The sequence below is a fragment of the Carcharodon carcharias genome, chromosome 17 (assembly GCF_017639515.1).
Source record: "Carcharodon carcharias isolate sCarCar2 chromosome 17, sCarCar2.pri, whole genome shotgun sequence".
Classification (NCBI taxonomy): domain Eukaryota; kingdom Metazoa; phylum Chordata; class Chondrichthyes; order Lamniformes; family Lamnidae; genus Carcharodon; species Carcharodon carcharias.
The window spans coordinates 43,930,197-44,074,375 of NC_054483.1; the positions used below are offsets into that span (position 1 = coordinate 43,930,197).

General features: G+C 45.0%; 1 protein-coding gene across 3 annotated transcripts; it reads right to left on the reverse strand.

Moving 5' to 3' along the window:
* Positions 1–12,162: 12,162 nt before the first annotated feature.
* si:ch211-250c4.3 (uncharacterized protein LOC100535981 homolog) lies at positions 12,163–72,501 on the reverse strand. Of its 3 annotated transcripts, none has more exons than XM_041210265.1 (8): positions 72,203–72,501; positions 65,433–66,199; positions 46,433–46,549; positions 41,914–42,085; positions 39,923–40,062; positions 31,934–32,049; positions 22,537–22,655; positions 12,163–13,418 (listed from the first exon to the last, which is right to left on the reverse strand). In XM_041210265.1, the coding sequence occupies exons 1-7, from the start codon at positions 72,252–72,254 to the stop codon at positions 22,559–22,561; spliced, it is 1,461 nt and encodes a 486-aa protein (XP_041066199.1). In that variant the 5' UTR covers positions 72,255–72,501; the 3' UTR covers positions 12,163–13,418; positions 22,537–22,558. The 3 variants fall into 3 exon arrangements, with proteins under 3 accessions (XP_041066199.1, XP_041066198.1, XP_041066200.1); XM_041210264.1 differs by having other exon boundaries at positions 46,388–46,549; positions 72,203–72,500; XM_041210266.1 differs by lacking the exon at positions 31,934–32,049 and having other exon boundaries at positions 46,388–46,549; positions 72,203–72,500.
* Positions 72,502–144,179: the final 71,678 nt, after the last annotated feature.

Consider the following 144,179-nt stretch of genomic DNA (forward strand, 5'->3'; position numbering starts at 1 on the left):
CTCCCTCTCACGCACACTTTCTCATACTCTCTCTGTCATGCACACTCTCTCTCTCTCTCATGCACTCTCTCACTCTCTCACGCACATTTTCCCTGTCTCTCTCATGCTCATTCTATCTCTCACGCACATTCTCTCTCTCTCTCACGCACAGTCTCTCTCTCTCTCTCCCACACGAACACTCTCTCTCATGTACACTCTCTCTCTCATGCACAGTCTCTCTCTCTCATGCACACTCTCTCACGCACACACACTCTCTCTCTCTCACGCACACTCTCTTTATCACTCACACTCTCTTGCTCAGGCACACTCTCTCTCTGTCACATGCATTTTCTCTCTCTCACGCACATTCTTTCTCTCTGTCATGCACATTCTCTCTCTCTCATGCACACTCTCTCTCTCATGCACACTCTCTCTCACGAACACTATCTCTCTATCTCTCTCACGCACACTCTCTTTATCACTCACACTCTCTTGCTCACGCACACTCTCTCTCTATTACACACACTCTCTCTCTCATGCTCTGTCTCTCTGTCACGCACACACTCTCTCTCATGCACATTCCCTCTCTCTCTTTCTCTCTGATACACACTCTCAGACTCTGTCTCTCTGTCACGCACTCTCTTTCCATCTCTCTCTCTCACGCACTCTTTCTCTCTCACGCACTCTCCCTCCCTCACGCACTCTCTCTCATGCACTCTCTCTCTCTCTCACGCACTCTCACTCTCTCTCTCATGCACTCTCTCACGCACATTCTCTCTCTCTATTGCCCATGCTCTCTCTCTCTCACGTACACTCTCTTTCTCATGAACACTCTCTCAACGCACACTATCTCTCTCCTGCACTCTCTCTCATGCACTCTCTCTCTCATGCACTCTCTCTCTCTCTCACGCACTCTCAATCTCTCTCCCATGCACTCTCTCTTTCACGCACACTCTCTCTCTCTTACGCATATTCTCTCTCTCTCACACTCTCTCTCTCTCTCACGAAAGTCTCTCTCTCATGCACACTCTCTCTCTGTCACGTGCACTCTCTATCTCTCTCATGCACACACTCTCTTTCTCACGCACATTCTCTCTTTCTCACGCACATTCTCTCTTTCTCACGCACACTCTCTCTCTCTCACGCACACTCTCTCTCTCACGCACACTCTCTCTCTCTCTCACACACAATCTCTTTCTTTCTCGCACAGTCTCTCTCTCACGCACACCCTTTCTGTCTCTCACTGCCTCTCTCACGGTTGCACACTCTCTCTTACCCATACATTTCCTCATTCTCTTTCTCTCTGATACAAGCTCTCAGTCTCTCTCTCTCTGTCATGCATTCTCTCTCCATCTCTCTCTCTCACGCACTCTTTCTCTCTCACGCACTCTATCTCACGCACTCTCTCTCTCTCACGCACTCTCTCTCTCACACACCCTCTCTCTCTGTCACGCACTCTCACTCTCTCTCTCATGCACTCTCTATTGCACATTCTCTCTCTCTCATGCCCATTCTCTCTCTCTCTCATGTACACTGTCTCTTTCTCATGCACACTCTCTCTCCCTCTCAGACTCTCTCATGCACCCTCTCTCTCTCTCATGCACACTCTCTCTCCCTCTCACGATCTCTCTCTCATGCACACTCTCTCTGTCATGCACATTCTCTCTCTCTCATGCATATTCTCTCTCTCTCACGCACCCTCTCTCTATCACACACTCTCTTCATCTCGCACACTCTCTCTCTCTGTTACACACACTCTCTCCCTCTCACGCTCTCTCTCTCTTTCACACACAGTCTCTTTCTATCTGTCATGCCCACTCTCTTTCTCTGTCACGCACACTCTCTCTCTCTGTCACGTGCACTCTTTCTCTCTGTCATGCGCACTCTCTCTCTCTTTCTCTCTGTCACTCACACTTTTTCTCTCTCTCCCTCTCATGCACACTCTCTCATACTCTCTCTGTCATGCACACTCTCTCTTTCTCTGTCACCCACTTTCTCTCTCTCTCAAACTCACATTCTCTCTCTCTGACACTCTCTCGCTCATGCACGCTCTCTCTCTCTCTGTCACGCACACTCTCTCTCTCGGTCACGCACACACTCTCTCTCTGTCACCCACTTTCTCTCTCTCTCAAACTCACATTCCCTCTCTCTCATGCACACTCTCTCTCTCTGTCACGCACACTCTCTGTCTCTGTCACGTGCACTCTCTCTCTGTCATGCGCACTCTCTCTCTCTTTCTCTCTGTCACTCATACTTTTTCTCTCTCTCCCTCTCACGCACACTCCCTCAGACTCTGTCTGTCATGCACACTCTCTCTCTCTCTCTCATGCACTCTCTCACTCTCTCACGCACATTTTCTCTCTCTCTCTCATGCTCATTCTCTCTCTCACGCACATTCTCTCTCTCTCTCACGCACATTCTCTCTCTCATGCACATTCTCTCCCTCACGCACATTCTCTCTCTCTCTCATGCACAGTCTCTCTCTCTCTCTCTCCCACACGAACACTTTCTCTCACGTACACTCTCTTTCTCATGCAGTCTCTCTCTCATGCACACTCTCTCTCTCATGCACACACACACACTCTCTCACGCACACTCTCTTTATCACTCACACTCTCTTGCTCATGCACACTCTCACTCTGTTACACACACTCTCTCTTTCACACTCTCTCTCTCTCTCTGTCACGCATGCACTTTCTCTCTGTCACATGCATTTTCTCTCTCTCACGCACATTCTTTCTCTCTGTCACGCACATTCTCTCTCTCTCATGCACACTCTCTCTCTCATGCACACTCTCTCTCACGAACACTATCTCTCTATCTCTCTCACGCACACTTTCTTTATCACTCACACTCTCTTGCTCATGCACACTCTCCCTCTATTACACACAGTGTCTCTCTCATGCTCTCTCTCTCTGTCACGCACACACTCTCTCTCATGCACATTCCCTCTCTCTCTTTCTCTCTGATACACACTCTCAGACTCTCTCTCTCTGTCACGCACTCTCTCTCCATCTCTCTCTCTCACGCACTCTTTCTCTCTCACGCACTCTCCCTCCCTCAAGCGCTCTCTCATGCACTCTCTCTCTCTCTCACACACTCTCACTCTCTCTCTCATGCACTCTCTCATGCACATTCTCTCTCTCTCATGCCCATTCTCTCTCTCTCTCACGTACACTCTCTCTTTCTCATGCACACTCTCTCAATGCACACTATCTCTCTCATGCACTGTCTCTCATGCACTCTCTCTCACGCACTCTCTCTCTCTCATGCACTCTCAATCTCTCTCCCACTCACTCTCTCTTTCACGCACATTCTCTCTCTCTCACACACTCTCTCACATGCACACTCTCTCTCTTTCACGCACACTCTCTCTCTCTTACGCATATTCTCTCTCTCTCACACTCTCTCTCTCACGAAAGTCTCTCTCTCATGCACACTCTCTCTCTGTCACGCGCACTCTCTCTCTCTCACGGCCACACTCTCTCTCTCATGCACAATCTCTTTCTCTCTCACGCACACACTCTCTTTCTCACGCACACTCTCTCTCTCTCTCTCACACACACTCTCTTTCTTTCTTGCACAGTCTCTCTCTCACGCACACCCTTTCTGTCTCTCACTGCCTCTCTCACAGATGCACACTCTCTTTTACCCATACATTTCCTCGTTCTCTTTCTCACTGATACAAGCTCTCAGTCTCTCTCTCTCTGTCACGCACTCTCTCTCCATCTCTCTCTCTCACGCACTCTTTCTCTCTCACGCACTCTCTCATGCACTCTCTCTCTCATGCACTCTCTCTCTCACACACTCTCTCTCTCTTTCACGCACTCTCACTCTCTCTCTCATGCACTCTCTCATGCACATTCTCTCTCTCTCTCATGTACACTGTCTCTTTCTCATGCACACTCTCTCAACGCACACTATCACTCTCATGCACTCTCTCTCACGCATTCTCTCTCTCACGCACTCTCTCTCTCTCTCTCCCACGCACTCTCAATCTCTCTCCCATGCACTCTCTCACGCACATTCTCTCTCTCTCACGCACAACCTCTCTCTCTCTCATGCACAGTCTCTCTCTCTCTGTCATGCCCACTCTCTCTCTCTGTCATGCGCACACTCTCTCTGTCTGTCATGCACACACTCTCTCTCTTTCTCTCTGTCACGCACACTTTCTCTCTCCCTCATGCACACTCTCTCACACTCTCCCTGTCATGCACACTCGATCTCTCTCAAGCACTCTCTCACTCACTCACGCACATTCTCTCTCTCTCTCTCACGCACATTCTCTCTCTCTCTCACACAATCTCTCTCTCTCTCACGAACACTCTCTCTCACGTACACTCTCTCATTCACAGTCTCTCTCTCTCATTCACAGTCTCTCTCTCTCATGCACGCACACTCTCTCTCTCACGCATACACTCTCTCTTTCTCTCTCACGCACACTCTCTCTTTCTCATGTACACTCTCTCTCCCTCTCACACTCTCTCATGCACACTCTCTCTCTGTCATGCACACTCTCTCTTCACGCACACTCTCTCTTTCATGCACACTCTCTCTCCCTCTTACGCTCTCTCTCATGCAGTCTCTCTCTGTCATGCACATTCTCTCTCTCTCATGCATATTCTCTCTCTCTCTCACGCACCCGCTCTCTATCACACACTCTCTTCATCTCGCACACTGTCTCTCTGTTACACACACTCTCTCTCTCTCTCACACTCTCTCTCTCTGTCACGCACACTCTCTCTCTCATGCACACTCTCTCTCATGCAGTTTCTCTCTCTCTCTCTCTCTTGCCCTCTCTCTCTCTCTCTCTCACGCCCTCTCTCTCTATCTCTCTCTCATGCACTCACTCTCTCTCACGCACTTTCTCTCTCTCACGCACTCTCTCTCTGTCTCTCTCACGCACTCTCTCTCTCTCTCACTCTCTCTCTCTGTCACACACATTCTGTCTCATGCACATTCGCTCTGTCACGCACACTCTCTCTCTCTCACTCTCTCACACACATTTTCTCTCTCTCTCATGCACATTTTCACTCCCTCTCACACACATTCTCTCTCTCTCATGAACACTTGCTCTCACACACACTCTCTCTCATGCATAGTCTCTCTCTCATGCACACTCTCTCTCTCTCTTACGCACACACTCGCTCTCTCTCACATTCTCTATCTCACACACAGTCTCTCTCTATCTCTCTCACGCACACTCTCTATCACTCATACTTTCTTGCTCACGCACACTCTCTCTCTGTTACACACACTCTCTCTCTCACACTCTCTCTCTCTCTGTCACGCACATTCTCTCTCTCTCTCATGCTCACTTTCTCTCTATCTCTCTCACGCACACTCTCTCTGTCACACACACTCTGCCTTTCTCTGTCACGCCCACACTCTTTCTCGCTCATGCACATTCTCTCTTTCTCATGCACATTCTCTCTCTCTGTCACGCACATTCTCTCTCTCTCTCTCTCTCTCTCTCTCATGCACACTCTCTCTCACGCACACTCTATCTCTCTCATGTACACTCTCTCTATATCTCTCTCATGCACACTCTCTCTCTCGATCATGCACATTCTCTCTTTCTCTGTCACCCACTTTCTCTCTCTCTCAAACTCACATTCTCTCTCTCTGACACTCTCTCTGTCACGCACTCTCTCTCTCTCGGTCACGCACACACTCTCTCTCTCTGTCACCCACTTTCTCTCTCTCTCAAACTCACATTCCCTCTCTCTCATGCACACTCTCTCTCTCTGTCACACACACTCTCTCTCTCTGTCATGCACAGTCTCGCTCACGCACATTCTCTCTCTCTGTCACGCACATTCTCGCTCTTACATGCACTCTCTCTCTATCTCTCTTATGCACACTCTCTCTATCTCTCACTCTCTCACTCACGCACACACCCTCTCTGACATGCACACTCTCTCTCTCTCTCTCACGCACATTCACTCTCTCTCACGCACAGTCTCTCTCTCTTACAAACACTCTCTCTCACGTACACTCTCTCTCTGTCATGCACACTCTCTCTCTCTCTGTCACGCACACTCTCTGTCTCTTTCATGCACTTTCTCTCTCTCTCACGCACATTCTCTCTCTCTCACACACTCTCTCTCTCATGCACACTCTCTCTCTTTCACGCTCACTCTCTCTCTCTCATGCTCATTCTCTCTCTCTCACACTCTCTCTCTCTCTCACGAAAGTCTCTCTCTCACGCACACTCTCTCTCTGTCACGCACACTCTCTATCTCTCACGGACACACTCTCTCTCTCACGCACACTCTCTCTCTCTCACACACACTATCTATCTTTCTCGCACAGTCTCTCTCTCACGCACACCCTTTCTGTCTCTCACTCCCTCTCTCACAGTTGCACACTCTCTCTCTCCCACACATTTCCTCGCTCTCTTTCTCTCTGATACAAACTCTCAGTCTCTCTCTCTCTCTCTGTCACGCACTCTCTCTCTCACACACTCTCTCTCTCTCACGCCCTCTCACTCTATCTCTCACGCACTCTCTCTCACACACATTCTCTCTCTCTCTCGCACATTAACTCCCACGCACACACACTCTCTCTCTCCCTCACGCACAGTCTCTCTCTCTCTGTCACGCCCACTCTCTCCCTCTGTCACGCACACTCTCTCTCTGGCACGCACACTCTCTCTCTCTGTCATGCGCACTCTTTCTCTCTGTCATGCGCACTCTCTCTCTCCTTCTCTCTGTCACTCACACTTTTTCTCTCTCTCCCTCTCATGCACACTCTCTCATACTCTGTCATGCACACTCTCTCTCTCTCTCACGCACTCTCTCACTCTCTCACGGACATTTTCCCTCTCTCTCTCATGCTCTTTCTCTCTCTCATGCACATTCTCTCTCTCTCTCACGCACATTCTCTCTCTCATGCACATTCTCTCTCTCATGCACATTCTCTCTCTCTCACGCACAGTCTCTCTCTCTCTCTCTCACACGAACACTCTCTCTCACGTACACTCTCTCTCTCATGCACAGACTCTCTCTCTCTCATGCACACTCTCTCTCTCTCACGCACACACACACTCTCTCTCTCTCACGCACACTCTCTTTATCACTCACACTCTCTTGCTCATGCACACTCTCTCTCTGTTACACACACACTCTCTCTCACGTTCTCTCTCTCTCTGTCACGCATGCACTTTCTCTCTGTCACATGCATTTTCTCTCTCTCACGCACATTCTTTCTCTCTGTCACGCACATTCTCTCTCTCTCATGCACATTATCTCTCTCATGCACACTCTCTCTCATGAACACTATCTCTCTATCTCATGCACTCTCTTTATCACTCACACTCTCTTACTCACGCACACTCTCTCTCCATTACACACACTCTCTCTCTCAGACTCTCTCTCTCTGTCATGCACTGTCTCTTCATCTCTCTCTCTCATGCACTCTTTCTCTCTCACGCACTTTCCCTCCCTCACGCACTCTCTCTCACGCACTCTCTCTTTCTCATGCACTCTCAATCTCTCTCCCATGCACTCTCTCTTTCACGCACATTCTCTCTCTCTCACGCACACTCTCTCTCTCTCTCACGCACAGTCTCTCTCTCTCTGTCATGCCCACTCTCTCTCTCTGTCATGCGCACACTCTCTCTGTCTGTCATGCACACACTCTCTCTCTTTCGCTCTGTCACGCACACTTTCTCTCTCTCTCATGCACACTCTCTCACACTCTCCCTGTCATGCACACTCGATCTCTCTCACGCACTCTCTCACTCACTCACGCACATTTTCTCTCTCTCTCTCACGCACATTCTCTCTCTCTCTCTCTCACAAACACTCTCTCTCACGTACACTCTCTCATGCACAGTCTCTCTCTCTCATGCACAGTCTCTCCCTCTCATGCATGCACACTCTCTCTCTCTCACGCACACACACTCTCTCTCTTCACGCACACTCTCTCTCTCTCAGGCACACACACTCTCTCTCACGCACACACACTCTCTCTCTTCACGCACACTCTCTCTCTCTCATGCACACTCTCTGTCCCTCTCACACACTCTCTCTCATGCACACTCTCTCTCTGTCATGCACACTCTCTCTCTTCACGCACACTCTCTCTCACGCACATTCTCTCTCTCATGCACACTCTCTCTCTGTCATGTTCTCTCGCTGTCATGCACATTCTCTCTCTCTCTCACGCATATTCTCTCTCTCTCTCATGCACATTCTCTCTCTCTCTCTCTCTCTCTCTCACGCACCCTCTCTCTATCACTCACACTCTCTTCATCTCGCACACTCTCTCTCTGTTACACACTCTCTCTCTCTCACGCTCTCTCTCTCACACGCTCTCTCTCTCTTGCTCTCTCTGGCACGCACACTCTCTCTCTCATGCACACTCTCTCTCTCTCACGCACTCTCTCTCAGGCACTCTCTCTCTCATACACATTCTCTCTATCTCTCTCTCATGCCCTCCCTCTCTCTCATGCACTCTCTCTCTCAGGCACTCTTTCTCTCTCTCTCAAGCACTCGCTATCTCTCTCTCATGCACTCTCTCTCTCTCATGCACTCTCTCACACTCTCCCTGTCATGCACACTCTCTCTCTCTCTCACACACTCTCTCTCTCTCATGCACTCTCTCTCTCTCTCACGCACTCTATCTCTCTCTCATTCACTCTCTCTCATGCACTCTCACTCTCTATCTCTCACGCACTCTCTCACTCTCTCTCTCAAGCACATTTTCTCTCTCTCTCTCACACACATTCTCTCTCTCACGCACATTCTCATGCACAGTCTCTCTCATGCACACTCTCTCTCTCTCTCACGCACACACTCTCTCATGCACACTCTCTCTCTCACGCACAGTATCTCTCTATCTCTCTCACGCACACTCTCTCTATCACTCACACTCTTTTGCTCACGCACTCTCCCTCTGTTACACACTCTCTCTCACGCTCTCTCTCTCACAAGCACACTCACTCACTCTCTCTTTCTCTCATGCACTCTCTGTCTCTCTCTCTCTTTCTCATGCACACTCTCTCTGATCCACACACTCTCTCCCTCTCTGACGCACACAATTTCTCTCACGCACATTCTGTCTCTCTCTCCCTCTCTCTCACGCACACTCTCTCTCTCTCTCTGATGCACTCTCTCTCTCATGCACTATCTCTCTCTCTCTCTCACACACACTCTCTCACTTACACTCTCACGCAAACACCAGCCATCCTTTTCCACCGCCCACAACCCCGTGTTCTGCAGTGTCTCACTGCTGGGACCCACAGTCTCTCCTTCCCCCAAGGCCCCACTGACTCTCTCCCCCAACCCTGAAAACCTGTTTGTCCCCAACATACTCACCACTGTTTGTGAACCTATCAGCAGCAAATGCAGGTGAGGTATGGCCTGTGATTGGGGGAGCACATCCTTGCTGAATCTTCAACTTCACTTACCTGCCTTACCGGAATTTTGAACAGTGGCTTCGAGGTCACATGGAATGTCTTTGGAGGCTGTGGGTTGGACAAACCTAATTTAAACCATTGAAAAATATTAGTGTATGTCTGTGCAGGATTTCCAGAGGCTGCCATGATGACTTTGTTTTGCACTAGTCAAAAATACCACAGATCTTCCCAGCTCCAAGTTGACCCAGGAGTTGGCTCATTGGAGACAATGGGAAACTCTCAAAGACATTGTTAATGACACATGTGAGGAGCCCTAACCACTGACACCCAGGAACGGTACAGCAGAAGCCACAGGAGAAAGAGATTGATCGTTGAGTGAGTCATGAGCTAGCCAGGGGCTGTGAAACACACCAATGATGACCCACCCCACTATCGCATTCCCCCCCCCACCCACCACAGCCAGTAACCTTTCCAATTCACTGACACCCACTGCACATCTTCTACTCCCGTCATGCCATTTACCTCAAATTTGATTGGCAAATTGACAGACAAGAGATGACAAGTCGTTGACTGGACAATGGAGAATTGAACTGAAGATTCTGAAGCGTAACAATTACAATAAAATGGACATATTAACAGACATTTCCTGGAACTCGGGTGGTGGAAGCAGAGATGATTAATGACTTCAAAAGCTAATTGGATTGACACTTGAAAGAAATAAAATTGCAGGGCTACAGGGATCAATTGGGGGAATGGGACTGACTGGATTGCCCTCTCATGACCTACTCGCAATTCTATGCCAGCCAAGAGATAGAGAGCACTTTGCTGCATTTCACTTGAATGCTGAATGGTCAGGGTGAGGCTTTCCTCCAATCTGTTTAACCTGGCAGACTGAGTGAGGGTCAGCATCCATTCGATTATCTGTCTTGTCTGATGCTCAACACAGACGGACACTCCTCCAATCTCTCTCCAATCATATGCAGTGCCTCAGGAAATGCTGACAGAAGCTCACATATTTCCACAAGTTGCTGTACCACAAGTTCCCTTTTTGTGGATGATCCCTGAGGCTCAGCATCTGCTCCCAGCTGAGCAGAGCTTGGAGTGTCCTGCGCCCTCCAGCAGGTATTCTCCAGTGTTCCCTCTGGCTCCAGAAGCTGCTGCTGCTCACATGATGTGTGACTCACTATGTGATACTATAGTACCTGCCTTGGAGGCCCCACTGAGGAGTGTGTGTCTGAACTAGTGGAGGGCACACCTCAGCCATGTGACAGTGCTGTCAGAGGACTCCTCAACCTCCTCCAATACCAACTTCTGTGTCACACTTGAAGGGCCTTTAGGAAATCAACAACACGAATTAGAACTGACAAGAAGAAAGAGTTCAAAGACACTATCAAGTGGAAGATCATACTTCAGTTACAGGTGACAGTATGGCAACATGAAAGCTGTAACCACCTCCAGCCAAAACAGTAACCCCCCATTCAAACCCCAGCCCCCGCCCCCAATTATCAAGCCCACTGTAACCCCCCTATTGTAACCCTCCATTACCCCTCCCCACTGTAAACCACCCTCATTTGTAACCCTCCCATTACCACTGTAACCTCCAGCATTGTATGTGTAATATTTCCTTGTTATGGTTCAATTCTTGCTTTTCCTTGCCCAGTGTTTGTCCCTGAGCTGAATGTTTCCTTCTCTCTCTGTCATATTTTCCTTCACCCAGACTCTCTCTTTCTGAACGAGAGTAGAGTTTAACGGGGGATAGAGTACCATATGTGAGCTTCAGCAAAGTAAGGAGTGGGTCGGTGGGAGCGGGTCAGTGGGAGTGGGTCAGTGGGAGTGGGTCAGTGGGTGTGAGGCTACAAACAGATATAGATATAGATAGGTTAAGTAAGTTGGCAAAGATCTGGCAAATGGAGAATAATGTGGGAAAATGTGAAAATGTCCATTTTGGCAGGAAGAATAAAGGAGAAGCATATTATCTAAATGGTGAGAGATTGCAGGGCTCTGAAATGTAGAGGGATCTGGGTGTTATAGTGCATGAATCACAAAAGGCCAGTGTACAGGTACAGCAAGTAATTAGGAAAGCTAATAGAATGTTATCATTTATTGTGAAGGAGATTGATTACAAAGTAGGGAGGTTATGCTTCAGTTATTCAGGGCCACATAGTGAGAACACATACAGTATTGGTCACCTTATTTAAGGAAGGTTGTAATACGTCAGAAGGAATTCAGAGAAGGTTTACTAGACTACTACCTGGAATGGGCGGGTTGTCTTATGAGGAAAGGTTGGACAGGTTAGGCTTATATCCACTGGTGTTTAGAAGAGTAAGAGGCAACTTAATTGAAACATATAAGATCCTGAGGAGTCATGTAAGGGTGGATGTGAAGAGGTTGTTTCCTCTTGTGGGAGAATCTAGAACTAGGGCTCACTGTTTCAAAATAAGGGGTCGCCCATTTAAAATGGAGATGAGGTGAAATTTTTTCAGAGGGTCGTGAGTCTTTGGAGCTCTTCCTGAAAAGGTGGTGGAAGCAGTCTTGGAATATTTTTAAGGCAGAGGTGGATGGGTTTTGGTAAGCAAGGGGTTGATAGGTTATCGGGTGTAGGTGGGATGCAGATCTCAGGTTATTATTCGATCAGCCACAATCTTATTAAATAGCGGAGCAGGCTTGAGGGGCTGAATGGCCTACAGCTCCTTGTTCGTATGTTTGTTTGTAGTATATCAGTAGGAGTGGGTCAGTAGGAATGGTTCAGTACTGTCCTAAATTCAATTCACCCTGGTGCTGGAACTCCTCATCCTTGAATAACTTCACATTATAGTTTGAATGTTTAACTTGTTCATATTTGCCTTTTATTAGTACCCATAGTCATTTGATAACAATTTGTTGAGTCATAATATATAGAAATATGTTACCTACTGCATGTATAATTACACAGTTATAGCTTCACAATTAGAATGATCTGATAAATTGATCGATGTATGAAATATAATGGAGTGTTAAAGCTTTATGCAGTATTCACATTGTTCAAAAGCAAAACAGCTTCTTAAAATTTTCTTAAGAAGCTGGCCTGTTTAGTTCACAGATCAGTTAAAACATTTGTGTTTAGGCACAGTGTATTTTTTGCTGCCCCTTGTCAAATATTGTTGGTCAGTCTGCGTTTCTGTGGTGTTCTTGTCTTAATTTCAGTGGGAGATTTGAGTATTGGCTGGAATGATTATGGCTCTTCACAGTATTTCCCTTGGGGCTCTGCTGATTTCCACAGACAGCCCTGCAAAAATTCCAGGAATAGGAGTCGATATATTCAGAATCGTCACATACTTGGAATCTGAGAACCTGCCTCAGTTGGGGCAACAGACTGAGCTCCCAGGCTCAGGAGGGGATTATCAGGCACCTTATGTGTGCTTGGGTCACTCAAAACAACCTCGACTTGTCGAGCAGCCATTTCTGATGACAGAGCTGGATGAGGGTTAGACTTGCGGAACTATTCTCCAGCAAGCACCATTGCCTCCAGGGTTGGAGGTTGGGCTTGGCGGTGGTGATAGTTTAAATAAGTCATCTGGTGGAAAAGTTGAATCTCTGGTGAAGGGGCTAAAGCTCTAGTAAAGTCAACAATCTGTAAAAGTTTGCTGTTCAAATGTTAGTGGAACGCTAGCTTATCAGAAATTCCATACATTTTTCCAAGGTCGATATGAGTATTTGTGATGGAAACGGGAGTCAAACAAAAGAATTGGAAAAAAAACAAAGGAGATAAAACAAATATTTGGATGCTCCTGTTGGAATAACATGAAGTCTGATCCATGTCAGTTAGTTGATAGTATCGAATAGACTGTCGATTATCTTGTGTAATTACAGAAAAGGGCTAACAAACACAGTCCCCAGCATTGTTGAGCTGCCATCTAACAAACTGGGCTGGACTGCAATGAAAATAAGGTTCCAGAGACAGCTGGATGATATAACAAAGCACCCGTGTGATAATGCCAACTGTGGTAAGTTCATAGTGGTGTCCCAGAGGCTGCCTCTCCATTGGATCAGCCAGTCACACATTGTTGGGTGTTATCAGTTCCTTGGCCAGTATTATCTGAAAGTAAAAGGAGAAAATGTGAGATCAGCAGAAACAGCTTTTCTTACATTTATATCAAATTCACTGGAGTCATTTGATAGTGATTTGGCAAGTCAATTCCATCTGACACCAATATTCAAGTGGAGTGATCAAGACACGAGCAGTTGAGCAGCCAGCTCCACATTGTGACCTTGATTAAACACTTCCACATATAAAGCCCAGCAAGGGAGACAGAAACAAATAACACAACAGATTGGCTGTGCTTACTGAATATCTTGCATATGACATGCATTCCTGTGTCACCATTTAGACTTATGCTTTTCCTGTCATTAATTAATGTTGAAACTTATCAACAATTATAACAGCGGAATCCCACCCTGTGTTAACATTTGTCTTCTTGATGAACCATTCAAGTCACTCAAAGCTTTTAGTTAAACATTTTTGACATGTTTTTCTTCTTAATTGAGATTCCTATTGTCTAAGATATGAGTTTAAACAAAATAATTAAAAATTACTGTAGTGACTCAATGGAGCAGACAGGTTTCAATAAGAAACAGGAAAACTTTATTACAGAGAGCTTTTCAGATGCTACATGCTCGGTCAGGACTCATCAGGAAGTCCCATCCCCTGGATTGCCCACGCTTAGGGCTCATTGGTCAGACCCTCCATGAACATCACGTGACCCCTGTTAGATAGGAGAGGCTATACCTTCAGTTACTACATTTCTTCTCCCATTAGTTTTTTTTACATTTTTTTATTTACAGGGAAACATTTGAATATCGAACAACATATATGTGTACACAACTTCAGGTGATTAATGATCAAGTCTCTGATGTGTTCTCCTTATACGGCTACAGCAGTAAAGCTCTATCATTTGAGGTTCCTCAACAAGATTGACATGGTCAGATACTGCAGCATGAGACACATCATTAGAAAGTGGCAATTCTGGGCTCACAGGCTGAATAGTTGGTTGTTGCAATGTTTCTTTATTACGAATATGATCAACGTGTTATGGACGATTCTGTCTTCCACTTGGAAAGATAATGGACCAGTCTCTGAGACAATGGTTCCAGGAACCCAACGAGATCCACTTCCGAAATTTCACACAAATACCATGTCGCCCACACTGAGCGAGCTTTGCTGTATCTATCGTGGTTCAATTTTCATTATTCTGATTCTGCTCTACATTCCCCTCTAAATTTGGAAACACCAGACTTATCCATGTACGGAGGCAGCATTTCATCAATAATTCAGATGGTATTGAACCTGTAGGCGAATGTGGCATTGTACAATAACTGAGAAGAGAAAGTGGAAAAGTTGAGTTTCTGGAGTACCTTCATACCAGACAAATCTATACAGCTCTCTTGGCTACACCATTTGATAAGGGATGATAAGGGGTTGTTTTAATATAAAAATAAAACAGTTCTGTTGAAGGGTCATGAGGACTCGAAACGTCAACTCTTTTCTTCTCCGCCGAGTTTTTCCAGGTAATTCTGTTTTTGTTTTGGGTTGTTTTAATATGTCTGATTCCATTCAGATTCATGAATCTCTGAAACTCTGTACTGGTAAAGGCTGCACCATTATCAGAAAGAATGACTTCTGGTAGACCATGTATGCTAAAACAATGATGCAGCTTCTTGATAGTTGTGCTCGATGTTGGTGATTTGACTTCATAAACATTCATCCATTTAGAATGTGCATCTACAATCAATCAACAAAAACATGGCACCTAAGAATGGACCTACATAATCAATATGTAGTCTAACCCAGGGTCCACCAGGCCACTCCCACAGATGCAAGGGAGCTGAAACAGGCAACTTCTGTTGTTGCTGACAATGGAGACAGTGCTTGACCATGCTTTCAATGTCACTATCAACGTCTGGCCACCTGATATAGCTTCATGCAAGCATTTTCATCTTTGATATGCCTGGATGTGCACTGTGAAGCTCTGTCAAGAGTGGTTTTCTACCATGTGATGGGACAACAACTCTTGAACCCCACAACAAAATTCCATCTTGACAGCTTAACTCTGTTTCTGGCATGGAATGGTCTCAAATTTTCAGATATAGGCGAACTTGACCATTTTTGCAAAACAACGCCTGACTTTCGACAACATTGGATCTCTGTTCATCCAATTTCTAATTTGTTTTACACACACAGGTGTGTCCAAGAAATTCAGTAATTGCACTACTACTTGTGGAAAAGGAGTATTTACAATGCTATCTGATAATGAGAGACGACTGAGTGTGTCCGCATTTGCAATGTATAAGCCTGAACTGTACATAAAAGTAAAAACAAAAACATTTATCTAGTACATAAAAGTATACTGATATGCAGATAATATCAGAGCCCAATGTTGTATTCTTGCTGATGCTATTGGTGGAATGGCCTTATCCTCACTGAATAAATCCATTGATGGTTTATGATCTGACACAATGGTGAAATGTCATCCATGTTGATACTAGTGGAATTTCTTCACCCTGAATATCACTGATAAATGTATGTTTCTCTTTCTTTAATTGTACACCGGCTTCCTCCAGGTTGGCCAAGTGTTCAGTCTCGGTTGACCCTGTGATCAGAACATCATCCAGGTAAACTACCAGTCGGGGAAATCCTTGGTCAAGACTCTCCATTATTCTCTGGAAGATTGCACATGCAGATAATACTCCAAAGGGTAAGCGAATATATTGATAAAGACCTTTGTTTGTGTTGTTGGTCATGTATCCTCTAGATGTGTTATCCAGCTCTAATTGTCAGTAAGCATGGCTCATATCCAATTTTGCATAGGGTTTGCCTCCAGCCAGCATTGCATATAAGTCATCTATCCTTGGAAAGTGGTACTTGACTAGTTTTTCTGCCTTGTTTACAGAAAATTTATAGTCCCCACAAATGTATGTGGTTTGGTCAGGCTTAACCACTGGAACTATGGGTGCTGCCCATTCTGAGATTTGGACAGGTTGGGTGATTCCCAGCGGTTCTAACTGGTACAATTCTGCATCCACCATCTCCTTCAACACAAGGCACAGGCCTGACCTTAAAGAAACAGGGTGTCATGTGAGGATCCACATACACCTTGGCTTGCAGGCCTTTTAACTTCCCTAATTCATCCTGAATACCATGTCGTATTTCCTTAGCAACTCAGGAACTCCTCCTGTTTTCAGGTGAAATATCTCAGACCAGTCAAGCTTGATCTTCTGTAACTAGTCTCGGCCTAAAAGACTGGATCCTTCTCCTGTCACTATTATCACGGGCAGCTGGGCTGTCTGTTGCCTATAATACACTAGCACTGTGGCGATGCCCTTTACCTGAATAGATTCTCCAGTGTACGCATTTAATTTAGAGGTTGTTGGGCTCCAGGTTTATTGGCTGTCTACCTCCATTAAGACATTTAAATGTGTACTTTCCCACCACTGTAGTTGAGGCTCTGTATCCACCTCCATTATTAGTGGCTTCCCATTAACTTGGATTGTGATAATGAAAGGTTTGGTTTTCAAAGTGGTTACGTTATAGAGGAAATAAATGTTGGTGTCGGCAGCTTGTCTCAGCTGTATTCTTTAATTCAATCATGTTCATTTGCTGCTTTGTAGCTGCTTCAGCTTTTCCCAGCATTGCCTCACCACGTGACTTTGTTTATGGCAGTAACTGCATTCTGCCTCCTTAAATTTCCAGGTACCCGCTCTGTGGTCACCCCGACATCTATAACAAATTAACCTTGGAGCCGCTGCTGAAATGTTTGTACTCAGACTTTTCATGTTTCTAATAGTGGACATTGCCTCTCACTTCGATGCTGTGTCTCTGATTTTCACACTACGCCTGGCGGTAGGTTCCTGACCCACATGAAGAATGGCGCCATGTTATATGTGCTGTAAAGCCTGTGAGTCTCTCACAGCACTGTCCATGGCGAGGGAGATTTCTAGAGTGCACTTAAAATTGATGTTGACCTCAGCGAGTAAATGGTACGTCCTGAACTGCACAAACTAATCAGTCCCACAGCAAATCATTTAATGTGGCCCTGAAGTCACAGTGTTCTGTCAACTGCTTTAGCTTCACTACATAGGTTGTGATGAACTATCCCAGGGCCCTAACTCTGGACTTAAATTGAAAATGCTGCATTATTACGGAGGCTTCGGCTGGAAAAGCATTTTCACGAGGTCCACTAATTCATTGAAGGACTTAGAATTGGGCACGCTCGGAGCCGTCAGGCTGTGGATGAGATTAAAAACAAAAAACTGAGGATGCTGAAAATCCAAAACAAAAATAGAATTACCTGGAAAAACTCAGCATGTCTGGCAGCATCGGCGGAGAAGAAAAGAGTTGACATTTCGAGTCCTCATGACCCTTCAGCAGAACTGGGTGAATCCAAGGAGAGGGGTGAAATATAAGTTGGTTTAAGGTTTGGGGGGTGTGGGGGGGTGGGGGGGGGTGGGGGGGGGGGTGTGTGGATGTGGAAGTTGGGGGGTGGTGTGGTTGTAGGGACAAGCAAGCAGTGATAGGAGCAGATAATCAAAAGATGTCACAGACAAAAGAACACAGAGATGTTGAAGTTGGTGATATTATCTAAATGAATGTGCTAATTAAGAATGGATGGTAGGGCACTCAAGGTATAGCTCTAGTGGGGGTGGGGGGGGCATAAAAGATTTAAAAATAATGGAAATAGGTGGGAAAAGAAAAATCTATATAAATTATTGGAAAAAACAAAAGGAAGGGGGTGGGGATGGAGGAGGGAGGTCAAGATCTAAAGTTGTTGAATTCAATATTCAGTCCGGAAGGCTGTAAAGTGCCTAGTCGGAAGATGAGGTGCTGTTCCTCCAGTTTGCATTGGGCTTCACTGGAACAATGCAGCAAGCCAAGGATAGGTATGTGGGCAAGAGAACAGGGTGGAGTGTTAAAATGGCAAGCGACAGGGAGGTTTGGGTCATTCTTGCGACAGACCACATGTGTTCTGCAAAGCAGTCGCCCAGTTTAAGTTTGGTCTCTCCAATGTAGAGGAGACCACATTGGGAGCAATGAATGCAGTAGACTAAGTTGGGGGAAATGCAAGTGAAATGCTGCTTCGCTTGAAAGGAGTGTTTGGGTCCTTGGATGGTGAGGAAAGAGGAAGTGAAGGGGCAGGTGTTGCATCTTTTGCGTGGGCATGGGGAGGTGCCATAGGTGGGGGTTGAGGAGTAGGGGGTGATGAAGGAGTGGACCAGGGTGGCCCAGAGGGAACGATCCCTACAGAATGCCGCCAGGGGGGTGAAGGGAAGATGTGTTTGGTGGTGGCATCATGCTGGATTTGGCGGAAATGGCAGAGGATGATCCTTTGAATGCGGAGGCTGGTGGGGTGATAAGTGAGGACAAGGGGGACCCTATCATGTTTCTGGGAGGGAGGAGAAGGCGTGAGGGCGGATGTGCGGGAGATGGGCCAGACACGGTTGAGGGCCCTGTCAATGACCGTGGTTGGAAAACCTTGGTTAAGGAAGAAGGAGGACATGTCAGAGGAACTGTTTTTGAAGGTAGCATCATCGGAACAGATGCGACGGAGGCGAAGGAACTGAGAGAATGGGATGGAGTCCTTACAGGAAGCGGGGTGTGAGGAGCTGTAGTCGAGGTAGCTGTGGGAGTCGGTAGGCTTGTAATGGATATTGGTGGACAGTCTATCACCAGAGATTGAGACAGCGAGGTCAAGGAAGGGAAGCGAAGTGTCAGAGATGGACCACGTGAAAATGATGGAGGGGTGGAGATTGGAAGCAAAATTAATAAATTTTTCCAAGTCCCGACGACTGCAAGAAGCAGCACCAAAGTAATCATCGATGTACCGGAGAAAGAGTTGTGGATGAGATTGTTTGTCTTACTCCCACATACTCTCAAAAGGATTGCTTTCTGCTTCTCCTCCGCGGTAATTTCATTCACTACAAAATAAAAAAACAATGGCGCTCTACATCCTGGCTCCAGTCTTCCATAGTCACATCGTAAGGACTGATTCTGCTGAAGAGTAGCCTGACTGGTGAATAGTCTTTTCTTTTTCTTCTGATTCAATGTACTAATGGTAACAGGGCTAAGTGCAGTGTTGGAGCTATTTTACCCTCATCGCCAAATGTAATGACTTGATGGAGTGGACAGGTTTCAACAAGAAACAGAAACTTATGTTACAAAGAGCTTTTCAAATGTTACATGCTCAATCAGGAGTCTTGTCAGGAAGCTCCACCTCCCCAGATTGCCCATACTTAGGGCTCATTGGTTGGAGCCTTCAAGAACATCACATGACCACCAGATAGACAGCAGAAGAGGCTATAGCTTCAGTTACTACAATGACTACGATGACAAATTTGACGGTAATGTAATTAAGTTTACAAATTGAATTGTTTTCTGCCATCTTAAGTGTTTATTTGAAGATCTCAGCTTATCTCAAGATTTTATTAAAGCGGGGACCTCAATAAAACTGGAGTCAATAGGAATTGGGGAAAACTCTCCACTGGTTAGAGTCATACCTAGCACAAAGAAAGATGGTTGTGGGAGACACCACACTCGCTCAAATTCTGCGCTGATGTCAGGGGGAAGTCACTCGGACTTCACTTCGGTGTAGCTCTGGGAAATACTATGGAAGTCAAACAGGATGGTGCTCTGCAGAGGCCTACAGCAATCTCCTCACCCTGCCAAGCACCTTTGGCTGTTTCATTTAAATCACTCCATAGATTAGATCAAAGACCATCTCATTTCTTTGTTGAGCTACTTGACCCTTTCCAAGATTATGAAGGGAATCAACAATGCTAATGAGGCTAACAGTTCAATGGAGTCAAAGGTTTGAAGACCTGGAGCTACAGGTAGAAATGGGAAGGGGTGTGAAGAGGACCTTGCACTAAGATGAATCAGGCTACGAAGTAGATGATGAGGGTGGGCATTGATGGGATCAGTGTAAATGGGGTCAATTAGCAAATCAATGATGTTTTGGAAATAGAAGGTAGGAGGTGAGGGCTTGGGCAGTTTGGTCCATCTTGTCCCCAAGATGGGGGGCGGGGCGAGGGCGAGTCCGGGGGTGGGGGTGGCGGGACGAAGGCGAGTCCGAGAGGGGGGGGGGGGCGAGGGCGAGGACCAAGAGGGAGGGAGCGAACATGAATACGATAAGAAGGGATCTAACCAGGGGAAAATAGATCTGGAGCCTGACAGGAATAATTAAAACTGAACAATGGGTGACTGTTAAGGATGGGATACTTCAGGTACAGATTAGAGTGTAAGTTATGGGAACAAAAAATAGGCTTCCTTGGATGACGGGCAAGTTGTGCAGTAGGATAAAACAAATTTGGAGGGTGTTATTCACATGTTGGGTGAATTCCTCAAGTGAGAACCAGTTGAAATACAATGGGTGAGAGGGGAGTGCAGAGGAAAACAAGACTGGCAAGATGAGGCTAGAATAACCGTTAACACAAAGGTAACCTAACATCTTCTACTGTCATGTAAATAGTAAGCGGGTAGTGAGGTGGGATGGGTTCTATTAGGGACAAAAAGGGTGATATATGCTCAGAGGATCAAGGCAGGTCCAGAATACTGAGTACTTTGTACCAGTGTTCACACAGGAGGAGGATGCTGATAAATTATCTGTAGAAGCGAAATAGTAGAAGCAATGGATAGGGTGAAAATTGAGAGGAAGGTGGTACTGGAAAGGCTGGATATGTTTAGGGTTAATAAGTCACCTAGTGCCAATGGCATGCATGCCAGATTGATGATGGAAGTGTGGGTGGAGATAATGCAACCAGTTTGCTATAATCATCCAATCTTCCCTAGACACAGGGAGAGTGCCAGAGGATTGGAGAGTGGCAAATATGACACTGTTGTTCAAAAAAGTGTGTAAGGAGAGTCCCAGCAATTACAGGCCAGTTAGCCTAACATCAGTCATTAAGGTTTTGGGAACAATAATCTGGGAGAAAATCAATAAGCACTTTCTTCATTCATTCATGGGGTGTGGGCTTCGCTGGCTTGGCCAGGATGTACTGCCCATCCTAGTTGCCCTTGAGAAGGTGGTGGTGAGCTGGCTTTTTGAACCGCTGCAGTCCATGTGGTGTAGGTACACCCACAGAGCTGTTAGAAGGGAAGCTCCAGAATTTTGACCCAGAAATAGTGAAGAAATGGCGATATATTTTCATATCAGTATAGTGCGTGGCTTGGATGGGGAATTGTTATGCATCTGCTGCCTTGTCCTTCTAGATGGTAGTTGTCGTGAGTTTGGAAGGTGCTGTCTAAGAAGTCTTGGTAAGCTCCTGCAGTGCATCTTGTAGATGGTACACACTGCTGCCACTGTACGTCATTGGTGGAGGGAGTGAATGTTTGTGGATGTGGTGCCAATCAAGTGGGCTGCTTTGTCCTGGACGGTGTCAAGCTTCTTGAGTGTTGTGGGAGGTGCACTCACCCAGGCAAGTATTCCATCACACTCTTGACTTGTGCCTTGTAGATGGTGGACAGGCTTTGGGGAGTCAGGAGATGAGTTACTCACTGCAGGATTCCTAGCCTCTGACCTGCTTTTGTAGCCACAGTATTTCCATGGCTCATCCAGATCAGTTTCCAGTCAACTGTAACCCCCAGGATGTTGATAGTGATGGTAATGCCATTGAATTTCAAGGGGTTTCAGAAAGATCTAATTGGAATTTATTGTAAAATAGTGGTATCTGTGCCTGTATATGTGTATGTGTATTTGTGTGAGACTTAATTGGATTAAAGGCAGCTAATGTGAAGGCTTTGATGTAAACATGGGGGAAGTTTAGAATGTAAAGTGTAAATGGACCGACGAGGAATGTGTAAGGGCAACATAGAACAGACAGAGATGGCTATCCATGGCAGTTAATCTTCTGGGAAGAATGAACAAATGAGGGAAGGTGGGCAATGATAAACAGATCCCATTAGCTGATGCACAAGAACTATTAGACACAGATTCAAGGCTTTGGGCATGGATGCAGGGGGAAATGAGGAAGAACTGTTTTATGCAGCGAGTGGTAATGACCTGGAATTTGCTGCCTACGAGGATGGTGGAAGCGGAGAGGATGATCGAGCGGGAGTGTGGGATTGACTGGATCATTCCGCAGGGAGTCAACATGCAGTTGATGGGCCTCTTCCTGTGTTGCAAACTACGTTATGACATTGATGGCAGCTGAGAGATGAGGCTTACTTTACTGAGTTTCCTTGATGAGTCAGGGAGAATGGTCCCAGTCACTTTTCTTGTTGAGCCCCCATGCACTGGCAGAGTTTGCCTCCTTCTTCAGAATATTGCCTCTTCCATCTTCTGGTCTAAAGGTGGAAACAGATTATTTAAAAATGACTCCTCTGTGGTTCCAATCGATAGAAACATAGAAAATAGAAGCAGGAGTAGGTCATTCAGCCCTTTGAGCCTGCTCCACCATTCAATATGATCATGGCTGATTCTCTATCTCAATACCATACTCCCACTCTCTCCCAATACCCCTTGACGCCTTTGGGGTCCAGAAATCTATTTATTTCATTCTTAAACATATTAAATGACTTGGCCTCCACAGCCTCCTGTGGTAGAGAATTCCACAGGTTCACCACCCTCTGAGTGAAGAGGTTTCTCTTCATCTCAATCCTAAATGACTTACCCCATATCCTGAAACCGTGACCCCTTGTTCTAAACCCCCAGCCAGATGAAACATCATCCCTGCATCCAGTCTGTCCAGACCTGTAGAGTGTTATATGTTTCAATGAGATCCCCTCTCATTCTTCTAAACTCCTGTGAATACAGGTCTAGTCAGCCCATTCTCTGCTCATACAAGTATCCTGCACTCCCTCTATGACAAGTATATCCTTTCTTAGGTAAGGAGATCAAAACTGCACACACTACTCCAGGCGTGGTCTCACCAAGGACCTGTACAGCTGCAGTAAGACATCCTTGCTCCTGTACTCAAGTCTTCTTGCAATGAAGGCCAACACATCATTTGCCTTCTGAACTGCTTGCTGTACCTGCATGCTTGCTTTCAGTGATTGGTGTACAAGGACACCCAGGTCCCTTTGTACATCAACATTTCCCAATCTATCACCATTTAAATAATACTCTGCCATTCTGTTTTTCCTACCAAAGTGGATAACTTCACACTTCTCCACATTATACTGCATCTGCCATGTATTTGCCCATTCATTCAACCTGTCTAAATTGTCTTGAAGTCTCTTAACACCCTCCTCACCACTCTCATTCCCACCAAGTTTTGTGTCATCAGCAAATTTGGAAATATTACATTTGATTCCCTCATCCAAATCATTCTTGCATAGTGAATAGCTGGAGCCCAAACACTGATCCCTGTGGTACACCATCAGTCATGACCTGCCACTCCGAAAAAGGCCCATTTATTCCTTCTGTTTCCTGTCTGTTAACCAATTCTCAATCCATGCCAATATATTACCCTAATCCCATGTGCTTTAATTTTACACACTAACCTGTTAGAACAAAGAAAAGTACAGCACAGGAACAGGCCCTTCGGCCCTCCAAGCCTGCGCCGATCATATTGCTCGTCAACTAAAACATTTTGCACTTCCGGGGTTCATATCCCTCTATTCCCATCCTATTCATGTACTTGTCTAGCTGCCTCTTAAACACCACTATCGTACCTGTTTCCACCACCTCCTCTGGCAGCGAATTCCAGACACTCACTACCCTCTGCGTAAAAAAACTTGCCCCGCACATCTCCTCTATAGTTTTCTCCTCTCACCTTAAATCCATGTCCCCTAGTAATTGACTCTTCCACCCTGGGAAAAAGCTTCTGACTATCTACTCTGTCCATGCCCCTCAATTTTGTAAACTGCTATCAAGTCGCCCCTAAATCTCCGTCGCTCTAGTGAGAACAATCCGAGTTTATCCAACTTCTCCTCATACATAATAACCTCCAGACCAGGCAACATCCTGGTAAACCTCCTCTGCACCCTCTCCAATGCCTCCATATCCTTCAAGTAACGCAATATTCCAAGTGTGGCCTAACCAAGGTTCTATACAGCTGCAGTATGACTTCCCAGATTTTATACTCCATACCCCTGCAGATGAAGGCAAGCATGCCATATGCCTTCCTGACTACCTTATCCACCTGCGCTGCCACTTTCAGTGACCTGTGGACCTGTATACCCAGATCCCTCTGCCCATCAATGCACTTAAGGGTTCTGCTATTTATTGTATAATTCCTGCCTATATTAGACCTTCCAAAATGCATTACCTCGCATTTGCCCGGATTAAACTCCATCTGCCATTTCTCAGCCCAACTCTCCAACCGATCTATATCCCGTTGTATCCTTTGACAATCCTCTTCACTATCTGCAACTCCTCCAACCTTAGTGTCATCTGCAAATTTACTAATTAGCCCAGTTACATTTTCCTCCAAATCATTTACGTATACTACAAACAGAAAAGGTCCCAGCAATGATCCCTGCAGAACACCAGTAGTCACAGCTCTTCTTTCAAAAAAGCACCCTTCCACTGCTACCCTCTGTCTTCTATCACCAAGCCAATTCTGTATCCATCTTGCCAGCTCACCTCTGCTCCCGTGCAACTTTACCTTCTGTACCAGTCTGCCATGAGGGACCTTGTCAAAGGCCTTACTGAAATCCATGTATATAACATCCACTGCCCTTCCATTGTCCATCATCTTTGTCACTTCCTCGAAAAACTCGATCAAGTTAGTGAGACACGACCTCCCCTTCACAAAACCATGCTGCCTCTCACTAATATGTCCACTTGCTTCCAAATGGTAGTAAATCCTGTCACAAAGAATCTCCTCCAATAATTTCCCTACTACTGACGTAAGGCTCACCGGCCTGTAATTTGCTGGATTATCCCTGCTACCCTTCTTAAACATGTGGGACTTTATCAAAAGCTTTCTGAAAATCCAAATACACCATATCCACTGGTTCTCCCTTATCTATTCTGCTAATTATGTCCTCAAAAATCTCCAGTATTTCCCTTTCATAGATCCACGTTGACTTTGTCTAATCCCACTGATATTTTCTAAGTGTCTTGTTATCACATCCTTTATAATAAACTTTAGCATTTTCCCTACTAGTGATGTTAGGCTAACTGGTCTCTAATTCGCTGTTTTCTCCCTCCCTCTTTTTTTAAATAGTGGGGTTACATTTGCCACCCTCCAGTCTGCTGGGACTGTTCCAGAATCTACAGAATTTTGGAAGATGACAACCAATGCATCCATTATTTTCATGGCCACCTTCTTTAGTACCCTGGGATGTAGATTATCAGGCCCTGGGGATTTATCAGCTTTCAGTCCCATTAATTTACCCAGCACTATTGTTTTCAATAATATTAATTTCCTTCAATTCAATTCTATCTGCATGGCCCAAGTATGCAATGTTTAGCTCAGGCTGTCAGCATGTAGGGGCTAGTTAGTGGAGCCTTATCTCTGATTGTTCTTTACCCCTGAAGTCTGGGATTGCGCTGGTGGATTTCCTGGAGTATTCAGTATTAACTGAAGAAACTTGACAAGATAACAGGATGTGGCTGAGCTTCCACTGATCCCAGAACCTTTGGTGTAACGAACACTGGATGTCACTGGCATATAGTGTCTGGCACTGGGCATCAGAATGTAGAGCCAAGAGATTTCTCTCCCTGCTTGCTGTCCAGAGAAAGGGGTCAGAAAATATCAGACATATGTCTGAATGGTGTTATTAACCCTGTGTGGGATCACTTATGACACACACAGTATCCATCTCCCTCACCATTCCAAATCAGAACATGGTGCAGGACCCCCTCATTCTCGAGACACACAGCACATCATCCATCACCACCTCCCACTGGACACAATATCCTCCACCTTGGTCACCCCCGGACACAAACAGGACCTCCCACACCTCACTGGACATACATACTGCACCCCAGCTTCGACATCTGCCCCAACACATACAATGTCACTCCCCCACCCCCAGCCGGACACACCAAGCGTTTCCCATCTCCCACCCTGTGACATACACATTGCACCTTCTCCCATCCCAAACAGAGTGCATGGCTCAATCCCCAAGCCTTTTTAAAAATTATTTTATGATTGGCTAGGTCAGCATTTATTGCCCATCCTAATTGCCCTTGAGAAGATGATAGTGAGCCGACTTCTTGAGCCCCTGCAGTCCATGTGGTGTAGGTACATGTACAGTGCCGCTATGGAGGGAGTTCCAGGATTTTAAGAACATAACATAAGAAATAGGAGTGGAAGTAGGCCATTCAGCCCCCCGAGCTTACTCCACCATTCAATAAGGTCATGGCTGATCTATTTGTGTTTCAAATTCCACATTCCTATCTACCCCCAATAACCTTTGAAGCCTTTGCCTAACAAGAATCTATCTACCTCTGCCTTAAAAATATACAGTGACCCCGTCTCCACCACCTTCTGAGGCAGAGTTCCGAAGTCACACAACCCTCAGAAAAAAAAATTCTCCTCATCTCTGTCCTAAAAGGGTGACCCCTAATTTTAAAACAATCCCCCCTAGTTCTGGACTCACCCACAAGAGGCAACATCCTTTCTACATTAATCTTGTCAATACCATTCAGGATCTTGAATACTTCAATCAAATCACCCTCACTCTTCTAAATTCCTGTGGAAACAAGCCCAGTCTGTCCAACCTTTCCTCATACGACAGCCCATTCCTTCCAGGTATCAATCTAGTAAGACTCCTTTGAACCACCTCCAATGCATTTACACCTTCCTTAAGTAATGAGACCAAAACTTCACACAGTATTCAAGATGTGGTCTCACCAATGCCCTGTATAACTGAAGCATAACATCCCTACTTTTATGTTCAATTCCTTGCCTAATAAAGGGTAGCATTCCATTAGCCTTCTTAATTACTTCCTGTACCTGCATACTAACTTTTTGTGACGCATGCACTAGAACACCTAGATCCCTCTGCACCTCGGAATTCTGCAATCATTCTGTTTTAGTAATAGTCTGCTTTTTTTATTCCTCCTGCCAAAGTGAACTTTTTCCCACATTATACTCCGTCTGCCAGATTTCTACCCGCTCATTCAACCTATTTATATGCAACCTTCTCATGTCCTCTTCACAGCATACTTTCCTACCTATCTTTGTGTATCTGCAAATTTAGCTCCCATGTCATCGCTCCCCTTTTCTAAGTCATTGATGTAAATTGTAAAAAGTTGAGGCCCCAGCACGGGCTCCGCAGGACACTACTTGTTATATCCTGCCAATCAGAAAAAGACCCATTTATGCATATGCTGTTTTCTGCCAGCCAGCCAATCTTCTATCCATGCTAATATTTTACCCCCTTCACCATGAGCTTTTATTTTCTGCAATAACCTTTGATATGGCACCTTATCAAATGCCTTAAAATTCAAGTAAAGCACGTTACTCCTTCAAAAAACTCCAATAAATTGGTTAAACATGATTTACCTTTCACAAAACCATGCTGATTCTTCCCGATTACCTTGAGTTTTTCTCTTCCTGATATATATTAATGACATAGACTGTGGTGTTCAGGGAATGATTTCAAAATTTGCAGATGATACAAAGATTGGAAATGCTGTCAACTGTGATAGGGTTAGTCTTGAACTTCAAAAGGACAGACATGTTGGTGGATTGGGCAGACAAGTGACAGATGAATTTCAGTGTAGATAAGTGAGAGGTGATTCATTTTGGCATGAAGAATATGGTGAGACAGTGTAAAATAAAGGGAGAAACTCTAAAGGAGGTGCAGGAACAGAATTCCTCAATGTAAGTCATTGAAGTTGGCAGGGCATGTTGAGAGCAGTTAATAAAGCGTAATGTATCTCAGGCCTTATTAATAGGGGCATTGAGTTCAAGAGTAAGGAGATCATGTTGAACTTATATAAGACATTAGTTAGGCCTCATCTGGAGTACTGTGTCCAGTTCTGTGTACCATACACAGGATGTGAAAGCATTGGAGAGAGTACAGAGGAGATTCACAAGAATGACTCCAGGGATGAAGAACTGTAGCTATGAGGATAGACTGGAGATGTTGGGACCATTTTCCTTGGAGAAAAGAAGGCTGAAGGAGACTTGATAGAGGTATTCAAGATCCTGAGAGGTATGGGCAGAGTAAATAGTGAGAAACTGTTCCCACTCAAGGATGCATCAAGAACTAGAGGATGCAGGTTCAAAATAATTGGCAAAAGAAGTAAATGTGATGTGAGAAAAAATGTTTTCATCCAGAGGGTGGTTAGAGTCTGGAACAAACTTCCTGAGGGTGGTGGAGGCAGATCTCTGAAGGTGGAGGGGCATGTTAGTGGGGTGGTGAAAAAGGCATATGGGACACTTGCCTTTATCAATCGAGGCATAGATTACAAAAGTAAGGAGTTCATGTTGGAGTTGTATAGAACCTTGGTGAGACCACAGCTAGAGTACTGTGTGCAGTTCTGGTCGCCACATTTTAGGAAGGATGTGATTGCACTGGAGGGGGTGCAGAGGAGATTCACCAGGATGTTGCCTAGGATGAAACATTTAAGTTATGAAGAGGGGTTAGATAGACTTGGGTTGTTTTTGTTGGAGCAGAGAAGACTGAGGGGCGACCTGATCGAGGTGTACAAGATTATGAGGGGCATGGACAGGGTGGATAGGGAGCAGCTGTTCCCCTTAGTTGAAGGGTCAGTCACAAGGGGACATAAGTTCAAGGTGAGGGGCAGGACGTTTAGGGGGTATGTGAGGAAAAACCTTTTACACGGAGGGTGGTGACGGTCTGGAATGTGCTGCCTGGGAGGGTGGTGGTGGTGGGTTGCCTCACATCCTTTAAAAAGTACCTGAATGAGCACTTGGCACATCATAATATTCAAGGCTATGGGCCAAATGCTGGTAAATGGGATTAGGTAGGTCAGCTGTTTCTCACATGTCGGTGCAGCTCGATGGGCCAAAGGGCCTCTTCTGCACTGTGTGATTCTGAGAGACAGGCTCAACTGAGGTATTCAAAAGGGAATTGGATTGCTACCTGAAAAGAAAGAATGTGCAAGGTTAAGGGGAAAAGGCAGGGGAGTGGGATGAGGTAGAATGCCCAGTGAGCCAGTGCAATCTCGAGAAGCTGAATAGCCTCCTTCTGCACAGTAAAGATTCTGTGATGTTGATAGTGTGGGATTCGGTGATGTTAATGCCATTGAATGTCAAAGGGAGATGGTTGAATTGTCTCTTATTGGAGACGTCATTGCTTAGCACTTGTGTGGCATGAATGTTACTTGCCACTTCTCAGTGAAAGCCTGAATGTTGTCCAGGTCTTGGTGCACATGGACACAGACTGCTTTAGTATTTGAGGAGTCACAAATGGTGAACATTGTGCAATCATCAGCCAACATCCCCACTTTTGAAGTTATGATGGAGGGAAGTGTTCCCCTCCGCCCCGATTCCCATTGACTCCAGTTTTTCTAGGGCTCCTTGATGCCAAAATCAGTCAAATGCTGTCTTGACATTGAGGGTAATTACGCTCACCTCACCTCAGGAGCTCAGCTCTTTTGCCAATGTTTGGATCAAGGCTGTAATAAGGTCAGGAGCTGAATGGCCCAGGCGGAACTCAAACTGAGCATCATTGAGCAGGTTATTGCTGACTGAGTGCTCCTTGATAGCATTGTCGACAACTCCTTCCATCACTTTGCTGATGATCGAGAGTAAACAGGTAGGCTGGTAATTGGCTGTGTTGGATTTGTCCTGCTTTTTGTGTATAGGACATATCTGGGCAATTGTCCATTTTGCTGGGTAGATGCCAGTGTTTTGGCTGTACTGAACACCTTGGCTAGAGGCACGGCAAGTTCTGGAGCACAAGTCTTCAGCACTATTGCCAGAATATTGTCAGGGCCCATAGCCTTTGCAGTATCCAGTGCCCTTGGCTGTGTCTTGCTATCACGTGCACTGAATTGAATTGGCTGAAGACTGGCATCTGTGAGGCTGGGGACCACCGGAGGAGGCCAAGATGGATCATCCACTCAGTACTTCTGGCTGAAGATTGTAGCAAATGCTTCAGCCTTATCTTTTACACTGATGTGCTATGTCCCCACTTCATTGAGGGTGGGGATATTTGTGGAGCTTCCTCCAGTGAGTGTTAATTGTCCACCACCATTCACGACTGGATGTGGCAGGATTGCAGAGCTTAGATCTGATCTGTTGGTTGTGGGAGCACTTAGCTCTATCACTTGCTGCTTTTGCTGTTTGGCATGCAAGTAGTCTTGTGTTATAGCTTCACCAGATTGATACCTCATCTTTAGGCATGCCTGGTGCTGCTCCTGGCATGTCCTCCTGTACTCTTCATTGAACCAGGGTAGATCTCTTAGCTTGATGGTAATGGTAGGGTGGGGAATATAAGGTTACAAATTGTTGTTGAATATAATTCTGCTACTGCCCCAGAGCACCTCATGGACACCCAGCTTTGAGCTGCTAAATCTGTTAAAAATCTATCCCATTTAGCATGGTGGTAGTGCCACACAACACGATGGAGGGCATCCTCAATGTGAGGGCAGGACTTCATCTCCACAAGGACTGTGCGGTGGTCACTCCTACTGATACTATCTTGGACAGATACATCTGCGGCAGGCAGGTTGGTGAGGATGAGGTCAAGTATATTTTTCCCTCTTGTTGCCTTCCTCACTACCTGCTGCAGACCCAGTCTAGCAGCTATATCCATTAGGACTCGGTCACTAGTGGTGATACTGAGCCACTCATGGTGACTGACATTGAAGTCCCCCACCCAGTGTACATTCTGCACCCTTGCCACCCTCAGTGCTTCCTCCAAGTGGTGTTCAAAATGGAGGGGCACGGATTCATCAGTTGAGGGGGACAGTAGGTGGTAATCAGCAGGGAGTTTCCTTGCCCATGTTTGACCTGGGTTCCAGAGTCAACACTGAAGTCTCCTTCCCATCTGTATACCCAGGGATGGTGATGGTGGTGGTAAGGTATGATTCCGTGAGTGTGACTATGTCAGCTCTCCCCCCCCTCTCCCCGCCCTCTCTCTCCCCCGCTTCTCTCTCCCCCGCCTCCCCTCTCTCCCCCCCACCTCTTGACTGTGTGACAGCTCTCCTAATATTGGCACAAAACCCCAGATGTTAGTAAGGAGGACTTTGCAGGGTCGACAGGGCTGGGTTTGCCATTGTCATTTTTGGTGCCTAGGTTGATGCTGGGTGGTCTGTCCAGTTTCATTCTTTATTGACTTTTCTGTAGTGGTTCGATACAACTGAGTGGCTTGTTAGGCCATTTTAGAGGGCAGTTAAAAGTCAAATACATAGCTGTGGGTCTGCAGTCACATGTAAACCAGACTGGGTAAGGGTGGCTGATTTCCTTCCCTAAAGGGCTTTAGTGAAACATGGGTTTTTATGACAATTGCTGATAATTTCATGGTCACCATTACTGAGACTAGCTTTATATTCCAGATTTTAACTGAATTTAAATTCTACCAGCTGCTGTGGCGGGATTTGAACCTGTGCTCTCTAAGCATTAACCTAGGCCTCTGGATTACTCGTCCAAATACATTTGCCGCATGTTCTATCTTGACAAGTGCAACCCTGTAAAAGGGTTTTGTGTGGAAATACAGCACAAGACACAAAACATAGCGATATCCTTTACCTATAAAGCTGTGGGCAGGATCTCTTTAACATGCTGGATGATTCTCGCACTGGACGATTTTTTAATCTGGAATTCCTAAGCAGGGCCTTGACTTTCCCACTGGGCTGGCCTTCTGCCTGAAATGCACATCAGGAAAGTTCAGGCAATGTTCCAAGTGATATCAAAATAAAAACAGAAAATACTGGAAATACTCAGGGGTTCTAGCAGCACCTATGAACAGTGAAACAGAGTTAATGAGCAGGTCAATGACCTTTCAACAGAACTGGAAATAATTATAAATGTAATACATTTTAAGTGAAAGGTGGGGTGGGGGGTGTTGGGAAACAAATAGAAGGGAAAGTCTCTGAAAAGGTAGAAGACAGGAGTGATTAAATGACAAGATTTGATTGTGCAGGGTCAAAGGAAATAGTAATGGAACAAATAATGAATTAAGAGATGTGTCTAGAGAAGGGTGTGAATAGTGTGATGATCTTTGACCTGGAAGCTGTACAGTAAGGAAAATTTGTAATTCCTTTAAAATGCCTGTGGAATCTGTAATTGTTTTTAAAGAATGTTTGATAAGGACTTTAAAGAGCTTGCATCAATTGTAAAGAGATCAATTGTAATTTCTTGGATAATAAGATGTACTGGTCCATGTGGCATGGTCACCCTTGACCTGGAAGCAGTAGCAACAGGAAGGAAGTTAATATGCGGATGCTTCGTGGCCAAACACAAAGGAGAGCTAAAAGCAGAGGAGCTAGAGGGAGAAGGCCCATACATGAACACAAAGTGAAGTGAGACAGAGGAACACGGGAATTCTTGTGAGAAGTAAATCACTTTCAGCAAGTGTTAGTTTTGTTGTTTGGCAAGAAAGGAGACAGGAGCTCTTGGAGGTAGTGTGTGAGCTGGCCACAAAGGTTTAAAACCTGGAAAGCTATGTGAATAACTTGGAGATGCTAAAGAACTGGGGTTTATTCCCCCAGAAGTGACAAAACTGTGAATCGGGATGTGGTTGGTTAGTTGAAAAGGGACTCTGGAAAGCTACATCAGGACTGTTATGATAGTAGGAAGAGGGGGTTTACAAGTGTTCCTTGCTAATGATGATCACACCTGTGAAACTTGGAGGGAAAAGCTGTTGTCGTATAGGATTCCTGACCTACCCTGCATGAATAAAGAACAGTATATTGTAGAACTGTATAGCAATGTAATGATATACATGCTGAAGGGAAATGCTTGCGTATCTTTGTTATATCAACTACTTAAAGTGAAATTTTATATTTAAAAGTGTCATTTGCTTGTTAATTCATGTTTAATTTGCATTAGTTCAATTCATGTTGAAGTAAAAACTACAAAAGTAGAATTTTCATTTGGGGGTCATTCAGTAAATTTGGGTTATTTTAGTTTCTGGAGATAGTAACAATGGCAGAATGGTGAACAACTATTGTCCAAAAGAAATAAAAAAGAGAAACAAGATCAAAACAGAAATGTGCAAAGAAAAAGGAAACAGAATGGGGCAGAGATTACAGTCCGAAATTGTTGAGCTCAGAAGACTGTAAAATGCCTGTTTGAAAGATGAATTCTGTTCCTCGAGCCTATGGTAAGTTTATACAGGAGAAAGCTGAGGACAGAGAGGTCAGCATGAGAGTAATGTGGAGAATTAAAACGATGGCGACCAGAAATGAAATTAAAATGTTCGGTTAAGCAGTCACTTAATCTGCATTTGATCTCCCCTTTGTAGAGCTGATATATTGGGAGCAGTGAATGCAGTATACTACATTGAGAAGTACAAGTAAATTGCTGTTTCACCTTGAAGTGCAATTGTTGTTGGAACTGAAAATGGAAAGATAAGCTTTTCAGGAGGATAGCAACAAGGAAAGGAAGAAGGAAGGAAATTCCCAAATACTTCCAGAACTCCCAACAGGATAGGCGATGATCTTAACCATAAGGATCATTTAAAACAGTGAGTGAGACAATGGAGGGACATACGAATATACGAAATAGGAGCAGAAGTAAGCCATGTGGCTCCTCGAGCCTGTCCCACATTCAAGAAGATCAGGGCTAATTGGTTTGTGTTTAGGATTTCACATTCCCATCTACCCCCACTCCACCCCAATTAACCTTTGATTCCCTTGCCTAACAAGGAACCATCTAGCTCTTCCTTAAAAATATTCAATGACTCCAAATCCACCACCTTCTGAGGAAGAGAATTCCAAAGTCGCACAGCCCTCAGAAAAAAATTCTCCTCTGTTCTAAAAAGACAACCCCTAATTTTAAAAGTGCCCCCTAGTTCTGGACTCACCCACAAGAGGAAACATCCTTTCCTTTCCACATCCACCTTGTCAAGACTATTCAGGATCTTGTATACTTCAATCAAGTCACCCCTCACTCTTCTAAACTCCAGTGGAAACAAGCCCAGTCTGTCCAACCTATCCCCATAAAACAGTCCACTCATTCCAGGTATCAATCTAGTAAACCTCTGAACCACCTCAAACGCATTTACATCCTTCCTTAAATAAGATGACCAAAACTGTGCACAGTATTCAAGATGTGGTCTCACCAACGCCCTGTGTAACTGAAGCATAACATCCTTACTTTTATGTTCAATTCCTCGCCTAATAAGGGGTAGCATTCCATTTGCCTTATTAATTACTTGCTGTACCTGCATTCTAACTTTTTTGTGATTCATGCACTAGAACACCTAAATCCCTCTTCGAATTCTGAAGTCTTTCTCTGTTTAAGTAGTATTCTGCTTTTTTATTCTTCCTGCCAAGGTGAACAACCTCACATTTTCCTACAATAAACTCTATCTACTGAGATTTTTTGCCCACTCACTCAACCTATCTATATATGTCTTCAACCTCCTAATGTCCTTTTCACAACAAACTTTCCTACCTGTCTTTGTGACATTTTGCAAATTTAGCTACCATGTCATCGCTTCCCCAGGACAGACTCATGCGGGACACCACTTGTCACATTCTACCAATCAGAAAAAGACACATTTATGTATACTCTGTTTTCTGTCAGTCAGCCAGTCTTCTATCCATGCTAATATGTTACCCCCTACACTATGAGCTTTTATTGTCCGCAATAACCTTTGATGTGGCACTTTAAGAAAGGTCTTCTGGAAATCCAAGTACAGCACATCTACAGGCTCCCCTTTATCCACGGCACATGTTACTCCTTTAAAGAACGCCAATAAATTGGTTAAACAGGATTTCCCTTTCACAAAACCATGCTGACTCTTCCTGATTAGCTTGAGTTTTTCTAAATGCTCAGCTATAACCACCTTCCCCAGGACAAGACGGCAAGCTAACTGGCCTATCATTTCCTGTTTTCTGCCTCCCTCTCTTCTTTAATAGAGGGGTTATATTTTCTACTTTCCAGTCTGATGAAACCTTTCCAGATTCTAGCCACCTCTGAAATCCATCAGGACCCGGAGACTTTTCAGCCCACAGCTCCATCAGTTTGCTCAGTACCACTTCCCTAGTGATTGTAATTTCAAAAAGTTCCCCTCTCCTTCCACCTCCTGATTTACAGTTTTTACTGGAAAGCTTTTTGTATCCTCTATAGTGAAGACAGAAGCAAAATATTAATTCATCTCATGCGCCATTTCCTTATTATCTACTATTAACTCCCCATAGTCACTCTCTAGAGGACCAACACTCACTTTACTTACTCTTTTTCTTTTTTAAATACCCACAGAAACTCTGTTTTTACATTTCTAGCTGGCTTCCTCTCATACTAATTTCTTTCTCCTGATTGACCTTTTAGTTATTCCCTGCTGTTCTTTATATTCTGACCAATCATCTAAACTGCCATTCATCTTTTCCCAGTTATATGCTTTTTCTTTAAGTTTGATGATTTCCCTAATTTCTTCTGTTAAGCAAGGGTGGTGGGGCCCTTAGAGTTTTTCTTTATAGTAGGAATATATTTATTCTGCGTATTCTGAAATATCCCCTTAAATGTCTGCCACTGCTTCTCTATTGATCTATCCCCTAGCCTAAAATCCTAGTTCACTTCAGTTAGCTCAGCTTTCATTCCCACATAGTTGCCCTTATTTAAGATTAAAATACTAGTCTTAGACCCACTCTTCTCCTTTTCAAGCTGGATGTAAAATTCAATCACATTGTGTTCGCTGCTACCTAGGGTGCCTTCATTCTGAGGTAATTAAATTAATCCTATCACATTACACAATACCAAGTCTAAAATAACCTGCTCTCTGGTTGGTTCCAGAGCTCTAAGAACTTCTCTCAAAAACATTCAATGAACTCCTCAGCCAGGCTACTACTGCCAATCTGATTTTTCCAGTTTATATGTAGATTAAAGTCATCCATGATTATTGCTGTCCCTTTATCACAAGCACCCAATATTTCTTCTCATACATTTTTTCCTAAACCATGGTTATCAAGTACAGGCGCCAGTGTCCCACAAACCGGAACCCACTTCTCCCACACCATTCTTTGAGCCACGCGTTCATCTCTCTAATCTTATTTGCTATATGCTAATTTGCATGTGGCTCAGGTAATAATCCAGACATGGCCCACAACAACTGGACCATCCCCCTCCCACTGCAAGTTCCTTTCCAGTTCTGAGCAGATGTCCCAAACCCTGGCACTGGGCAGCGACACAGCCACCTGGACTCTCACTCTTTGCTGCATAGAACAGTGTCAATCCCCCTCACTATACTGTCCCCTACTACCTGTTTGCTACCCCCAAATTGAATGGCTTCCTGTACCTTAGTGCAATGGCCAGCATGCTCTTCCACCTTGCTGACATCGCTTTTGTCCACATAGGTTGTGAGCACCTCAAACCTGGTTGACAATGCCAAAATCTGAGGTTCCTCCACTTGTGTCTGCTCAGTCCCATTACCTGCCTCGCTCACGGTCACATCTTCCTGTCCCTCACTGCTGACCAAAACAGATGACCTTATTTTAAGAGGTATGACTGTCTTCTGGAACAAAGTATCCAGATATTTTTTCCCCCTCCCTTATGTTGTACTTGGTCTGCATTTTGGCTTCTAGATCAATAATCCTGATCCAGAATTCCTCAAGCTGCTTACACTTCCTGCAGACGTGTTTGCAGTGGATCGCCTTGGCATTCAAAAGCACCCACATTCCACAGCTGCAACATAGCATCTGTCCCGCCATTGTTACTTATTAATTAGTTAATTTAATTTAATTACTCAATTAACTTAGACTAATTCCTATGTATATCACACCTCTTCACCCCCATGCACTGAATTCCCACGTGAACCTAATTCGCCACTCACTCTGGCGTAGTTGCCTGTCTCCTCATGCACCCCTTCCTGATCATGTGGTTTGAAAAGCCTGTCTCTTTTATAGACCTTCCTATGAATCACTCGCTTGTTTAGCTTCATGCTACAGCAACTAACACCTCTTGAACCAATTGCTTTCAGGTGATTGACAGATAGCATGGCTGGAAAGATGGTGCAGAAGGGAGGTCTTTGGATTCCTGCAACATTGGGACTGGGTCTGGGGGAGATGGGTCCTGTACAGGCTAGACGGGTTGCACCGAAAGAAACTTGGATAAACCCTAAAGGATGTGAAGGCATTAGAAAGATTCACAAGAATGATTCCAGGCATGAGGAACTTCAGTTACATGGATTGATTGGAGAAACTGGACTGTTCTCAAACAGAGGAACTTGTGCAGTGCTGAAGTCAGGTGATGTTATGTAGGTTGAAACAGATAGCTTTATGTAGTGGGAACTTATCTCAGGATCAAATAGGATACCAAGATTGTGAACAACCTGATTTAGTTTCAAACAATTGCCAGGGGAAGGGATAGTGTGTGGTTTTGGAACAGACTTTGGGGTGGGGACCTATCTAAGACTCATAACTGTTACAGAAAATATAGATGTAGTCTGGTAAAAAACATAAAATCTGAAAAACAAAGAAAAAGGAGCAAGAATAGATCATTCGGCCCTTCGAGCCTGCTCCGCCATTAAACATGATCATGGCTGATTCTGTATCTCAATGCCATACTACTGCTCTTCCCCCGTACCCCTGATGCCTTTAGAGTCCATAAATCTATCTATTTCCTCCTTAAATATGTTCAGTGACTTGGCCTCCACAATCTTCTGTGGTAGAGAATTCCACAGGTTCATCATCCTGAGTGAAGAAGTTTCTCCTCATCTCAATCCTAAATGGCCCACCCTGTATCCTGAGACTGTGATCCCTTGTTCTAGACCCCCCCAGCCAGAGGAAACATCATCCCTGTCCAGCCCAGTCAGAATTTTATATGTTTCAATGAAACCCCCTCTCATTCTTCTAAACTCCAGTGAATAAAGGTCTAGTCGACCCAATCTCTCCTCATACAACAATCCTGCCATCCCAGTAATCAGTCTGATGAACTTTCACTGCACTCCCTCTATGGCAAGTATACCCTTTCTTAGGTAAGGAGACCAAAACTGCACACAATATTCCAGATGTGGTCTCACCAAGGCTCTGTACAGCTGCAGTAAGACATCCTTGCTCCTGTACTCAAGTCCTCTCACATTGAAGGCCAACATACCATTGCCATCTCAACTGCTTGCTGCAGCTGCATGCTTGTTTTCAGTGATTAGTGTACAAGGACACTCAGGTCCCTTTGTACAGCAACATTTCCCAATTTATCACTATTTAAATAATACTCTACCAATCTGTTTTTTCTACCAAAGTGGATAACTTCACACTTATCCACGTTATACTGCATCTGCCATGTGTTTGTCTACTCACTCAACTTCACTGGAGGAACTGCACCATCTCTTTGCTTGTCAATGTAGCCACAGCTTTTTACTCTGGAGTGCCAGGTTAGTAAGTAGTGAGCTGGTGCTGTGTCTGCACTGATTGGTGATCTTCATAAGTTAGCAACAATAGCTACAATTCAATGGCTTATCTATATATTCACTTTATCATTCTCCCTCATAGCAAAGTTCCATAGTCAGGAATGTGATGGAATACTCTGCACTTGTCTGGATGAATATGGCCCAAACAACACTCAAGAAGCTCAACACCATCCAGGACACAGCCCGGTTGGTTGGCACCCATCCACAAACATTCATTCCCTCCACTACCGACGGACAGTGGCAGCAGTGCGTACCATCTACAAGATGTACTGCAGCAAATCACCATGACTCCTTACACAGCACCTTCCAAACCCATGACCTCTGCCACCTGGAAGGACAAGGGCAGCAGATACATGGGAACACCACCACCTGCAAGTTCCCCTACAAGCCACTCCACTCACCATCCTGACTTGGAACTACATTATCGTTCTTTCACTGTCGCTGGGTCAAAATCTTGGAACTCCCTCCCTAACAGCACTTTGGGTGTACCTACACCACATGGACTGCAGCGGTTCAAGAAAGCAGCTCAGCAACAACTTCTCAAGGGCAATTAGGAACGGGCAATAAATGCTGATGCTGACGTACCAGGAAAGAATAAAAAAAGGTTCCTAAGACCAAAAGGAAGCATGGAACTAGAAAAGGCCAATGTAGCTAGCAAGCCCCACACAGCAACTACACGTTGTTCTCTCAGAGACTGCCCTTGGATTCCTGAGAGAAACACCAGCAACTGTGCACTCAAAAAGCATCATCTTTAATGGATTCAGCAGGGACAGACAGTAAAACAAGATGCAACAACAGCTTCAGAATGTCTCTGTGGAGACGAGTGAGAGGAAGGTTCAGAAACTCATCAAATGGGAGATCAAAGGGATAATCGGAGAGTAAAGCTACAGACACTAAATACAAAATCCAGAATTCTTCTAGTGCCAGAAGAGCAAGAGGAGATCACACCTGAAATGTTAACTCAGCTGTTTTCTGAACAGTTGCTGACTGACCTATACAGCGTTCAGCATTTTCTGTTTTCAAAAATGTCACTCCACGGTTAAATGCCAAATGGGTTCAACTAATCTTCACACAATGATGCTCTTTGCTTTCTTAAATCTGTTGACAAGTTTTTAAATCACTTGACTCCTCTCCAAACCTCTATGTTAAAAATCCGAGGCACTCACCACTTGGTGATCCTGCTGTCGAGAGTTCAGGTTGCTGGCCTCCTCGTGGCTGTGCATCAGATTAACCTCATGGTGATTTGTCACGTTTCTGCACACGGGCTTTCTGCACCTCTGTCTTTCACCTAGCTCTGTGTCAAACCCTTCAATACATGCACAGTTACATAAGAAGCATCACCAAATAAGTCATTCCAAGCTCTGTTCTTGCTAATATTTTATAAACAGGACACACCTTGTTCCCCTGTTGCTTGGGTACCAGGTTGAAGGAACATTCAAACACAGGCAGGGGAGATAAATTCAAAAGCTCCCAAAAGCTGATGGGGGTTTTGTGATGTACGATTACCTCATGCCCATTCAGTGCAAAGTCAGCAAGATGCCAACCTCATGTTGCCTGCTAATTCTAATGATTTCTGGGTGCAGCCAATGTCAACCATGCTGCTCACTGGCTTCATTCATCAGCAGGGTGCCAATACTGTTAAGTCCTAGCAGTACTTAATGTTAAGCCGCATGGCTTACCTCAAAGAGAGCCTGTCCTGTATAAAGCTAGCTGAAACTTCCTAAAGATAGCCTGTATTTTTTTAAAGGGAAGGAGCAGCATGGCTGGATCAGGACTCAGGAGCCATTCTGAAATTAAATTTGACCTGTGACATCAAGTTTGCAAATATTTTAGTTTAGTCACAGGCTAACAGAAGGTAGTGATGTGGTGGTATTGTCACTGGACTAGTATTTCAGAGATCCAAGGCTTTGGGCACTTGGGTTTGAATCCCACCACAGCAGATGGTGGAGCTTCCGCCCCCCTCGCTCGCGTCTGGGCGCATGCGCCCCCCTCGCTCACACGCTGACTCCTCAGTCACTGAGCAATCCGGTTCCCAGCCCACCCCAAGTGTGTTCTCTCAAATTGGGAATATGTCAGGGAGCCATTCTGATGCAGTTTCCCCTTAATTCTACTCCCTCCCCGACAACCTCTAACCCTGTGTCCATGGGAAAATTCAGTCCCATGTCCCAAACCTCATCAGTATTTCCTGTTTGGCGTTTTGGAATCTCCACCTGCCCCTAAAGCATTCTGTCAGTGGAGAGAGAGGCAGGAGTATGGGCATGGGCTGGCACAGAGAATGGAGTGTCACTCCATTGGAATTCCTGCTCCCCTGCATGACTGAGGGCCTGGTCTAAGACATACTTACTGAATTGTTCATTTAGGCTTCCAGTAGGGTACATGTGAGTAGCAGAGGGTCCAGGTCAGGAAATCAGCCTGCACCCCCAAAGATGGGCGCATTTTTTTCCTTAAATCCTTCCTATTAACCCCTTTACACATGGGATAAGTAATTTAGGACATAATGAGGAAGGCATGGGCTGCCCCTGGACAGAAGGCAAGCGCCCCAATCTCCAGCTGCCTGGGGAAGGTGGGTATTCACTTACCCATGCTAATCAATGCCCTCAGTCATCATGCAAACCCTGGAGGTCATGATGCCAGCGTCACATTTATATTATTTCACAGTATGTGGGCACCGCTGGCTTGAAATATGGAGTCCATGTGATATCTATAGCGGTTTGGTACAATTGAGAGGCTTGCTGAGCCATCGCGGAGGGCAGTTAAGAGTCAACCACCTTACTGTCGGTCTGGAGTCACATGTAGACCAGGTCCGGTAAGGATGGCAGATTTGCCTCCCTAAAGGGCATCAATGATCCAGATGGGTTGTTATGACAAATGATGATAATTTCATGGTCACCATTACTGAGGCTAGCTTGAAATCTCAGATTAATGAATTCAATTTAAATTCCACCAGCTGCTGTGCTGGGATTTGAACCTTTGTCCCCAGAGCCTGGGGCCCTGGATTACTAGTCCAGTGACATTACCACTACACCATCATCCTGAGGAATTCTGTCCCCAATTGGACCATATGTTACAAGCTTGAACTAAAACTGACATGAGACTTTAAACTGGAGTTTTGTACACCCTGGAAAAGAAGCTGACATGATACAGGTGAGACACAGACCTTGACTTCTAACACTGTCGAACCTCCTGATGCTCTCTGCTGTGTTCTCACCCTTGAAGGAGTTCCTGTGGCTGTTGAAGTTGGTGGATGATCCAGTCTGCAGATCAGGGAGGCTGGCAAGGCTCCGAAAGATACCAACAGCTCCACATGAGCAGTGATTCAAGAAAAAGTCCTGGCCAGTGAAGGAAGGAAGTGCCAGTGTTAGGAAGAGATTTCTTGTGAAGGATTGATGAGATAATGAACCCTCAACATTGCCCAAATACTCGTCCCCACAACTACTCAAATCAAATGTTGCAAACCCCCCAAGTACCCTCTGCAATATTAGTTCAGATCAAAAGGTGTTTTATTTCCTAAAATAAAAAAAATCTTTCAGGAACAGCAGCTCAGGAGCAGAAGAAATGAACTGTGGGAGGAGAGGATTCCTTCCTTCAGAACTGGTTTCATCAGGAAGTGAGTGAATGAGTGAACTACACAGAGTGAGGGAGTGAGAATGAAATACATTGAGTGGGAGAGTGAACTACACAGTGTGAGTGTGTGAGGGAGTGAACTATACAGTGATCCCTCAGTGAACCACACAGTGAAGGAATGAGGGTGGGTGAACTACACAGAGTGAGGGAATGATGCGGACATAATCCATCAGATTTTTAAATGTTGCAGAGTTGAAAATACTGGTCAGGTCCAAAGATTACCTCATTCGACCTTTAGAAGATGAGAGGGGGATTCAGGAACAGACAAAGGCAGCCTGAGAGAATTGTTCTCATTTAATGGCTGCTTATTACCAAAAATCAGCATCAAAAATTTAAAAGGATTTCTGTCTTCCTGTATGCTACCCGTTTAAAAAAGAGGAAATTAGTTCAGCAGGAAAATGCAATGTTCCACAGCAGACACAGAGACAGAGACAAACAGATAGACAGGGAGATATACTGCACCATACATAGAGGGAGAGAGGGGCACAGAGAGACAGAGAGGGAGAGACAGAGAGGGGCACAGAGAGACAGAGAGGGAGAGACAGAGAGGGGCACAGAGAGACAGAGAGGGAGAGACAGAGAGGGGCACAGAGAGACAGAGAGGGAGAGACAGAGAGGGGCACAGAGAGACAGAGAGGGAGGGAGGGGCACAGAGAGACAGAGGGAGGGAGGGGCACAGAGAAACAGAGGGAGAGAGGTGGAGTGTACCAAACACAGAGAGAGAGAGAGAGAGAGAGAGAGACTGCACCATACCAAGGGGAAGGGAGAAAGAGAAAGAGAAACAGAGAGACAGAGAGAGAGGGAAGGAACAGAGAGAGAGAGAGAAACAGAGAGGGAGGGAGAGAAATACAGAGGGAGAGGGAGGCTGTACCAAACACAGAGAGAGAGAGGGAGAGAGAGAGACTGCACCATACCAAGGGAGAGAGGGAGAAAAACAGAGATAGAGAGAGGGGGAAAGAACATGGAGAGAGAAACACAGAAGGAGAGAGAGAGAGAGAGAGACTGCACAATACCGAGGGAGACAGAGGGAGAGAGAGGGGAAAACAGAGATAGACAGAGAGAGATGGAAGCAGTGAGAGAGCGCGAGAAACAGTGAGGGAGAAGGAGAGAAACACAGAGAGGGAGAGGGGAAGGAATACACAGAGAGAAACACAGAAAGGCTGTACCGTACACAGAGAGAGAGAGTGACAGAGAGGGAAAGACATACATGCACACAATCTAGAGCTAGGGAAGGTGTCTCTACCCAGATGTTGGGAGCATGTTGTGAAATTGTTGCCATTAAACAGGAGCTGAGAGTACAAAGTTGATCTGTTGCTCTTTAACAGGTGTGGCCCTGCTATTCTCAGTTTCTGTGCAAGTCAGTATTTTCAATGCTCTTTAACAGACATTTGACTTGTTTTCTGGACATTTGTTATTCTGGGCTCTCCCCAGATTCAGTTGCTCTCACTATTGTCCATCTCCAAGGGAAGTCTGAAACTGGGCATATGGGAGCAATGCTCCCTCTCCATTGTTGGTAAGACCCTGGTCGTTAGGTGTGATGTGATCTTGGTGTTTTTGTACGTGGTGCAGGTGTGGCTCCACAGCAAGTACTTGAGACATCTTCTACTTCACCTGGAGATCAACGATGGATCGTTTCCGAATGGGCCCCATGTACAAGCCTCTGGGCAGAGGATGGAAAAAAACATGCCCAACACCACCCTAATCCTGATGGCCACCTTTGTGAAGCTGCATCAAGCTGTGCGTAGACCCTTGGTATGCAAACACCTACTGTCACTGTGTTTTGAGGTTCTACCTGTCCCCGGTGTTGCAAAGGATGGGTCTGGCGATGCTGCTGTGGAACACTCCAAGTAGTTGGACCATGCCGTATCACCTGTCCCTCGTGGAAAAATTTATGCAGAGAAATGCCTTTGATCAGGTCCATCAGGCAGTGGTCAGCACGCATCAGGATTCTAAGACAGAGGCCCTGTGGGAAAAGGAGATGGTGGATCCTGTCGGATGGTTCCCTGAGCAGACTATCAAAGTCACTTGGCAGAATGCCTCAGTGCCAGAACTTTCCAACAAGCACAAGATATAGCTTGGCTGGTGGTGAGAAAGGCCCTCCCGGTCAGATCCTTCTGAGTCTCACCCTCTCTACATGTTGCCCTCGAGGTGGCTGTGGTGGGGACGAGTCCGTTGTTCACCTTCTTGTGGAATGTGCCTTTGCAAAGAAGTTCTGGAGAGAGATGCAGTGGTTTTTGTCGAGGTTCATCCCAAGCAGCGTAGTGACACAGGACTCTGTGCTCTACGGCTGTTTCCAGGGACACACACCGAGACAAACATCAACTCGGAGGAAGACACTCTTTGGTCTGCCCACAACTTGTTGGTCTTCTAGTGCAAAGAGTTGTCCCCGACTGAGTGTTGCAGACTGGCACATTCCAAGGTCCAGGACTACATGCTGAAGGACGCACTAAAGCTTGGGCAGCTGCCGCAAAGGCCCAATGGGGAAAGGCCAATGTGTAAGGTCTTTCAGCCATGGTTCACTGAGGGGCTGGCCACTGCACAGAACCTCCCGGACTGTAAGCATGTTCTTGACTGTATATAGTAAAGGCAACTGTGTTTAAACACCTCAGAGTTCAACATGACCCATGTAGAAAATGTGAATATCATTGCACTTTCCTGTTATGAAAAGTTGGAAATATTTTGTAATATTCTTTTAGATATTTTATGAACAAAGCGTATTTTTAAAAAAAAACTTTCTAATCACGAAGAGTTGGAAACACTCATCCTGTTCCCCATTTCCCAGGTTTGCACTCATGTCTCTTCACAGCTCCCATTCCCACACTCACCTCCTAATCATTAATATGTCTCTGGATTTGAACAGAAGTCCTGTGTCAGCACAGCCTGAATAATCTTGTGAATAATGTTCTTATACAAACAATGAATAAGCTTCTCTCCAACATGCTATTCCACCATTTTAACTCATTAATGTCCCTGGGCAATATGTGGATGTGATTGGAGCCCGTTGGCTGAATGTTAGCAGCTCTTTGATGATGGACTGGAAGGTGAGAAGGTTGGTAAAATGATGTGGGAAGCGGATTGGGTGGCATGTGCAATGATTTCCAGTGGGAAAGGTGGCAGACTGCCAAGAGCCCAATTAAACCATTGAAATATCTAATTAAGGGCCTCTTCCCACCCCTGTGGGCATTTTGCCAGTGCCTGGGGTGTGGAGGGCACTGCTGGGTGAAACTGGTGGTCTCCCATTGGGCTCCAGAGTGTGACCTCCCTTTCAAAGTCCCTTTGGCCCATGGAAGTGTCTCCCCAGCAGCAATGGTGCCATCTGTCCACCAAGAAATCCCCCCCTCCGTCACCAACCCAATCGCCAGGGTCCTGCCTACCTGGATCTGGCTTCCCCAAGTCCCACTCCCCTTTCTTTCAGGATTCACATCCAATGAGGACACTCCTTCCTCACAGATGCAACCCCGGCAACAGCCACCACTCCCTGTGGCGCAGCTGCGTCTCTGGCCCTGTGATTGGATCGTCAACTGGTGGGAGAGAGACACTACAGCAGCCCAAGAAACCACTGGCACAATGGAACTCAGGACCCATTTCCTGCTGCTCGGGCTCATCTTCCACCTTCAACCCCAGTAATGGAACCACAGTTCATCCTGGGGAGATTCAGCTCCCTTTGTTACCCTGTCGTTGCCAACAGCACCGCCATATATCTTCAGGTCTGCTGCTAATTGACTTTAGAAAGAGACAGTCCAGTTTATTCCCTCTTCCTGGGACATTGTAATAACTAAATACATAACATGCAGGACCCTGGGAGTGTCTTTGAATGCACAGATTGTAAATCACAGGGTGCCTGCTCAATATTTCTGTTCAGCAGCTTGAATACTCTCACCAGGGAGATGACTTTACAACATGAGATCATTCAGGGAATATGCCAAACCCCAGCCACAAGCTCAGGGCCAGGTCCACACTGGGCACTCACTCCATTTCCCTCCTCCAATAGGGAGAGAGCCTCTTACCTCCTTCATCCTGTTCACTTTCAGTGCTCTCTCTGCAATCCACACCTGTTTCTGAAGCTGTTTGTTCTGGTCCTGTAACTGGCCAATTGTCTCGATGAGCTGGCAGATATGCTCCAGATATCCCAGGCCTGACCCCCGATCACCCACCTTATCCTGGTTTACCTGAAAGGAGGAGTTCATGGCTATTAATATAAAACACAGCAAATTGCCATCTGCAGTGATTAGCAGAGAGTGTTTTCTTTTTATTATCCAGGCCAAAATGATACATTGATCCCCCACCAAACCCCGGGGCCATGGAGTGACACTGACCATGTGATAATGATACACAGTTTGCATGGACTGTAACTGGACCTTCAAGCTGTATTGTCTGTCACATCTCGGATAGTTCAGAGATCTGTGAAGAATCCAGAGAAATGGGTCACAGAATTCTAGCTCCTGTCCCATCATGATGAAGAACTGAAAGTTATTTGTAAAAACCTTGTTTCTTGTGCAGCTGGGTACTTGGGAACATTCTCCATTGATCTGTTTGCAGACTATCCCACCTGTTTGAGGCTGAATAAATTCCCTCCACACCGTCCCTCTTCAAATAGCTTGTTGCAGGCAGATGTTGGCTCTCAGCAGCTATCTCTGCAATAATGCAATGGTGTCCCCTTGGATACTAAGAGTGCAAGAGCCAGGGCTGGTTGTCACATTAAAAGGTCAGGGGGCTGCCTGGTTGCACAACCTCTGTCACCTACAGTTAGTTCAACTGTACAACTTTCCTCTGCTTGTGTTGCAGGCAATTTAAGATAAAGGCCGACATTCCAAGAACCTTTTTCATTACTTCTTGTACCTCACTCACTGGCCAGGTACAGGTTTAGATACAGAGTAAATCTCCGTCTACACTGCCCCCATCAAACACTCCCAGGACAGGTACAGCATGGGTTTGCTTCAGTCGAGGTTTGGGCGGGGGGGCGCCAGGGGGAACAGTGATGGGAGGCTCAATTTGAGAGGACAGAGAGTCAAACTCAGATTGTCTCTCGTGCCTATTTGGAGAAGTGAAGGAATGACTGTTGGTTCTGTGTAATTTCTACCTGCATTAGGATATTTGTTGTATGTTTTCCAATTATACTGTGACCCTGAAACAAACACTTATTATAATAATAATAACAGTCAGCATTAGCAGGTACTTTGTTACTCCTTGTTCATTGGAGTTGATCAGAGTACATCACATTAATGTAGGTGTTGGTAAGGACAGCGTGTGGCTAAGGCACAACAGCCAAGGCTGGGGTAGTTTTGATCCGAAAGCAAGCTCTCCACTTGTCACAGCAAGCGGTTACCAGGAGGGCAGAAGAAACACTCCAGGGTCGTCCTCAAAGTCTCCCTGAAAAAATACAACATCCCATCAATTTGTAGGAATCTCTTGAGACCACCCAAACCGGAGAAGCACCTGTGAAGGTGCCAACCGTATCTGACAGGCCCAGGTGAGGCCAAGTGTGAACATTGGAAGGAGGGGACCAAAATCGGAGCGTCCCACCCACCCACCTCATCAAACACTATCTGCCCCAACCTGTGGCAGAGTGTGCAGACCCAGCAGTGGATATTTTCGTCATTTCAGGACCCACACCCCTGGAGTGGAAGAAAGTCACCCTCGGACATGAGGGACTGCCTAAGAAGAGGAATTTTGATCCCTGGATTTTGGTGAATTTGTTGAAATCAGTCAATTGCTGCCAACCTCAACATTGTGAGGGCTGAAGTCAGAAAAAAAAAAATCAGCCAGGTTTCCTGACTCCCCATATCAGCTTCCCTGTGGATAATGTTACCCAGCAAAGGATTACAGAATTCCCTGGGGCTTCCTGCTCAGGATTATAATTTAATGTAAGCACTCCAGATGTCTCGTCTGCATCTTCACCAACTGTGTATTCACACAGTCACTTCCCTTCCTGTTTTGTTACATTGTTCAGTAAGAACAGGAGGCTTGCAGACTATTTCCACTCTTCCTGACCTTTCCCACAGTGGCTGTGCTGTTCCAGAACCATTGGGAATGAAAGTTCATTGTATTGAAAAGCTCTAAAATTCCACACTATACATTCCAGTCATTTTCCGACATGATCCTTGCTCCTTATCTCATTCCCATCTCTGATGTGCTCCATTCTCAGGGGATGGGTTGTTTCCTTAAATGTTATTCCAAAGTATAAGAAACAAACAAGCTGAGTATAGGAGGTCACAGCCAGAAAACTTTTGAAGGAACAATGTGAGGCTTCAGCAGCCCTGAGCTAGAGTGGCGAGAGGTGGGATAGAATTATTCACAACTCTAGGACCTTCTCTTTCTACAAAATATATAAAGAGATTTAGAGGCAATTGTTATTGAAAAAGATGAGAAATAATTTCACCAAAAAAATTGGGAATATTCTTTATTTCATTGGATGATAAACATGTGTCCAGTCCATAACCATCCTGGCATCTGTTCACTTACATACAAAATAGGAGCAGGTGTAGGCCACTCAGCCCCTCGAGCTTGCTCCGCCATTCAAAAAGACATCTTACTTGTGTGATAATGGACCAGTGTAAAGTACTGCTGTACAGAGAGGCATCAGAAATAGAAATCAGAGAGTGTACAGTGTAAAGTACTGCCTCTGTGGAACTTAACTGGAGATAGACATGAGTCTAAAGGTAGAATGTTATATTTAAAACATTAAGCCCAAGAGGGGGACAGTGAGTAAATATGTTTTCATAGAGTTGAGAACACACCTTGAGAAGTATGTAGGATGTAAGATGTGGGAATTCCTTCAACCTCTTGGTATTTTCTGCTTAAACCAGGTGCCATGGGATGTTTCTTGAGCATAAGGTCACTAAATGAGAGTTTAGGGAGAAGACAAACAAATGGCTAGTTGGCAGGGGAGCAGGAGAATCTGCAGCATCCTGCAGGAATTCTGCAAATGTTCCATGGCTTGGATTGGTAAGAGAAGGTAAACGAGAGTGACTTGGGGAAGGGTCAGGGAGCAGTGCTCCTGATCAGTTGCGTGCTTCTGTGGTGAACAAGGATGTACCAGAGGCGTAGGGCAAAGTTCCAGAGGCCAAGTTGAAGTGTGGATTCAACCATCAGTAGCACAGAGGGCATGTGTTACAGCCATGATCCTGAATCCTATAGAGACTGGCGTTTCCCTGGTGCCAGGGTCAGAGACATCAGGCAGAGATTGGACAAACAATTGGCAAGAGGGCATAACTGCTCGTATTTCAAATGACTGGGCTAGAAGAGCTGTCATATCTGGGTGAGTTGGTAATGCGATCCAAGACAAGAAGGGTCATTGAGCTGAACTAATTGACAGAGTTCACACAGAGCACAGTCTTCTGTGTGGTACCTGTACCTTTGTTGATTTTCTCACCAGCTGCTTATCCAACTCCCTCTTAACGTTATTTATGTTTATTCTTGATTATTTCCCTGGACAGTTTATTATAAATATTGTCCTCCCACCTTGGGACAGTTCTATCAGTTCTGTATACTCCCCACTCTGAGTACACTAGTCCTCTCTGATTTCTATTTCTGATGCCTCTGTGTACAGCAGTTCTACTGGCTCTGCCCATTCCTTTCCCTCTTCCGAATCCATCCTTTATGCCTCATTGTCAATCTCCAGACCATGGTAACAGTTTCAATTGGTTGACACCCAGAAGAATCCTAAGATACCCATTTTTAAACAAACTAAGCTTCGGGACTGTATCAGCCGCACACCATCCGGACTTGGAGCTATAGTCACTGTTCCTTCACTGTCGCTGGCTCAAAATCCTGGCACTCGTTTTGGAATAGCGCTGTGAGTGTACCCACACCACATTTATTTAAATGCAGAGAGCTGCATACAGAGGGATCTGGGGGTCCTTGTACGTGAAACACAAGAAGTCAGCCTGCAGGTACAGCAAGTAATTGGGAAGGCAGATGGAATGTTGGCCTTTACTATAAGGGGGATTGACAGGGCTAATTGTAAATAGCATTGATGAGATCGCATCTAGAGTACAGGGAGAAGGTGGTGTCGTAGTGGTCTTGTCACTGGAGTGGTAATCCAGAGACCCAGGGAAATGCTCTGGGGACCCAGGTTCGAATCCCACCAAAGCAGATGATGGAATTTGAATCCAATAAATATCTGGAATTAATCATGACCATGAAACCATTGTCGATTGTTGTAAAAACACATCTGGTTCATTAATGCCCTTTAGGGATGAAAATCTGTTGTCCTCACCTGGTCTGGCCTATGTGTAACTCCAGATCTGCAGAAAAGTGGTTAACTCTTAAATGCCCTTTGAAATGGCCTAACGAGCCACTCAGTTGTAAAAAGAAATGAAACCGGATGGACCACTCGGCATCGACCTAGGCACCAGAAAGGACAATGGCAATCACAGCCCTGTCAACCCTGCAAAGTCCTCCTTACTAACATTTGGGGGCTAGTGACAAAATTGGGAGAGATGTCTCAGAGTAGTTATGCAGCAATCTGACATAGTCATACTCAGAATCATAGCTTTCAGATCATGTCCCAGACACCACCATCACTGTCCAGACAGGCTCAGCAGAGGTGGCAGCACAGTGGCATACAGTCTGGAGGGAGTTGCCCTGTGAGTCCTCAACATTGACTCCCGACCTCATAAAGTCTCATGGCATCAGATCAAACATGCGCAAGGAAACCTCCTGCTGATTCCCATGTAATGCCTTCCCCCTCAGTTAATGAATTAGTGCTCCTCCATATAAAACTATCTGGTTCACAATGTCCTTTAGGGAAGGAAATCTGCCATCTTTACCTGGTCTGGCCTACATGTAACTCCAGACCCACAGCAATGTGGTTGACTCTTAAATGCCATCTAAACAAGGGCAATAAATGCTGGATGATGGCCTAGCTAGTGATACCCACATCCCATGAACAAATAAAAAAATGTTTTTTTTTAAGGTATTGAACATCACTTGGAGGAAGTGCTGAGGGTGGCAAGGGTGCTGGGCCATGAGCTTACAGGTTGTGTTCAAGTACAATTCTGCTGCTGCTGATGGCCCACATCACCTCATGGTTGCCCAGTTTTGAGTTGCTAGATCTGTTCAAAATCTATACCATTTAGCACGGTGGTAGTGCCACACAAAACAATGGAGGGCATCCTCAATGTGAAGACGGGACTTCATCTCCACAATGACTGTGTGGTGGTCACTCCTACCGATACTGTCATGGACAGATGTATCTACGGCAGGCATGTTAGTGAGGATGAAGCCAAGTATGTCTTTCCCTCTTGTTGGTTCCCTCATTACCTGCCGCAGACACAGCCTAGCAGCTATGTCCTTTAGGACTCAGCCAGCTTGGTCAGTAGTGGTGCTACCGAGCGACTCTTGGTGATGGACATTGAAGTCCCCTACCTAGAGTACGTTCTGCACCCTTGCCTCACTCAGTGCTTCCTCCAAGTGTTGTTCAACTTGGCGGAGCACTGATTCATCAGTTGAGGTAGGGCAGTACATGGTAATCAGCAGGAGGTTTCCTTGCCTATGTTTGACCTGATGCCATGAGACGTCGTGGGGTCCGGAGTCAACGTTGAGGACTGCCAGGGCAACTCCCTCTTGATTGTATACCACTGCCGGTCTGTCCTGCTGGTGGGACAGGACATACCCAAGGATGGCAATGGTGGTGTCTGGGACATTATCTGCAAGGCCTGATTCTGTGAGTATGACATGGGAGTGGTTTTTTTATTGCCTTTGACAACTTTTAGTTTATTAAATACAAAAATATTGAAGATGGAGAAAAGGCTATTTGACTGGTTCCAGCAATGAGAGACAGTCACATGATGTAACCTCCAGGGCTGTTCAACCAGACTGGGACTAGAGAGATTGGGGAAAGAAAGAGACAGAGAGGAAGAAGAGTGAGAAAAGACACATGGAGATGCTGAGGGAGAGAGAGAGAAAAAATGAGAGGGAGAGAGACACAGAAGGAGGATAGAAAAAGAGAGGGATGCAAAGGAACAGACAGAAAAAGAGAAATAAAGTGATTGGGAGATAGCTAGGGAGAGTGAGGGAGTGAGTGAAAGAAGCACAGAGAAAGAATGTGAGAGAAACATAGAGTAGGAGACAGAGAGAGAGAGGGACACAGAGAGAGACTAAATGTATATGTACATTGTGACTGTAATGGCATGTGAATGAAGGGACCTCATGTATTGTACTCAAAAACACTAATCTGTATTGCACAACAAAAACAGAATTACCTGGAAAAACTCAGCAGGGCTGGCAGCATCGGCAGAGAAGAAAAGAGTTGACGTTTCGAGTCCTCATGACCCTCTTCTCCGCCGATGCTGCCAGACCTGCTGAGTTTTTCCAGGTAATTCTGTTTTTGTTTTGGATTTCCAGCATCCGCAGTTTTTTGTTTTTAATCTGTATTGCACGTTACCTAAAGTATTAAACATTTACAAATTTTGTATATAAAATATATTTTAGAAAAAAAAACCTGTCCTGTGGCAGTCAGGTAACCAGTTATCTGATCTCTGTGGCATTGCTGTGTCTCCTCAAGATATAATAGACTTGAGTTTAAATCTAAATTTTCCTCGATGTCTGTTTTCAATATACTGTTCTGGTCCAGCTCCAAAACATACACACCTCACAATCATTAGCCGTTAAGAGGCTTTGTCTCAAAGTAGTTGGAAATTTCATCCATGAGACTCACTTTAAATATAAAGTGGATTTTTTTTTTATTTTCATGATAACAATAAGGCTGTTTGAACAGACCCGCCCAAACAGGCTACTCTGTTGGAATCCATCGGAACAGGTCAGTCCTCTGCAGCAAGTCCCTGTAGTCGGGGATAGGGGTGGGTATGTGGTCATGGAAACAATGCGAACGTCCTCTGAAGGACCTTCCCCTTTTGAGACAAAATGTCAGGAATGTGAACTATTTAGTGATGAAGGCAACTGGTCATCTCTTCCGAATGCTTAGCTTTGACTTGCTGCTTCAGGACAGCTAGCGATAGATTTACTTTAAACCTAGCGATTGCATACAGTGTTAACGATGAAAGGCCATTTTATGCAGTCTGTTACAGTCATGTAAGGCTGGGAAGCAAGTTCACTCATTTCTTACTCGGGGGTTGTTTTAAAAGTTGTAGACCCCTCATGAATCTTATGTGGTGGGCTTGATGGCAAGTAAAGTGTGCCCTGTCCTCTTATTTCTTCTTATATCAGCAATCCTACACATTTTTTCTCTGCCTTATGTTAAAATTGGAAGCTTCTGCAGTGTCTGAGTCAGAAAGTAAAAGCTGGATCTCTTCATTATCCTCCCACTCCTACAGGCTTTGAAAAGTCAAGCTCTGAGTCCACTAACATTCCACTTTATCTTATCTTCCACATTCTTCCACGTTGCTACTTTTGGCTTTGATTTTAGAGTCTTAAAAACCCAAAAATCTGCCAAAATTCCTCTTTTTTTTTGTTGCTATTTTCAGCCTGCACCCATACAGAGATACCGAATTCTCAAACTGTGCAGAATAGGAATTTGACTGCTCACAGCTCCGAACCTTGAGGGTGCACAGGAAGCACACACCCATATTAATCTGGGAATCTGTCAGTCGCCATATTGGTGTAGGCCAAAAAGTTCAGTGCCAGGGCCCAGGCCTGAAATATTCAGCCTAACACCCATTTACAGCTCCTGTAAAATATTGAATTCCCTAGGATGCTGGCTTCAGGAAGATTTGATTTACCTGCAGTCTAACGGGGGATGCTAACAGAGGGAACACTACAGGTCAGAATGAATAAGTTTGTAAAATATGCTGAATGTAGAGCCAGGATGCTGCTTCCAATCCCACGTTGAAATGCTGCCAGCTACCACTGTAGTAACTGAAGGTATAGCCTCTCCTGCTGTCTGTCTATCTGGGGTCATGCGATGTTCTTGGAGGCTCCGACCAATGACCCCTAAGCTTGGGCAATCCTGGGGGTGGGACTCCCTGACAGAGTCCTGATTGAACATGTAGCACCTGAAAAGCTCTGTAATAAACTCTCTGCTTCTTGTTGAAACCTGTCCGCTCCATCAAGTCATTACATTTGGCAACAAGGGTAAAATATCTCCGATGATGCATCTTGCCCTGTTACCGTGAGTACATCCAATCATAAGAAAAAGAAAAGACTACTCACCAGTAAGGCCACTCTTTGGCAGAATCAGTCCTTATGAAGTGACTATGGAAGACTGGAGCCAGTATGCAGAGAGCCTTGGTTTTTATTTTGTAGTGAACAAAATTACCACAGAGGAGAAGCAGAAAACCATCCTTTTGAGTGTATGTGGTAGCAAGACAAACAAAATCTCACCCACAGCCTGATGGTCCCGAGCATGCCCAATTCTAAGTTCTTCAGTGAATTAGTGGAGCTCATGAAAGTGAATTTCCAGCTGAAGCCTCTGTAATAATGCAGCATTTTCAATTTAATTCCAGAGCCAGGGACCTGGGAGAGTCCATCGCAACCTATGTAGCGAACCTAAAGCAGTTGACAGAACACTGACTTCAGGAACACATTAAATGATTTGCTGCAGGACTGATTAGCTTTGGAGTTCAGGACGCACCATTTACTTGCTGAGGTCAACATTGACTTTAATTGCACCCTAGAAATTTCCCTCACCATGGACAGTGCTGTGAGAGACTCGCAGGCTTTACAGTATGTATAACATGGCGCCGTTCTTCATGTGGGGTGGGTACCTACCGCCGGGCGTAGTGTGAAAATCAGAGACACAGCATTGAATCGAGGGGCAATGTCCACTGTTAGAAACATGAAAAGTCTGAGTACAAACACTTCAGCAGCAGCTCCAAGGTTAATTTGTTATAGATGTGGAGGTGACCATGCACCGGATACATGCAGGTTTAAGGAGGCAGAATGCCATTACTGCCATAAGAAAGATCATGTAGGGTGAATGTAGACAATGCAGGGTGAAGCCGAAACAGGCCATAAAGCAGCAAACCAACATGATTGAATTGAAAACGGCAGCAAAACCTGAAACTGATATCTATTCCCTGTATAAAATCACCGCTGTAAAAACCGAACCTTTCACTATTACAATTCAAGTTACTGGGAAGCCACTAATAATGGAAGTGGATACAGGGCCTCAACTACAGTGGTGGGAGAGCATTTGAATACCTTAATGAAGGTACCCACTCATTAAACTTGGAGTGGATAACCACTGAATTAAAAATATACACTGGAGGATCTATTTGGGTAAAAGGGCATCATCACAGTGCTATAGGCAACAGACAGCCCAGCTTCCAGTGATCACAGTGACAGGTGAAAGACCTAATCTTTTGGGTCGAGACCAGTTACAGAGGATCAAGCTTGGCTGGTCTGAGATATTTCACCTGAAAACAGGAGGAGTTCCTGAGCTGCTAAGGAAATACAACATGGTATACGGGATGACTTAGGGAAGTTAAAAGGCCTACAAGCCAAGATACTTGTGGATCCTCACATGACACCCTATTTCTTTAAGGCCAGGCCTGTGCCTTATGTGTTGAAGGAGATGGTAGATGCAGAACTGTGCCAGATAGAACAGCTGGGAATCACCCAACCTGTCCAATTCTCAGAATGGGCAACGCCCATAGTTCCAGTGGTTAAGCCTGACCAAATCACACATATTTGTGGAGCCTATAAATTTACCGTAAACAAGGCAACAAAACTAGACAAGTACCACATTCCAAGGATAGATGACTTATCTGCAATGCTGGCTGGAGGCAAATCCTATACAAAATTGGATATGAGCCATGCTTACTCACAATTAGAGCTGGATAGCACATCTGGAGGATGCGTGACTATTAACAGGCACACAAGGGTCTTTATCAATATACTCGCCTACCCTTTGGATTATTGTGTGCATGTGCAATCTTCCAGAGAACAATGGAGAGTCTTAAGCAAGGACTTCCCGAGTGGTAGTTTACCTGGATGATGTTCTGATCACAGGCTCAACTGAGACCAAATACTTGGCCAACCTGGAGGAGGCACTAAGAAGCTTCATGGAAGGCGGCGTTCGATTAAAGAAAGAAAAATGCACATTTCAAGCACCAGAAGTTACTTACCTGGTCACAGGGTGGATGACATGGGTTTGCATCTGGTGGAAGAGAAAGTTCGGGCTATAAAAGATGCACCCTCACCGTCCAGTGTAACCAAACTCAAGTCCCTCCTGGCTATGATCAACTACTATATCTGCTTCTTTCCTAACTTATCAACTGTGTTGGCACCATTACACTTGTTGTTAAAAAAGAATCACTGTTGGTCTTGGAATTCACAACAGGAAGAAGCCTTTGAGAAAGTAAAGAAACCATTGCATTCGTCGTGTTTATTGGTACACTACAACCCATGGAAAGAATTGGTAGTAACATGTGATGCCTCTCCTTATAGTGTAGGAGTTGTGTTATAATATAGAATGGAGGATGGATCAGAAAGGCCCATTGGCTACCTCTTGAGAACCTTCTCCAAAGTCGAGAAGGGTTATTCCCAACTGGAAGAGGAAGGTTTATCGGTGATATTCAGAGTGAAGAAATTCCACCAGTATCAGCATGGATGACATTTCACCATTGTGTTGGGTCATAGACCATTAATGTGTTTATTCAGTGAGAATAAGGCCATTCTGCCAATAGCATCAGCAAGGATACAACATTGGGCTCTGATCTTATCTGCGTATGTGTATACTTTTATGTACTGTCCAGGCCTACACATTGCAAATGCGGACACACTCAGTCATCTCCCATTACCAGATAGCATTGTAAATACTCATTTTCCACAAGTAATTGTGCTAATACTGAATTTCTTGGATTCTTTGCTTGTGTGCACGAAGAAAATTAGAAATTGGACGAACAGAGATCCAATATTGTCAAATGTCAGAGACCTTGTTTTGCAAGGATAGTCAAATGTGCCTGCATCTGAAGATTTCAAACCATTCCATGCCAGAAACAGAGTTAAGCTGTCAAAATGGAATTTTGTTGTGAGGATCAAGAGTTGTTGTCCCATCACAAGGTACAGAACCACTCTTGACAGAGCTTCACAGTGCACATCCAGGCATATCAAAGATGAAAATGCTTGCATGAAGCTATGTCTGGTGGCCAGACATTAACAGCAACATTGAAAGCATGGTCAAGCACTGTCAACATTGCCAGCAACAAAAGTTGCCTGTTTTAACTCCCTGTATCCATGGGAATGGCCTGGTCGACCTGGGATGGACTACAAATCAATTACGTAGGACCATTCTTAGGTACCATATTTCTGTTAATTGTAGATGCACATTCTAAATGGATGGACGTATATGAAATCAAATCACCAACATCGAGCACAACTATCGAGAAGCTGCGTCAATATTTTAGCATACGTGGTCTACCAGAAATCATTGTTTCTGATAATGATACAGCCTTTACCAGCACGGAGTTTCAGCGATTCAAGAATTTAAATGGAAACTGACATATTAAGACAGCCCCTTACCATCCCTCATCAAATGGTGTAGCTGAGAGAGCTGTACAAACTTTCAAGTCTGATATGAAGAGGATATCAGAAGGTACTCTAGAAACTCAATCTTCCCACTTTTTTCTCAGTTATTGTAACGCCACATTCAACTACAGGTTCAGCACCATCTGAATTACTGATGAAACGCCACCTACGTACAAGGTTAAGTCTGGTGCTTCCAAATTTAGAGGAGAAGGTAGAGAAGAATCAGAGTAATCAAAAATTAAACCACGATATACACAGCAAAGCTCGCACAATGTAGGTGACACAGTATTTGCGCGAAATTTTGGAAGTGGATTTTGTTAGGTTCCTGGAACCAATGTCTCAGAGGCTAGTCCTTATCCTTCCAGGTGGAAGTGGAAGACAGAAATGTTCGAAAACACATGGACCATATTCCTGATAGAGACATTCCAACAACCAACTATTCCACCTGTGATTGACATCAAACCATCAATCCCTGAGATGACAGATTGAACTAGAATTGACATGCCAATCTCTGTAGAATTTCCAAATCCAGAACTGATACTTTCTAATGTGTCTTGTGCTGCAGTTCCTGATCATGTCGATCCTGTTGAGGAACCTCAAGCGGTTGAGCAATGCCACTCTAACCGTATCAGTAGAGCACCTCAGAGGCTTAATCTTTAATTACCTGAAGTTGTATATATGTATATGCTGTTGGATATTCAAATATTCCTTGTAAATAGAAACTGTTGAATATTAAAGAGGGAGGAAATGTAGTAACTGAAGGTATAGCCTCTCCTGCTGTCTATCAGGGGTCACATGACATTCCAGGAGGCTCTGGCCAATGAGCCATAACTGCAGGCAGAGGGGTGGAGCTTCCTGACAAGAGTCTTGATCGAGCTTGTAACACCTGAAAAGCTCTCTGTAATAAAGTTCATCTATTAATTGTTGAAATCCATCCACTCCGTCAAGTCATTATAACCATTACACCCCCATCCAACTCATCTTGATCCTCAAGCTCTGCCCTACCAGCCTACATCCTGGCCCCTGCCTTCTCACCTGAATTCTGGCCTCTGGCCACCATCCTAGATCCACACCTCTGCTCTTACCCTGGATCCTGGCTTCTGCCTTCCCTCCTCAATCCCAGCCTCTGACATCCCCCCTCAATTAAAACTCTGCCCTTTTTTTTTACTTTATTCTTTCATAGGATGTGGGCATCACTGGTTAGGTTGGCATTTATTGCCCATCCCTAATGCCCTTGAGGTGGTGGTGGTGAGCTGCCTTCTTGAACTGCTGCAGTCCATGTGGTGTAGGTACACCCACAATGCTGTTAAGGAGGGTGTTCCAGGATTTTGACCCAGTGACAATGGGTACTTAAATCCAGCCTCGGCCCTACCCCTGACCATTGATTGTCAAGTTCCATTGTTCACTCAATCAATTCCTGGGATGAAGGAATTATCTTATGGAGGAAAGATTGGACAATTTAGGTCTGTATCTATTGGCATTTAGAAGAATGAGCTCAGGCGATTTTATTGAAATATAAAAAGATCCTGAGGGCATTTGACAAGGTGTATGGTGAAAGGATGTTTCCCCTTGTGGGAGAGACTAGAGCCAGGGGACAGTTTAAACATGAGGAGTCTCCCATTTAGGACAGAGATAAGGAGATTTTTTTTCTCTCAAAGGGTCATTCGTTTTTAGAATTCTTATCTCCAAAGAGCAGTGGAGTCTGGATCATTGAATATTTTTAAGGCACAGTTAAATAGATTGACAAGAGAGTCAAAAGGTTAAAGGGGTAGATAGGAAAGTAGAGTTGAGGCCACAATCAGGTCAGCTATGATTTAATCAATGGCAGAGCAGGCTTGATGGGCCAAATGGCCTACTCCTGCCCCAAATCCATACGCTCTGTGATTGATTATATGAATCTGTTTATTATTGATGCTCACTATGCTTCTATATTTCTATAGTAGGAGCAGGCTATTGAGTTGGATGATCAGCCATGATCATAAAGAATGGCGGAGCAGGCTCAAAGGGCCTAATGGCCTACTCCTGCTCCTATTTTCTATGTTTCTATGTTTCAATGTGCTTAATTAAGCCTTGATTAACCCAGGTTAAGCCTGGGTATGGACTTAGAGAAAGTAAGCAAACTGTAGAAAGAGCTGGAAGCTGCTCGATGCATGGAGTAGATATTTTAAGACAGTGAATAAAACCTGTTATATACATGGAAATTAATGTCATCCCTGCATAGATCCCTGATAAAATATACAACTATGTGGCAATGAGGATGATTGAGAAAACATTTAAATCTATGGACTACCCCACCTTTCCTTTCTTCACTGGGAAATCCACCCATGTGGTGGGATCGATGGATTTTAGGGTTCAAGATCTACTTGATCACTCCAGGGAGCTTTACCATTGGTAATTTTTGCAACTTTCCCTCACTCCTGTGACAGACACTCTTTCAGCTTACGACAACTCATTATTCCAGTTTTGGGAATGATCACAGTTCCAGAACGCTACAGAAACTTCGACCCAGACAGGTTCATGTTCTATGCAGCTAAAGACAGATGTATTAAGGAAGTAAACCTTTCCAATAGGTTTGGATTCAAACTTGAAAACATCACATTGTGACTGATGATGCTGACCATACATGCCAGTATCCTTTCTTATTCACTGGGTTTGGAAGATTATGGGGGACTGTCACACTTCTCATGTGACACATGGTTCCATCAGTTTCACAAAATTTGAGACAGTTTGCCATTTGCCAAAGTGTCACAGGATGAAGAGTTGAAGCAGACAGTATCATTGAGCAAATCGACTCATTGCCATGGATATCAAATCTAGTCATTGTATGATGCAAAACTAGCGAATTTAGACTAATGGCGAACTTAGACTGTGCATCAACCTTAAGGTGGTCAACAAAGCTATCATTCCAGAGAAGTAGCCACTTCCTAAAATCCAAGAACTATCAGCATAATTTCAACACTTCACACTCATGAAGTTTGACATGCAATGGAGCTACCTTCAGATACCACTAGCAGGGCAAAGCCAATATCTTACAGCTTTTGTGACACACAAGGTGTTTCAATGCCGCTGAGCTCCCTATAGACTAAGTTCAGCACCTAATGCATTCCAAGAGGTTGTCTGACAAGACTGAAGAAACATTGAGGGAATGCTCACCCTACTTGATGATGTTATTGTCCATGGAAGGGACAAAGCAGAACACGATCAGTGGTTATCAGCAGTGTTCACTCGACTTGCACAACACAATTTGACACTCAACAAAGACAAATGCACACTCACAGCATCAGAGATTGGTTTTCTAGTGTACAGAGTGGCAGCAGCTAGAGTCAAACCTACACACATCAAACCCATTCATGAACCTCTGACCCCATCTAATGTGAGAGAGTTGGTATTGTTCCTCAGTACTATGAACTTTTGTCACAAAATTTATTCCTAAATACAGATATTGCAGAGCCACTTCAGAAGCTACTGCTTTCTTTCTTCTTTATCTCCTTTTTCTTCCAGGGAGTTCTGGATTTGTTTGTTCTACCTTTCCCTTTCAATGGAATATACCTTGACTGTGCCCAAACTAATTCTTTTTTGAAGGTAGCCCATTGTTCAGCTACAGTTTTTCCTGCCAATCTTTCATTCCAGTCTATGTGGCCGAGCTCCATTCTTGCCCCATCAAAGTCAGCTCTTGTCCAGTTAATTATTTTTACTCTGGATTTCCTATTGTCCTTTTCTAACATCATCCTAAAATGCACTATACAATGATCACTGTCTCCTAAATGCTCCCCCACTGACCACCTCGTGAATGTACTATCCACGTAGTTCTCAGCCTATGTGACTCCAGCCACCACTCAAGCTTTGAAACCCAGAGCTTCTGCAGCTGACAGCACATGTGGTCATCTTCCTGCACCAGTAGCACCCATGACTTTATACATATTACAGGACATGCATTCCACTCAGCTGAGCTGCCCTTCCATGTCTTAACTCTACTTCCCTTCCCTTAACTTTATTCTACTTTGGATTATTTATGATACTTTATCATATTGGCCCTTAAATTTCTGTTGTTGTTGGCGCTTGACAGTTAAATCCAAGTATAGGGACTTTAAAAATATTACACATTTCTAATTTATTCACCAATTCCTACGTACCAAGGTTGTCACTCCTCTTTCTGAGTAAAGGTGGAAAAAGAAAGGAGCACCTCCTCATTGAACTCCCTCAGTCACCAAACTCCAACTAAAGCTCTCTACTGCAGCCAAACACACCACTCCAGTGCAGCAAAGTCAGCACTAAAAATAGCCTACTTTTATACTCCTTAACCTAGCCTCTGAAAACCTGATTAAGCCAATTATCTAATTAACTAGCTACAGCTGCAAGCAGAGCCTATGTGAGCCCTGTTTTAAGGCTGGACTAAAACTTGCCTTCTTCCAACTCTAACTGAATTTTTAGTTAATTACTAAATTAAAGAAAGACTAGACTTTAGATAGAATTTAACCCTTAATTTAACCCTTAAACTCCCTCAGTCATCAAGCTCCAACTGAAGGTCTCTACTGCAGACAAAATGGTGGCTGGTTCCCCTCATTCCAACATTGACTACACTTTACAACTACCTGAAAGATTGTCGTGTATTTAAGACTGAGATAGGTAGGTTCTTGATTGGTAAGGGGATCAAAGGTTACGGGGAGAAGGTGGGAGAATGGGGTTGAGAAACTTATCAGCCATGATTGAATGGTGGAGCAGACTCGATGGGCCGAATGGCCTAATTTCTGCTCCTATGTCTTATGGTCTTATGGGTATGGTGTTGGACATCCTGAGGTCATGGTATGTGTTTAATAGATGTGTTTCTTATAGGTCAGAGGATTGATGGGTGTTTTGGATAGTGAGAGGGGAGACAAGGTGGGAAAACATAATGGAGACAGATTAAATGGCAAAAACAAAACATGAGAAGGTGACCAATGTTCTTTAGTCACATCTGTTCAGCTACTCAGGAAACAACCAAAAGAAACATGGAGACAGGCTCATCAGCTGTGTGACTATACAGTTCTAAGCTTACCCAGTCTCCAGCATTTCCAGAGTGAATGGGACAAACCCATTGAACATTATTTTGTCATTTGATAACGTAAACAAGGTCAATGTTTTTGTGTGTAAGAGAAGTTGTAGTGTTTGAGGAACAGCTTTCTTGGCTTCTGAACAATTTGAATTGTGAGCTCAGTGTGTCTGATGTCTAACCTTGATCTACGAATGCAATTTCTTTCAATGTTTGTTTTTAATTATACCCATCGTGTCACCGAGCCTGTCCAGATTGTAAAGCAGCTGCCTTCTTATTGAGCTGAGCCAATGGAACACAACCGCTTAGGGTCTAGAGGAACATCAAGATACCTTGGGTAGGAATAAGTCTCGGACAGTAATGCTAAGTGGGAGTACTAGTTATGCCCCGTCTGTTATACACATTGCCTGTTGTACCCTGCCTGTGATACCCCTTGCCTGTTATACCCCATGCCTGTTATACTCCCCACCTGTTATACCCCCCACCCTGTTGTACTCCCGCCTGTTATATCCCCACCTGTTATACCCCCTCAGGTTATACTCCTCGCCTGCATGCCCTTTGCCTGTTATACTGCCACCTGTTATTCCCCTCATCTGTTATTCCCTTGCCTTTTATACCCCTCGCCTGTTATGCCATACCCAAGAATGTTATACCCCCTGCCTGTTATATACCTCACCTGTTATACTTCTTGCCTGTCATTCCCCTGCCTCTTATACCCTCACCTGCTATACCCCTGCCTGTTATATCCCTTCCCTGTTAAACACCTTGCCTGTTATACCCCCGTCTGTTATAACCCTGCCTGTTACATCTCTGCCTGTTACACCCCCGCCTGTTATACCCCCAACTGTAATAACCCTCGCCTGTTAATCCATACCCCTGAATGTTGTTTCCCTGCTTGTTATAGCTTTGTCTGTTATTCCCCTCGTTTGTTATACCTTCTCCTTTTATATCCCTTGCCTGTTATACCATACCCCTAAATTTTATATCCCTGCCTGTTAGAGCCTCATCTGTTATACCCCTTTCATCTTATATTCCTTTACTGTCATTCACCTGCCTCTTATACCCTCACCTGTTACACCTCTGCCTGTTATACCCCTTTCCTGTTAAACACCTTGCCTGTTATACCCCTGCATGTTATACCCCTTTCCCACTATACACCTCGCCTGTTATGCCCCCTCCTGTTATACACCTTGCCTTTTATACAGCTCGCCTGTTACACACCTGCCTGTTGTACCCCCGCTTGTATATCCCTTGTTCATTATACCACCGCCTGTTATACACCTGCCTGTTATATCCCTCACCTCTTATACCCTTGCCTATTATAGCCCTGCCCCTTATACCCCTCATCTGTTATGCCTCCTTCTGTTATATACCTCACCTGTTACAACCCCGCCTGTTGCACCCCTCACCTGTTATACCCGCCAGTTATACACTTGCCTATTATATCCCTACCCTTTTTTATCCTTTGCCTGTTATAACCCACACCTGTGATACCCCTCACCTGTTATATCAGTTGCTTGTTATAACCTTCACCTGCTATACCCCTGCCTATTATACCCCCATCCATTATACCCTACCAGTTATATCCCTTACCTGTTGTACCCTTTGCCTATTGTACCCCTCCCCTCTTATATTCCTCGCTCTAATACACCCATCTGTTATGCTTCCCATGTTATACCATTGCCTGTTATACCCGCGAATGTTATATCCTTGCCTGTTATACTCCCGCCTGTTGTACACCCACCTGTTATATCCCTTGCCTGTTATACCACCCCACCTGTTATACCCTCACCTGTTATATCTCCATCCAATATACCCCTGTCTGTTATATCCCTCGCTTCTTATATCCCCACCTGTTATGCTCTCCGTGTTATACCCATGCCTGTTACGTTCCCGCCTGTTATATCTCTTCTCTATTATACCCCCACCTGTTATATCTCTTCTATTATACCCATGCCTATTATACCCCTGCTTCTTATATCCCTCTCCTGTTACACCCCTGCCTGTTACATTCCTGCCTGTAACATCCCCGCCTGTTATAACCCCCTGCCCGTTATTCATACAAACGTATGAACTAGGGGCAGGAGTAGGCCACTGGCCCCTCGATCCTGCTCTGCCATTTAATAAGATCATGGGTGAGCACTTGTTATACCCCCTGCCCGTTATAGCCCCAGTCCGTTATAGCCCCAGCCCGTTATAGCCCCCTGCCCATTATAGCCCCCTGCCCATTATAGCCCCCTGCCCTTTATAGCCCCCATGCCTGATATAGCTCCAGCCCGCTTTAGCCCCCTGCCCATTATAGCCCCAGCCCATTATAGCCCCAGCCCATTATAGCCCCCTGTCCATTATAGCCCCCTGCCCGTTATAGCCCCCATGCCTGTTTGGTTCTACGTCCTTTATCATTTGAGTTACCACACCACGCTGCCTCGTGATTTCCTCACTTTCTCAGCTGGTTCTCAGCAGTCAAAACAATTCACATCAAAGTTCTTCTTCCTTGTGAATCTTCCCAAAGTTCTGTTCATTCGTGATTGAATTTTAATCTTTGTGAACTTAGGAGGAAAATGTAAATGAGAAATAATGTAATGTTCTCTTACCTCACTTAACCTGCAGCATTCCTCCATGTAGTCTTTGAGGCTGTCACCTGATGGTCGCCTCTTCAATGTCTCTTGATCTAACTGAGCTTCATTTGCGTGCTTCAGTGTATCACTCAGAGATGCTGGTGTACTGGTATCAGCAATCACTATTTCAACAAGCGATACATGTCTGGGCTGTGTCACTTCCTCATCTATAACTGTAGGACTCTGATTAAAGTTTCTGTTTGAGCTATTGTTTTTTTTCCAATTTGCAGAGGCTGTGTGTAGTTTCTTCACCTTTACTGGGGCCTCTTGATGCCCCTCAGCCTTTCCATCTCCTTTTAAACACTTGTCAGAGTTGCAACAGTCAGCTGGGAAAGGGCAATGTTGAATAACAGGGGACGAGGACACAGTGCTCAAAGCCATCCCAGAGTCGCAAGATGATTCCCTCCGATGGACAACAAAACTCTGTTCAGATCCTGAAAGGGTAGAGGGTGAGTTTGCGCCGCTGTGCAGTTCAACACCAGAATCTTCGGATTCAGATTTATACAGTTTAAGGATGGTGCAGTTTGATGGCTCATTCACTGCAGCATACTCTGAGAATGAGCTCTGGAATCCAGACTTTGCAAGTTCCGTGTGATTATTGGTTTGCTGCACTGGGCTGACCTCAGGATTTCCTGTCTTGGCTAGCACTGGATGTGACAGGATGTCCTCACACTGAGAGCCATTTTGCAGGAGGGTCACTTTGGTCAGAATAACTTTCCTCTTGGACGATTCCTGTCTCACCACTAGGAACACAAAAGCCACATTTCATCAAGTTTAGAATTACTCAGAAGTCAAAGGTTTTTCTACCAAACTAAACGCCAGTGTCAAGTCTTCAGCCTCAAGCAGCCAAGGTTTTATCACATGATCAGAATTAGGGCCATAGGGGCATCCTAAATCATTTTATGTGCAATAGTGAGCTTTGAAAAGACACAAGCTTATTAAATCAGTATGCTCAATCTTACAAGATACATCATTATAACATATCAGACCATTGAGGCCACAGTTAACACTGGAAAGATCTACAATGTGCAAAGTGAAAAGAAATGTTTCTCAGTATTGTTGCTCCACGTCATCACCAATTACCTGAGGAGCTCTTTGCATCAACTCTGGCTTCACTGAGACGCTGACTTGACTTGCCCCTCTTCCCCACCCTCTAGCATCTCAGGGAGGATTGACTTGTCTGAATGTTCCAGAAGATGGTTTACAATTGGCCAATTTCAAGTGGGCAATTTCAAACAATGCTTGGCATTCACCAACAACTGGTGAATTCCCCAATACAATGCCTCTACCAGCCAGAGTCCACTTGCCAACTAATCAGCACTCTCTTCTCATACAGTTGTTTCACTTGACATTGGCATTGTCCTGATGAGTGCAAGATGAAAAGCTTCGACAAAAAATGCCCCTTTCTTCAGCAATACTCAAGTTCTGTACTAACAAACAACTAAAATCTGAAATATAGATCTAGTCTCAATAATGGTGACCATGAACTGATTGTCAGAAAAATGCATCTGATTCACTAATGTCCATGCAAATTAGGAGGAGTAGGCCATTCAGCCCCTCAAGCCTGCTCTGCCATTCAATAAGATCATGGCTGATCTGAATATGGCCTCAACTCCACTTTCCTTTCTACCCCCATACCCTTTGTCAATCAAGAATCTATCTATCTCAGCCTTAAAAATATTCAATGGCCCTGTCTCCACTCCTGTGAGGAAAAGAGTTCCACAGACCAACGACCCCCTGAGAGAAAATATTTCTCCTCATCTCCATCTTAAATGGGTGACCCCTTATTTTTTACTCTGTCCCCATCCACTCTGTCAATCCCTCTCAGGATCTTATATGTTTCAATAAGATCACCCCTCAATCTTCTAAACTCCAATGGATACAGGACCAACATTTTCCTCATTGAATAACCCTTTCATCCCAGGTACCAGTTGAGTAAAACTTTTCTGAACTGCCGCTAATGTAGCTATATCCTTTCTTAAATAAGGAGACTAAAACTGTACACAGTACACATGGTCTCACCAATGCTCTGTACAACTGTATCAAGGAGGGATCCTTTTATACTCCATTCCTCTTGCAATAAACACCAACATTCTATTTGCCTTCCTAATCGCTTGCTGTACCCGCATACTAACTTTCCCTGATTCATGTACCAGGTCACCCAGATCCCTCTGTACTGCCAAGTTCTGCAATTTCTCTCCATTTAAATAATATGCTGCTTTTTTATTTTTCCTGCTAACCAATCTTCTTTCCATGCTAATATGTTACCCTTCTTTTAGAGGGCAAAATCTACTATCCTTACCTGGTCTGGCCTACATGTGACTCCAGACCCACAGCAATGTAGTTGACACTTAACTGTCTTCTGAAGTGGCCTAGCAAGCCAATTAGTTCAAGGGCAATTAGGGATGGGCAACAAATGCTGGCCTTGCCAGTGATGCCCACATCCCATTGAAGAAGTTTTTTAAAAAATGGGCTAAATTTAGTCAGGATAGCGAGGTCCCCAACAATGGGCTGGAAAGCCAGAGATTATCCCACCTCAGCCATTTGTGGGACCCCCAGCTAAAATTTCACAGTGTCAGACAAGTAGTTAGTTGCCATCAGGGGTGCCATTCCTATTGACGATGGCCACCCACCCCCACAAAGTACTGGCCATACACACAAAGCATGGAGTTCTGGAGAACTCTCCATAAGGAGACACACACACAAAATACATTGCTTGAAGTTATATACATTTACAGATGCATGCACTGGGTGGAGCTTAAATTCCCTACCCCCGACCCTCACCGCACCACCATGTTCCCAAGAGCAGCTGGAAGATGGGGGAGGGGTGGTTGCTATATAATTGAGCTGGAAGGTGGGGGAGGGGTGGTTGCTGGGAGGTGGGGGAGGGGTGATTGCTATATAATCTGGCTGGTGGTGGGGGAGGGGTGGTTGCAGGGAGGTGGGGGAGGGGCGGTTGCTGTATAATCAGGCTGGAAGGCTTGGAGGTTGAGTGCCTCTTGGCTTCCTGGCTCGCTACAATTAAGTCAGTGATTTCTCAAGTTCTGTCATGAGGGTCATGAGGACTCGAAACGTCAACTCTTTTCTTCTCCGCCGATGCTGCCAGACCTGCTGAGTTTTTCCAGGTAATTCTGTTTTTGCAGTGATTGGATAGGTTGACTTGGCCCTTCCCACTCCTAGTGTGCAGAACCTCTGCAATCTCCCAGATACAGTGACAGACGGTGAACTGAATTATGTTCCACAAAAATCTACTGGGGTAAAAATTGGGGCCACAGTCATCTTGACAGCTCCTGGCAATGCCATCCTCCCCTGCTTTGCAGCTGCGAATCTGGTTTGAGAACGTGGCATCTGTTTTGATGAAGCCTTGGTACTGGCTGAGGGAGAGGTAAGAATAATGCTGTCTGAATACCACCGGAGGGTACGGCCTCCTGCTGAAAGCCCTCCTCCTCCTCCCTCTGCAAACTGCTTCTCCTGTCTGCTTCCTCTGCTCCATCTGCCTGGTGCTGCAGCCCACTGGGTAACTGTAACCATAGCCCTCATGATTGGGAGCAAGTGGTGCACTCGGAGGCCTTTCAGAAGCGATCAACTCCTTCCAAACGTGTGACACTGCTCCCTTCAGATTTCACCAATCTCTCCCAACTTCTGCAGTGCAGTACCACTAAACCTGAAACAGCAAATAGTCAAAAACACCTCCCCTGCAAGTTGAATGGTGATATCTTTAACTAGCACTTCTGGTGCAGGATGGGGAGGGGGCGGTGGCGTGGTGGTGGGGGCGTCCCTTGTGCAGCATGTTCAGCTATGCATATTTAACAGGCAGAATGTTAACAGGAATAACAAGGTCCAAAATGACAGGATGTCAGATCAGTGTTCAACACGGACTGACATCACAATCCACCCACTCTGCTTTAGTTCCAGTATACGCACCGGATTCCCAGGGTATCACCCTTCACAACATGGTGAACCGTGTGGACTGGGCTGGAAGTGGTGGGAGCCCAGCTCCCACACCATGTTTTACCTCAACACATCTCCCCCAGGACCAAAATCATCATCACTACGGAGCCGAATTTTGCATTTTCTATTCCTTCATTCAAGTCATTAATATACATTGTTAAAAGCTGAGAGCGAGTACAGATCCTTTGGAAACAATTCACTCATCACATCCTGCCACTCAGAGATCAGACCCCTATCCCTACTCTCTGTCTCCTTCCTCTCAACCCATTTCCAAATCATATTCCAAGGTTCCCTTCAATTCTGTACATTTTTATTTTTGCTAATAATCCCTTATAGGGAACCGTAGTGAATTTTTACACAGAATCAACTTTTGTGTGTATTCCTGTTAAACCAGTTCTCTTCACAATACAATAAAAGCTCTCTTTTATCCACTTTAAAGAACCAGCAATAAAATTAGCCACTAAGAAAGTTCTGAATAATGAAGAGATTGAATATTTGCTCAGGATTTTGATAACAATCCATTAGTCCTTTGTTCTAGAATCTTTATAGAAAGTGAAACTCGACTCACAAGTGATCTGATGCATAATTTGTCTTTACTTAATCTAAAGAGATGGGGCGCGAATAGGGAATTAGAACTATGTAAAAGCAACCCTCAGCTCTGAAACCTTCCCAGTCAGAAACATTGGTTTTTGATAGGGTCATTGAAATATTAAAGTATCACAGACAGTGAGACCAGCTCTCCTGGCAGGAGCATTCTGCGACTCCCTCCCCAAGCTGTCCTTCTGTTGAGATTCAGGAATCCATGAATCCTCGGGTTAACTGCATTGTCAATCCAATATGGTCCCTGCTGATACAGCAGCACAGTGTGTACATTTTAAAATCCCTGCCCCACCAGTGGATTAGCTGGTTCTGTTGGGGCGAGAGAGTGAGTCAGAGCAAGTAAGAATGAAAAGTGGCTCAGCGACTGGACTGTCCAGGACTATAACATGCTCAACATTTGATTTTAACATCAAATAGTGTTAACTGTTCATGCTGACCCCAGGTATCAGCAAGGCTTTTTATACCAACAAGGATCCAGTGCTACAAATGGGAGCAGTTTGACCTGTTGCCTGTTATAGAGGATGTGACCAAATACCATGAGGGTGAAAAATCTCAGGGATGAATTTTTTGTTTTATGAAAGTGAACCACGGAACATTGTGTGCCGGGAGCTGAAGGGGAAAATCCTCCCACTCAAAGGCAGATATAATTACAACAAAAACACATTTCAATTTCAAGTATTACACATTGTCCAAAAATAGTGCATCAGCGGATTGACAAATCCTCAGGTTGCTAGCGCTTCTTGCAACTGAGATGAAATCAGTCTAGGAGAAATGGCTAAACACTGGCTAATGGCTAACTTAATGCCAGATTCATGCCAAATCTTTCCCCTATTCACAGAATTGGCACAGCTTTTTATTTGAAAATAACCAACAAACCCTCCTGATCAAAGATTCCAAGAGATAATGTTTGATCTAAGATTCTACAGCTGCTGTTGTATGCTAGGCAAATATAATCACAAGGAATTGTTCAAAATTTGGACGCAGTGTTCGAACTGTATCTTGTGCAAATAATCTACCTGGATGCAGCATTAACTCTCTGCTTTTATACTCTGTGTCTCCAAAACTCAGGATCTCACATTATATTGAGCTTTCTTAACTTGCCTTCCCCTTTGTTAATCATTAGTTTGTCAAAACTGCTGAGTCTCACTGCTCCTTGACTCCTTTGCATTTCACCATTTAGTTTATTCATCCTTTCTTTGCTCACCAATGGATTCAGGAGCAGAAATGGAAGGTGGAAATGAATAACTGGAAATTCACTAGCACGCCATTGGTCCTGCCACTGGGACCAAATTCGAGTGCTGAGCAAAATGGAGAGATCCCATTAAGATGGCGGCCTGCCTCTCCATGTTGCCCATCTAATCAGAAAACCGCAGCCTGGCAACCTCAATAGTGCCTCTGGTAACATGAGCACAGTTGAGGCTGCAGGGAGAGGAAGAGGACACCTCCATTTTGAGGCATCTTTGAAGAACTGGGGAGGATTATTTTAATGTGGCGAGACCAGGCAGGCCCCCTCCGGGGGTAAACCCTCCAGTGGTGGTGTTGAATCTGTGGGTATGGCCATTGCTGCTGGGGGCTCCTGTGTGGGACATGGAGTCTCTGAGAAGAAAGGTCCCTACACTGGGAAACCACCTCAATGTATTTGGATGTCTCCTATGCAGCGGGGTTTATTCTGACACCAGTAAAAGGCCAATGCAGGTATAAAATGACCGTTAATAGGCCAGTTAAGTTGGCTGCCTACCTCTGGTTGACAGACAGCTGAGCCATCGCCATTCCCGCCTCTCGAAATATCCTGTGGCAGTGGACGGGTAGATCTTGGGCTTCCCTCCTGAGGCCTTCCACTGCCATTTTACCAGCCCTTTCGCTTCCCCACCCACCTCCAGAGGGTTAGTATCGAGAAGTCGAGTATCGAGAATAGAGTTCAGGCTTCTGCGGAGCCCTGGCTAACTAGTGCTTTAAAACAAGGACAGTCAGCAGCCAGGCAAGGGCCGTTGGACTCACTTACAAAGAGGGGTCAGCACCACTCCAAACCACACTCTCTTAACCAAAATTTTACAGGATAGTGGGGAGGGGGAGTCCAATCGACATGGCAGGTTTAAAAGATAATAGAGTGCAGCCTAGCTTAACTGACAGGTTGGATCAGTTGTACTCAGTTACACTAATAACCCCAACAAATGCAGATCTCTTTCAATTCCTACCTTTTTTCCAGGAACTTCCTACTCCGAAGATGCCATTTCTTCCAAACATCATCTCTTAGAGAGTTGTTCCAAATCAGCCTCTTGCTGCTCTGCTTCAGACTCCAGTTCTCCCCACGGCTGCTAACAATATCCTTGGGCCTTCCAGAGGAGATATTCCAATCACTGGCTGGTTGGATTCAGCTTGTAATAAAGGAAGGAAGCTGGGTGTGAGCAAATCTGGATCACCGGCTGCAGTTTACCACAAGGCAGTCATCCAGCAACCACTTTAAGAAGGGAATAGCTCCTTTGCTGATAGTGCGAGAGGGTGGGGAGGAGGAGGGGATTACAAGTACCTCAGCTAATCAGCACAGAACTCAATCCTGGAACAGGACAGGGCAGACTTGAGCAGCCACTCACAGCCTTGCTTTGGAGGGGAGGTTGAAAGGTGAAGACTTGTGGTCATTTAGTGAATACTGAAATAAATAAAAAACGCTCCTTTTTTCCATTGTGGTAAATCTCTGAACTCTGAGAGAGGAAGTTTGGGAGCTGCTCTTTGGAGCTGCAATGTATATCCTTCTGTTTTCCTGTTTTCAGCCTCTTGTCACAAACAGGTGCATTGAGAAAGAGCCCTGGAATTATCCCACTCAGGCCCCTGGCTCTCTCCAGTTTCTTGGCAGGCACTAAAAGCTCCTTGTTGTATCTTTTAATATTTCAGATAATGAGTAACTTCTCAGCCATTGCACTGTCTCTAGTGAACACTCAGCAAGTGCTGAGAGAGATGGGCAGGAATGCACTCCTATCAGGCTGCAGCGGCTGGTATGTGATGTTAGTTAAATATTTCCTCGAATGCCTTTTGAAGGGCTGCATTGTGAAGTCAGCTTTTCCAAATAGGTTCTACTCTGGCTCTACTTGTCCCACCCCGCAGCAGCCCCCGCTCCCCACCCCCCCCAACCCTCCCCACTTAAACCAGCTTATATTTCACCTCTCTTCTATTTTTACTTAGTTCTTTTGAAGGGTCATTCACTGTGTTCTTCTCCGCAAATGCTGCCAGACTTGCTGAGTTTTTCCAGGTATTTTTATTTTTGTTTTGGATTTCCAGCATCTGCAGTTGTTTGCTTTTTTCCAAATAGGTATCGTGCAAAAATCAGTTTTTGTTGTTGACCCCACCAATTAGGTTATCCTATCCATTGCACACAGTCCCTGACAAGAGTTCAACTCCAGGTGCTCTCAGTTATTATTTTACACCTTCTTTATATTTGGAACATAGGAGCAGGAGTAGGCCATTCAGTCTGTCAAGTCTGCTTCACCATTCAATACAATCATGGTTGATCATCCACTTCAATGCCTTTTTCCCACACTATCCCCGTATCCCTTGATGTCATTGATATTTAGAAATCTTTCAATCTCTGCTTTAAACATACTCAATGACCGAGCTTCCACAGTCCTCTGGGGTAAAGAATTCCAAAAATTCACAACCCTCTGAGTAAAGAAATTTCTCTTCACCTTGGTCCTAAGTGGCTTCCCCCTTATTTTGAAATTGTGTCCCCTGGTTCGAGAGAGTATTTGGAGGATACAGTGACTACCCAAACACTGTCTTAATATTGGGAGGATACAGTGACTCCCCAAACACTGTCTTAATATTAGGAGGATACAGTGACTCCCCAAGCACTGTCTTAATATTGGGAGGATACAGTGACTCCCCAGACATTGGGTGGAAACATATCAGATTTGCACTAAGTGCAGTAGCGGGCAGGAAAATGGACATTTTACCCGTTGACCACAATGGTGGCTTTTTGTTCTCAACCGTCCCATTCCTGGCGCATCCCACCTCATCAACATGTATTCACAGGAAACACTCCAGATCACTGGCGGACGGGCTCAGATTTTCCCACCACACTGTGATCTCAGCTCTTCCTCGCTCTGAGTACCATATTTAAAGCGCACCAGAGCGCAGGGCTACTCCATGTCTACAGACCAGGACTGCTCCAGGTGACAGGTGGCACCGAATGCAAAGAAGACGGCAGCCCCCAAATTTAGTGGTGCTTCTCTGGGGCACCTGCTGGACACTGTGGGAGGCTGCCATGATATCTTCTACCCCTGCTCTGGCCACAGGAAGCTCACCAGAGTCACTGATCTGGCCTGGGAGGCGGTGGCAGCGGTGATCAGAGCCATTGGAACACAGAGGAGATCAGCCATCCAGTGCAGGAAGTGGATGAATGCTCTCTGTTCCACCAGGGTAAGTCAACCACCTCATCACTCTCAAATCACACACTCACAAATGCATCACACATCCACAGGGACAACACCACTAACTCTCACACACACCCTCACATCTCCATCAGGCTCCTATTCTCTTGAGCTTGCGTCCTCATCCCGTCCATGGCTCCGCCCACCATACAAACATTCCGCACAATGTGATGTGTCCTGCTCACACACTCTCCATCTGTTTCCATGTAGGTGAAGCTGGCTCACAACAGCAGGGAGAGATCCCAGGCTAGGGGTGCAGTGGTCCACATTAGGCCCCTCACTCACTTTGAGGAGCGTGCCATCATGCTGACTGGTGAGGGCGTGGACCATGCTTGTGCTGACAGTGAGGTCGGCAGTGAACACCCGCGTGAGGAACCTGCACCACATCAACCCCGTCTCAACACGACTGCGAGTGCTCTATCCCCTGCTTTGACTCTGCTGTCATGCACTAATTATCTCTACTTTGGTTTATAGGGAGCTCTGCCAAGTGACTGACACCCTCAGCCAGCCAGGCCCTCAGCTCCATCCAGATCCTCACCTCCAGTTAAGAGGACACCTCCTCCATTGAAGAGCTGGAAATAAGCAGCCTGGAAGACCCATCACAGCACTTACCCACACCCTGCACCAGCACAGAGACACAGACCTCGATGGGACCTAGACCTAGAGCAGGCTCAGTCCACAATCTGGTGGTCTCCGCACAGATATGTGTCCACAGCAGGAGGAGGCAGGTTCAGCCGAGCTCCCCAGCACTTCCCCAGCTGGGGAAGAGGCATCCATGAGGTTCAAATCAGATGACGAACCTCTGGATTCAGCCTTCCAATCATCGTGGAGAGTCAGCAGAAGGCGGAGAACATCACACAGAGCTTTTGGAAGCCCTCAACAAAGTAACACGTGAGTTGGAGGATCGTGTCTGCCTGCTCTCTGATGAACTGGTACCCACATGTGTGCGTATGGAGATCTCCATGGGGAAGATGGCAGATGCCATGGAGATCCTGGTCCAACAGAACGTGGAAATGTGCGCAGACCTGCACTCCATTGCATTAGCCATGGGTGAGTTCCTGCTGTGGCAACATGTGGGAAACGGGGCACCTTGACATACTCCCAGGGGCTCCTTCCCCTCAAGGAATCAGACTGGGGCCCTTGGACACCCGAAGGGAGGAGGAGCGGCAGCTGGACACCCCTGAGTCCCCTTTGTCTGTGACCCTCCCAACGTCATCCTCTGTCACCGCAGAGGGAGCAGCTGGCCCGCAGGAGGACAGCCAAAACAAGCCTTGGCCCTCAAGGCCTCAGCTTTCCAGAGGATGCACGCAGAAGTCATCAGAGGTACCAGGGCCAACCATTGCACAGGCTATTTCCACCTTTGCTGTGGATGTCAGGGCAGCACCTAGAAGAAGTGGTAGGCCTAGAAAAGTTAAGAATTTCTGATCACAAGTGGTTGCACAGATGAACACGTTTTGTCACTTTATAATCTGAAAATATATTCTCTTTCACTGAGTAATGTGCAATGTTGTCTTTCAGCTACATTTACAAGTTCGTGAGTCCTCCCCCTACATCCCCCGACTAGCAGTTCAGCTGCACACAGCTGGACCATGAATGATTCTGGAGGGAGAAGTGTATGTTTGTGGCAGGGCCTTTCGGAGCCTCATGTGAGCCTCTCCCATGCTCACGGCTCCTTCCTCCATCAAACTCACCTCAATGTCCCGAGCATTTTCAATGCTGCCCATGGGGTTCTCTTTCAGTTGTCCATCTGAGCTGACCTGCACCTCCACCCACCCACTGATCTCACTCCCATGCAGCACCTGATCTCACCCAACATGAGGCTCCACTCACTTTCAATTCGACAACAATGGTCATGGTCAAGTAAATTATCACTTCCTCCATTCCTTCCCCTCCCCCAGTCACTCGTGTCCTCCCCCCATCACTGTCGAACCCCTGGCATCACCTTCCACTTCCCCACCATCACCGACCAGCCACAACCCTTTTCTTTCCAGAATGTCCAGGTGAACATGCACATTCCCTATCTTCCTGAGAATCCCACCCCCATCCACTTTGACCTCCCCGACCTCCTTCTCCCCACTCCCAGGGTCCAGGTCTGCCTCCGAGTCCCCGCCAACCACCCTCACCGCCCCTTCTACCGCTACCGTCACACCCTCACTCTCCCAACCTACTGGCTCCCTCTGCCCCCTCTTATACTCACCATTCCCTGCTACCACGCCCATCCCAAGTTTGCTCCCCAGGAGGCATTCATTGACTCCACAGAACCCTCCCTTGCATGTTCACCTGGACATTCCTCCCCTTCCTCCCTCTTCTATCTTAGTCTCTCCTCTATCCTTACTCCCTCTTCCCATGGATTCCTTCCCCCCTCGAAACTCCTTCCTCCCCCACCAAACTCCTTCCCCCCCTCCAAACTCCTTCCCACTTCTGAACTTCTTCCCTTATACATTCCTCCCCCCCGCTTACATCTATCTCCCCACTTGCTGCATTCTCCCCATTACATCCTCCTCCTGCCTAACTCCTCCTCCCTCCTCCCAACTTCATCACCCCCTCCCAACCTCACCCCGTCTTCCTCTCCCAGCCAAATCTAGATCTTCATCTCCCCCACCGCATCCACCACCCTCCCACCCCCCCCCACCATTGCCGATCAGCTGTAGCAGACCATAGCCAAGACTATGATGGCCCACAGACCCCAGGCATCAACTGAGACCTCCCACCTTCCATGAGCTGCTTCTCGCTGGAGCCATGTCCGTGAGGATCCACCCAACATGGGGTGCACATGTTCTCCAGGGCCTTGTAGCTGTGGGGCTCCAGCATCTTCTTTTCTTCGGATGTCCACGATCTGAGCAAGACCCTGACGGTAAGTCCTAACTTCTGCACGTAACACTTATCCAGGTGTGTTCTGGGCCTGTGTGTTTTCCTGCCAGCGTAACGGTAAATCTGGCTTGAGGGGACGATTCCAGTCGGGCCTTATTTTACATCCCATTAGCGGGACACAAAGCAGGTTCTCACTGGCCTCGAGCAGGATTGGCGTTCCGCCAAGGCAGACAGCATCGGATGATCCCTCTGTGATTTCACACCAATGTGAAACAGATTTTTGGCCTTCTCGCCATATTGTCCCCCCCTCCCCGCCCCCCGCCTGCCATGTGCCCAATGCCAAAGGGCCAGAAAATTCTGGCCTGTCTTTATATTGGGAGATACAGTCACTCCCCATACACCTTCTAACTAAGGTTGCCAACTGTAGTTGAACATATATTCCATCACATGATCGCCCACCTCCAACTGCCTTAATTATCTAGTCAAACTGTTTTTCACTCCACAACTCCAATAATGTTATCACTAATAAACTGGTGTTCAAAGAATATCAAAATAACACAGAATTTTTAATGCCCTTCTTACAGCAGACATCAGGGAAATCAAGGACACTCATTCTCTCTCGCACAGGCTCCACTGGCACAGGCCACTCTGTAGCACAGGAAACACTGGCACTGGTTGCTCTCTGCTATTGATTTCTCTTTCTCTGACTGACCTCTGGAATGGATTTCACTGGTTCCAGCTGCCCTTTGGTTCATGTGTACTGTCACTGGCTGCTCTCTGGTACAGAACCCACTGGCACAGGGTGCTCTATTTCACATAATAAAAACAGAAAATGCTGGGAAAACTCACCAGGTCTCGTAGCATCTGTGGAGAGAGAAACAGAGTTAATGTTTCGAGTCCGTATGACTTCTTCAGAGCCATACACTCAAAACATTAAGTCTGTTCTCGCTCCATAGATGCTGCCAGACCTGCTGAGTTTTTCTAGCATTTTCGGTTTTTTTTTCAGATTTCCAGCATCTGCAGTATTTTACCTTGGTCTATTTTACAGAGCTTTTCTTTGGTATGGGATTCACTGATGCAGGTTCCATTGGCACTGGCTGCTCTCTGTTGGTTACTCTGGCTGTGGCTGCCTTCTGATATGGGTTTCACTGGCTCTGGCTGCCCTCTGGTATGGGTTCCACTGGCTCTATCTGTCCTCTGATATGGGTTCCACTGATTCTGGCTGCCCTATGGTATGGGTTCCACTGGCTCTGGCTGCCCTATGGTATGGGTTCCACTGGTTCTGGCTACCCTCTGGTATGGGTTCCACTGGCTCTGGCTGCCCTACTTGCACCATTTACTCTCTAGCTGCTTTGTCTACTGCGCAGGATCAGGATCCTGGGCTGAATCTTGTTGCCTTTTCCCCATTACACTTCAAAAGTTGTGCCTCTCCAATCAGGAATGACTCATTCATCATAGCTCCAGATGACACAGATATTGGTGCTCGGTTGGACTCAGTCCTATACCCAGGCAGACTCTACCCCCATATGTTACACATGGGGGCTGGCCCCTACTCACACACAATGCACCATTGAATCTTCCAGCAGCCTGTCTCCATGTAACCAACAGCATAATGGGATATAGTTTTATTTCAGTATTAATATATATGCTAATAATAATCACATAAGGCCATATGTAATCCCCTGATGGTCTTGAACTTGCATTGGACAAGGAAAGGGTGACAGAATCAGCTGTACAGGAAGTGCGAACCTGAGATTGAATTGCTGGATTTTCCATGGCTTTGGCCTAAATTCTCTGGGCGGAGGTAGAAGCCCCACCCCCACACCCACCTCCCCAAGCTGGGAATGCTGGTACTCAGTGTGGGTACAAATTCAAGTACCCACCCCACCCAATCCCTGCTCCCCCCATAACCCAGGAATGTCTACTCACTGTGTGTACAGATCCTGCACACCTCTCTGGGAATGTCTATACTCACTGTGTATAGATCCTGCACACCTCTCTGGGAATGTCTATACTCACTGTATATAGATCCTGCACACCTCTCTGGGAATGTCTATACTCACTGTGTATAGATCCTGCACACCTCTCTGGGAATGTCTATACTCACTGCGTATAGATCCTGCGCACCTGTCTGGGAATGTCTATACTCACTGTGTATAGATCCTGCACACCTCTCTGGGAATGTCTATACTCACTGTGTATAGATCCTGCACACCTCTCTGAGAATGTCTATACTCACTGTGTATAGATCCTGCACACCTGTCTGGGAATGTCTATACTCACTGTGTATAGATCCTGCACACCTCTCTGGGAATGTCTATACTCACTGTGTATAGATCCTGCACACCTCTCTGGGAATGTCTGTACTCACTGGCCAGAATCTTACGTCCCTTGGGTGGGCACGCCCCTGATCCAAGCAGGCGTAAAATAGTGCGTAATTATATGAGGTGAGCATCCCGATGTATTCGCTCACTCATGAGATATTTCAGTCAGCATGCACACGTGCGCACCCACCAACAACTAAGGGGCCTATTAAGGCAATTAATGTAGTAATTGACCTGGATATTTTGTCGCCTGCCCAATGTTACAGGTGGTGGGCAGGTGAATCGGCCAGGCAGCATTTGGACTTCTGAGGAAACCTCATCCACGGGCTGAAGTTTCCGATATTAATTTAAAAAATAATAAAAATGTTTAGGCAGAATTTTTATCATCAATAGGTGAGTGGATGGAAATTTTTTTGGAATTTTATAATGTTTATTTTCCCTGAGGCAGCTGTCACTGCGCGCTCCCCCATGCCTGCGCTGACTTCAGCGCTCGTCCTCTTTCCGCCCCCATCCCGGCAGTGCTGGGCCTTTCAGCGCACATGTCACGCTGGCTGTTAATTGGCAAGGCAGCATGGCATTGCGGTCGAGGGTCGATCGCAGGTGGCAGCCTGTCTCCCAGCCGGTCCCGGGCCCACCCACTGTGCCTGCCCAACAACTCAAAAATTCTGTCTACTGTATGTATAGATCCAGGCACAATTCCCCAGAAATACCAGAGGGTGACAGCCTGCACAGGCTCCTCTTCACCAGGGAGAGAGTGTTTGGGTTAACCACCGACTTCAATCTGACCGATTAACAATCTCCCAGACCTACTGAGTTTTTCCAGGTAATTCTGTTTTTGTCTTGGATTTCCAGCATCCGCAGTTTTTTGTTTTTATAACAATCTCCATCACCAGTTGGGAACCGATGGTGATGTCAATCTCACATGGTTCTGGAGTCCGATATCTCTGGGTTGGTCCAGGCTCACATATTAAAGGGAACTATTAGTACTGGGTACCTGATTGGAATGCTTATCCTGAATCACGTTACTCATGACTCCTCAGTTCTCATGAACAATGCCTCATTGCAATCCATGCTTCTTAACCATAATCCCTCATCCCTGAACTATTCCTGTTGTTTTTCATTTCTGTTCTCTAATCGAGTGCCTAAAACAAACACAAACTTTGTTCTAGCTAGGACTGTGTACAAACTCAATCATATCTCTGTGCTATTGTAATCTACGCCTCTTGGTACAAACCCAAGTATTTTGTTTGCTTTTTTATGGCCTCATCCCCTTGTACTGCCATCTTTAATATTGGATTGCCGGTAAAGCTCCTCTGTTCCTCAACTCAATTTAAAGTTACAGCATCCAAGATAAATCCCTTTTATATATAATTCCAAACTTTATTATTTCACATGATTAACAATGGGCTGCATCTGGCACCAATCTTCCTAATTTGCTAGAATATCAGTCACCTCCTGTAGTCTTTCACAGACCTTTGTTACTAATCTGGGAGTGTTTGATGGAGACCGTGTAGAAGGAGCTTTACTCTGTATCTAACCCCCATGCTGTACCTGTCCGGGGAGTGTTTGATGAGGGCAGTGTAGAGGAATCTATACTCTATCTAACGCCATGCTGTACCTGCCCTGGGAGTGTTTGATGGGGACAGTGTAGAGGGAGCTTTGCTGTTTCGCCAATCTATGTTTTCTCTACTCTTGGAGTGTTTTTTGGATTTTCTATGAATACAGAGTTTCAAACGTGTCAGCTGTCAACATTTCCCACTGATTCTGTGTTGCTGGGACACGTATCAGACCTCATCCAACCACACTCTGCCCTCGTGTAAAATCCTGCCATGAATGGGGAGGATCCTACCACTGCTTACTGTCAGCAAGAATTCCCACATGAACAGTGCGAGCAGTGACAGAATCCCTTCGGGAATTGGGATAGGGCAACACTAAGAGGAGCAGGGGGTAACAGAGGGGCAAGGAATTGGCAATGACTGGGAAATTGAATCAATGGCAGCGAAATGGAGAAGCAAGAGAAGTGATGGATGGGAGCGGGAAGTAGGATGGATGGGAAGCAGGTAGGGAGAGAGAAAAGAGATGGATAGGATAGGAGCTGGAGGGGTAATGATGGGATAGTGAGAGGGAATGGTCAGGCAGCATGAGTGAGATGGACAATAATGAAAGGGGGAGGGGTGGAATGGAAGGCAAAGGGGAGGGGCCAAAACTGGCAATGATGCTTTGTTGTGAGGGAATCACCCAGGCTTAACTGAGAGCCGGAGGAAGAGAAGATTGCCAGATATTTTCTAATCAGTTATTCTTTAACCAGAAGCACTTAGGGAAATTCAATCTGAAAGGGTTAAACGGTCCACTTTTAGCCAGCTTTTGTAAACAAAATTACGGAAAGTGCAATGTTTGGTGAATTACAGGAACAAGGAAATATCCTGGGCTTTACCTTGGAAAAGATTCAATGTTTTCCGGTCCGGAATTCAAACAATCTCTGCTGCTCAGCCCTGCTCCATTTCCGACTTATCTGATCTTGATTTGGTTCACAGTTCCAGAGCAGGTTCTCAGTGGTTTGGATTGTGAATGTTAACACTTGGCAATTTCGTATTTTGTTTACCTCAGATAGAAAGTTTTAAACTATGAGCAGAGGCCCTTGGCTCTGAGCACCGAAAGTGGGCAGGGAAAGAGAATTAAGCTAAATGATGAATGAGGGATTTTGTTGTTACCAAGTATAGTGATTGGAGGAGCAATGAAAATGTGAGGGAGATGTGGAGTTGCATTGTGGTGCAGTCCAGAGAAAGCATGGGGTATGAGGAAGTAGAGAGAAAAACACTGTGGCCTGGAATATTTACAGTATAAAAATCAGAGGAATCTTCAACAGAGCATAGTATTATTGAACAGAGGAGACAAAGATTGTCACTGGGTGAGAATGTTGTCTGCATCTTTCAGCGATCTCATGGCTACACTCCAGAACTCTCCCTAACCTCTTCCCCCACTCCCCATCACTGCTTCTCTCCACTTCATATAACCTGCCTCCTTCACTCCACCTTCAGTCATCATCCTGAACACAGCTTCTATCGCTGCTCAGTTTCAGACCCTCCTATGTGAGGTGCTACGGGACAGTTGATTATGTTGAAGATGCAGAATAAGGTTTTTCCCGAAGGTTCCAGGGCAGAAACAGGCTATTTGACCCAATAAATCTATAATCGTTTGCACAAGACATCTCGAATAACCCCATTCTCTCGCTCACAATCAACACTTCAATATCCCATCCTGTCTAATCCCACTCCCCTGCTCCCTCCCCTCACTCCTTCATTTATGCCAGATATCCCAATTAAAAAAATGTATTTACAGCATGTGGGCATTGCTGGCTGGGTCTGCATTTATTGTCCATCCCTAACTGCCCTTGAGTAGGGTGGTGAGCTGCCTTCTTGAATACAACTGAGTTGCTGGTTAGACCATTTTAGGGGCAATTATTCATGTTGTGGTGGGTCAGGAGTCACATATATGCCAAGTAAGGGCAGAAAATTTTATTCCCTAAAAGATATTAATGAACCAGATGGGTTTTTATGACAATCCAACACTTTCATCGTTGCCATTACTGATACTAGATTTTTGTTCCAGATTTAATTTGAATCAAGTGAATGTAAATTATGGTAGGATTTGTCTCCAGATTATCTATCCAGGTGTCTGAGTTACTAGTCCGGTAGCACCACTACTACTCCTCCCCTGAAGTCCTTAAATATGCTTCAATAATCTTCCGAAGGATGGACATTTCTTCCACCTGCTATATTTGTTACCAAATCGACAAAATAGAACCCACCAAAAGAATGCTAACATTTCAAATATTACTTTCAGTGTTTTGGACAATTGTTGGTGCAGCGGGGAGATGGTTGGGGGTGGGGGGGCGGGTAGGGAAGGGGCATTTTCTTTTACATGAGCCAGCGTGAATCAGATAGCTGTGTAAAATTATTACACATCTCTTTAAACAGTGCTGATTCTTTTATTACAGGGGAAAGGCTCTAGCTACCATTCAAAGGCTACAGTGTTAATCTTTAGAGGCTGATGTTTTTTCCAATGTAATGCACTGTTCATTTCTTTGCCGACCTGGGTGTACTCTGCTCAAAGTATACAAACTCCCGCATTGCTCCACCTAATGATCCTGGTTTTCTGAAGGTTAATGAGCAGAGGGTATCTGCAGCACGATATGGGCATGCAACATCAGCATCCTCCCAGCAGAATAAAAGCCTGGACATTATATCCATTCCAGAATAAGATTTCTACAACATTAAAATCAGAACTTGTCACCAGCTTAGCTCCTGCTAGTTTTCTGTCAATGTCTTTGCACAGATTTTTCAGTTGCTTTTTTAATTAATCCAAGGGATAGGTGAGATAAATGGATAAGGGGGTAGAATGGCAGCTAGCTAGGGTGATAGGGGGGTAGGGTGGTGAGGTTGAGCGGAGGTCATGTGAGAGGCGGGAGGTTGGGGGGAGTCGGGTGTTGGGGGCTAGTCAGGTCGGCTCTGGGGGGAGTCAGGGAGTTGGGGGGGTCAGAGAGCAGTCATGAGGTTGAGGGGGATATTACCCAGGGGTCAGCCTAGGATTTTTCTATCTAACATTTCCTGGGTAACTATCCGGTTAAGTAAGTCGGAACTGTCCGAAGTCTCTAATTCTAACTCAGACTGGGAGGCCTCTTCAGAGGGTCCCAGGGAGCAGCGGAATTGCCCATCAGAAGTTTAAACTTCCCGAGCAATTCCCATAGAGTCATTGCGTTGGGACTTCCAAGGTGTCCGGAAGTGCACCTTGGGGGATATGAATGGTCTCCGATTATCTGAAGATTGGAAGATCTAGGCCATGGTGTTGTGGCCATAACAGAGACGTAGCTCAAAGAAGGGCAGGACTGGGACTGTTAAATATTCCTGGATACAAAATGTTTAGGAAAGATAGGAAAGGAAAAAAAGGGAACATAGGACTTAAGAGCAGGAGTAGGCCATTCGGCCCTTCGAGTCTGCTCTGCCATTTAATGATGCCGATGATAAGGGGGAGGAATGACAGTATTGATTAAGGAAAACATTGCAGTGCTGGAGAAAGAGGATGTCCCAGAGGGTTCAAGGACAGAATCTATTTGGCTAGAGCTAATGAACAAAAAAGGTGCAATTATGCTCAGCATAGTCTGTAGGACATCAACTAGCGGGAAGCCGAACAGGAGGCTCTGCTCACTTTCTGTTTTGCAAGTTGGTACTGGTAAAATTTGTCTTCAACTCCCCCGTTCCTTCCTCTCCCCCAGTCACCCATGTCCTCCCACCATCACTGTTGACCCCTCCCCTCCCCCTGGCGTCACCTTCCACTTGCCCAATATCACCGACCAGCCACAACCCTTTTCTTTCCAGGATGTCCAGGTGCATGTGCACATTCCCTACCTGCCTGAGAATCCCACCCCATTCACATTGACCTCCCCATCCTCCTCCTCCCCATCCCCAGGGTCTATGTCTGCAGCCGAGTCCCCACCATTTACCCTCGCCACCCCTCCTACTGCTACTGTCGCACCTTCACCCTCCCAACCTCCTGGTTCCTCCTGCCATCCCTCATTCTCACCATTCCCTCCTACCATGCCCAGCCTCATTTTGCTCCCCAGGAGGCAGTCATCAACTCCACAGACCCCTCTCCTGCACAGTCACCTGGACATCCGCCCCCTTGTTCATTCCTCCCCCCTTACTCCCTCCTCCCCCCAAACTTCTTCCTCATCCCTTATTTCTTCCTCCACCCTTAATCCTTCCTCCCCCCTTACTCCTTCCCCCGCCCCCCCCCGAGGTCCTTCCACCCTCTGGACTCCTTCCCCCCTCCAAACTCCTTCATTTACACTTTCCTCTCCCCTTACACCTACCTCCCCACTTGCCACATTCTCCCCCCTTTATACCCTCCTCCCCTGTACTCCCTCTACCACCTCCCAACCTCACCGCCCCAATACCTTTGTTCCCTGTCTCCCAACATCACCTCCCTGACACCATAATTCACCCCCCTCCCAACCTCAGCTCCCACTGATACACCTTCCGCTCCTGGTCAAACTTAAACCTTCCTCTCCCACCCATGCCTCTACACCTTCCTCTCCCACTCAAGCTTGACCTCCCCCTCCCCCAACCCTTGACGATCATCCATAGCAGACCATGGCCAAGACCCTGATGTCCCATAGCAGACCCTCAATGGTGACCTTCCATCTCCCGTGAGCTGTTTCAGGGCAGAGTCATGCCCATGAGAATCCACCCAGCAGGCAATGCACATGGTCTTCCAGGTCTGGTAGCTGTAGGGGTCCAGCATCTTCTGCTCCTCGGATGTCCGTGATGTGAGAAAGGCCCTAACGATAAGTCCCGACATCTGCATGCCACGTTTGTCAAGATGTGTTCGACATGGGCAGTAAATTTGAGGTGGGGGGCGATTCCAGTGAGCAGGGCTTATAATGATAGGCAGACATATTAAAATGATGTCCCTGATGTGAGGCAGCGGGAAAGGTGGAGCGGAGTGGATGCTCACAAATTGGTTTCACGATGGTGTGAAATCAATTTTTGGCCTTCCTGTCACATTGTCGACTCATGCCCACCATGATGCCAACAGGGAGGGAAAATTCCAGCCATTAAATGAATACTTTGCACCTGCCTTTAACAAGGAAGAAGATGCTGCCCAGACCATGATTAAAGAGGAGATAATTCAAACACCAGAAGGGTTTAAAATTGATAAGCAAGAGATATTCGATAGGCTGTCTGTACTTTAAGTTGATAAGGCACTGGGACCAGATTAGGTGCATCCAAGGATACTGAGGGAAGCAAGAGTGGAAATTTCAGAGGCACTGGCCATCATTTTCCAGTTTCCTTACACTCAGGGGTGGTGCCAGAGGACTGGAGAATTGCAAAAAATACACCCTTGTTCTGAAAAAGGTGAAAAGCCCAGCAACTGCAGACCAGACAGTTTATGTTTGGTGGTGGGGAAGCTTCTGGAAACAATAATTCGAGACAAATTAACAGCTACATGGACAAATGGGGGTTAATTAAGGAAAGCTAGCATTGATTTGTAAAGGGAAAATTGTGTTTAACTAACTTACTGGAGTTTTTTGAAGAGGTAATGGAGGGGTTTGATGAGGGTAATGCTGTTGATGTGGTGTACATGGACTTCCAAAAGGTATTTGACACAGTACCACACAACAGACTTGTGAGCAAAGTTATAGCTCATGGAATAAAAGGGACACCAGCAACATGGATACACCATTGGCTGAGTAACAGGAAACAGGGAGAGTTAATGGATGTTTTTTGGGCTGGGGAAGGTTTGTAGTGGAGTTCCCTGGGTTGGTATTGGGATCCATGCTTTTCCTGATATATATTAATGATCTAGATTTGGTGTGCAGGGCAAAATTTCAAATTTACAGATGATACAGAATTTGGAAGCACTGTGGACTGTGAGGACAATGTAGAACTTCAAGTTGGTGGAGTGAGCAGATAGGTGGCAGATGGAATTCAATATGGAGAAGTGTGAGGTGATGCATTTTGCAGGATGAACATGGAGAGACAACATAAAATAAAGGGTGCAACTCTAAAGGAGATGTAGGAGCAGAGGGATCTGGGTGTATATGTGCATAAGTCATTGAAGATGGCAGGACAGGTTGAGAGAATGGTTAATAAAGCAAACAGTATCCTGGGCTTTATTAATAGGCACAAAGAGTACAAGAGCGAGGAGGTTATATTGAACTTGTATCAGACACCAGTTCGGCCTCAGCTGGAGTATTGCATCCAGCTCTGGGTGCCAAACTTTGGGAAGGATGTGAACGTATTGGAGAAAATGCAGAAAAGATTTGAGAGAATGGTTCCAGGAATGATAAGCTGGGATTGTGTTCCATGGAGAAATGAAGGCTGAGAGGAGATTTGATAGACAAATGCAAAATCATGAGGGGTCTGGACAGTGTAGATAGGGAGAAACTGTTCCTACTTCTGAAAGGATCAAGAACCAGAGGACACAGATTTAAAGTCATTGTTAAAAGGAGCAAAGGTGACAGGAGGAAAAACTTCATCAAGCAGCAAGTGGTAAAATCCTGGAATGCATTGCCTGAGAAGTATGCTGGAAGCAGGTTCAATTGAAACATTCAAAAGGGAATTAGACTGTTATCTGAAAAGGAAGAATGTGCAGGGTTACAGGGAGAATGGCACTAGGTGAATTGCTCATTCGGAAAGCCGGTGCAGACATGATGGGCCAAATGGCCTCCTTCTTATGAGGAAAGGTTGGACAGGCTGGGCTTGTTTTCACTGGAGTTTAGAAGAGTGAGGGGTGACTTAATTGAAATACATAAGATCCTGAACAGAATTGACAAGGTGGATGTCGAAAGGATGTTTCCTCTTGTGGGTGAGTCCAGATCTAGCAGACACTGTTTTAAAATTAGGGGCCATCCTCTTAGATACAGAGAATTTTTTTCTCTCAGAGGGTTGTGTGACTGTGGAACTCTCAGCCTCAGAAGGTGGTGGAGGCAGGGTCATTGAATATATTTAAAGCAGAGGTAGATAGATTCTTGTTAGGCAAGGGAATCAAACGTTATCAGGGTTAGATGGGAATGTGGAAATCGAAACACATGAAGGTCAGCCATGATCTTATTGAATGGCAGAGCAGGCTCGAGGCCCAATAGCCTACTTCTGCTCTGATTTCATATGTTTGTATGTTCTGTATTGTAACAATTCTGCGATTCGGTGGTTCTATGAAGAGCATTGCTTTGTTTTGCTTTGATGCTGCTTTTCAAATTTATATTATGTCAGAAGAAGACTAAAGATGGAATCCTGGAGTGGATTGTGAGGGTGGGTGATGGAGGGAGTGTTGAAGTGGATTGTGAGGGTGGATGTTGGAGGGAGTGTTGAAGTGGATTGTGAGATTGGGTGATGGAGAGAGTATTGTAGTGGATTGTGAGGCTGGGTGATGGAGAGAGTGTTGAAGTGGATTGTGAGGGTGGATGATGGAGGGAGTGTTGAAGTGGATTGTGAGGGTGGGTGATGGAGGGATTGTTGAAGTGGATTGTGAGGGTGGATGATGGAGGGAGTGTTGAAGTGGATTGTGAGGTTGGGTGATGGAGAGAGTGTTGAAGTGGATTGTGAGGGTGGATGATGGAGGGAGTGTTGAAGTGGATTGTGAGGGTGGGTGATGGAGGGATTGTTGAAGTGGATTGTGAGGGTGGATGTTGGAGGGAGTGTTGAAGTGGATTGTGAGATTGGGTGATGGAGAGAGTGTTGTAGTGGATTGTGAGGCTGGGTGATGGAGAGAGTGTTGAAGTGGATTGTGAGGGTGGATGATGGAGGGAGTGTTGAAGTGGATTGTGAGGTTGGGTGATGGAGAGAGTGTTGAAGTGGATTGTGAGGGTGGATGATGGAGGGAGTGTTGAAGTGGATTGTGAGGGTGGGTGATGGAGGGATTGTTGAAGTGGATTGTGAGGGTGGGTGATGGAGGGATTGTTGAAGTGGATTGTGAGGGTGGGTGATGGAGGGAGTGTTGAAGTGGATTGTGAGGGTGGGTGACGGAGGGAGTGTTGAAGTGCTTCGTTTTCCCAACATCAGCTACAGCTGAGAAAAAATAAAGGTCCACCTGCAAATTTCTAAACATTGTTCTTCTTTGCAATGCACCAAGAAGAGTTTTAACTTGAAAGTGGGGCCTATCTGCTCACTAGCAACTTCCACCCCTGGTAAGGATACTGTGGATGAACATGGTTTCCCTTTAGGAATTCCCATCCGTGAAAGAGGAGAAGAGCTGAATGGAGGAAATGAAAGTGTGAAAACACCAGAGAAAGATGCGACCAATCCACAATGATCCCTATCTGAATATCTAGGGAGCCTGGCAGTGTTATGAGGAACTGAGCGATTAGTTGTCCCTTTGCAGATTTGAATTCACAAAGAAAACACTTCACGATGTGTGACCACTTTTGTATACTTATCTGAAGTTTGGACCAACAGTACAGGCTGCTCTGTTGTCAAACAACTACAGTTTATTCCAGGCTGCCTAGCTTGCCAGCTATCCTTTTACCAAGTCACTGACCACTTCTAAAGGAGAGCTGGGCAATTTATCCATTTTGGGTTGACTCCAAGGTCACGAAGAGGGAATGTGTCCTATCATTTTGCTGACCTTCCCAATGTTCAGCAGGCAACAGATGGGTCACACATTGCACCACAAGCTCCTACTATGAATTAATTAAATATCTTGCATAGGGTTTCCACCACTGGACTGTTCAAAGTCTTCACAATCAGCAGTAGGGACTGGTTAGCTCCATTAACTAGAGTGTGGTACAGGATAAAACCAACTGTATGGGTTCAATCCCATACCAGTGGAGGGAGTCCTTGGGGCCTGCCTCCCCGCCTTGTCTAGTGATATTCTGACATAAGTCATGAATAGCAACCCTCAATAGACACGGATTCTACATGAAGAGAGAGAGAGAGATCAGCAGCAACAAGTGCCAAATTTGTATGGAGTTGTCGCAATATTCTTGTAATGAGGCAGTCCAACCTCCCACCTCTATTCAGGGAAGCCAGTCAACTTTTGGGGTTGATTCAGGAAGATGAAACCAGTCTGATTGTTTCCATGCCTCAAGACCCTCTTCCTGACCAGTTCAATATTAGTACAATGAGATAACAGACTGTTCATGAAGCAGACTTTTGGGATTGTGCGGGAAAATTGCAGTCTTTTGATATATTAGGAGGGCCCTGTTCCTACTGCCAAGGCTCTTTTGCACAGCTGAGTGCCCTGCATAACTTTGTTACTAAGAGAGGAATATAACTGGTTTCTGAGAGTAAGTGGGCCTAGCGCAGTGGGCATTGAAGGAGTTCCAATTCGGCTCTGTGAGGATCCTGACTTGAGGGAGGCACATGTCAGGCTGCCAGGAACGTACATAGATTAGGAAGGAATACATCGTCCTTGGATTAAAATTTCCATCATTACAACCTTCAAGTTTGATTGCTTTCAGGGTTTATTAAATAAACATCTCACTTCACACCAACCTAAACCTTGGGAAACCTAATAAGCTCATCAAGCAGGGCGATTTCAAATGCTCGATTGATTTTTCTCACACTGTTGCAATTCGATATGAAGCTGTTTTTACTGGGTGACAAGATTGGCTTTTCTATGATCTATCCTAAAGCTTCTTCTAGTTGCAATATGAGGGCCAGGGGTGCTATAGGTAGTAGACTGGTCGGTTGGAACAAGACTCCAGCCAATTTGATTCACTCCACATGATATCAAGAAATGGCTGAAGGCACAGGATACTGCAAAGGCTATGAGCCCTGACAATATTCCGGCAATAGTATTGAAGCCTTGTGCTCCAGAACTTGCTGCGCTCCTAGCCAAGCTGTTCCAGTATAGCCACGACACTGGCATCTACCTGGCAATTTGGAAAATTGCCCGGGTATGCCCTGTACACAAAAAACAGGACAAATCCAACCTGGCCAATTACTGCCCCATCAGTCTACTCTCGATCGTCAATAAAGTAATGGAAGGGGTCATCAACAGTGCTATCAAGCAGCACTTGCTTAGCAATAACCTGTTCACCGACGCCCAGTTTGGATTCCACCAAGGCCACTCAGCTCCTGACCTCTTTATAGCCTTGATTCAAATATGGACAAAAGAGCTGAACTCCCGAGGTAAGAGTGGCTGCCCTTGACACCAAGGCAGCATTTGATTGAGTATGGCATCAATGAACCCGAGCAAAACTAGAGTCAATGGGAATAAGGGGGAAAACTCTGCTGGTTGGAGTCATACCTAACGCAAAGGAAAATGGTTGTGGTTGTTGGTGGTCAGTCATCTCAGCTCCAGATCATCACTGCAGGAGTTCCTCAGGGTAGTGTCCTTGGCCCAACCATCTTCAGCTGCTTCATCAATGACCTTCCTTCCATCATAAGGTCAGAAGTGGAGATGTTCGCTGATGATTGCACAATGTTCAGCACCATTTGCGACTCCTCAGATACTGAAGCAGTCCATGTCCAAATGCAGCAAGATCTGGACAATATCCAGGCTTGGGCTGACAAGTGGCAAGTAACATTCGCTCCACACAAGTGTCAGGCAATGACCATCTCCAACAAGAGAGTATCCAACCATCACCCTTGATGTTCAATGGCATTACCATCACTGAATCCCCCACTACCAACATCCTGCAGGTTACCATTGACCAGAAACTGAACTGGACTAGCCATATAAATACTGTGGCTACAAGAGCAGGTCAGAGGCTAGGAATCCTGCAGTGAGTAACTCACCTCCTGACTCCCCAAAGCCTGTCCACCATCTGCAAGGCACAAGTCAGGAGTGTGATGGAATACTCCCCACTTGCCTGGATGAGTGCAACTCTCACAACACTCAAGAAGCTTGACACAATCCAGGACAAAGCAGCCCGCTTGATTGGCATCACATCCACAAACATTCACTCCCTCCACCACCGACGCACAGCAGCAGATGCACTGCAGGAATTCACCTAGGCTCCTTAGACAGCATCTTCCAAACCCATGACCACTAACAACTAGAAGAACAAGGGCAGCAAATAGATGGGAACACCACCACCTGGAAGATCCTTTCCAAGTCACTCACCATCCTGACTTGGAAATATATCATCGTTCCTTCATTGCCGCTAGGTCAAAATCCTGGAACTCCCTTCCTAACAACACTGTGGGTGTACCTACACCACATGGACTGCAGCAGTTCAATAAGGCAACTCACCACCACCTTCTGAAGGGCAACTAGGGATGGGCAATAAATGCTAGCCCAACCAGCGAAGCCCGTGAATGAATAAAAAAGAAGCATTTGGTATGAGTTGGTTGCATGGGAGACAGGTACTGTCAAAGTAACCTGATGAGTTGCTGCAGTCTATTCTGTGGACCCTATACACTGCAGCCACACAGCAGCAGTGCAGCAGGTGGATATTGAGCCTGTTGCAAAGAACTGAACAAGCGAATCATTCTGCCCTGGAAATAGCTTTGAGGCTCTTGAGACCTGCTGGGTCTTCACACATCCAGGCACATGATGAGTATTTCATGACACCTTGGACATGAAATGTTAAGAGATTTATGGGGTTCAGAAAGTGATCATTGTACAGAGGGTTCAGTCTCTGCCCTGTTCTTGTAGCCAGGGTGTTGGTATGACTGGTCTAGTTCAGTTTTTGGTCATTGACAATCCCCAGCAAGCTGAGTGATGGGTCATTTAGCATTCCTGAAGATCGCTGGTAAATGGTTGGACTTTCTGTTATTCAAGGTGATCATTCCTGTTTACTGCAAGTATTACCTGCCACTTGTCTGCTAAACCTGAATGTGATCTAAACGTTCTGTATGTTGGCATGGATGGGCTGAGATTGGTGTAGAAGTATTCCACTCAGTAAATTTTTCTTTGCAGCACTGCCGGCATTATCACCACATCCGCTCAAATCAGAAAGTCTGAATCACCTGCCATTGGTGTCTCTGGTGCAATAGGACAGAGATAACAGGAATTTGGATCAATAACATAGGAGGTAATTCTTTTGTCCAGGGGACCTGTGTTTAAAACTATTCCGAACTAATTTGCTGATTATCCCTTCTCCCTGCTTGCAGTCTATATCTTTCATGAGAGTTCCAACTCAGCACAAAGCACAGAACTAGCAGCAAATAGTAATCTCAATTAGAAAGGCCACAGGATGACTGTGGTCAGGAATGGAAAATCATCACTCTGACATCAGAAAGTGAGGATTTTCCTAAGACTGAGTCACAGTGTTGTGATACTTTGCATCTATTTCTAACCCATCCTCTACCTGCTCTCAGGATGTTTGATGGGGACAGTGTAGCGGGAGCTTTACTCTGAATCTAACCCCGTGCTGTACCTGCCCTGGGAGTGTTCGATAGGGACAGTGTAGAGGGAGCTTTACTCTTTATCTAATTCTAATGTGTGAAATACAGTAATCCCAATGTAAATAGAAAAATCTCAATCTAAATAGAAAAATGAGTATGGAGACATGGTGTTGAAGATTGTAGTGAAATGTGTGTATTTGTGTGTCACTACAAGAAGTAATTACAAAAACACATGAATCATGAATTGAGAACATTGTGTGAGGAGGGATTCACTGAGATAAGATTGTGCAGGAAGCCACATCAGCAGCCTTTTAAAAACACAATCACCACTGAGACATTCAGCAATTAGCTCTGTAACAGGATGGAATGTAGAAAGTTGTTGATTCTAAAAGTTAGGTGTAAAGTGATTAAAACTTTATTTGCTGATCAGTGAATGTTCCAAAATAATAAAACATGTTAAAATATTTAAAACACATTGAAATGGTTATATTGTGAAGTGAGAGTGACTGCCCTTGATATCAAGGCCGCATTTGACTGAGTGTGGCATCAAGGAGCCCTAGCAAAACTGGAGTCAATGGGAATAAGGGTATACCTAGCACAAAGGAAGATGATTGTGTTGTTGGAGGTCAATCATCTCAGCTCCAGATCATCACTGCAGGAGTTCCTCAGGGTAGTGTCCTCGGCCCAACCATCTTCAGCTGCTTCATCAATGACCTTCCTTCCATCATAAAGTCAGAAGTGGAGATGTTCACTGATGATTGCACAATGTTAGCAACACTCGTGACTCCTCAGATACTGAAGCAGTCCATGTCCAAATGCAGTAAGACCTGGACAATATCCAGGCTTGGGCTGATAAGTTGCAAGTAACATTCGCACGACACAAGTGTCGGGCAATGGCCATCTCCAACAAGAGAGACCATCGCCCCTTGACATTCAATGGCATTACCATCGCTGAACCCCCCCCAATATCAACATCCTGGGGAGTTACCATTGACTAGAAACTGAACTGGACTAGCCATAAAAATACTGTGATGCAGCCATTCTATGATTCCAGGTGGAGAAACTTGTTGAAGATATGAAAGCATGACAGGAATAAAGTCATTGTAAAGGATTTCAGGCACTATTTAAAGGTAAACCAAACTTTACTGTTCACTTCCTGCTTGAGATCTGAAAAAGTTGTGGGAGATTTTTTGGGAGACTTGGTCAGGGCTTGACCAACATTTTATCAAGATTTATTCGGGAGATTCCCTGAGAACTTCACCCAGGTAGAGTGGATGCTGTATTTCTCCTCTACCTGATAGGCCATTTTATAGGAGTCACCAGGAGAAAGGGAGTGAGTGCTTGGTTGTTGGCATTTCCCCCTTGGCCTGGAGGAGGTGATGAGGCAGGGAATAGCAGGACAGAGGGACAGGAGGGAATCCTCTTCCTCTAGACCTGCCCCGCCAGGACCTTCAGTGTCCAAGACACAATGGACCCTTTCCCTCGGTCTCTGTGCCATCCTGGAACATGCTGCTGTAGCCAGAATACTCCACACCTTCAGTAGAAGTGGGTGCGTGGAGCCCACATACACTGCTGCATGAAAATAGATTCTAATCAGCAGTTGAGTGCTTTCTAGCTTAGCACCAAATTATGGTCATCAGCAATTAGGACCAAAATTGTGTTAAAAGCAGACTTGTAAAGCAGGCATGTATGATCAGCACAGCACCCACCTTTTTTATATTCTTTCAACAAATTCCACCTTTAAAAATAACTGGAGACTTCAACAAAATCTGATTGATGTCACAGAAGGCACTCGACTGCTGTGTGGGTAGATTAATTGAGTTATTAATTTGAAAATTCCCTCTCTTCTCCTCCCTAAACCGCTCCACCTCTCTGCCTCACTTTGCCCCTTTAAGATGCCCCTTAAAACCTCCCTCTTTGACAAAGCTTCTGGTCATCTGTCCAATGTGGATCAGTGTCAAAAATTGCCTGATAATGCTTCTGTGAAATGCCTTGGGATGTTTTACTATGGTACAGGTGTCATATAAATACAATTTGTTGTTGTTGGTGGATTAGGGAGGATCAGTGCCATAAGTAAAGAACTGGATTAGATGTCAGGGTTTTTTTTTCTTGCATTTCGCATTTCAAGAAGGATATAGAGGCACTGTGGGAAGTACAAAAAGGATTACTTTTAACCAGAAGTTATTAATATCAGGAAAAATTGAATGGGCTGGGTCTTTTTCTCCAGTAAAGAGAACACTGAGGGGTAATTTGATAGAGTTAGTGTTGGATTATTCAAGAGTGAGTACATCACAGCCATGTCCGGTCACTCAACTCTAGCATGGCCTTTTTAGAGATTAGCAAACTCAACACGTACTGGGAGGTGAACCTGGACACTCTTGGATCTGTCTGACTCAATTTAAGGTTGTTTTTACTGAATGAGCCACCAGGGAAAGTAAGGGGAAATGGTATCAAGTGCATTTTCTATCTGTCTAAAGTGATGGTGTGTCAGGTACAGTAAAAGGCAGGATGTGCATCATTCTCGACGGCCCTGTTAAGGAAAGCAGTGTTAAACTGTTGTATGTCCAGAATTTATAGCAATACTGCCCCTGAGCTGATCCCACTCTGCTGTGTCCATTCCAGACCTCTTCTCCCTGTTTTTTTATTCCCCACAGCTTTGTCCTCCTGAAGGAGCTGGCTAATCCCAGTCTACAGCTGCACGGATGTAAACTGCTATTCATCGCATGCGCACCTGGACAGTGCTTATCACCAGTCTGCCAAAGACATGACTGTGATTCTGATATTGTCCATTGTTGTGAACAGGAGTCAGGATCAGAAAGTCTGCTTCAGAAATGTTTCCACTGCTGCTGATTCAGACAGGCAATGGGCCATGAGTCACTGCAAGACTCGGTGTTATAACAGCAGAACAGCGCAGAGATTTTGCCTTTCAATATTACCTGGTTCTCCTCACAATGCCCTTCTCAGAGGTCGATCAGTGCTGCCAGGTTCCTTCTGTTTGAGAACACTGGATAACAACTGACCAACCCACAGTGAGCTGGGAAGACTGAGCACCTTGATCTTCAAGTGAAAACAGAGAGCCATGTCATCATACAAATCACAGCAAACATAACACCTATTAGGCTCTCCCCATATCTATTCATTTCTTATTTTGCAAATCCTTATCCAGTTCCTTGTTAGAAAATGTTACAGCCTCTGCCTCAACAGCCACTTCTTGGTGAAACATTCCAGATTCTGATAATTCTATCTGCAACTTCCAAATTCGTTAATCCAGTGCTAATCCTCAATCTATATTCATAAACAAAAGAAACAGGATTTCACTATTTACCCCATCAAAATCTTTCAGAAATAGATCCCATTTAACAGCAACAACAGTGTGCATTTATATAGCACTTTTAATGTAGCAAATCATCTCAAGGCACTTCACCGGACTGTCAACAAACTAATTTGACACCTGGCCATTAAACTGGGACATTCAGACATGCAGCCAAAAGCTTGGTTGAAGAGGTAGGGTTAAAGAAACATCTTAAAGGAGGGAAAAGCGTTAGAAAGACAGAGATATTTAAGGGTGGGGGGTGGGTGGATTTCAGCTGTGGTTCACTGTAGTTAGAGGGTACACATTACTGTGGTTAACACATATTCAGGGTCCAAATATCACTGGGCAGCTACTGTTCAATATATCCACAAACTTAGCCTGTTTAAGATTAATGCCAGGGACTTGACTTCTGACATCTAGACAGGGCAGTTTATTTCATTCCTGTGCTGCTTGAAACAATTGTAACTCTGAACTTACTTTTCTATCGATTTTATCATATTTTGCTTCAAAACTGACAACTTTCTGATACACATTTTTTCATTTGAAGGCTTGCTGTTATCACTATCTGACGTGTTTCTAGGGGAGGATTGACCTTCAGTGAATCTGACACTATCTTTAAATATTTGTGGTATCTGGTATTTGTTATTAATGTAATAATTACCACCAAGTTCAATAAAAAGAAAAATGACAGGACCAGATCATTCAGCTCATTTATAATCACAGCACAAGCTTAACTTGCAGTAAACCTAATAAAAAGTTAAAGCATGCATGTGACAAAAGCTATCTGTGACTGCTGTCTTGTGCAGAGCTCCAGATGACCACACTAATCTTTCACTGCTGATAATGCACACTCTTAAACACCAGTTGCAAATCCCACTGTAATTTATCACTGCAACTATTGACGTACTAACATTTTGACATGACTTCATCCAGTTAAAGCTTTCCCAGTTATGTTTATTTATTTAACAAATGCAAATCCCCGGAGTCAAGCCATCGCCTCTCCATTATCTGAGTTTAAGGTGATTAGCCTGCCACTTAGTCTCAGTAATGCGCAGCGTTGTTTATGTATCTCCACAAGGGGTTTGTACTGAGGCCCCAGTGGTGGAGCTTGGCTCACAGGAACTCTGACTTGTCCTGAATTTGTTTAGCAAGGACTACTCCTGCTGTAAAAAAAAACAGAATTACCTGGAAAAACTCAGCAGGTCTGGCAGCATGGGCGGAGAAGAAAAGAGTTGACGTTTCGAGTCCTCATGACCCTTCGACAGAACTAGTTCACAGGACTCGAAACGTCAACTCTTCTTCTCCGCTGATGCTGCCAGACCTGCTGAGTTTTCCCAGGTAATTCTGTTTTTTTTTGGATTTCCAGCATCCGCAGTTTTTTTGTTTTTTACTACTCCTGCTGTTGTAGATCAAAGCCTGCCATTCAACAGGTGGGGTTTGTCACAAGGAAGTTATTAGCGACTTCTTTGGTCCAAAGAATGTCTGCTGGTAGACCTTGCTCGGGGAGATTACCCCATATGGGGCACCGAGATGGAAGGCAGGCAGCAGGTGCATTGAGTATATCATTGTGGAGTGGTAAGTGAGATGCAACATGGATTGTTTCATCTTGTGGATTTTCGTCAATCAGCGAATGTGTGGGGGAGTGATGTTGGTGAGGACAGGAAGCCAGGGGAGTGATGTTGAGTGAAGAGTTCCAGTTATGATACACATTGTTGTATTTAATTGAATGCCAACAAGATGTGTGCACATTTACCTATGTCAGACAAGAGCACAAACTCTGCTGCGGAGAATGATAGGGCAAATGCTGAGGTCTGGAGTGTTGTGGCAGCAACTCCGCCCCACATAGATCCAACAAGTTTGGTTAATAAGTTGCCTCTGGGTTTGATCTTTGTTGCTGTTTTCTTCAGATATTCCTGGAAGGACAGAGTCCTCTCTAGAGTCACCCACAAGTATGTTGGGTTAGGGTCATGTTTTCGGGTCTGACCATCCATGTAAATATGTGATTCATTTTTGGCACTGACATTATAGAGGTGGAATACACTGGATATCGTATTAGAGGGAATCGTCCAGCTACATGATACATATCATTTACACACAGCTGCAGGATGAGCACTTACAGTGTCACTGAATATGCTGGCGATACTACATCATCCACTATTTCTTCTCTTTTTGTACAACAAACCACCTATAACAGAAGGAACATACAAATGTACAAGGACAGAGGGATAATGTTAAAACCTTGAGGTTTTGCCTTCCATTTAGAACTTTGGGAGTGTACTGTGTATGGCCGGGTGAGGCCTAAGCTGGAGCTCCAAGATGGGCACTATACTCTCTAATACAGGGTGAGACTGGAGAACTGAGGTGGGTCCACACTCTCTCAGACAGTGTTTGGGTTTTGAAATGAACAGCAATACATGTCCCATCTGGCTTTCTGTAGTCAGGTGACCTCTGCCACGAGGCAGTCTCTGGAAGCAGACATCTTGAGATCAATTCAGTAAAGACCTACAATGAGAAAGCACTGAGAAGCTCTGTTGTCTTTAAGCACAAAACATGGTATCAGGAAGTGGAGATAAAACAGAGTTTTAAAAAACCACCTGGAATTGCTGCAGAGAGGACACAGCTCACACAGGCATGCAGAATTGTTCAATTCTGCTAAAAGCTGCTGAAAAAGGACAAGGCAAAGCACATACCAAAGGCTGCATGTAAAATACTGAGTGAGCAACATGGCTGCTGTAAACTTGCCTCTACCATCTCCTTTTGAAGCAAAAGGTGATATTTGGCAGAATTAGCAGTTTTTTCACATGCAATGGCAAAAGACTTAATTAACAAGCTGGAACCGATAAGAGTAGCCACACTTTTAACTGGGAAGGGACTGTTACAAATTGTATACCACTCTAAATCTAACTGATGGACAAAGAAAACAGACGACAGAGATTTTGAAAGCCTTGACTGAATACTTTGAACCCCAAGTGAATGTTACGTATGAACGTAATGTATTCAACACTAGAGCTCAAGGTGAACATCATTGAACAGTATGTGACTGCAGCAACACAGCTTGCAGAATCAAGTGAATTTGACAGCTAAAAGATGATCTGATTAAGATAAATTTGTCTTAGGCATTTGAGACCCTTCGGTGAGAGCAAGTCTACTAGAAGATGAGAAATGGACACTGAAGAAATGATAGAAATGCAGAAGTTGTGAAATGTCAGCCAGAGCCCACATATGGCGGAGCAGACCAGGAGCTACATTATGCTGAGAGACATTCCAGGTCGAAAGAGCAGGGCAATCATGGACAAAGGGCAGAATGCAAATACTGTGGAAGACTTCATACAAAGGAAAACAAGGATTGTCCAGCATGGGAGAAGCAGCATTTTAACTGCAAGATGCAGAATAATTTCGCACAAAAGTGTTTGGCTAGAAAAAAGCAAAAGATGCCTATACAGGTGGCCACTGGAGACATATCAGCAGAAGAGTCTGATGAAGATCTATACACCGTACAATGGGTTGGTTCTGTCAAGTCTATGGGTGAGGAATGGTTTGTGACTGTTACAATGATGACCAAAGAAGGAGTATCAAGTTTTTTTTTATTCATCCACGGGATATGGGCTCCCCGTTTATTGTCCATCCCTAATTGCCCTTGAGAAGATGGTGGTGACCTGCCTTCTTGAACCGTTGCAGTCCATGTGGTGTAGGTACACCCACAGTGCTGCTGGGAAGGGAGTTCCAGGATTTTGACCCAGTGACAGTGAAGGAACAGTGATATATTTCCAAGTCAGGATGGTGAGTGACTAGGAGGGGGGCTTCCAGGTGGTGGTGTTCCCATCTATCTGCTGCCCTTGTCCTTCTAGATGGTGGTGGTCATGGGTTTGGAAGATTCTGTCGAAGGAGCCTTGGTGAATTCCTGCAGTGCATCTTGTAGATGATACACACTGCTGCTACTGTACATTGGTGGTGAAGGGAGTGAATGTTTGTGGATGTGGTGCCAATCAAGCGGGCCGCTTTGCCCTGGATGGTATCAAGCTTCTTCAGTGTTATGGGAGTTGCACTCATCCAGGCAAGTGGGGGTTATTCCATCACACTCCTGACTTTTGCCTTGTAGATGGTGGACAGACTTTGGGGAGTCAGGAGGTGAGTTACTCATCGCAGGATTGCTAGTCTCTGACCTGTTCTTGTAGTGACAGCATTTATATGGCTAGTCCAGTTCAATTTCTGGTCAATGGTATCTCCTAGGATGTTGATAGTGGGGGATTCAGTGATGGTAATGCCATTGAACATCAAGGGGTGATGGTTGGATTCTCTCTTGTTGGAGATAGTCGTTGCTTGGCATTTGTGTGGCACGAATGTTACTTGCCACTTCTCAGCCTAAGCCTGGATGTTGTCTAGAACATAAGAACATAAGAAATAGGAGCAGGAATAGGCCATTTGGCCCCTCAAACTTGTCCCACCATTCAATAAGACCATGGCTGATCTGCCCCAGGCTTCAACTCCTCTTTCGTCCCAGCTCCTCATAGCCCTCGACTTCCCAATATTTCAAAAGGTTATCTACTTCCTCTTTAAAAACTTATAGTGATCTAGCCTCTTCAACTCTATGGGGTAGGGAATTCCAGGCATTCACTACCCTCTAAAAGAAGAAATTCCTTTGCATCTCAGTTCTAAATGAGTGCCCCCTTATTCCGTAACTATATCCACTAATTTGAGATTCCCCCAACAGTCCCCAAACATCTTCTCAACATTTAGCCTGTCAAGCCCCCTCAGAATCTTGTATGTTTCAATAAGATAAGACCATATGACCATAAGACATAGGAGCAGAAATTAGGCCATTCGGCCCATCGAGTCTGCTCCACCATTCAATCATGGCTGATAAGTTTCTGAAACCCATTCTCCCGCCTTCTCCCCATAACCTTTGATCCCCTTACCAATCAAGAACCTATCTATCTCGGTCTTAAATACACTCAATGACCTGGCCTCCACAGCCTTCTGTGGCAATGAATTCCATAGATTCACCACTTTCTGGCTAAAGAAGTTTCTCCTCATCTCTGTTCTAAAAGTCTTCCCTTTACTCTGAGGCTGTGCCCTCTGGTCCTAGTCTCTCCTACTAATGGAAACATCTTCCCCTCGTCCACTCTATCCAGGCCTTTCAGTATTCTGTAACTTTCAATCAGATTCCCCCTCATCCTTTTAAACTCCATCAAGTATAGACCCAGAGTCCTCAAACGTTCCTCATATGTTAAGCCTTTCATTCCTGGGATCATTCTCGTGGACCTCCTCTGGACCCTCTCCAGGGCCAGCACATCCTTCCTGAGATACGGGGCCCAGAAATGCTCACAATATTCTAAATGTGGCCTGATCAGAGCCGTATAAAGCCTCAGCAGCATATCCCTGCTTTTATATTCTAGTCCTCTCAAAATAAATGCCAACATTGCATTTGCCTTCCTAACTACCGCGTCAACCTACAAATTAACCTTAAGAGAATCCTGGACTAGGACTCCCAAGTCCCTTTGCACTCCAGATTTCTGAATTCTCTCCCCATTTAGAAAATAGTCTATGCCTCTATTATTCCTACCAAAGTGCATGACCTCACATTTCCCCACATTATATTCCATCTGCCACTTCTTTGCCCATTCTCCTAACCTGTCCAAATCCTTCTGCAGCCTCCCCGCCTCCTCAATACTACCTGTCCCTCCACCTATCTTTGTATCATCTGCAAACTTAGCCAGGATGCCATCAGTTCCTTCATCTAGATCATTAATGTATAAAGTGAAAAGTTGTGGACCCAACACTAACCCCTGTGGAACTCCACTAGTCACCGGCCGCCATCCTGAGAAGGACCCCCTTATCCCCACTCTCTGCCTCCTGCCAGATAGCCAATCTTCTATCCATGCTAATACCTTGCCTCTAACACCATGGGCTCTTATCTTACTGAGCAGCCTCCTGTGCAGCACTTTGTCAAAGGCCTTCTGGAAGTCCAAGTAGATAACATCCATTGGCTCTCCTTTGTCTAACCTACTCGTTACCTCCTCAAAGTATTCTAACAGATTTGTCAGGCATGACCTCCCCTTGATGAAACCATGCTGACTTTGCCCAATTTTACCATGCACTTCCAAGTATTCTGAAATCTCATCCTTAATACTGGACTCCAAAATCTTACCAACGACCGAGGTCAGGCTAATCGGCCTGCAATTTCCCGTCTTTTGCCTCACTCCCTTCTTAAAAGGGGGGTTACATTAGTGATTTTCCAGTCCTCTGGGACCCTCCCTGACTCCAATGATTCCTGAAAGATCACCACTAACACCTCCACTATCTCTTCAGCTATCTCCTTCGGAACTCTGGGGTATAATCCATCTGGTCCAGGTGATTTATGCACCTTCAGACCTTTCAGTTTTCCTAGCACCTTCTCCTTGGTAATGGCCACCATACTCACCTTTGCCTCCCGACTCTCTTGAACTTTGGGGATGTCACTCGTGTCTTCCACTGTGAAGACTGACGCAAAGTACCTATTCAGTTCCTCCGCCATTTCTTTGTTCCCCACTTCTACTTCTCCAGCATCATTTTCTAGTGGCCCAATGTCCATTTTTGCCTCTCACCCTTTATATGTCTAAAAAAACTCTTGCAATTTTTTTTATATTACTGGCTAGTTTACCCTCATATTTAATCTTCTCCCTCCTTATTTCTTTTTTAGTTGTCCTCTATTTGTCTTTGTAGGCTTCCCAATCCCCTGGTTTCTCACTGCTCTTCACCGCCTTCTCACTGCTTTCTCTTTAGCTTTTATGCTGTCCCTGACTTCCCTTGTCAGCCACGGTTGCCTTGTCCTCCCTTTAGTATGCTTCTTCTTCCTCAGGATAATTTTTTGCTGTGTCTCCCAAATTACTCCCAGAAACTCCTACCATTCCTGTTCCACTGTCTTTCCTGCTTGGCTCATCTCCCAGTCAATTCTGGCCAGCTCCTCCCTCATGCCTATGTAGTTGCCTTTATTCAACAGTAATACCGTTACATCTGATTCCAGCTTTTTCCTCTCAAATTGCAGAGTAAATTCTATTCTATTATGGTCACTTCCTCGTAAAGGTTCCTTCACCTTGAGCTCCCTTATCAAATCTGCCTCATTACACATCACTAAATCTAGAATTGCCTGTTCCCTAGTGGGCTCCACCACAAGCTGCTCCAAAAAGCCATCTCACAGACATTCCACAAATTCCTTTTCTTGGGATCCACTATCAACCTGATTTTCCCAGTCTACCTGCATTATCACTGTAACCTTGCCTTTCTTACACGCTTTTTCTATATCCTGGTGTATCTTGTGCCCCACATCCTGACTACTGTTCGGAGGCCTGTACATAACTCCCATTATGGTTTTTTTACCTTTGCGGTTCCTCAACTCTACCCACATAGATTCTACATCATCTGACCCTACATCATTTCTTGCTATCAATTTAATTTCATTTCTTACTAACAAAGCAACCTCACCCTCTCTGCCAACCTGCCTATCTTGTCAATAGGATGTATATCCTTGGATATTTAGCTCCCAGTCCTGATCCCCTTGCAGCCATGTCTCTGTAATGTCCACCACATCATTCCTGCCAATTTCAATCCATGCCACAAGCTCATTTACCTTACTTTGTTTACTGCATGCATTCAGATACAACACCTTCAGTCCTCTATTTCCTGTCCCCTTTCTCATTGTTGTCCCTTTATCTGATGTGCTTGAAGTTAGATTCCTAGCCCTTTCAAAACACTCTGTCATAATTTGTGTTTTGGATACTTTAATAGCCTCTCCTGGGCTCTCCTGTCTTTTCAGTTTTTTCATAATTTTCCATGAAGTTGAATCCACCCCCCAACACGCTAACCTGCTACTTTGTTTCCCATTAGATCACCCCTCATTCTTCTAAATTCTAATGAATAAAGACCTAACCTGTTTAGCCGTTCTTGATAAGTCAACCCCTTCACCCAAGGAATCAGCCTGGTGAATCTCTTTTCAACTGCATCCAATGCCAGTATATCCTTTCTTAAATACAGGGACCAAAACTGTACACGGTATTCCAGATGCGGCCTCACCAACACCCTGTACAGTTGTAACAAGACTTCCCTATTATTAAACTCCAACCCCCCAACAATACAGGTCAAAATACCATTTGCCGCCTTAATTACTTGCTGCACCTGCATGCTAACTTTTGTGTTTCATTCACAAGAACATCCAGATCCCTCTGTGCTGAACTTTTTTGGAGTCTCTCTCCATTTAAATAATAAACTGCCTTTTGATTCTTCCTACCAAAGTGCATGACCTCACACTTTCCTACATTAAACTCCATCTGCCAAGTTTTTGTACCTATATCCTCTTGCAGATTCCTTATATCCTCACCACAACATGCCCTCCCACTTACTTTTGTATCGTCAGCAAAATTGGACACATTACTCTCTGCCCCCTTCTCCGAGTCATTAATATAGATAGTAAATAATTGAGGCCCTAAGACTGATCCTTGTGGCACTCCACTAGTTGTGTCTTTCCAACCTGATAAAGACCCATTAATCCTGACTCTGTGTCTTCTATGTATCAACCAATCCTCAGTCCATGCTAATACATTATCCCCAATACTGTGAAGTCCTATCTTGTGCAATAATCTTTTATGTGGCACCTTATCGAATGCCTTCCAGAAATCCAAATACACTACATCTACTAGTTCCCCTTTATTAACTCTGCTTGTTATAGCCTCAAAGAACTCTAGCAAATTTGTTAAACATGATTTCCCTTTCACAAAACCATGTTGACTCTATTTGATCACGTTAAGCTTTTCTAAATGTCTTCCTATTTCTTCCTTTATAATAGACTCTAGCATTTTCCCAATGACAATTGTAAGGCTGATTGGCCTATAGTCTTCTGCTTTTTGTCTCTCTCCCTCCTTGAACAGCGGCATCACGTTAGCAGTTTTCCAGTCTACTGGGACCCACCTGGAATCCAGTGAGTTCTGGAATATTTCGACAAATGCCTCCACTATCTCTGCAGCCACTTCCTTTAAAATCCTTGGATGCAGGCCATCAGGTCCTGGTGACTTGTCTGCCTTTAGTCCCATTAGTTTGTCAAATACTCCGTCCCTCGTGATAGAGACTGTTACAAGATCTTTCCTCCCATTAGCTCCTTGCTTATCTAATATCTTTGGAATGTTTATAGCGTCCTCCACCGTGAAGACCTACGCAAAGTATTGGTTTAAGTTATCTGCCATTTCCCTGTACCCTGTTATCAATTCTCCAGTCGTATCCTCCAAGGGTCCCATGCTCACTTTAGCCTCTTTCTTTTTATATACCCATAGAAGCTCTTGCTGTTTGTTTTTATATTTCCTGCCAATTTACTTTCATAATCAATTTTCTCCCTCTTTATTAGCTTTTTAATCATCTGCTGCTGGTTCCTAAAAAATTCCCAATCCTCTGGCCTACCATTAGTTTGCGCCGCTTTGTGTGCCTTAGCTTTTGATTGGATATTCTCTTTGACCGCCTTTGTTAACCATGGGTGGTTCATCCTTCTCATCGAGTCCTTCTTTTTAACCAGGATAAATTTTTGCTGAGCATTATGAAGTATCTGCTTAAATATCTGCCACTGCTCATCCACTGACCTTCTCCTTAGTCTATTTTCCCAGCCCGCTTTAGACAAGCCTTTCTTCATATCTCTGCAATTGCCCTTATTTAGGTTGAGGACATTGGTTTGAGACGCATATTGTTCGCACTCAAACTGAATTTGAAATTCTACCACGTTGTGATTGTTGCCCCCTAAAGGATCCTTAACTACGAGATCTCATTAATCCCACCTCATTACACTTCACTAAATCTAAAATAGCCTGTTCCTGGGTAGGTTCTACAATGTATTGCTCTAAGAAATAATCCCTGATGAACTCTACAAATTTGTCTTCCATGTTACCTCTGCTAATCTGATTTGTCCAGTCAATATGCAGATTAAAATCACCGATGACAGGTGTAATGCCCTTCTTACACACCTCCATAATTTCCTGATTTATACTTTGTCCTACAGTGAACTCTTTGGGGACCTATAGGCGACTTCCACCCGTGATTTCTTTCCCTCGTTATTCCTTATTTCCACCCAAACTGATTCCACATCACGATCTATGGCATCTATATCACTACTTACCATTGCACTGATACCTTCCTTTGTTAACAAAACTACCCCACCTCCCTTCTTATTTGCCTATTTTTCCGGGACGTCAAATACCCTTGAATATTGAGTTCCCAGTCTTGGTCACCCTGCAACCACTTCAGCTATCAAGTGATATCCATATATTTCTATTTATGCCCTCAACTCATCTGTCTTGTTACAAATGCTGTGTGCATTCAGACTAAGAGGCTTAAGCTTTGACTTTTTACCTTTATTACTCATTCTGGTTCTAATTTCTGCTGCACTCTTCTGCTTATATTTTCTGCCCCTTCCTGTCACACTTTGATTATCCTTTGCCTCTTCACTACCCTGCACTTCTGCTCTCTCGTTTCTTTTTGATTTTTTAAACTTCCCTTCAATTGAGCCCTCCCTCCACTGATTAGTTTAAAGCCCTATCTACAACCCTAGTTATATGATTCGTCAGGACACTGGTCCCAGGATGATTCAAATGAAGCCTGTCCCAATGAAACAGCTCTCTCCTTCCCCAGTACTAGTGCCAGTGCCCCATGAGTCAGAACCCATTTCTCCTACACCAACCTTTGAGCCACCATTTACCTCTCTAAGCTTATTTACCCTACGCCAATTTGCACGTGGCTCATGTAGTAATCTGGAGACGATTACCTTTGTGGTTCTGCTTTTTAATTTATCTCCATTTTATCTCCGAGCTGCTCGTAGTCCCTCAGCAGAACCCCTTTCCTAGTCCTACCTATGTCTTTGGTACCTATGTGGACCAGGACAACTGGATCCTTCCCTTCCTACTCCAAGTTCCTCTCCAGCCCAAAAGAGATGTCCTTAACCTTGGCACCAGGTAGGCAACACAACCTTCGGGACTCTCTGTCTTTGCTGCAGAGTATCTATTCCCCTAACTACACTATCCCCTATTATGGCTACATATCTCTTTTCTCCCCCACTTGAATGGATCTCTGTACAATGGTGTTGTGGTCAGTTCGCTCATCCTCCCTGCAGTCTGTGCCCTCATCCACAATGGGACCAAGAACCTCGTACCTATTGGACAAGGGCACTGGCTGAGGCTGCTCAAAAGCTAAGTCCTAGATTCCCATACCTGCGTCACTCGAAGTCACACCCTCCTGCTCCTGACCATGGTCCAAATTTGATGTAATTAATCTAAGGGGTGTGACTATCTCCTGAAGCACAGTGACCAGGTAACCCTCCCCCTCCCTGACATGTTGCAGTGTCCACAGCTCAGACTCCAGCTCATCAACCCTGAGCCAAAGTTCCTCGAGCAGCCAACACTTGCTGCAGATGTGGTCACCATGGATCACACCAGCGCCCACATACTACAGCTGCAACACATCATCTTCCAGCCATCTCTATTCTAATTAATTAATTAATTTGTGTGTTAAACATTTTATAAACTGATGCACAGTAACAGCAGTGTGTATCATCTACAAGATGCACTGCAGAAACTCACTTAGGCAGCACCTTCCAAACCCATGACTGCTACCATCTGGAAGGACAAGGGCAGCAGATATATGGGAACGCCATCACCTGGAAGTTCCCCTCCAAGCCATACACCATCCTGACTTGGAAATATATCGCAATTCCTTCACTGTCGCTGGGTCAAAATCCTCGAACTCCCTCCCTAACAGCACTATGGGTGTACCTATACCACATGGACTGCAGCGGTTCAAGAAGGCTGCTCACCACCACCTTTGCAAGGGCAACTAGGGATTGGAAATAAATGCTGGCCCAGCCAGTGAAGCCCTTGGGCATCCTGAAATGAATTTAAAAAAAGAAGCATCAGATAGACACTGGTGCAACATAATGACCTTCACAGGCCTGTGTGAAGTGGCACAACATGGCAATCCCAAAATGAAACACTCAAATGTAAGGTTGAGGCTGTATGATGGCACAATACTCATAACGAGGGATAAATTAGTCTGAGAACCCAATGCAATGGGAAAACAGAAGATCTAGAGTTCCAGATCATAGATGGGGCGCAACAGCCACTCATCTCAGTTGATGCAGGTCTAAAAATTGAATTAATCACACTGAATGTGCCAACAGAGAAAGGGCAGCAAAAGACCCCAGAGGGAGGGCATCAAAAGACCCCAGAGAGAGGGTGAAAGAAAACCTCAGAGGGAAACAGAAGATCCCAGAGAGAGGGAGACGGTATTCAAGTAAACCACAAGATGGTTGCTGACCACGTCAGTGCAATGAAATGCTAAAGCTGAAAGTAAATGAAGCAGTTCTACAGGAAAATGTGCACATCAGAGCTGAGTTGGAAGATTTGAAGCACAAGATTCAAGCTGAGTATAAACCATTGAAAACGCACAATAAACTGAAATCTTCAATGAACCTAGCGGTGCAGAGATCTGAACAAACAAATTTTAGAGATGACACAAAGGTACCAGGAGGAAATAATAACTCTTAATTCCAGTTGGCAAAAACAAAGTGGGAGTTGGGAAAACTTAACCAGATGTACAGCCAGACAAAATGGCAGGCAGAAAAGGCACACAAAGAAGTGTGACCCCTAAAGACTCATTGAAGAATCAATATGTAGCCATGAAAAAACATGGGCAGCTTAAAAGGATGTTGAAAATGTGAAATCTTCCAGGTTCAACAAGAAGCAGCAGCCCTACATGATCTGGAAGTCATCAAACCAACAGAGCCTTGACTAGTAGAACAAAAGTTGTTAATGCATGAGAACAGTGGGTGTGCAGTGGGTAATAACTTAGGTAACTCACAGTTACACATGATTGTGCATGCAAATTTGTCTTTTGTTCACTGGGAAAATGGGGATGTTTGTATCTTTGTTCAGTATTAAAACAGGGGTGTTTGGGTTTTGAAATGCAACAGTACTACATGGCCCATCTGGCTTTCTGTGATCAGGTGACCTCTGCCATGAGGCAGTCTCTATAAGCAGACATCTTGAGATCAGTTCAATAAAGACCTACATTGAGAAAACACTGAGAAGCTCTGCTATCTTTAAACATGAAACATACAGGGTGAGGCTGGAGGTGGAGCTCTGAACTGGGCTCTAAACTCTCAGATAGTGTGAGGCTGAAGCTGGAACTAGAGTTGGCATTGTTGAGTCTGTGCCACAATGGTGAATATGGCAAAACCAGTTTCAGGGCCATCTCATGACTTGGCAAGGACATACACCTTGATACTAAAAGAGACCCAAGTAACTCACACCAGGCACCCATCTTGTATCTTTTCCTACTGCATGCGAACCTGGAAGATACATAGAAACTAGGGGCAGGAGTAGGTCATTCGGCCTTTCGAGCCTCCTCCGCTATTCAATATGATCATGGCTGATCCTCTATCTCAACGCCATCTTCCTGCTTTCTCTCCATATCCTTACTCCAGGTATGGTCTCATTAAGGCCTTGTATAACAGCAGTAAGACATCCCTACTTCTGAATTCAAATCCTCTTGCAATGAAGGCCAACATACCATTTGCCTTCCTAATTGCTTGCTGCACCTGCCTGTTTACTTTCATTGACTGGTGTACAAAGACACCCAGATCCCTTTGTACATCCACGTTTCCCAATATGTCATCATTTAAATAATACTTTGCCTTTCTGTTTTTCACACCGAAGCATAAAACTTCACTTTATTCATGTTATACTGCATCTGCCATGTGTTTGCCCACACACACAACTTGTCTAAATCACCCTTAAGCCTCCTTGCATCCTCCTCATGCAAAAATCTTTGCTTGATGTTCTAGATGTTCTAACATCTGGCAAGATGTTCTAGAATTGGTTTAAAAGGCACACACCTTGTCACCTGGACAGAAATGCCAAACACAGCCACTTACTCCTTTTAAGGAATTAGCTTTCCACTTCGGACAGGGAGGTTCATGAAGCACATAGCAACAAACTGTAACTATGGGTCATGGAACCATAATCTTGGAGAGGCTGATGGGATTGTTACTTGGATCTGAGGCACCAAGATGTCTCATCCGGATAGATACAGGGGCAGGATTTTCCACACGGAAATCAGGACCCTGACATCAGGGTCAAATGGGGGTTGGAAGCCTGTATGTGTGGGAATAGTTACCCGGTTATGGTTTTCCTGAAATTAGCTAGAGTATGGGCTTACTGTCCAATTATGGACAGTGGACAGGTTCTCGAAACTGGACGACACAGGAGGCCCTTGAGCACCGAGAAAACAGCAGGGTGTCTTTTCAGGGGAAGAGGAAAAGGAAAAACCAGTAAAACTTGTCCAAACTGGTCTCATACACCTTAAAAGTGGAACTCCAGTGTTACTGGGGCTAGTATTTTTGATTTTGACCGAGATTAGAAAATTTTGAACTTTTTTTTCCTTCTGAGGTCCCAGATGGAGGTGGCCTTTCTCCAAATTTTTTAACTTTATAGTGGAAAAAAATTACCCTGAGCAACCAGGCCACCATTACAGGGAGGTGGGGGTGGGGGATGGACAATTGCTCCAGAGGATGGGCTGGAGCTCCAGCTGAAACCAGGTCAACTGGAAAATTCCAGTCAGCCTCTGACAATAGGACCTTACTGGTCCTTTAAACAGCCTTAATTGGCTACCTACTGCTTATGGGCAGGGAGCTCTACCGCCTAGCCCCATCCTGCTTCCTGGAGAATGGCCCAGGGCACGATGGTACTGGAAACAGGCATGCTGGCCAACAGCGCAAATGTCTGTGCCCGCCCACCCCCATCAGCATGTAAAAATCCAGCCCACTGTCTCTGCATCCACTTTTTGACCCTGGCTCTCATTAGGAGTCATAAGTGAGGACTGAAGAATGGATCTTTTGTTTCTTGGTCAAGCTTCCAGGTAGTCAATCCGGCATGGAGGACGATCCAAAATAATAGAATTATAACCAATGCCTGGACTTTCACTTGCATTATATTGTGTTGCTGCTCATTGATTGACTGCACACTATGTGTGCAGAAGTCTAGCCTGGAAGGCACGGGGAACATGAAGACATGGAGGACATCAAGATCACATCCCCAAAAATGAGAACCCCCTCCCATCCTGTGTCTTGTGTCAGAGCTGAAGGAAACTCTTCCCGAGGAAGGAATTTTGCAGATTTGACATCCTAGGAAAGAGTGAGCTTGAATCAGATACTGTGCGATGAGTCACAGTGAGAGAGTTGAAGATAAGATGGTGCCAAACACTGGGGCCTGGGGGGAGAGGGGAGGGCTGGGGCTCAGCGCTGTAACAGCGCTCAGAGTGAGGAGTCAGACCTGAGGGGCTGTTTTAAAAAAAAATCGGAACCGTCAGCCTGAGGGTTCAAATTTTTAAAAAGACAGTTTTTCAACTGAGTTTCAGTGAGTGGCTGTATTGCTGCTTCTGACCATTGGCCACAAAGCCCAACAAATAAACCACGAAGTGTCCAAAGGTCAGAAGCAGCAACTGAGAGTGTTCTTCAATGAAGATCTGTTCAAAAGCTGGTAAGCTACTTGGTGAGCTACTTGGATGTTGGGGGGGTGGGGAGTGGCTGTGGGGAATTTGTGTGGGGGGTGGGGGTGCTGTGAGGTGTGGATGGTGAAGGTGGGTGGTGGGGATGTGTGGGGGTGGGGGTTGAGGTGATGGTGTGGGGGCGAGGTGGGGGGTGGGGTTGGGGAGATAAGGTGAGGGGTGGGGGTGTGTGAGAGAATGAGGTGAGGCAAGCGGGTGGGGAGTGAGGTGACGGGCTGGGAGTTGTGTGGGAGGGTGGAGGACAGGGTGGTGTATGGTGGTGGTAGGATGGGGTGAGGGTTTGGGGAGTCACTTTTAATGTTTAGAACCATAAATTTATCTACTGTACATGTGTCAAAATTATCTTTTTAATTTAACCAGCATATGAATAGCAGTCTAAATATTCATTTTGCCCTCAAATAGACACAATTCTGATGACATGGTGTGTTGATGTACTAGAGGTTGAGAATATTGGGCCTCATCAAAATGAATGTAAGAAACTAAAAACTGAGAGTGATGCAATCAGGGCATTGACTCACTATCACCATTTTTATTACTCTTGCAAATTCAGGGAATGAAGTCCCTATTTGCCACAAAGAGATTTAGTAAAGAAATGTTTTACAAATCTCTACTCCATCCTAGGATCACCCCAGATAGGTTGTAAATTCACAGTGTACAACACAATTTGTATGACAAGGAAAAGGGGAAGGGGAAACAATCCAATTCTTGAGTTAAAGCTGTACTGAATTTATGTACCATGTATCATTCTTCTATGAAAAATTCAGAACAACAATTCAATCTACATTTTTCCTAAGATGCTGGTAGATGTCTGATTGACAGATCCTGGGGATAGCATTATTAGCATAAAGAGAGCAGATGCCATTTATGGTATATTGTGGGTTGGTGCCAGAGAAGTCAGAATGGTAAGGTTGTTTTAGCTACATAATTGAATTGTTTAGTAAATGTAATGATTTCTTTGTAGCCACCTTTCTAACATCAAATGATTGCTGTGAGATTAATTATCCTTAGAAAATCAGCATTGGGCCTCCAATTTCACCATTGCTGCAGTCACTCTGCCTACTATATGCAGGTGTCATGAAAGAAACACAAAAACTACATTTATACAGCAGCCTTTATGATGTCCCAAATCACTTTACAGCCATTTAAGTACTTTTGAGTTGTAGTCACTGGTATAATGTTGGCAATGTTATCAAATGGCAGTGCTGGCTCGAGGGGCTGAATGTCTTACTCCTGCTCCTAATTTGTATATTCATATATCATTTGGGTGGATGAGTTGAGCTGGGCTAGATGATCTTTGTCATCCATAATTATCTTGTAACAGAGGGTGGCTTCATGATTATACTTCTGTTTATTTTGTTGCTAATGGAAGTGAGCAGGCTTTGTGGAGTGAAGTTGCCAGGATAGGGGTGCATAGTGGACTCATAGTGAATCAGTAACCTGTTTTACACTGCACATGATTCTCAGGAGTCTTTTCCATTGACTTCAGTCTTGTCATTTTGTCCACTTACCTATTATCCCACTCTATCTTGGTGCAGATTTGCTGATCAAAAAAACACATATTATTGTGAACTGTTCAGTCTTCGTGCTCTGGTCTTTTAAAAGTTGACTCGCACAGAGACACCTGAGGGCTTTAACAATTCTCACTGACAGTGAAGACCTATGTTGTTCAATCATTCCACCTTGTTGCTCAGGAGTCATTTGATCTTTCTACCCTATGAGATTGCTGATAAAATATAGCCAATTACTCCCCTGTATGAAATAATTATATTGAATAATATCATGCACCCAGGCAGGAGAAAGTCTTTTATTTCTTCTACAGAATGGAAAAGATCTTGTGTAGTTTATCTGGTTTGCAAGCGCTGAATCTTTCCCCCAAATATGAATTTACTATCACCTGACTTTCTCTTTTGTTCCACCTGATCCTCCCCACTTGTTAACAGCATAAAACTGCTCACATTTCTATCTCTCTTTAGTTCCAAAGAAGAGTCATATTGGCCTCAAAACATTAACTTTGTCTCTCTCAGCACCAGGGCCAGGGAGAGAAATCATGAGCCCTGATGCTTCTCCTGTTCCTGGGCCACCTCTGGTGCAATGTGCAGAACATGTTAATGAGGCTGAGGCAGTCACCAAAATCAGTGTTTTTGTCTATACGGTGTTGTAAATAATTAATGGGATATTTTCCTGTCAAATTAACAATCTTGCACTAAACTGTTAAAGTAAAATTTGTTCTCTGGTTTGTTTAATAGGTCACAGTGGGATCATCTATAGGGTGTATACAAACTAACACTGCATTATATCATTACTGCTCTTAATATTAATGACCCATGCTGCATTTCTATCGGATGATATTTGTAACCAGATGCCAACAATGGGTGTTATCATTTTACTAGGATATTTCTGTGAATGTTTGATGAATTGATTGATGAATCTGGAAAGGGGAAAATATCATGCACGATTGAAGGGGAGGATTAAAGGGGGCAGGGTGAGAGGGTGGTTGGAATAAGGGGCCCGGAAACAGGAGAAGCACAAGGGCCCTTGAATTCTCTCCCTGGCCCTGGCAGAAAAAGTGTCAGATTTAACGTTTCGAGTCCAATATGACTCCTCTTTGGAACTAAAGAAAGGTAGAAATGTGATGGGTTTTATGCTGTTGAAAGGCAGGAGGGTCAGGTGGGGTAACAGAGAAAGTCAGGGATAGGTTAGAGGGTGGGGGAGGTTAAATGACAAAGACAAAGGGAATGAAATTGATAATACTAAAGAAACAAAACATTGGCCCAGAGTTGGAGTGAATAGTGGAATAAAGGTCAGTGCTGTCTGAAAGCAAAAATATGAGAACAAGTTGCAGACTGACACTTAGGGAAATAAATTCAAGATGGAGGAGAGAGTTTATGGTCTGAAGTTGTTGAACTCAATGTTAAGTCCAGAAGTCTGGGAAGTGCCAATTCAGAAGATGAAGTGCTGTTCCTCCAGTTTGCGTTGGGCTTCACTGGAACATTGCAGCAGGCCAAGGACAAAAATGTGGGCATGAGAGCAAGATACTGATTTTAAAAATGGCAAGCGATACGAAGGTCTGGGTCACATTTGCAGACTGAGCAAAGGTATTCCACAAAGCAATCACCCAGTCTGCATTTGTTCTCCCCAATGTAGAGACCACATTGTGAACAGCAGGTACAGTGGACTAAATTGAAAGAAGTAAATTGTTGATCATCTGGAAGGAACATTTGGAGTCTTGAACAATGAGGAGGGAGGAATTAAATGGGCAGGTGTTACACCTCCTGCAAATATATGGGAAGGTGCCGTAGGAAGGGAATGAGGTGGTGGGGGTAGTGGACCAGATGTTACTGAGGGAATGATCCCTTCGGAATGCTGACAGGGGATGGGAGCGGGAAGATGTGTTTGGTGGGGTTAAAAGTTAAAAAGCTAAGAATTGTTGAAGGAAATATAAATGTTTGGATATAAATATATATATTTAAGTAAGAAAGGAAACTGAGCTTGTTGAAAGCAGGTTTAGCGCTGAAAAAGATGTCTGTTTCTGCCTGGAATCAGAATAGTGAGGCCAGGATGGCTGGTACACGAGTGAGGATTGAGCTGTGACATACATAGCTATAGGTCAGAGTCGTGAGGGCAGTGAAGAAAATGGTGATTAATTTGATACAGACAAGTGAATCATGATGCACCATTAATCCACGCCCATTGCTTCTGAAGGAGGCAACAAGCCAATTCATACCACCTGCTTATTATTATGATTGTAGTATGCAGCCAGCACTAAGTATAGTTAGTTCTTTAAAAATAATGTGCTTTTCTAATTTACAGCAATTTAATGAGTCTCTAACAGCAGGTTCATATCAACCAATGAACTTGCATTTTCTCACTCTCCTTTCGAACTCAGCACAGGCTGGTTCCAAGCAGCTGATTGGCCCCACCTGCTCTCCGACTCCCAAGGTAAGTGTAGGCCACAAGACTTGGTTCCAATTTATATTCTCTCGCTGTGGGTTGCATCTCAACATGGTACCCAAATCTTGAAGGCCTGGCACCAGTTTAATTAGTCACTATTTAAAACCTGGCTTGAGTGTCAGAGAGGCAGCGGATCTGCGAGGAAGCAATCCGCAGCAGGACAATATAAATCAGGACTGAGGCTTGAGGCCTACACTTTCCTTGGGAGTCAGAGAACAGGCAGGGCCAATCAGCTGCTTGGAACCAGCCTGTGCTGAGTTCGAAACGAGAGTGAGAAAAAACAAATAGTGAGATCACAGGAAAAATGCAAGTCCATTGGTACTTTGTGCCATGTGTGCTTGAAAAACTAGAAACCAGGTATTGTTTTATCCAAGGGATGGAGGAGGTCAGAGTGTAGTGTTTCAACCATTAGTCTGTGAGAAGCCACTGGGGAGGTTGTGAACACTGTGGGTGTGACATCTGAAGGGAACTGATGAATGAAAATGGAATGATCAGCAAAACAATGCAAGGTTGTTGGATAATGAATGGAAGTAACCACTGCCATAAAGAAGGAAGAGTTAGTAAGAGGATAGAGTAAAAAGTCAGAATAAAGTCACAGGAAGAAGCAGCACAATTATAGCCTTAACCCTTTCAAACCCCCAGTCAGTCTCTGTTGAAATCTTTTCCCTCTTTTCTGAAACCCCTTTGGTAAGGTAGGGTGCAATGCTGCAACATAAGATTTTTGGATTGGGCTTTCAGGCAGAGGCCATTCCCCCTGATATTTGAACCATTTTGGTGAGGAGCTGATTCCTTCAGCAGCTCCTTGATACAGGTAAGCAATGGGCAATAGTGTCAGACATGTCTGAATCCTTGTCAACTCCACCCCACAACATAGAGTGGTAATAATTTAATCTGCACTTTGATAACAGACATGTAACCACGTCTTGAGTGAACCTAATTCAGAGGGGGGGGTCGGGGGATGGGGTGGGGGGGGAGGGCAAAGGAACAAGGACTGCCCTGCAGTTGAAGGTAGTGCACAAGCACATGTGGGGTTGGCGAGGGAAGCAGCCACACATTAGGGAAACCTGGTATAAAGTGACCATTCCTCTGCAACTGAGACAGTTCAGGCACAGCCACATTGATACGCTCGGAGTTGGGCTTCTAGTTTCTCTGCCCACTCAAGCAACACAGAGGCATGAAAGTGCCACCAAGTGCTCCAGAGCTTTTCACCCCTCGGGCACAGACTGCAAACTATTGAGTGTTTTAATGGACTGCAGAACAGTTGGACAACTGAGCAAGTTGTACAATCTCCTTGCTAAAGCTGGCCATGGAGCAGTCACTGCTGGAGGTTCTCACAGCCCCTTACAATGTCATCATCCCAGTTTGGACCAGTCTCCCCCATGGTTCAAGCTAACAGCGCAGCCTTGCAGTGTGGGTTAGGAGAATGCCTGTGCCTGAGCTGAGAGCACAGCATGCAGTCCAGTGGGCAAAGCTGCTGCCAGTGGGCCAGAGGTGGGTAAAGTTTTGGGCAGCCATGCTGCACACTAACCTCTGGCCGTCCAAGAGGTGGGATGCATTAAGGGACCTTCAGACTTAACCAAAGGACGGTCTTAGTATATCCATGCTAATTCACGCATCTCTCTCTTTCATCCTGCAGGAGGAATACATCAGGATCATGGAGCCTGATGAACTAACTGTATGCCCCGTGGTGTACAGAGAATGGAGAAGTATTTAGATAAGCACTTGAAACGCCATAGCATAGAGGGCTATGGGCCAAGTGCTGGAAAATGGGATTAGAATAGATAGGTGCTTGATGGCTGGCAAGACACAATGGGCTGAAGGGCCTGCTTCTGTGCTGTATAACTTTATGACAACGGAGGAGAAAGCAAAGGAGACACCTGGCTGTGTAGATGGAGGAGCAGCACCCTCTGTAAGAAGGGGCAGCTGGAGCTCCTGCACACGTTGCCAAAGAGCCACAGCAAACTATCACTGTCCAGCGCCCAGCTAGACCCAGGGTCTATAGACACGGCCTTTCATTCCTGCAGATGACCGAGACCCAGTGTCACCGAAGACTGCACATATCCAGGAAACTGGTTGGTCACATGTGCCACATGCTGCAGGATTTGGCGCTATGGGACATGGAGGGCATCCACTGCCAGTGTCTGTGAAAGTGATCGTGGTGCTCAATTTCCACGCCAGTGGCTCCTTTCAGGGCTCCATAGGTGACCCCTGTGGGATATCACAAGCCTCCACTCACAAATGCATCTATGGCATCATGGATGCCACCATCACAAGGGCACACAACTTTGTGCATCTTGCCCGGGACCAAGGAAGCCAGGGTATAAGAGCGATTGGATTTGCCCAGATCTCGGGTTTCCCACAGCTACAGGGTGCCATCGACTGCACTCACGTGATGCTCAGATCTCCATCGCAGCAAGGGGTCAGCTATGCCAACCGCAAGGGACTCCATTCGCTGAATGTGGAGCTGGTGTGCAACCGTCACAAATGCATCGTGCAGGTATGCGCACGGTTTCCAGGGAGTGTCCACGACTCCTACATTCTCAGTCAGTCACGGATCCCTGACATCTTCCAGGGTCCACAGAGGCTGCAGGGTTGGCTCCTTGGGGACAAGGGCTACCCACAGAGGCCGTGGCTGATGACACCCATGCAGTAGCCTCAGACTGCAGCAGAGCGAGGGTATAACAAGGCTCATGCTGCAACTCGCAAACTGGCGGAGCAGACCATTGGGATGCTGAAGATGAGGTTCTGGTGCCAGGACCGGTCTGGTGGAGCCCGGCAATACAGTCCACAGAGGGTGTCACACATCGCCATCGTCTGATGCACCTTTTACAGCCTGGTGCTGCAACAGGGAGAGCAGCTGGCTGAGGAGGAGATGGAGGAGCTGGAGGCCTCCTCTGATGAGGAGGATGTTGATGGCAATGAGAGTGTGGAGGTCCTCAAAGGTGACGATGACGGCAGTGAGGCTCTCGCACTGACCAGATGAGGCAGGTGTGCTTGGGAGGCCCTCATAGCTGCTAGATTTGTGGAGGATGATGACGAAATGCAGTGAGGAGCCACCATAGAACCTCACATTGCATCTGTGAATGGTTGACGCCAGTCTGGCTTATGGCAGCAAGGGTACCCTCTGTGAGAATGCTCCTGTCATGGAGACACAGTGGGGGTGCTAATAGTTGCTCGATTGCAGGAGGATGATGGCAACATGCAGTGAGGACACTCCATAAATCTTCACATAGCCTCTGAGAATGTCTGATTCCTATCTGGCTGAGGGCAGCTCGTTTGTGCTCTGTGATCAGGGTCATATCATGGAGATGCAGCCATGAAACTTTAAAAGCATCTGATCCTTTGTCCACCTTCAGCACCTGAGCCCTTCAAGAGCACAACGTCACTGATCACAGATGCTGAAGAGATGGGGGCCAGCCCCACCTTAAAGGTGCTGAGGGCACACAGGGAGAATAACATTCTGGCAGCAGTGACAAGTGTCATCGAGGTGCAGGCATTACTGATATGTCCAGTGAGTGTGAGGCCGGGCCATCAATTTGGTCTGAAGGCTGCACAAGGCACATGGAAGAGGCCCTGGACTGAGACACCTGCCTCTATCTTGTGCAGAAAGGTTTCACATCTGAGTGACATGAACACTGCTCATCAGAACAAGGAGCCATGGGCAAGGAGACATTCTTGGGAGTTTATTTACAATAGAGAACAGTATGTACAAATGGTTAACACCTGTGCCCAGGCTGTGCAACTAATTCTCCTTCTCAGGGGAGGCGATAGCGTAGTGGTGTTGTCGCTGGAAACCCGGGGTACTGCTCTGGAGACCTAGGTTCAAATCTTGCTCACAGTGGAATTTGAATTCAATAAAAATCTGGAATTAAAAGTCTGAAATCCCTCATAACCATGAAATTATTGTTTACCCGAGGAGCTCAGGCCTTTCACCTGGAGTAGGACCAGCCTCCTCTACCTGGGGGTCCATCTCTGCCCTGCTGAAGAATCCTGGCCAGCGAATTGGCAGGAACTGGGGACGAAAGTCACCGCTTGCCTGCGGCGCTGAACAGGACTGCTCCGAGTGCTGTCTTACCGGGGTCAAGTTCTGGTCATAAACCAGCTGATCGCCGCCATGTTGTGGTACCAGCTGGTCATGAAAATCCAGAGAATGCTTTTCGACTTCTTCTGGGACAAAAGATTGCACTGGGTCGCTGCTCAGGCTCTGAGTCTCCCGCTTAGGGAGGGCAGTCAGGCGCTGGTGTTCCTACGCACCCAGGTGGCAACTTTCCGCCTTTAGGTCCTGCAGCAATACCTTGACGTTGAGCCCCCTCTGAGACGGTGTGCCCTGGTGACGTATTTCTTCTGCCAGGTGCACGGCCTGAATTATGATGTGCAGCTCCTGTTTATGGAGCTGAGGGGCCTTCATGGCTCCTTGCAGGCGTTGCCCGTCTTTTACCAGGACCTGATCAAAGTCTGGAACATGGTCGCCTCACAACGCAGCTCTCCCCCGTCAGGAATGGCGGCTATCGTCAGAGAGCCGCTGCTCAGGAATCCGCCCCTCCGTCCTTTTCAGTGGCTGGTGGAGAGGTGGGCTGTGGCCGCAGGGGTGACCAGGATCAGGGACCTGCTGGGTGATGGAGGAGTGGGCTGGATGCTTCCGCAGGAGTTGGCGTGTCATTCGTCTGTGAGCGTCTGGCTCGTGGCCGATGCCATTCAAGACCTTAGGACGGTCGTGCTCGGCCCCGATGTTATAGTGGGTCTCGAGGTGGCCCAGGTGCGCGGTGGTCTTCCATCTGAACGTTCCCCTGTTTGGATGGAATTCCACATTGGCCCCAAGCCCTGAACCCTTCCTCAGGTGCCGGTGCCCTGCAATATGAGCACCTCGGGGAAATGCCCTCCATGTCATTTAGCACGGTGCGGAGGAGCTTCCTGTACGGGCTGCTGCTGCACACCTTTCACTTCCTTGCCCTCGCCCGCCGCCCGGACACACCCTGGCGTGCCTTGTTGCCGTCCGGTGGCAGAGGTCCCCGTTGGGAGGCCCTCTATGGAGGTATCCTCCTGCTTTCCATCAGGGACCTGGGGTGGAGGGTGTTGCATGCAGCAGTCCCCTATAATCGTAGATGTGTAGGTTCACGGACTCCCAGGATACCTGCCCTTTTTGTGGTCTTGTGGAGTCCGTGGACCATGTTTATATAGGGTGTGGTAGGCTGCACTCCCTTTTCAGTTACTTAAAAAACCTTTTATTAATGTTTTGTTTGCACTTCAGTCCCACGCTCCTGATCTACAGACATCCGTTGCGGAGTGGGGTCGGGAAGGAGGAGGACCTCCTTGTGAACCTGCTCCTGGGCCTGGACAAGTTGGCCATTACCAGGTCCAGGCAGTGGGTGATCGAGGGGGTCATCCCGCCCGACTGTTTGGCCGTCTTCTGCGGCTACATTTGTGGCCGGGTGTCCCTGGAGAGGGAGCACACAGTGTCTGCTGGCACTGTCAAGGCCTTCGGTGCCTAGTGGGCACCGGTGGGGGAGGGCGGGGCGGGGGGGCTGGGGTGCTTTATCAACCCCCTTAATCACATTTTGATTTGATGTTTGTAAGTTTCCTTTAAACTTTGTCCTTGGTTTTACAGCTGACCTGATTTAGGGGCTGTGTTTCCTTTACCCTTTATTTTGTTAATTTAGTTTAATTGTTTAACTCTAAAAGAGTTAATTCTCCTTAACTGCCCTAATCCTGCCACTACATCTTGGTTCTCCCCAGACATCCACAGTGGAGGCAGAGGCAGCCTGCTGACTATGACGCCTGTTTATGATGACTATGCTGGACGATCTCTGGAGGACTGAGACCTGGAGGGCCCTGGCCTGCTTTCAGGATCCTGCTGTGTGGCAGTGACTCCCTCCTCAGCCTGTGAAGCTGGAGCTGCTGGGGTCACAGGAAGTGGGGATTCAGATGGGACGGACACTCCCAGAGTCACCGGGGTGGATGGCCCCAGAGTGTGCATCTGCTGATCCTATGGGTGCCCGAGGGCCCCTGGCTGACTCCTTGAGGAGAAGGGGAAGCTGGAGTGAGATTGAGCTGCCCCGAACCCCTCTCACTGTTGGAGGCCAACTATGTTGGTGATGGGTTTCAGCCCGTGAAGCAGACAGGAGCGACTCTCTAGACCGAGGTTTCCATGGCAGCTGCCATCTTGCCAGTGTTTACCTCAGTGCGTTGGCATGCCAGTGCTATCATCTCAGAGTGAAGGCAGATGGACTCCTCCATCATGCCTTGCAATCTGAGTGCAGTGGACATCCCTTCCTGATGTTTCCTAGCTTGCCTTTGCAGCTCCAGCAACTGTGACATGACCAACTCTAGAGGCTTGTCATCTGACTCGGACTCAGCCAATTTCTGGCCTCCAGCAGTCCTCCGAGTGCCGGGGACCTGGGAATTCCCTGCCTCCACCTGCTGTGGATCAGACAGTGTGATGTGCTCACCAGATTGTGACCCTGAGGCACTCTAGAACTAGGTCCCACCGAGGTGTGTGTCTCTTTGTTGGTGGAGGTTGTGGGTGAGCTCTGTGATGGGACTTCAAGGAGAGTTTCAGCGGATTCCTCTTCAGGGATTCCCTCGGGGTTTGATTGGAGGCCTTGGGTTGTGGTCTCTCTTTGCAGTTTCCCAGATGTGCCTGCGGAAGCAAAGAGAAACAGGACACATCACTCACAGCATGGTTATGTGATAGATGTTGCGCTGCTGGACCCTCACTTGGTTGAGCACCGCCAACCTCGCAGTCAGCCCAGGAATGGTCCAGATCCTTACCGGCCAGCTGGATGGCTCTGTTTTCAAAGTCTCTGAGGACCTTGATTTCAGGCATTCCTGCACCGACCGGTGCACTCTCTCCCTCATGTTGTGTGCCAGCTTGTCCTGCATGGATACAGATGGAGAGAGTGTAAGCAGGACGTTTGCCAGGCCAGATGATAAGTATCCCTGGCATGCGTGGATGGTGAGTAGTGCCATGGACGGGATGAGGACAATGAAGGTGTGTGTGAGATGATGTCCCTTGAACCGGCAGTGAGTGAGGGCTCTGCATGTGTGTAATGTGTTTGTGAGTGTGTGAGCTGAGATTGTGAGAAAAGTGACTTACCCTGCGGAATGGAGGAGGTCATTCATTCTCTTGTGGTACTGGGTGGCTGTCCTCTTTTTCAGGGCATTGGCGCTGACCACCATTGCCTCCACCTCCCAAGCCCGATTAGTGATGTTGCTGCCCCTCCTGCAGCCAGAGCAGGGGTAGAGGACATCTCGGCGAGCCTCCACTGTGTCCAAAAGGCGCTTGAGGGATGTGTCATTGAACCTGAGAGCCGCAGTCTTTTTTGTCTTTTGGGGCCATATCTTCCCTGCAGCAGGTCATGGGTTGGAAACACTGGGATGTGTCTGCATGGCTGGACTTTAAATATGGTGCCCAGCGTGATGAAGCGGCGGGGTAATGGCATGGTGGGTGAATGAGCACCCACCCGCCATGGAAACGGTGTGTTTCCTGAGAATGCATAATTAATGTGGCAGATTTGAGATGATACGGCGTGAGAAGCCGTCATGGCAGCCGGTAGATAAAACATGGTTTTCCCTGCCCCCTATCGCACTTTGAGGTGATTTCACCCCAGTCCTCAGCAACTCATTCTTATTTCTCTTCCACTCCTTTTTTAAAATTCATTCATGGGATGTGGGCTTTGCTTGCTGAGCCAGCATTTATTGTCCATCCCTAATTGCCCTCGAGAAGGTGGTGGCGATCCACGTTCTTGAACTGCTGCAGCCCATGTGGTGTAGGTACACCCACAGTGCTGTTAGGAAGGGAGTTCTAGGGTTTTGACCCAGTGACAATGAAGCAACGGCGATATATTTCCAAGTCAGGATGGTGTGTGGCTTGAAGGGGAACTTGCAGGTGATGGTGTTCCCATCTGTCTGCTGCCCTTGTCCTTCTAGATGGTGGTGGTTGTAGCTTTGGAAGGTGTAATTTTATATGTTAATAAAAACATCATGACACGGAGCTGGGAGAGTTGGATATAGCAGCCATCTGCTTCTGGTCTACCCTCCAATGCACTGCAGGCTGCATCACTTGCCTGTCCCTTCCAAGCACCAGCGTCCTGGAAATATCCATGCGAGGGCTACCATAGGGGTCTGGGGGAAGAACAGAGGTGAGGTCAGAGAGGTGCACAATCCACAAATAGTCAGGAAGAACCAGGGCTGACAGATAAGAGGGGCAAACACTGCTGTTAGGAAGGGCAGGCAGGATATACTGTTTGTTCCACATTGAGAAACATAAGGACCCAAACCTGAAGCACATACTGTATAATATGATCAACAGTACAGTACAAAAACAACAAGTTATGTTAAATCTGTATAAAATACTGGCTCAGTCTCAACTGAACTGTTGAGTCCAATTCTGGACTCGACATTTTAGGAAGGATATGAAGGCTTTAGGGATAGTGCAGAAAAGATTTCCAGTAATAGCTCCAAGGATGTTGAATTGTAGTTATGTGGATAGATTGGAGATTATTGATTGTTATAGATTGTCCTCCTCAGAGAAGAGAAGATTGAGAGGAGATTTGACAGAGGTGTTCAGAATCATGAGGGGCCTAGACAGAGTAGGAAGAGAGAAACTGTTCCCATTGGTTGAAAGATTGAGAACCAGAGGGCACAGATTTAAGGTGATTGGCAAAAGAACCAATGACGACATGAGGAAAAACACATAGGCAGCGAGTGGTTAATATTTGGAATGCACTGCTTGAGAGGGTGGTGCAGGCTTTCAAAGGAGAATTGGATAAACATCTGAAAAGTAAAGATTTTTATGGCTACGGGGAAAAGGTGGGGAGTGGGGCTTGTTGAGTTACTTTTGTAGAGAGCTGGCACAGACAAAATGGCTTCCTTCAGTGTGCTAATCATTCTATGATGCTATGAGGTTTATCTAAAATGGTAGTCCTACTAAAATTCTGCACGCAAACTCTGTTTCCCAAAAGCTGCTGGTTGGACTGTTTGAGAGAGAAAAAAGTGCCTTTTGGCTATGGTGTGCAGTGTGTGTCCTTCTTGGAAGGAGAGGGGTGAGAGGTACGATTAAAAAATGGGGAAAATCAAATGTGGAGGGATGCTTCAGCCTTATCATTTCATCTTTACTTACAGTGTGCCCGTTTTCAATCTTTTACCTCCCCCCTTTCCTGTTATTCCATCTGTCTCTGTGCTCTGACTCCTCTCTGTACTGCACAGATAGCTTACTTTAGAGGCAAGGTACTAGCATGGATAGAAGATTGGCTGTCTGGAAGGAGGCAGAGAGTGGGGATAAGGGGGTCCTTCTCAGGATGGCAGCCGGTGACTAGTGGAGTTCCGCGGTGTTGGGACCACAACTTCTCACTTTATACATTAATGATCTAGATGAAGGAACTGATGGCATCCTGGCTAAGTTTGCAGATGATACAAAGATAGGTGGAGGGACAGGTAGTATTGAGAGGCGGGGAGGCTGCAGAAGGATTTGGAAAGTTTAGGAGAATTGGCAAAGAAGTGGCAGATGGAATATAATGTGGGGAAGTGTGAGGTCTTTGGTAGGAAGAATAGAGGCATAGACTATTTTCTAAATCGGGAGAGAATTCAGAAATCTAGAGTGCAAAGGGACTTGGGAGTCCTAGTCCAGGATTCTCTTAAGGTTAACTTGCAGGTTGACGCAGTAGTTAGGAAGGCAAATGCACTGTTGGCATTTATTTCGAGAGGACTAGAATATAAAAGCAGGGATGTGCTGCTGAGGCTTTATAAGGCTCTGGTCAGACCACATTTAGAATATTGTGAGCAATTTTGGGTCCCGTATCTCAGGAAGGATGTGCTGGCCCTGGAGAGGGTCCAGAGGAGGTTCACGGGAATGATACCAGGAATGAAAGGCTTAACATGTGAGGAACTTTTGAGGATTCCGGGTCTATACTCGATGGAGTTTAGAAGGATGAGGAGGGATCTGATTGAAACTTACAGAATACTGAAAGGCCTGGATAGAGTGGCCGTGGGGAAGATGTTTCCATTAGTAGGAGAGACGAGGACCCGAGGGCACAGCCTCAGAGCAAAGGGAAGACCTTTTAGAACAGAGATGAGGAGAAACTTCTTTAGCCAGAGAGTGGTGAATCTATGGAATTCATTGCCACAGAAGGCTGTGGAGGCCAGGTCATTGAGTGTATTTAAGACCGAGACAGATAGGTTCTTGATTGGTAAGGGGTTCAAAGGTTACGGGGAGAAGGCGGGAGAATGGGGTTGAGAAACTTATCAGCCATGATTGAATGGCGGAGCAGACTTGATGGGTCGAATGGCCTAATTTCTGCTCCTATGTCTTATGATCTTATGGTCTTTACCCTCACACCAGACCAGACCTGGCCCTTCCGCACCCTCACAGGTATGGTGAAAGACCAACATTTTCCAAACTAACCTTCATGGTGGGTAATAGCAAACATCAATTCTAAACAATGCTGCCTGCTGGTGACTCTAAATTGACATCACTGCACAATAAGAAAGACAAAGAGCATTTCTACCATTATGATGATAGCAAACGGCATTATTTCATTGCATTTACTGCCAGCAGGTGGCTGCACTGGGTACTGCAATGTGTTTTCCACCATGTGCGTAACTTCCTAACAATCAGGGTACACATGAAGGTAGAAATTAGAAGGAAGCCAATTAAAAAGCTATATTTTAAGCGAGCTGATTTTAAAGGTTTGTCAGAAAGCAGTGGAACAGGAGAATGAAAAGATATATGAGAATGAAAAGATGTGGGAAGATAGTGGATTAGTTTCAAAGAGATAGTTTTTAAAATGTCAAATGAATTTACCCCTGAAGTGGGTCAGGACAGAATAAAACAGTAAGACCAGTTTGGCTTGCTGACCAAATAGTGATTAGAAGGGGGAAAAATAGAAAGCACACAATATTCTTAAATGTTTGGGAATGGAACAGGATCGAGAAATGTATGCATTTTAGGTTGAGAATTGCTAAGGAAGTGATGTCTGAAAAGAGGGATTATGAGGAACATTGCTGGAACTCTGAAGCAGAACAGTAAAATATTCTTGATTTCTGGCAGAAGTAGACGTAGAGTCACTAAAACCATCAGCACTATCTCCCAAGGCATTGAAGCAAATAGAAATGATGGGGTGCAAAGCAAGGTGGGTAGATGTTGATGTCATGAAGAGATTAATTCTATCATGTTATTGGAAATTATTTTTTAAAATAGAGTTCTAGTGGGGTCTGTGTCTATGTGTGTGTCTGAGTGTGTCATAATTGGATTAAAGCCACCTAGTCTGGCTGCTTTGATGTATAGTAGTTTTGAGATTTTAATTGGGGAAACAGTAAGGAAGTTAAAAGGGATAGTGCACATTTGCATTTGTTGAATAAACCATTCAAAAGAATGGGCGAAATCTTGCATCTAGCTAGAAGACACCAAGCAATGTGTTTATTTTTTTCAGCTTACTAATGAAATTGGAGGAACGAAAGGATATTATTGTTAGAAGATGTAACATTTAAAGCCTAGTGATACAATGGAAAATTTACATTTAAAGGAAAAGATAGGTATTAACAGAAAGGAGTTTGTGTGTGTGAGGCAGAGGCATTTAAGATCTAACCAACCTGTACACCTCCAACTATGTCTGCAAGGAACCAACTTGCAAGGAATCTCATTTTGAATTCATAAGGTCAAATGTGCTTTGGCTGGGTTCTCTTTAAATCTATGAGTTTTACTGTTGCCTTTACAGTGGTGTAATTGAGAATCAGATTAATTAGGGGATTTTTGCAGTTATTATAGTAGTAATTTTGTAGAAATATGTATGTGTTTACAATTTTTATTGTATTAATAAATGTTTAATTTAGTTTTATAAAAAACCTCTTGAGACTCGGTTTTATTACTACTGAATTCAAAGCCGGCATCTCGAAACATACAAATTGCAGAAATGAGTTTTGACAGTTGTTCCAAGTTTCTGTCTGGGATTTTAGCAACTCAGCCGTAGCCATTGGCTGTTAATAGTTGGTCCAAACATTGGCACAAAACCTGAATTCCAGAAGTGAGATCAGAGTGACTTCATTTTAAAACTCTTATTATGATGTTTTTGGAGCATTTTGAGTATCATTATGATATTTTTTTCCATTTCTCCACTTGGTTTTGTGCCAAATGTTTTGTCTCTGCCATTTTTTTGGTAAGCTTGTCATATCAGTCAGACTTTCCAAAGGGAATTAGAATTTCCGGACACAGCACAATGGATCAATGCTGTGTCAGACCACTCCCTTTACCTGTGTCTGACACCTTTGTCATCTTATCTCCCCCATTCTCAAACTTATTCCTTATTTTCTCCTTTGTTCCAACTGCTCCTCACCCATTGCATTTCTATCTCTCTTCAGTTCTAAAGAAGAGTCATATTGGACTCAAAACCGTTAACTCAGTTTCTCTCTCCACAGTTGCTGCCAGACCAGCTGACCACTTGTAACCATGCTACATCTAAAGTTGGTCCAGTTAAGTTTCTGGTCAATGGTAACCCCAGGATGTTGATGGTGGGGGATTCAGCGATGGTAATGCCATTGAATGTGAGGGGGAGATGGTTAGATTCTCTCTTGTTGGAGATGGTCTTTGCTTGGCACTTGTATGGTGTGAATGTTACTCACCACCTATTAGTCCAAGCCTAAGTGTTTTCCATGCCTTGCTGTATGCAGGAATAGACTGCTTCAGTATCTGAGGAGTCACAAATGGTGCTGAACATTGTACAATCATCAGCAAACATCCCCATTTCTGACCTTTTAATTGAGGGAAGGTCATTGACGAAGTAGCTGAAGATGGTTGGGCCTAGGACACTAACTGAGGAACTCTTGCAGAGATATCCTGGAACTGAGATGATTGACCTCCAAGAACCACAACCATCTTCCTTTGTGCTAGGTATGACACCAACCAGCGGAGAGTTTTCTCCCGACTCCATTGACTCCAGTTTTGCTAGGACTCCTTGATGCCACACTTGGTCAAAATGCTGCCTTGATGTCAAGGGAGAAGGATTCCACCTCAGCTCCTTTGTCCATGTTTGAACTAAGACTGTAATGAGGTCAGGAGCTGAGTGACCCTGGTGGAAATTAAACTGAGCATCAGCGAGCAGGTTATTGCTGAGTAAGTGCCGCTTGATAGCACTGTCAACAACACCTTCCATCAATTTGCTGATGATTGAGAGTGCACTGATGTGGTAGTAAATGGCCAGGTTGGATTTGTCCTGCTTTTTGTGAACAGGACTTCTCTGGGCAATTTTCCACATTGACTGCTAGATGCCAGTGTTGTAACTGTACTGAAACATCTTGGCTAGGGGCACGGCAATTTCTGCAGCATAGATCTTTTTGCAGTATCTAGTGTCTTCAGCAAATTAAGGAAGGCAGCTTAAACCAGTTTTTTTGTAACTGGGGTTAGCTAATTCCTTAGTCTCAGAAGAATATAAACAGGCATTTTGGTGCGACATAGCACGGCGTGCGACTGCACAGAATGCTGGGAAATGGGTGATTAGGAGGTCGGGGAGGAGGGGAAACAGGTGCTCCTTTGTTTTTTGCCTTTTCTAACTTTATCACCCTGTAGGGATTGGTTCTAGCTTGACTACAAGGGGTGGAAGCTAGCTGTTTGGTGAGTATCCGGTAAGTGGTTAAGGTCTGTTCCATTCCTAAGTTTTAACATGAATACAAATTGGCAGTAAGGTTAATAAAATATATTAAAAAAGAAAATAATTGAATAAAATACTTTAAGTAGTTAATAAAGATGCATTAAGGATGGCAGGACAAGTGATGAGTCATGGTTACAGCACCTAGGAGCTTCTGGATAACATTGTGATCCAGGGCAAATATGCCTGCAGTCAATGTTTGTGGCTCGAAGAGCTTTGGCTCAAAGTCACTGAGCTGGAGGCTGAGCTGCAGACACTGCAACACATCAGGGAGGGGGCAAGTTACCTGGACACTTTGTACCAGGAGGCAGTCACAGCCCTTAGGATGGAGTATTCTGATTTGGTCTGTGTTCAGGGACAGGTGAGTGTGACTGCGAGTGAGGCAGGTAAGGGGACCGAGAGGGCAGGAGTGCAGGAGCCTCAGCTTTTGTTCAACAGGTTTGAGGTGCTTTCAGCTTGTTTGGATAAGAGTGGGGGCTGCAGATGGATGAACAAACTGGCCATGGCACTGTGGTACAGGATGCCAATCAACTGGGGGGAAGAAAAAGGAATGTAGTGGTAGTAGGTGACAGTATAGTGAGGGGGATTGACATTGTTCTCTGCAGAGAGTCTAGGTGGCTGTGTTGCCTGCCCAGTGCCAGGGTTCGGGACATGTGCACTGGCTGGAGAGGAACTTGCAGTGGGAGGAGGTTACTGTTGTCATTGTCCATGCAGGTACCAATGACATCGGCAGGATGAGGAAGGAGGCTCTGCATGGGTAGTATGATGAGCTAGGCACCAAATTAAGAAGCAGAGCCTCAAAGGAATAATCTCTGCATTATTACCTGAGCCATGCGCAAATTGGCATAGGATAAATAAAATTAGCGAGATGAATGTATGGCTCAAAGACTGCTGTGGGAGAAGTGGGTTCCGGTTCGTGGGGCACTGGTACCAGTATTGGGGAAAGTGGGATCTGTACCGCTGGGATTGTCTACACCTGAACTATGCTGGAGCTGGTGATTAAGCCAGCTGCAGAACTAGGGAAGTAGAGAGGGTTTCAAACTAAATAATGGGGGCAAGGGGTGAAATTTGGGAAGGAGTGGTAAATTAAAGAATAGGGACAAGGCAAGAGAGAAAGGTATTAATATGGGGAATGATAAACAAACCATGACAGGAAGGGATAGCAAGTACAAATCTAAGAGTAAAACAACAGTCAAGGCTAGAGGTTACAAAAATAATAAAAGGACAAAACTAAAGGCGCTGTATCTGAATGCATGTAGCATTCGAAACAAAACAGATGAACTGAAATAAACAAGTACAATAGTATGATCTTATAGCCATTAGAGAGACATGGCTGCAGGATGACATAGATTGGGATCTGAATATTGAAGTGATGTTTAGGAAGGACAGGAAACTAGGAAAAGGTGGAGGGGTGGCTCTGTTAATTAATGATGGTATTGGCACATTTAACAAGGGATGACCTAAGTTCAGGAACCCAGGATGTAGGAACAATTTAGGTAGAGATGAAAAATGATAAAGACAAGAAGTCACTTGTGGGAGTGGTGTACAGGCCCCCTAACTGTAACTAGATGGTAGGATAGAGTATAAAGGAAGGGATAATGGGAGCTTGTTAGAAAGGTATGCTAATATTCATGGGGGATTTTAATCTACGTATAGTCTGGAAAAATCAGATGGGCAAATGTAACCTAGTTGAGGAGCTAATAGAATGTTTTTTGGGATAGTTTTTTAGAATAGCACTTAGTAGGCTATACTAGACCTGGTATTGTGCAACCAGATAGGATTAATTAATGACCTCACAGTGAAGGTGCCCCTAGGTAGCAGCGATCATAATATGATTGAATTATACATTCAGTTTAAGGGAGAGAAGAGTGGGTGTAAGACTAGTATTTTAAATTTAAATAAGGGCAATTATGAGGGTATGAAAACAGAGCTAGCTAAAGTGAACTGGAAAATGAGGTTAAAGGATATATCAATAGAGATGCAGTGGCAGACATTTAAAGGGATATTCCGAATACAGAGAATATATACATTCCAATAAGAAAGAAAGATTCCAAGGGGAGGACTCACCATTCGAGGTTAACTAAAAAAAGTTAAAGAGAGTATCAAACTTAAAGAAAAAGCATATAATTATGCAAAGATGGGTGGCTGGTCAGAAGATTGGGAAGAATATAAAGAACAGTAAAGAATGACAAAAAGATTAATAGGGAGGGGAAAATTAGAGTACAAGAGAAAGCTGGCTAGTAATATAAAGATGGATGGTAAGAGTTTCTATATACCTAAATAAGAAAAGAGTTAACAAAGTGAGCATTGGTCCTATAGAAAGTGAGTCTGGGGATTTAATAATGGTAAGTAAAGAAATGGCAGATGAATTGAACAAGTATTTTGCATCAGTCTTCACTATAGAGGAGACAAGAAACATCCCAGAAATAGCTGTAAATCAGCTGGAAGAGAGGGAGGAACTCAGAAAAATTACAATCACCAGGGAAGTGGTATTGAGCAAATTGTTGCAGCTGAGGGCTGACAAATCCCCAGGACCTGATGGATTTCATCCTAGGGTTTTGAAAGAAGTGGCTAGTGAGATAGTTAATGCATTGGTTTTAATTGTCCAAAATTCCCTGGATTTGGGAAGATGCCATTGGATTGGAAAATAGTAAAATGGGAGGGAGACAGAAAGCAGGAAACTACAGGCCAGTTACCCTAATATTTGTCATAGGGAAAATATTGGAAGCTATTATTAAAGATGTAATGGCAAGGCACTTAGAAAGATTTAATGCAAACAAGCAGAATCAACATGGTTTTGTGAAAGGGAAATCATATTTAACCCATTTATTGGAGTTCATTGAAGGAGTCACATGTGCTGTGGATAACGGGGAACCGGTGGATGTTCTGTACTTAGATTCCCAGAAGGCATTTGATAAGGTGCCTCATCAAAGATTATTGCAGAAAATAAAAGCTCATGGTGTAGGGGGTAACATATCGGCATGGATAGAAGATTGGCTAGCTAACAGGAAACAGACCCATAATTCGGTCTTATTCTGGTTGGCAGGATGTGATGAGTAGTGTGCCACAGGAATCAATGCTGGGACCTCAACTTTACAATTTATATAAATGACTTGGATGAAGGACTGAAGGTATGTTTGCTAAATTTGCTGATGGTACAAAGATAGGTAGGAAAGTAAGTTATGAAGGGTCATAAGGAGGCTATAGAGGGACATAGATAGGTTAAGTGAGATTTGGCAAATGGAGTGTAATGTGGGAAAATGTGAAACTGTCTATTTGACAGGAAGAATAAATGGTGAGAGATTGCAGAGCTCTGAGATTCAGAGAAATCTGGGTGTCCTAGTGCATGAATCACAAAAGACTTGTTTGCAGGTACTGCAAGTAATTAGGAAAGCTAATAGAGTATTATCGTTTATTGCAAGGGGAATTGAATACAAAAGTAGGGTGGTTATGCTTTAGTTGTACAGGGCACTGGTGGGACCACTGGTGTACAGTATTGCTCTCCTTATTTAAGGAAGAATGTGAATGCATTAGAAGCAGTTGAGAGAAGGTTTACTAAACCAAAACCAGAAATGGGTGGATTGTCTTATGAGGAAAGATTGGACACTCTAGGCTTGTATCTGGTGGAGTTTAGAAAAGTAAAAGGTGACTTGATTGAAACATATAAGATCCTGAGGGGTCTTGACAGGGTGGATGTGGAGAGGATGTTTCCTCTTGTGGGAGAATCTAGAACTAGGGGTCACTGTTTAAAAATAAGGGGTCACCAATTTAAGACAGAGATGAGAATTTTTTTCTCTCAGAGGGTTGTGAGTCTTTGGAACTCCCTTCCTCAAAAGGCAGTGGAAGCAGAGTCTTTGAATATTTTTAAGGCAGAGGTAGATAGATTCTTGATTAACAAGGGGGTAAAAGGTTATCGGGGGTAGGCAGGAGGTTACAATCAGATCAGCCATGATCTTATTGAATGACGGAGCAGGCTCGAGGGGCCAAATGGCCTACTCCTGCTCCTAATTCTTGTGTTCGTATGATTCTTGATATCACGTGAAGTGGATTGAATTGGCTGAAGACTGGCATCTGTGATGATGTGGACCTCAGGAGGAGGTCGAGATGGATCATACACTCGGTATTTCTGGCTGATGATAAGAACATAGGAAATAGGAGCAGGAGTAGCCCATTTGGCCCATTAAGCCTGCTCCGCCTTAAAACAGTTCATGACTGATCACCTACCTCAATGCCATTTTTCCCCACTAACCCCATATTCCTTGATGTCATTAGTATCCAGAAATCTATTGATTTCTGTTTTGAGCATCCTCAATGACTGAGCTTCCACAGACCTCTGGGGTAGAGAATTCCAAAGATTCACCACCCTCTGAGTGAAGAAATTCCTCCTCATCTCAGTCTTAAATGGCCTACCCCTTGTTCTGAGACTATGTTCCCTGGTTCTAGAGTCACCAGCCAGGGTTAACATTTTATCCACATCTATCCTTTCGAACCCTGTAAGAATTTTGTAAGTTTCAATAAGATCATCTCTCATTCTTCTAAACTCTAGAGAAGACAGGTAGGTCCAGTTTCCTTAATCTCTCCTCATAAGACAACCCTGCCACCCCGGGGATTAGTCTGGTGAACCTCGGTTGCACCTCTATGGCCAGTACATCCCTCCTTAGTTGAGGAGACCAAAACTGTACACAGTATTCCAGGTAAGGTCTGACCAAGGCTCTATAGAATTGCAGCAAGACACCTGTACTCCTGTACTCAAATCCCCTTGCAATAAATGCCAACATACCATTCGCCTTCCTAATTGCTTGCTGCACCTGCATGCTAGCTTTTAGTGACTCATGAACAAGGACACCCAGATCCCTTTGGACATCAACATTTCCTAGCTCTCACTGTTTAAGAAATACTCTGCCTTTCTGTTTTTTCTACCAAAGTGGATAACTTCATACTTATTCACATTATATTTCATTTGTTGTGTTTTACATTCACTGTCCAAATCCCCCTGAAGCCTCCTTGCATTCTCCTCACAACTCACATTTTCATCTAGTTTTGTGTCATCAGCAAATTTGGAAATGTTACACTTTGTCCCCATGTCCAAATCATTGATATGGACAATGAACAGCTGTGGCCCAAGCACTGGTCCTTGCTGTACCCCACTAGTAACAGCATGTCATCCTGAGAATGACTCACTTATTCCTAGTCTCTGTTTTCTGTCTGTTAACCAATTCTCAATCCATAGTACTACATTACCCCCAATCCCATGTGCTCTAATTTTGATTACTAACCTCCTGCATGGGACATTATCGAAAGCCTCTGAACACAAATTTATCAAACATGATTTTCCTTTCATAAATCCATGTTGACTCTGCTTAATCATATCATTATTTACCAGGTGTCCAGCTATCGCATCCTTTATAAAAGATTCTAACATTTTCCCTACTGACGTCAAACTACCAGGTCCGCAGTTCTCTGTTTTCTCTCTCCCTCCCTCCTTAAATAGCAAGGTCACATATGTTACTTTCCAGTCTGTGGGAACCTTTCCAAAATTCTTTGGGACTTTGCAAGATAACAATCAATGCGTCCACTATCTCTATAGCCACCTCCTTCAACACTCTGAGATGTAGCTCATTTGGTCCAGAAGATTTATCAACCCTCAATCCAATTAATTTTTCAAGTGCTACCTCTTAATTAATAATAATTTCTTTCAGTTCCTCATTTCCACAAGTCCCTTGGTTCCCTACTATTTCTGGGAGATTTTCCGTATCTCTCTCCATGAAGACAGACACAAAGTAATTGTTTAGTTTCTCTGCTATCTCCCTATTCTCCATTATAACTTCTCCTGTCTTTGCCTGTAATGGACCCACATTTGTCCTTGCTAATCTTTTCCTTTTCACATACCTAAGGAAGCTTTTACAATCTGCCTTTAAGTTTCTCATTAACTTGTATTCATATTCTTTTTTCTCTTTGTCTCTTTTTTGGTCCTCCTTTACTGGATTTTAAATTCCTCCCAATCCTCAGGCTTACCATTTTTTCTGGCAACATTATAAGCCACATCCTTTGATCTAATGCCATAACTTCTTTTGTTAGCCACAGTTGATTCACATTTCCTGTTGAGTTTTTGTGTCTTAGAGGAATGTGCATTTGTTGTAGACCACATAATTCTTCTTTAAATACCAACTGTTTCCTGTATACCATCAAATCTTTTAATATATTTTCCCCAATCCACTATAGCCAAATTGCCCCTCATACCTTCATAGTTTCCTTTGTTCAGATTTAGGACCCTAGTTTCAGCATGTACGATATTGCTTTCAAACCTCATGTAAAACTCTATTATTGGCACTATTCTCTATTGGCTCCTTTACAGCAAGCTAATTAATTAGCCTTTTCTCATTAGATAATACTAAATCTAAAATAGCCCAATCCCTAGTTGGTTCCTCAATATATTGCTCTGGAAACCCACGTTGTACACACTCCAAGTATTCATCTTCCACAGCATTTGTGCAAATTAGGTTCATCCAGTCCATATGTAAATTGAAGTCGCCCACTATTACTGTATTACCATGTTACATACAGCTCTAATCTCCTGATTTACACCATGCCCAACATTACCACTCCAGTTTGGTAGTCTATAAACAACTCCCAGCAATGTGTGCTTCCCCTTGCTGTTTCTTAGCTCCACCCAAACTAATTCTACATCTTGATCTTTTGATCTAAGATCCTGTCTCACTAATGTACTGATTTTGTCCCTCATTAACAGTGCTACTCCACCTCCTTTACCTTTTTACCTATCGTTTTTAAATGTTGAATATCCTTGGACATTCAGTTCCCAGCGTTGGTCACCCTGTAGCCATGTCTCCATAATGGCAATTAAATCATACCCGTTAATTTTATTTGTGTTGTCAAATCACCTATCTTGTTGCAAGTGCTGCTGCACTTAGTCAGCTTTTCAACATTATTTTGTATTTTGATCCTATTTGATTTGCCTTTGCTTCATCTGCCTTCTAATTTCACTTACTCCTTTTCTACTTCCTGTTAACAGTTTTGCTTCTCTCCAGTCTGAACTCCCTCTCAGGTTCCCATTCCCCTGTCAATCTAGTTTAAACCCTCCCCAACAGCACTGGCAAACCTTCCTTGAGTGAGCAAAATTTAATAAAAGGTGACAAAAACCGGGTGAATGCATGGATTCATTCATAAATGGCCTATTCAGGCTCGCAGAGAATTGCGACTATGGGATCTTCAGAGATTAATTAAAACGCGATCGTACAGCAGTTGGGGTCCTCAATAAAATTCTATCAGATCTTTTGCAAATGAGGTAAGATTTAACTCTCAAAAAGACAGTGCTTGGGAAGTTAAACAGAGCGGTTGTGTGTAGGGAAAGTGATGTCCCTTGGAAAAGAATCAGTGTTGGACACATGTTGGACACAAAAATCGAAAGCACAGTGAATTAAAAGTCCGTGAAGTTGAGAAAAAGCACACCAACCGCCATTTGGAAATTCTCTTGATGTGGCAGGAAAACCCTGCACAAGCAGGAAGAATCCCCACCCGGGGGAGCAGAGTGCCAGAACTGTGGAAATTTAGCATATTTTAAAATGGTCTCCCGATCTAAACTACCAGTGTGACTGTGCAGTAGCCTGAACTGTACTGCGCAGGCCTTGTTCTGTGTTAAATGTGAGTGTGAGCAGCTGTGTGTTTTGTCTTGAGTTTGGTGTCTTGGTGGGGTTTCTTTAGCCTGTTATCTGAAGAATGCTACCACACTGTTGTTCATAAAACCCATTCTTGTTTATTTACAGATGTGTATACATCTCAGTATCTCTACACCAGGTTGTAACTCTTTTGAGTACAAACACATTTCCATCTGTTCCTATTCAGATGAAGTTACATTGTTTCATAGTTTGCCATTGTGAGATTTGAACTCTTGATCTGGGGTTACAAGCCCAGTACCATAACCACTTGGCTATTTAGGCTAAGCCTACATGAGGTTGTACTTCTGCTTCACACCAGATCTCAGTTAATCATATGACATTGCATCATAGTTACATCAGCAATTACATCAGTATCAGGTGCTCCTCATGTTAATCCTTTACTCTACCTCTCCCCACAAGTCTTTATCCTAACTATATACACACTCCTACATCTCCCTTCAAAGTCTCAGACTTTGCAGGTTTAGTCTTTGTCTCATCAGCATTCTCACCACTGGGTCCCCATCCCTGCTGCAAAACTTGTGTTGCGGGGTAGCTGGTACATGAGCTACACAGACCCCTGACAAGACTGCAGGACATGGGTGCCTGGGTGATTCAACTCAAGGAGATTCCAATTCTGTACCAAATACTGAAACCCAATACAATGATTGAACTGGACCCAATAAAATGATTAATCTGTAACCAATACACAATAAACTGGTTGATCTGGATCCAATAAAATGATTGATCTGTAACCCAATAAAATGAGTGAACAGTAACCCAATAAAATGATTGATCTGTAACCCAATAAAATGATTGATCAGTAACTCAATAAAATTATTGATCAGTAACCAAATAAAATGATTGATCTGTAACCTAATAAAATGATTGATCCATATCAAATAAAATATTTATTTTATTGAATATTTTTTCCCACTCTTCACCTTTCTCAGGAATGCTAAGCCCCAACTGCAGCTGTTCTCACCTGGCCTACAGTTAGGCCTTGAGAATACAAGCGCTGCTATCAGGCCTTGACAGCAGGGCTGAACTTGGGATTAGCCCTATCAAATGTCATACTACATGCTGCCAAGGACCAGTAAAATACTCTTCATGGCCAACCTTCAATATGCTCCTCCCTCATGGTCTTGTTACTCCCATGGTCTTGATCACTGACACGACTATCACTTGCACCCTGTGTTTAATAGTGCTAGAGAGACCAGTGTGGAGCTGTTCTTTCTCTACATTTGGAAAGAAAAATTTTAAATGCTGAGTTTTCAATTATTTTCAAATTGTTCACCCAGACAGCACAACTAATGATGCAATGGCTGAGGGATACCTCACATTTCATTACCTAGGTTCAATCACTGGTGAATTAGCCCTCTGATCTTTCCTAGTTTTCTGACAATGGCTCATTTTTCAGTGAAAAGGTTATTACATCATTCATAGTGTTGAGATCTTTGCAATATTTCAATTTTTTTTTTGGAATTCTGAAAACCCAGGCTTTTACTAAAAGAATGAAGTCACCATGTTCACCGTTTAAAACAAGAGAATTTTACTAATAATCATTTGGTAGTACAGAAGAATATTGCTGAAAAATAACATTTTGTCAAAACTTTTTGTCTTGCACTCGTCAGGACAATTGCAAGAATATCAATGTCAGGGAAAGCAACAACTTTATATTGCGTGAGAAGAGAGTGCTGATTGGTTGGCGAGTGGACTCTGATTGGTAGAGGTGTTTCATGGAGAATGCACCATTTAATGATGACTGACAGTTAACTGCCAAACATTGTTTGAAATTTAAATCAGGCAGCAGAATGAAACAGTGAATGGCTATTTTGTTTAGCTGAAACAGGTGCAATGTGTGTACATGTACTTCCTGTCTACAAAGAACAGGGCCCTGTGTATTAATATATGTAGTTTCCAGTGCACACAAATGCGCCACACTGCATGCCTGACTGACAATCTTAACTTGCTTGACAGTGTAATTCTTAGCACACTGAGGATTGCTTAGCAAATGTTGTCCAATCACAAAATCACATCAAATGTTAGACACTGTGTTTTGAGTTTTGCAGGTTAGGCACGGTCTGTATCTTGCCCATTGCAGACAGCAGAAAGGACATGCTGTTTGATATGATCCATTAGTCTTTGGGACGTACGGCCTACAACCGAACATCACATTGGCACTGAAATTCATATACCACACTTAATTTATGTGATAGGCAGAATATCTTTTTGGATTGACGGCAGCATCCTGTTTGTGGCGAATACCACTTGTGTTGTTACTGCATAGTAGCAGCATCGAACAGCTAGCTTCACCTGTTGCTCAAATTTTTGAGATACCCTGCCCTTCCAGAGTAATCTGAGGTAGACTGGGCACTTTTCAGAGCTGAAAGTGATGGCCTTAGGCCCGTTCATAAGTCTGCGTGATATACAGTATGAAATGATCTGATCAGGGTAGCCATTATCCTGCAGGATGTCTTTGATGCCCCATGCATCAAGGTTCCATGGTGGTGCAAATGGCTTAGGCCCTATTTACAAGGTTGGAACTGTAAGAATTCTAACGCCTATATTGACCAGTGAAGGTAGGCTTGTAGTAGACGGTGGTAAATAATTCTCTGGCAGATTTCTCAACACGTGGACATGAAGGACATCACTCCCAGTGGCTGTGAAAGTGACCGTGGTGCTCAATTTTTACACCAGTGGCTCCAACCATGAGGAGAGTGCGAGAGGAGGACCCCAAGCCAGGCAGTCAGCAGCACCTAGAGAAGATTGTGAGAGGAGGACTTGTTTCTACCTGTCAGAGCCAAAGTGTGACATCAAAGGAAAACAGGTAGGTTTCTTCTGTGCCTCTTTTGATTGGTCAAGTGGTTTAAATCAGGAGATGTTATTACAGTTGAAGAGTACAGTTAAGAAATACACTTTTAAAATATTTAACATCCAAGTTAATTAATTAACTAGAACAGAGATGGCTGGGCAGGCGATGTGTTGCAGCTGTAGTATGTGGGAACTGGCGGACACCGATGTGATCCATGGTGACTACATCTGCAGCAAGTGTTGGTTGCTCGAGGAACTTCGGCTCAGAGTTGATGAGCTGGAGTCTAAGCTGTGGACACTGCGACACATCAGGGAGTGGGGAGAGTTACCTGGACACTGTATTTCAGGAGATACCTCTTAGATTAATTACATCAAATTTGGACTGTGGTCAGGGACAGGAGGGTGTGTCTGCGAGTGAGGCAGGTATGGGGATCCAGAATTTGGCTTTGGAAGCCTCAGCCAGGGCCCTTGTCCAATAGGTATGAGGTTCTTGCTCCCTGTGTGAACAAGGGCACAGACTGCAGGTAGGATGAGCAAACTGACCTCAGCACCGTGGTACTAGTAATGTGTAATGAGGTGGGATTAATAGAGATCTCATAGTTAAGGATCTTCTAGGGGGTAGCGATCACAACATGGTAGAATTTCAATTTCAGTTTGAGGGCAAGCAACTCGGGTCTCAAACCAGACCCAACTTAAGTCCTCAACTTAAATAAGGGCAATTACAGAGGTATGAAGAAAGCAGGCTGGGAAAATAGACTAAGGGGAAGGTCAGTGGATGAGCAGTGGCAGACATTTAAGCAGATATTTCATAATGCTCAGCAAAACTTTATCCCAGTCAAAAAGAAGGGCTCAATGAGAAGGATGAACCACCGTGGTTGACAAAGGTGGTCAAGAAGAGTATCCAGTCAGAAACTAAGGCATACAAAGCAGCAAAAACTAGTGGTAGGCCAGAGGATTGGGAATTTTTAGGAACCAGCAGCGGATGACTAAAAAGCTAATAAAGAGGGAGAAAATTGATTATGAAAGTAAATTGGCAGGAGATATAAAAATAAACAGCAAGAGCTTCTATGGGTATATGAAAAGAAAGAGAGTGGCTAAAGTGAGCATGGAACCTTAGAGGATGTGACTGGAGAATTGATAATGGGAAACAGAAACAGCAAATAATTTAAACCAATACTTTGCATTGGTTTTCATGGTGGAGGACACCATAAACATCCCAAAGATATCAGATAAGCAAGGACCTAACGGGATGAAAGATCTTATAACAGTCTCTATCACGAGGGACAAACGAATGGGACTAAAGGCAGACAAGTCGCCAGGACCTGACGGCCTGCATCCAAGGGTTTTAAAGGAAGTGACTGCAGAGATACTGGAGGTATTGATCGAAATATTCCAGAACTCACTGGACTCTGGGATGATACAAAAATAGGTAGGAGAGCATGTTGTGATGAGGACATAAGGAATCTGCAAGGGGATATAGATAGGTTGAGTGAGTAGGCAAAAACTTGGCAGATGGAGGTTAATGTAGGAAAGTGTGAGGTCATGCACTTTGATAGGAAGAATCAAAAGGTAGCCTATTATTTAAATGGAGGGAGACTCCAAAAAAGTTCAGCACGTGTGGGATCTGGGTGTTCTTGTGCATGAAACACAAAAAGTTAGCATGCAGGTGTAGCAAGTAATTCAGAAGGCAAATGGAATTTTGACCTGCATTGCTAGGGGGTTGGAGTTTAAAAATAGGGAAGTCTTGTTACAACCATACAGTATGTCAGTGAGGCTGCACCTGGAGTATTGTGTACAGTTTTGGTCCCTGTATTTAAGAAAGGATATACTAGCATTGGATGCAGTTCAAAAGAGATTCACTAGGTTGATTCCTGGGGTGAAGGGGTTGACTTATCAAGAATGGCTAAACAAGTATTTATTCATTAGAGTTTATAAGAATGAGGGGTGATCTTATTGAAACGTACAAGATTCTGAGGGGTCTTGACAGGGTAGATGTTGAGAAGATGTTTCCACTAGTGGAGGAATCTCGAACTAGGGGACATAGTTACAGAATAAGGGGACACTCATGTAAAACTGAGATGCGAAGGAATTTCTCCTCTCAGAGAGTAGTGAATGTCTGGAATTCTCTACCCCACAGTTGTGGAGACTAGATCACTGAAAGTATTTAAAGAGGAGGTAGAAAGATTTTTGAAATATCGGGGAATTGAGGGCTCTGAGGAGCTGGCATGAAAGAGGAGTTGAGGCCTGGGGCAGATCAGCCATGATCTTATTGAATGACGGGGCAGGCTTGAGCGGCCTAATGGCCTACTCCTGCTCCTATTTCGTATGTTCTTATGTAGTTCAATCTCATCCTGAGATGGCGTTTCAATAATAACTTCGCAGGTGTAACACCCCTGTAGTTGTGTGAGGGGTAGTCCTGTAATGAAAAAGAAAGCGTGCTAGCTTGGTTGCCAAGGAATCGTCAGTTAGCTTTTCCATGCCTGCCTTGAATGTTTGAACTGTCCTTTCAGCCAGTCCATTTGAGGAAGAGTGGTACCATGCAAATTTTACATGAGTGATACCATTGAAGCTGATAAACTGTTGAAACTCATAAATGCTGTGCCATTATAGGAAACGACTACTTCTGGTATTCCATAAATGGCAAAACTTTGACGTAGTTTCTCAATTGTATCAGCCGACATTGGTCACTTCACTTCGTATATGTCCAGCCATTTTGAATGGGCAGCAACAATGAGCAGTAACATTGACTACATTGGATCTTTCCTGGGAACAACGTGTAACTGCACCCAGGGTCTACCTGGCCATTCCCATGGGTGTAATGGAGCTGTCACTGGCAACTTTTGCAGTTGCTGACATTGCACAGTGCTTTACTAAACTTTCTGTTTTGGCATCTATCCCAGGTCATCATAGATAGCTGTGTGCTATGGTCTTCATTTGGGAAATTCCTGGATGGACACTGTATAGTTCAATTAAAAATGGCTCCCTTCCCTTTGGAGGAACAATCACTCATGCTCCCCACAATAAGATGTCATCCTGGCTGGTTATTTCATGTCTTCTGTTTATTTCACCAGATACAGGCTCCTGTGACCAACCATGCAGCACTTGTTCTCGTACCTGAGATAGAACTGGGTCCCTACTTGTCCAGTCTCTAATCTGTCAAGCACATACCGGTGAGGAATCTAAGAAATTTATCATTAAGACAAGCTCCTGTGGAATTGGGATGTGCTCATCAGCTAAGGGCATCGGCGTTTGCGATTGCCAGGCCTATGTACGAAAGTGTACCCGTATGCTGCCAGAATTAAAGCCCATCATTGTATTCTTGCCGAGACTATGGATGGTATATCCTTGTTCTCACTAAACAATGCTAGCAATGGTTTGTGGTCTGAAACAATTGTAAAATGGAGGTCGTGTATGTGCTGGTGAAATTTCTTGACACCAAAGATGATGGACAGGCCTTATTCTATCTGCATGTGCCCCTTTTCCAGTGAGCATTCTTGATACATAACTTATTGGCTGTTCCGTGCCTTCATCCATACGATGAGAAAGCACTGCTCCCACTCCATTGGGAAATGCGTCACATGTTAGCACTAATTCTTCCTTCTGGTCATAATGCACTAATATATTGGACGAGTGCAACAATTGTTTCACCTGTATGAAAGCTTCTTTCTGGGGTGCCTCCCAAGACCAACATTGGTTCTTTTAGAGTAGAGAATGCAAGGGGCCAGCACTGTAGACAAATTGAGTAAGAACCGCCCATAATAGTTGATCATTCCTAGGAATGATTTAAGCTCTAAGGCGTTCTTCGGCGCAAGTGCCTCTCTTATGGCTCTCTCTCTTTCTCCTCAACTGGCTGGAGGCCTTGTCAATCTACCTG

Excerpts from the sequence above, each read along its gene's own strand:
- si:ch211-250c4.3 (XM_041210264.1), bottom strand. The coding sequence starts at position 72,254 with ATGATGTTTGGAAGAAATGGCATCTTCGGAGTAGGAAGTTCCTGGAAA. Across the intron at positions 66,200-72,202 it reads AGGAAGTTCCTGGAAAAAAG|TGGTGAGACAGGAATCGTCC; the intron begins GTAGGAATTGAA and ends TTGTGTTCCTAG. Across the intron at positions 40,063-41,913 it reads CGACAGTGTTAGAAGTCAAG|GGTTTGACACAGAGCTAGGT; the intron begins GTCTGTGTCTCA and ends CATGTATTGAAG.